We start from the raw sequence: 138,307 nt of genomic DNA, 5'->3' as shown, positions 1-138,307 counted from the left end.
GCTTGTCACCCTGGCTTGTGCGCGCGCTCTCTCTCTCTCTCTCAGATAAATAAAATCCTTAAAATATTTTTTCCTGCACTGATTAGAAAATGATGTTCATTACACTCTGCTTTGGAAAATTCATTTAGGCTTTCTTGTATACTTATATTTGATAAAGCTTGTTAAGTATCCCTAAGGCCCCAGAAAACAGGGGTTGTATTTATAGGACACAAATGTAGTCTTGGACCTCTTAAGTATTTTTGTATCTTTGGAAGCACCCTTGGTGCTTGTGTAAAGGGGAAGTGAGGTAGAGGAGTTTGGGTTGCTTCCCATTGTGCCTGAGGTTTTTTTTGTTTTTTTTTTGTTTTTTGTTTTTTTTTTTTACTTCCTCTTCCCTTGTTAGGAAGCTTTAAAAACAAACAAACAAAACTATTTTATGGACTTTATATAGCAATTGTTAATACCTCCCTAGCTATTAAAGCTATGAGAATGGGAGGTGAAAGGGCCTTGGAGAGGCCTATCCCTTTCTCCAGCTGAGATAGTCTTCCCAAAGATGCCATAGCGGTCTTCTTGGAAGAAGAAAAAACCCACGAGGACCACATTAAGATTTTTTTCAATTGTGACCTTCCAGAATTTGCAGGGATTCTTTCACAGTGTGTTGTCCAGGCTAAAATCAAGGAAATCAGGGAACAGACTGGAGACTGGGTCTTCAAAGGGCTCATGACATGGGGGGGAGGGGAGGGGAAGACCGTATACTTGGCCCTCCTGCACATGCTAGTCACCTTCACATTCCTAAAGAAACATACAAAGGGCCCTCCAGGAACCTGTGATCTTCAATTCTGAAATGAGTACTCGTTCTGAAATCCTCTTTCATTTCTAGCCTAGTGAACTTGGCAGAATAATCTCAGAAATACCCAAACTTCAGACTTAAGCTTCCAGGCCCAGCTCCCTGCTTCCTCTCCTTGATCCCCTGTAAGGATGTGGAACAAAGGTGGAAGGAGAGCTCGCCTCTTGGACTCTGCTCAGCACTTACAATCAGCTCAGTCAGCCTGGGTGGGTGAGTCTGGATGCTTGAACAACTGGCATGAGATGGGTCTATCCTCAGAATGAGATGGGTCACCGTCCATCCTGTCTTTTCCCAGTGATTAGACAGGACTTCTCAGAGGTCTGGCAAAACCCATCTCCACATTTTTTAAAGCTCCTAGAAAATTAAGACATTATAAAAATTGTGGCATAGTTTACATGTTTGCACCTAGAATTTTTAACACCCAACACAAGAACACAACGACATGTTTTACTGGAGAGAACTTCAAAATAAAAAAATTGAGACCTTTATAAAGGTAAGACCATACCAAATGGCCCTCAAAGATACCTATCCATGCCTACTTTGCTTTCTACAGTAATCTTTCTTCATCTCTCCAAAACTGGGAAGGGAGTGTAGGGGAGAAGAAAAGAACAAGTGGCCCCTCACCTTGGTCTGAGGCAGGAACACACTTATCTTCCGGGACAACATAATTCACCCTGGGCAGGACGGAGGCCCTCCTCCTCAGATGTTTCTCTCAGGGTCATCCAAATACTAGAGAACCCCCAACATAAAAGGTCTTGCACCTTCCACTTTGTTGACTAGAAGAACTTGTTCTAGAAGCTCACATAAGTAGTCTGACTATGCTATGAGTACCACAAGTAGGCTCTCCATTCGTGGGCAGTCCAGGGGTGCCTAGTTTCTTACAAAATAGAAATAAAAAAATAGACATCATAACATTTGTTAATTGTGAGGGATGGTTACATAGGTATTGATGTTCTTTGTATTAAAAATATATTTATCTCCAAGGAAAGAAGCATAATGGCATAATGATCAAGGTTATTCCAGGCAATCTCTGGATGTTGGTTTGAAGCAAGGCTTGCACTCTGGCCACAGGAAGAAATTTCCAAAAGCAAAAAGGAAGAAAGTTGTAGGTTCTGCTGTAGGGAGGGTGGTAGAGAACACAAGAGATGTGGATCTGGGGCCTTGGCCCTGTCAGGTCTTTCTGTCCACTCCACCTGCTTTGAGATGCTGAAAGTACCCCTCAGACCTTTGCATTTTTTTTCTCGAGATCTTGCTGGCAGACAGATGAGCCATTCACATGAGACTTCTACTTCCCAAAGGCTCCCCTGTCTCCTTCTCCCAGAAACTCAGGGTTTGCCAAGTTCCCTGTGGTTCTATCAGGCAGCTCCAACAGGATAGAGCTTCCCCCTGGGAAGCAAGCAGGCAGCTTGTAGGATTTATGTTATTTAATGAAGTGCTGTGTTCTCTGTTCTTATAACCATTTGCTCAACCACAAGGTCCTTTGAGCAAAGGACTTACAGAGTAGAAGTCAGACTCAGCACAAGCAGAAGCTGCCTACAAAGATGCCTCATCCTTGGAGCTGACTTCAGCAAGCAGGTGAAAGATGTAACTTCTTTTATTTTTTATTCATGAGAGACACACAGAGAGAGGCAAAGACACAGACAGAGGGAGAAGCAGGCTCCATGCAGGGAGCCCGATGTGGGACTCGATCCCGGAACTGAGGGATCATGCCCTGAGCCAAAGGCAGATGCTCAACTGCTGAGGTGTCCTGAGATGAAACTTCTTTAACTGCAGAGCTTGAGGGGGCCTCCGTGGAGCATGGCAGTCAATCTTGGAAAAGAAGGACTCAGCCCTTCACCATCAGCGAAAACTTCTTCCAATTCTATGACAAGGTTCACACAGCCAACCCATTGCTTTGCCAACAATGACTGTTGGGTGACCAGTGCTAAGCAAGCCACTGGTGCTAAAGAAGTTACTCAAAATCTAGACCAGAGGTTCTTTTTTTAAAAAAAGATTTATTTTTAAAAAAGATTTATTTATTATAGACACAAAGAGAGAGAGAGGCAGAAACACAGGAGGAGGGAGAAGCAGGCTCCATGCTGGGAGCCTGACACGGGACTCGATCCCGGGACTCCAGGATCCCACCCTGGGCCAAAGGCAGGCCCCAAACTGCTGAACCACCCAGGATCCCCTAGACCAGAGTTCTGATCCTTATAAACACTGGAATGATCTGAAAATCTTTAAAACTTAAAAAAAAAAATAAAAAGCCTGACACTTGCTGTCTTGGCCCATTGGGGCTACTACCACAAAACACTGCAGCTTGGCTAGGTTTAAACAATAGAAATTTAATTTTTTTTTAAATTCTTTTTTTTAAAGCTTTTAAGTAATCTCTATGCCCAAAGTGGGGCTCAAACTCACAACCCTGAGATTACGAGTTGCATGCTCCACCGATTGAGCCAGCCAGGTACCCCAGAAATTTATTTCTCCTATCTCTGGAGGCTGGAAGTCCGAGATCAGGGTGCCAGTATGGTCAGGTGGGTGCCCTCTTCTGGGTTGCAACTGCCAACTGTTGTGTCCTCACATGGTGGAAGGAACTTGGGAGCTCTGTGGGGTCTCATATGAAAGAAAATTAATTCCATTAATGAGGGCTCCACCCTCATGACCCAAGCAACTCCCAAAGGTCCCATCCATCTAATACCATCACACTGGGCATTAGGATCTCAATATATGAATTTTGAGAAGACACAAACATGCAGACCATACCACCTGGGTGCCACCCCCTGGAGATTCTGATGTATTTGGTTTGGGCAGCAAGATTTTTAAAGCTCCCCAGATGATTCAAATGTGCAACCAAAGATGAGAACCACTTATGCCATTAATTTTCAGAATGGCATAAGAAACTTGGAAGGAAGTAAGAGGCCTAGTAGAGGATTTCCAAAGAGATTGTACATTTGCAATGACTGCTGAGAGAAATGAAAGGCAGGTATGTTTTTCTGGAATGAAGGTCACTATAATCATAGGTCAGGTTGAATTTCCTGTTAAAAGTCTGTTTTGGAAAAAAAAAAAGTTTGTTTGGGGACACCTGGGTGGCTCAGTGGTTAAGTGTCTGCCTTTGGCCTAGGGCGTGATCCTGGGGTCCCGGGATCGGGTCCTGCATCAGGCTCCCTGCATGGAGCCTGCTTCTCCCTCTGCCTGTGTCTCTGCCTCTCTCTCTGTGTCTCTCATGAGTAAATAAAATCTTAAACAAAAAAGTCTTTATTTTTAACATTACAGAAATGTGGTAGGTTAAAAACGGCTGCAAATTCCTTATTACTTATTGGGGGGGGGGGGTTCCCAGAATAGCCTTAGTGATGTGGCAACAGAATCAAGTGGAAGTGACTTTGTGGGACTACCTAAGAAGAATCCAAGCTACTACCCAAGGGCTTCCTAGAAAGCTCCCTCCAGGAACACCAGCCACCATTAAGAAGGCTAATTATCCTGAGACTGCCATGCTATGAGGAAGCTCAAGCTATGCACATGGACAGAGGTGGATGTGCAGCAATCTCTAGCTGTTCCAGCCATCCCAGCCCAGGCACACCACCAGTCATTTCGATATTCCAGTCCCAAGAGACACAAAGGGAAGAACCAAAGAGTCACCTGCAGACAGCCAGTACTGACATAACTTCTGTCAATTATAGCAATTCCAGCAATCTCTAGACATAGGAGCCACCTGAGCTGGAGCTCCAGTCATGCAGCAAACATAAGCTGTGCCTACTGTGTCCTGCTCAAAATCCTGACTACAAAATCGTGAGAATAAAAAGGCTGTTTTCATACCACTAACTTTTGAGGTATTTCTTATGCAACAACAGATAACCAGAACAACCGTAATACATGAATAGTCATTGTACAAGATTCAAAGAATACAGACATATACAAAGAAAGTGATGATCACTTTATTTCACTTTTACTCCTTTTTATAAAAAGCTAACAGTTGGCTATCCATCTTACGAGTCTTCTTCTAATGTGTTTACATATATATATTTATTGTGTGTACACGTTTTTTCAGGTTTTTTAATAACAGTGTGCCTGAATCAAGATGAATGGGCTTCTTTACTCTTAGCAGATGCACAGTATGCCACAGTACAGGTATACCACAATATTTACTATCTCCTCTACTGATAGACATGTAGGTTGTTTCCAATTCTTGTTTTTTTTTTCAATTCTTGTTTTAATAAACAATTCTGCAATGGACATCTTGTAATGCAACTTTGTGTACATCCAATAATTTCTTTAGGATAGTCCTACAAACAGAATAATTAAATCAAGGGGAATGTGCATTTTTGAAGTTTTTGTAGTGGTAAAACATAAATAATCTAAAATTTGCCATTTGGGGGTGCCTCAGTGACTTAGTTAAGTGTCTGCCTTCAGCTCAGATGATCCCAGGGTCCTGGAATTGAGCCCCATATCAGGCTCTCTGCTCCATCGAGGAGCCTGATTCTCCCTCTCCCTCTGCCTACCACTCCCCCTACTTATGCTCTCTGTCAAATAAATAAATAAAATCTTTAAGATAAACAAAATTTAGGGACACCTGGGTAACTCAGTAGTAGAGTGTCTGCCTTTGGCTCAGGTCCTGGGGTCCTGGGATCAAGTCCCGCATTGGGCTCTCTGCATGGAACCTGCTTCTGCCTCTGTGTTTCTGCCTCTCTCTGTGTATCTCTCATGAATAAATAAAATCTTTTAAAAATACATAAATATAAAATTTACCATTTTAACTATTAAGTATACAATTTAGTGGCATTAAGTGCATTCACATTGTTGTACAATGAGCACCACCACCCATTCCCAGAACTTTTTCATCATCCCAGACTGGAATTCTAACCATTAAATAACTCTTCATTGCCCTCCATTCCCAGCCTCTGTTAATCACTATTCTACCTTCTGTCTCTGAATTTGAGTATTCCAGGTACTTCATATAGGTACAATCATACAACATTTGCCCTTTTGTGTCTGTCACTTGGCATAATGTGTCCAAGACTTATCCATGCTGTAGCATGTATCAGAGCTTCCTTCCTTTTCAGGATGAATAAGTGCATAGGTCCATTACTCAGCTGGTATCACACAACTGGTTAACTGCAGGCACAGTATTCTCACTGAGGCAATCTGACTCCAGAGCCTGTGCTATTGAAGGCATATAAGGCATCCATATGATATTTATATCACACATAAAGTACCTAATATATGTTAGCTTCAATCATAAATGTCACTCATTGCACTTCCAAAGCTTTGATTTTTGGTGTTTTAATACCCCCACCACAACAACATCAACCTTGGAAAATGTTTTCTGTGGTCTTTGATGTCTGATTTTAGCTTTTGATTCACACAATTGTTTTCTCCTACCTCCTGCAGCATGAATTGTTTCCAAGTGCTGGCTTCTGCAGATTGTCCTTGGGGATAAGACTGGAGAGGGGTGTCCACTATGCTGCCACAGGCAGCCCTAGAAACTGCATGGGAATGGGCCCTCTACAGGAAGCAGAAGTGCCCCTTGGGTTGGGGTGGAGTGGGGAGGAGATGCAGGGCTAGGCACTGCCCTTGTGAAGGCTCTTGTGCAAATACTAAAGCCTTCCAGGGCAAATGGCCTTTGGGTCATTTCAGCTTATCTCAATGACATTTTTTTAAGTTGTAGCATCTGCTCTGTAACTTCAAGGAAGACGGTGTGAGATCTTATGCATTCCCTAAAATTTGGGTCTGCATTAATTTGATGCCCACAGTGTGTGTGCATGTGTGTATGTGTATTTAACTTTAGAGGTAGGTCTGTGCCGTTTCTCCAGTATTGGCAAAACTCACACATTGTTTGAAAATTACACACATGTTTCTCTATGGGCACATTCTATTTTTTTTTAAATCAATTTTACTTGTTTTTTTTTAATTTTTATGTATTTATGATACTCACACAGAGAGAGGCAGAGACATAGGCAGAGGGAGAAGCAGGCTCCATGCACCGGGAGCCCGACATGGGATTCGATCCCAGGTCTCCAGGATCGCGCCCTGAGCCAAAGGCAGGCGCTAAACCGCTGCGCCACCCAGGGATCCCTGGGCACATTCTATTTAAAAAAAAAAAAAAAAATGTTCCTAATCCTCTATACTGCAGTAAAAAAATATTCCAGTTCATGAGGTTTTATTTAAGTTTTTATTATAAAAAATGAAAATAAAATAAAATAAAATAAAATAAATAAAATAAAAATAAAATAAAATAATAAAAAATAATGAGCAGGGGGAGCCTGGCTGTCTCTGTCTGTGACTCTCATGTGAGAGTCTCAGACTCTCAATCTCACGTGACTCTCAATCTCAGGGTGGTGAGTTTGAGCCCCATGTTGGTCATGGAGCCTACAGTCCATCAATCAATCAGCCAAATAATAAGCAAATCATTAAATTCTTCCTCTAACAGTTTGCCTGCTATGTTTTGTTTTGCTGTTTTAAGTGTAAACACTTAGAATATATTCATGGACAGGAGCCCAGGTGGCTCAGCAGTTTAGCACTGCCTTCAGCCCAGGACGTGATCCTGGAGACCCGAGATGGAGTCCCACGTCAGGCTTCCTGCATGGAGCCTGCTTCTCCCTCCGCCTGTGTCTCTACCTCTGTGTGTGTGTGTCTCTCATGAATAAATAAAATTTAAAAAAAAGAATACATTCATGGATGATGCTCATGTGTCATAAAATGTTTAAATGTTCATTGAAAAAAAAATAAATAAATAAATAAAAATAAAAAATAAAAAATAAATAAAAAAAAATAAAAAATAAATGTTCATTGAAAAACTCAAAAACGTGTAGAGGACACAGTGAAAAGCACCACCACTATCCCTAATTCTACTCTCTAGTGGTTGCATTAATTCTTGTTCCCTTTCAGATATTTGTTTTAAAAATAGCTTTCCTGCTAGTTACACGTGTGGGATTATAATGTTAGGTTGTACTGTAAACATGCTTTTTTTAAGTTACATATTGACCATCTCTGCACATTAGATGCAGCACAGTCCATAGCATAGATTGATCAAATTTACTAAACCAGTAGCCTGATGATAGGCATTTAAGTTGTTTATAGTTTCTAACTAATTGGCAAGTGTGGCAGTCCACACACAACATTCCACAAGGATGACAAGGATCTGAGTAAGAAAGTGCACATTACCCTACCAAGCAGGCGAATACAGCCTGATTATGTTTACTTGAGACTAGAAAGCTGCCTTGGTGAGAAGGACTTAAACAAATAGTATTGGGACTAGAAATACAGATAAACCGTCTAGCTGGGTGTTCCTCCCACACTCGGCCCGCAGTGCGCAGCAATCAAAGGAAATCTTCCTTGGGCGCCGGGGTGGCTCTCAGTGGTTGAACATCCGCCATCGGATCAGATCGTGATCCCGGAGTCGTGGGATCAGTCCTGCATCAGGCTGCACTGGGAGCCTGCTTCTCTCTATGTCTCTCACGAATAAATAAAATCTTAAAAAAAAAAAAAAAAAAGTCTTCCTTAAAGATGAAATATGTAAGACAATTTAAAAAGTACAGGCAGCACGTGACTAACGTGAGGAGGCCCTGAGCTCCCTGCCAGGTTCCCCCAGGCGGACCTCAGGAAGTCATGAATCCCCTGAAATGATACAGAAACTACAGGTCCATGTGCTTTTTTCTTTTCTCTTTTTCTAAACAAAACCATCCCACTGAATTTCCCTAGATTTTAAAAAATGAATCGCGATAGAGAGAAGTTTAAGAATCAGTACCATAGGGTTCCTGGTGTTTGAAAACCGACAAGATGGCGGTGCCGGCCTTGGGCCGACGGAATTCCTTCCACCGCTCCCGCCGCGAGTGGAGACCACCCGCCTCTCTGTAAGCCGGGCGACAAGCGCCCTGGGGCAGGTGCCGCCAGACCTGCCCGTCCTCGCCCCCGCAGAGCAACAGGTGTAAGTACCTGCGGGGAACACGACTGAACGCTGTCTACAGGCTCTTTGGAGGGGGAAGGGCCGTGGGCACTCAACTACGGCGAACCTCGCGCCGCCGTGTGTGCCGTCGACTGCCCTTCTCCGCGTGGTGCCGGGATACCAGCGGCGCCGGCCGCCCCGCCTCTGGGGAGACTCGCCTATAGGCTGCTGGGGCTGCCCATCCTCACCGCGGCGCCGGGCCCCGGCGCCCCCTGGGAGACAAAGGCCACGCTGAACCCGCCCACTCGCCCTCTGATTGGCTCCACTAGTCCCGGGGCCCCCTGGGAGATGTAGTTTAGGGCGTCCCCCCTAACTACATCGGACACACCGGCTCCACGCCAGGGTCCGAGGCCGCGGTTGCGCGGTGTTGGGGTGTGGGTCCCCGGGCGCGTTGCGCCTCCTCGGGCTATCTCTCCTTGGGGCAGAGTCCACGGCGTCGGCCGACTCCGTGTGCTGGGTGGTCTCGCCTCCGGTGCCTGCCTGTACGGTTCCGAGCCGACACTTGCCTTATATCCTCGGGCTTCTCTTCCCACCCACTCCCTCCTGCCCAGGCCTTTTCCCCTCAGAGCGAACGCCTCAGGGGACCCGCGGAGTGGGGGTCTCTGTGCCCTCACGCGCTGAAGCGAGCGCGGTGGCTGGGGTCTTGGAGGTGACGGCCGTCCCGCCCTAGGGCGCCGCCCAGGACTAGCCCGGCGCTGCGCCAGGCTCCGGAGCCTCAGCGGACGTAGCTGACACTGCCCCCACGGTGCAGGCTCTTTTGCCTACGTTTATCTCATTGAAATTTCCAGGCCACCCATTTGACAGAAACAAGCTCAGAGAGGTGGAGTAACTGGCCCAGACCACACAGGTACATCTTGGAGTCCCCTTTTCTCCCTCATCACTTTGTGCATGTTGCAAACTCACTGGGTAGGCATGACCAAAGCACCCCGGGCCTCTCTGTAGGGGATGAGGATGGGGAGGTGACAGTGGAACAAGATTATGTAAACCGAACCTCAAAGGGTGCAAGGAAGGGGCACCTGGGTGGCTCCGTGGTTGAGCATCTGCCATTGCGTCAGGTGGTGATCCTGGGGTCCTAGGATGGAGTCCCAGATTGGGATCCGGGTAGGGAGCCTGCTTCTCCCTCTGTCTGCGTCTCTGCCCCTCTCTCTCTCTCTCTCTCTCTCTCTCTCTCATGAATAAATAAATAAAATCTAAGATAGAAAGAAAGGAGGGAGAAAGAAAAGAAAGGAAGAAAGAAAGAAAGAAAGAAAGAAAGAAAGAAAGAAAGAAAGAAAGAAAGAAAGAAAGAAAGGAAGAAAGAAAGAAAGAAAGAAAAGAAAAGAAAAGAAAAGAAGAAAAGGTGCAAGGGAAGGGAGAAGTGTGTTCTTCACTAACCTGTAAATGTTTGGTGGTCAGGGACTGGGTGCCCAGAGCCAGCCTCTTAGTGAAGTCCCTAGAAATATTGGTAAAACGAACATTTTTTCGATGTTTTAAATTATAAAATGTTTAAATACGTGTAAAAAAAAGAATAACATGAACACCCACTTGCCCTCCATCTAGATTTAACAGTCAGAATAAATAATAAGTATAGCACTTTATAGTTTATAAAGCTTCTTGCTTGGCTTTACCATATTGCAAATGAAACTCTGGTTGGTCATTTGCTTCGACGTGGGTGGACCTGGAGGGTATTATGCTGAGTGAAATAAGTCAATCAGAGAAGGACAAACATTATATGGTCTCATTCATTTGGGGAATATAAAAAAATAGTGAAAGGGAATAAAGGGGAAAGGAGGAAAAAATAAGTGGGAAATATCAGAAAGGGAGACAGAACATGAAAGACTCCTAACTCTGGGAAACAAACTAGGGGTGGTGGAAGGGGAGGGGTGCGGGGGGGTGGGGGTGACTAGGTGGCGGGCACTGAGGTGGGCACTTGACGGGATGAGCACTGGGTGTTATTCTGTATGTTGACAAATTGAACACCAATAAAAAATAAATTTATTTTAAAAAAAGAAAAAGAAACTCTGGTTGGTGAACCAATCTGGGAACTATTCCAACTCCACTACTGAACAACCTCCACAGGTCAAGGCCATCTAGGAAGCTGCCTTCCTCTCCCTGTTTCCATCCCACTCAGGAGGTTGGAGGTTGCACCATAACTTGGTTTGCTATCAGAAAGCACAGTTACAAGTATGCTTCTCAGTGGGAAGTTTGTTGCCTGGAAATTCACTTTGAACGTGACACGTTAGCCTCTCAAAGTCTCAGATTTCTCCCTTAAAAGTCAATATACTGGAGGGTGAGGAAGAGTTTGGGTCACAATGGAATCCACTACTTCCAACTCCATATTAACAGAAGAATTCTTCTGTGATCTTGCCTACAGCTCTCTCAATAACCAATATGTACTATATATTTAAGTACCATAAACCTCCTTTATCATGATGGTTCTGGGGACAGGACTGATATCCTCTTGGAGGCTAAACAAATTATAAAATAAGTTTTAAAACTATCTTTTTTCCCTTTTATAAAAGTAATACATGTTGATTAAAAAATCTCCAAGTGATGCAAAAATGAATGTGTTAGAAAGTGAAACCCTGATGGAATAAGTTAGAAAGGTGAAACCCAGGCATGGAGTAAAGGTTGGGGTGTCTGGGCTATACATTACTTAGGATAAGACCAGAGGTTGAAATACCTCTGCTTGCAGCAGCTGGGATGGATTTAGATGTATCATGTTGTTTCCAAATAAGGGCACGCATACTGTCACAGAGGCACAAGAAAGATTTCATCCACACTCCACTACAGCTGTACAAACATTTAAAAGGCATCCCAAAAGGTCTAATTGTCTTTTTACATTTCTTCATTAAAAAAAAAAAAACTACTGGAACCTCAAAAAATGGAAGCTCTTTCAGCTTCTCTTGACCCATAAATGCCTCGGTGGCGTCAAAACATTACCTTATAAGTCCATGACTCAGAGCTACTGGGTAGCTCAGTGAGTTGAACGGTTGACTCTTGGTTTCAGCTCAGGTCATACCTCAGGGTCATGATCTCAGGGTTGTGAGATCAAGTCCCATGTGGCGCTGCTAGTGGGGAGTCTGCTTGAGATTCTCTCTCTCTCTACCCCTCCTTCCCCCTAACCCCTGCTCATGTGCTCTCTCTTAAAAAAAAAAAAAAAAGAGACAAATCTATGCCTTAGAATTGCCCCCTGTTGCAAAAGGTATCACTGCAATTGCAAAATATCCTGTTATAGACTGGAAAGCCCCAGTTCCTGCTTAATTCTGTTGTGGGGGCGATGCCTGGGTGGCTCAGCGGTTGAGCGTCTGTCTTTGGCTCAGGGCATGATCCCAGAGTCCTGGGATTGAGGCCTGCATCGGGCTCCCTGCAAGGAGCTGGCTTCTCCCTCTGTCTATTACTCTGCCTCTCAATCTCTCTCTCTCTCTCTCTCTCTGTCTCTCTCTCTCTCTCTCATGAATAAATAAATAAAATCTTAAAAAAAAAATTCTGGGCAGCCTGGGTGGCTCAGCAGTTTAGCGCCGCCTTCAGCCCGGGGCATGATCCTGGAGACCTGGGATCGAGTCCCACATCAGGGCTCCCTGCATGGAGCCTGCTTTTCCCTCTGCCTGTGTCTCTGGTTCTCTCTCTCTCTATCTCTCTCTCTCTCTCCCTCTCTCATAAATAAATAAAATCTTTTTAAAAAATTCTGTTGTGGGTGTCTTAGTCTCAGCTTAAAGGACCCTAGCCAGTCAAGACAGGGTCAGGAACCCCAGGAACAGGAAATATCCAGCATGTTATTGCAAATTTCATTTCTGTCTCAGGAGAGGGAGGTTCCCTGTGGGGTGGCTGTGTTACTGCCTTCTGAAATCTTGCACAGGTCCTGGTCCCAGAGATGCTCAGTCAATACTCTTCCAGCTCAACCTGAGAATATCACACATCCAACATTTGTACCATAAATATGCATGCATTTGGGTCCATCCATTTCTTAGGGAGTATGTTGGGTTTAGGGTTATTTTCTCAGCAGGATCCAGAAAACTGGATGCTGTCAGCTAAGAAACCAAAAGGACTGAGTACTCGGTAAAATATGAAGTATGTGGACCAACTGGACAATAAGATCAATTAAACCAAGCAGAACTCATCAAAATCTTGGTCCCAACTGGTCACACACAGGCTGGTCAGGCACAGTGCTGTTTGTTCTGTCAGGCATCAGAATGTTGTATGTGACCTGTGGGAGCCGTCAGAATGGCCCGTTTTGAGCCTCATTGGTCAGCTTTAAAAGGAGCATCTGTAAATAAATAAATAAATAAATAAATAAATAAATAAATAAATAAGTAAAATAAATAAATAAATAAATAAAAATAAATTAAAGATAAAAGCATCTGTGGTTAGTGAGGAACAGTAAAATAATCAATTATTATCATGCATGTAGGCAATATTCCAAAATGGTTAAAAGAGGGAGTTTGAATCCTGGCTCAGTCACTGAGCAAGTCACTAAACCACTAATCCTGGATGTAAGTGAGGATGATGAATCTTGCCCTGAAGGGGTGCTGCAGAGATTTCAGGAGACAATGGATATAAAGCAAGCTGTGCCAGGCACAGAGTAAGCACCATTGTGTTACCGACAAAACATCCACAAAGCCAAAAACTTCATGAGAAATGCAGAAAGCTTAAGCCAGGACACATAAGTGATGCCAGCTAAGTGCCAGAAATATCACCATTTTTCAAGTATCATTGTAGCAATTGATATCGGAAAGGATTATCAATGAATGCTAAAATCATGAGGTGAAAGATTGTGGGAGAACAAGACATTTCCACATGCTCAGGTCACTTACTAGTCACAAAGAAAAAAATGTCCTTTTACAATGGAGACATCTTGAGGATGCCTGAAAGTACCTTCAGTCTAATAATGAGGAAATCTTAATTAATTAAGGGACATTTTGCTTGGAATGGACTTTTCAAATACATTGTCTTGACAGAATTTTAAAAGGCTGGAAAGTGTGAAAGTGTTCTAGCAGAATCAGACTATAGAGATGTGGCAACTAAAAGTAGTGTTTTTTCAAAACAAAAAAAGCCGGGGATAAAAATCAGGGTATACAGAAAGACAGAAGCTGTCAATTGTGGAAGAAGTCCACTTACCCCACGTACCACTTCCATTAGCTCTGGAGCAACTTCTGGAGACCACACTGGGACATGAGCTCCAAAGGACACCTATTCCTTTTTTCACCCTTGTTTCTCCAGCATCCTGGCATGGCGTCTAAAATATGTGTTCAGGGGCACCTGGCTGGCCAGTCAGTAGAGCATGTGACCCCTTGTTCTTGGGGTTCTGAGTTCAAGCCTCACACTGAGCATGGGGCTTACTTTAAACACAAAAAACAAACAAACAAAAAACTTGTTCAATAAAAGTGCATGGACAAGCACCCTCCCTCATGGGGATGCTCTCGGGAAGCCAGGGCAGAGTAGGGAACAAACAAATCAGGATGACAGTTCCACACACAGCATTTGAGGCCTTTGTGATGCTGAAAGCACCAGACAACTGGAATGACATCAATAGGGGTGACACCAAGGCTGGTGGCCTGGCAGTGCCCTCCGGCTTCACCTCCTTCTTGGGCAGAGAAGGGCAAAACTTGCAGGGCTGCACTTGTTGCCCCCCGCAACCCTCATCATTTGCTCTGGAGGGTCCATAAAATCCTGAGTCTGGAGGAAAACGATTGGTCAAAAAGACTGACTCTCATTACGGTCCTCTGCAGCATGGGACCAGGGGCTTTGTTCCTGCTCCCCACACCCATATCCCGGGAGAAGGAGAGACAGAGGCATCTGAGTGCCTTCCCAGGATCGAGACCCTGGAATCCAGCCCCAGGCCCTCCCTCACATACTTACGCACTGCTCTACAGGCCAGTATGGGAAGGTGAGGGCTGGGGCACTATAGGAACACATGGCTGGCAAGGCCTTGAACCCTCCTAGCTGTGAAGGCCTCCAAATCTGTGAGAAAGAGAACACAAGAGTCATCACTGGAAACAAACAAACGATGACACTCATAGCTCAGTTCTCGCCAGAGTGCAGAGAGCATTTCCTGTGCTTTTCCGCTATTTCACAAGTGGCTTCTTTTTTACCCACCCTCTGGGTTCCAAGACAGAGGCTGTTTCAGACTGCTGGCTCCAGCCTTTCCTGGTCAACACCATGATCAAAACCCCCAGTGATCATCTGCTGGACTCCCTGGAGGAGCTGCTGCCCAATGACTTTGAGAAGTTCAAGTTTAAGCTGCAGAACACCAGCGTGGAGAAGGATCACTCCCGGATCCCCCGGGGCCAGGTCCAGAATGCCAAGCCAGTGAAGCTGGCCAATCTGATGATCAACCACTACGGGGAAGAGAATGCCGTGCGGCTGACCCTGCAAGTCCTGAGGGCCATCAACCAGAACCTCCTGGCAGAGGAGCTTGACAAAGCGATTGGCCCAGGTAAGCAGGTCCCATGCCCCTTCCTTTCGCAATGCAACTGCTGGCTGTTCATGGGGTGGGGTACAAGGTGCAAGAGGGAATTTGTGTTTAGACCAGTATGTTGTGACTTGAAGCTTAGGAGTCCCAGGTCTACTATGACTCCAGTGACACTGACTGACCAAGTCCTTTCTGCCACTAAGGTCTTTGGATCTGGGTTAGTATAGCTAAGGCTCCCAATGGCTTTTAAAAAAAAAAAAAAAAAAAAAAAGGTAAAATAAATAAATAAATAAATAAATAAATAAATAAATAAATATGAGGAGGAGAAAGGCTGAGATTCTGACTGCAGGGCAGAATCAGGAGAGGCAGCTCTCTGTGTCTCTCATGGGTAAATAAATCTTTAAAAGAGAAAAAAAAGAATCAGGAGAGGCAGGAACTAGATGCCTGATCTTAGAGGGTCCTTAACTTCATTGTGATTAACTCCTATGTACCCACCAGTATCTTCAGAAGAGAAAAAAAAATGCTTGCTAACTGCCCATATCAGCAGGGTCAACAAGTCATCCTCACAGTGAAATCTACCTAATTTCAGTTTTGAGCTCTTCTCTGACACATTTCACAAAGATATTCTAAAATTCTCAATTCTTTTCCTTCCTTTATCTTTTCTCTTTCCTTGTTTTCCTTCCTTCTCCTCCTCCTTGTTCTTCTATTCCTGTTTTGTTGTAACTTCCTTATTTCATCACACTGTGATCAGTGAATGTGGTCTATTGAATTTTTGCTTCTAAAGACTTTTTTTTTTTTTTAAGATTTTGGGGAGGACCAAATACATGATGGGCTTAAAAAACATTGGCTAGTGTTTAAGTATTTCTTCTACTTTTAAAGACTTTAAGGACACATTAGAAATATTTTCCATGTGTTTTTCAGAAGTAGAAATGTTTAAATAACATAAAAGTTCTCTACTCTTTGGAAGAGTGATGGACTAAACCATAATCTGAGTCCAGTGTAATTTGATGAGTAGAATTTTTTTTTTTGATGAGTAGAATTTTTTAAGTTAATTTTCATATTTTAAAACCTGGTTATTAGCATATTTAGCGCTTTTCATTAATTCTAGAGACAGCTTGGGGAACTTGCCTTTTCCTAGGAAGTAAAGTGTTCGCAACAGCAAAGTTTTTTAAAGAGTTTTAAATATCTCTGAAGCAATTTAATAAGAGCCTCTTCTACTAAAATTTAAGGCGCTGATTATGGGTGCTTCATTTCCTTACTAGAGTAGGGTTTGCAAGTTATAGCTGAAGAAGATATTTCAGGAATTCTTTAGAATGTTAACAAATATATAAGGGGATCTCTGGTGGCTTAGCGGTTTAACACCTGCCTTTAGCTCGGGGCATGATCCTGGAGTCCTGGGATCAAGTCCCACGTTGGGTTCCCCACATGGAGCCTGCTTCTCCCTCTGCCTGTCTCTGCCTCTCTCTCTCTCCATCTCTCATGAATAAATAAATAAAATCTTTTTTAAAATACTTAATTCAAATTTTATTAATTTTTCTAATTTGTTTCCAACAAATTTGTTAAAATGTGTCATTCACCAAATTTTGAAATTCTAGAGGCCACCAGGGTGATAATTTGTGCTTAAACTCCTTTTACACAGACCTTGAAATTAAGCCTTTGTCATTTCTATTTAATGAAACTGTATCCTGAAACTTCCAAGCAAGCTGTTTAAGAAAGAAAAATCAGGGGATCCCTGGGTGGCTCGGCGGTTTGGCGCCTGCCTTTGGCCCAGGGCGTCGTCCTGGAGTCCCAGGATCGAGTCCCAGGATCGAGTCCCGGGATCGAGTCCTGGGACCGAGTCCCGTGTTGGGCTCTGAGTGGAGCCTGCTTCTCCCTCTGCCTGTGTCTCTGCCTCTCTCTCTCTCTCTCTCTCTCTCTGTGTGTGTGTCTCATGAATAAATAGATAAAATCTTTTTCAAAAAAAATCACCATTTACACTTACTTATCTGTATGTTAGGATTTTCTTCACATCATGAAACCAAAGAATAAAACAGAAGTAAATTAGTTTCTAAAGTTTTAACTGTCCTTCAAATCCTGTTTTCAAATTTTTGTGCCAAATATAATTCTTCTTTATTAATTAATTTTATAAGTGAATTTTGTACATCATAATCACACCCACATTTATACCAGTAAACTAGAGTTTTTATCTATTTTACTAACTAAGAATTTCGTGTAGGACTTTATACTGAAAACAAGTTCTCATGCCAAAGAACTCTGAAAAGTACTATTTGGGAAATATATAGCAAATAATTAGTATTCTCTTACTTAATGGTAATTGACTGTCATTGCCTAGAACATTCTGAACTTCTGTAATTTATTTTTTGTTTTAAGATTGTATTTATTTATTCATGAGAGACATAGAAAGAGAGAGGCAGAGCAGAGAGCCCGATGTGGGACTCGATCCCCCATCGTGCCCTGAGCCAAAGGCAGATGCTCAACCACTGAGCCATCCAGGCATCCCTGAACTTCTGTAATTTCTGAGGTGATTTTTCCCTTCTCTTCCTTCTCCCAACCCCTGGCCCTGAGCCCTGCACATTCTCATGCCTTTGCATCCTGTTGTCTTTGCAGAGTATCTGATACAAGAAAGTGGCACATACAGTTCAGCAATGTCTTGTTCCTTTGGGGAGAATAAGTCCAAGGGCCTGAAAATATCAGATGGCCTGGAAGGTGAGAGGCAGCGGCAAAGTGGTGATGGGGCTGTCAGCCTGCCAGCCAACCAGCATGAGGCTGGAAAGGGATCCCAGAAGAAGCCTCAGAGCAGACGGAGAGATCAAAAGAGCTCCGGGTGCCCGGATATGCTGGGTAAGCCAGGGGCCAGGAGCCTCAGTTCGTCCTCCAAGAGAAGCCCATTCCCTGGCAAGCTGCAGGGGGAGAAGGGGAGTCCTACTGACCATCTACGCTGGAATGCCAGCTCCTTAGGACTCCAAGAACTCTCCTCTGGGTCGTTTACTGGGTCCCTGGGAAGAGTAAAATCCAAGATACCTGGAGAACGTTTATCATCAGGACAGAGGCGACCCAGAAGTCTTGAATTCACCATTTTTTCAAGAGAGAGAGAACTCCTCAATCCAGAAACTCTTCTGTCTCAAGAGAAAATGAGAAGTGATCATACAGACTCAGCAGCTACCCCCAGTGAAGTGGCCACTCTGGATGTAGGTGCTACTGTGGCTCCAGAGAAAGGCTCCAGGAATCCAGAACATTCCATGATCCCAAAAGAAGGAGCATTCAGGAAAACACTTTCCAATGTATCATTGTCCAAAGGCAAGACAACCTGTGAGCATCCGGAATCTATAGGGCCTTCAAAGAAAAATGGAATTGAGGGTCAAGAACCCCCTGAGACCTCGAGGGAGGTGGCAGGTGGTGAGCTCCATCAGCCTTCAGGTCCAGAAGTCCCTCCTTCGTCAGGTAAGGAAGGATCCCGGAACTCAGAAGACCTGGCATCCTTAGGCATGGTGACCTGTGCAGGTGTTCCCTCACAAGCCTTTTATCTCCACTGTGTTTATGTCACCAGATCCCTGAGTGGCCCCCAAGATCCCCAACACTTTGAGAATCTGAGGTAGGCTGTGAATCCTGAAAAAGATGCATGTATGCACATCTTCATAAAATGTTGCATCAAAGTTCAGTTAGTTCTTAGACACTCTGAAATCCTTTAGAATTCCAAGGAATTCATGGACCTCAGTCTGAGCCTCTGGGAAATATTGGGTAAAAATACCCTCTTCTCACAATGAACCCGTGGGACCCTGCCATTCACCTCCCCGAGCAGGGAAGAGAGCTGTTGGCTAAAATCCTAAATCTCTTTTACTAAGGAGGCAGAAATTAGGATTATGTTGGGTTGTGGATGACAGAAACACCAAAATAACGCTAACTGAAACAAGATAGAAGTTTGTTTCTCCTTCACATAAGTAACACACTGATGGTTCAGAACAGATGTGATACTCCATGGGCCAGGAACCCAGGCTCTTACTGTTTTTCTGCTCCACAAAGTTTGCTCTCAAACTCATGGTCTTAGATGGTGGCATCCTTATTCCAAGCAGTGGGATAGAAGGACAAAGGAGAAGAGTATCACTTAGGGAAGGTTTCCAGAAGTTTCTAGAAGCCGCTCATGATGCCTTCATTTATATCCCTTTGGCCAGAATGTAGTCAGTAGCCATACCTAACTGCAAAAAAATGCTGTGGGTTTTTTTTTTTTTTTTTGGTGGGGGGGGAGAAGCCATCAATTGATAGGCTGCAATCAATTCTATCACAAGAGGAGGGAAGAATGGTTACTAGGAGGGCCTCTCACAGTCTCACAGCTATGATACAAATTCCTGGGACCTTGTGAGAGAAGGTGGGAGGGATCTAATGGATTGAGTGTGCTTCTGTTTCTTCTTGTACTTCCTGTCATTTCTGCTTTTTTAAGTTGTGTTATAGTCTTGGGGCACAGCTAGTCATAGCTGTTTGTCATCATGGTAGGTTATACCCTTCAGCCTTAAAAAGCCAAGTCTCTTTTCTTACTTCCATTTAGTTCTTCCTGAACCTGGAAGTGAGGAGAAGTCCCATTCGTTCTTTCATTCAACACACACTTCTCAAATCCTTATTATGTGCCAGGGACTCTGCTAGGGGTTAGGTTATGTACTTGGGAGCTTCCACTTGGGTCATGAGCAGCCTGGGTGGTTTTAAGTGGTAAAGCAAACACTAGTCAGAACATCTCACTGCCTTTATATCACCTGCTAGGTTCGTGTATGTGCAGGAGGAAGGGATAGGATTTGTAACAAAAGGCCTTTCTTTAGGAGAAGTATCCAGGAATTCCAAGTCTCAGGACTTCCATGAGTCTAGCCCTTAGCCCTCACTTCCACTGGGTGGTTTGCTACCTGCTGGAGTGAAGTCAGGGGAGGACAAGCTAGAAGTGGCCACAGCCTGACCAGGACCTCATGTCCCAGACACGAGATAGCTCTCTCTGCTGTGTCTTGTAGCACGCCTTCATTACATTTTGGATTTGTCACTCAAGAAATTTTTCTGCTGCCATATCCCCAGGGAAGCCACAGGATGAGGCCATGTATCCCCTTGGCCATGCCCAGGAAGGAGATCCAGCTGATGGCACCTATGTGCATGATTCCTACAGACCTGCCATTGGTTCTGAGGATCTCAAGACCTCAGGCAGATACTCACCCAGCTGCCTCTCAAGCCAGGCCTCACTGCCTATAAAGAACTCTGGAGACGTCCAGCAGAAGGAGGACCTGCAGATGGCTATCTTGAGCCCCAGGTCCCTGCCACAGTGTGAGCGACACATGAAGCAGGTCCAGCTGCTCTTCTGTGAGGACGACAGGGAGCCTATCTGCCTCATCTGCAGTCTGAGTCAGGAACACCGAGGCCACCGGGTACGCCCTATTGAGGAGGCTGCCCTGGAATACAAGGTAGGGCTTTTTTGGGTGGGGGGGAAGCTTTTTAAAGTAGCCAGTAGCTACTTTATTTTCCCAACAACGCTGGGATGTTGGTGCATTAGGCAGCATTCTTGGGCTGTAACTGGCAAAAATATAATACAAACCAGACCAGCAAAGACGAAATTTATTGGTTCATGTAGCTAAGATCCAAGGGCACTAGCTTCAGGTATGGCTGAATCCAGGTGCCCACATGTCATTAAGAATCTCTTTCTCACCGCCTCTTGGATCTGCTTCCCTTGGTATGATGGATTCATTCTTCTTTCCTGGGCACCCTCCCTGTGCACTTGGCTACAGCACCCTCAGCTTTACTCCATAAGGCAGATTTTTTCCCTCTAGAGTTGTCACCAACTAAGGATGGCAGAAGCCAAGTTTAGGCTTTAACAAGTGCCCTTTTCCAGGTGAAAATTCAAAAGCAGCTGGAGTATGTGAAGGAGTTGAGAAAATCTGGGGAGGAGCAGAGATCTCAGGGAGATAAGAAGACTGCGAAATTTCTGGTAAGGCCAGGGGTGTTCTGTTTCCAGTCCTTGCCTGAGTTCCCCCCTACAAAAGGAGAGAGGGGACCAAAAGTGAGCAGAAGGTCTCCAAATTATGTTCTGGTTCATAGGGAAGCAGAACTGATCACATATTTAGAACCTCCTGCTCTAAAGGGGGCAGAGAGGTATCAGGAATCCAAGGATGAGCTTGTTCCTGGAGAGACCCAACTGCAGCATAGGAGGGAAATTTCCAAGGAGCCTGTGCTTTCATATTCACCACAAAATGGTTTAGAGAAATTAACACCACAACAGTGGCTGTTGCTGAGAGATGGGATTGGGGAAATGGGAGGAGAGATTTTTCCATTTTAAATACTCCACTGTATCATCTTTATAATTGTTGTCCATTTTATTTAAAAAAAAACATGGATTTTAAAAATTCAAATAGTTAGAGATTTTCTTTAAAACTATTATTTTGTGATGCCGCAGATTTCAATAAATACACTTATCGGCCTTTTTCTGTTAAACCTGGACATGTAAATCACTTCCATTTTCCCTGCAGGCAAATTCACCTATACCAAAGTGCCTTAATTTGTCTGACCCATTTCTGTTGGCTGGATCCCATCTCTCACACCACAATGGGAAACAGACAAAGATAAGAAAGGGCAGGAATGGGGGCGGGTATAGCATTGGCCCAGGTGTCTAACTTTTGGGAAACTCATGAAGTGTATGTAGTAAAAGAAAACCACTTTCCAGGGTGCCTGGCGGCAGGGATCAGTCAGTTAAAAGTCCAACTCTTAATTCCAGGTCAGATAATGGTCTCAAGGTCATGAGATTGAGCCTCTGAGTTTGGCTCCACACTGGGTGTGGGGTCTGCTTAAGATTTCTCTCTCTCCCTCTCTCTCTGCCCTTCCCCTCACCACCTTGCCCACTCACCAGCTCCCACTTTTTCTAAAAACAAAAAACAAACAAACAAACAAAAAACCCTTTCCTATAATCCCAGGTGGCTTGGAACTTGTGGGTGAAGCAGAGGTCAGAGATGCCCCCTGCCATGAAGGTGAGACAGAAGCCTGGGCCACAGGGAAAGTCAGGGAGACAAGATCTGGTCTTCCCTTAAAATGTTCACAGTGACATGAGCTCCTGAGGAAAATGATGCTGTTTTCAAAACTTCTGCTCTTCCTCCTTCTTTCAATAGTTAAATATATATATACATATATAATCATATGGAAGAGGGAGGGGAAACTTTTCTTTACAGCACAATGACACTAAGATAAGTGTGGAAGAATGGGGTGCCTGGCTGGCTCAGCCAGAAAGCATGCAACTCTTGATCTCAGGGTTGTGAGTTCAACCCCACAATGGCTGTAGAGATTACTTAAATAAAAATTGGGGGGATCCCTGGGGGGGCTCAGTGGTTTAGCACCTGCCTTTGGTCCATGGCATGATCCTGGGGTCCCAGGGTCAAGTCCCGTGTCAGGCTCCCTGCATGGAGCCTGCTTCTCCCTCTGCCTGTGTCTCTGCCTCTCTCTCTCTCTCTCTCTCTCTCTCTCTCTCTCTATGTCTATCATGAATAAATAAATAAAATCTTAAAAAAAAAAAGCCTGGGTGTTTTTTAAATAATTAATTAATTAATTAATTAATTAAAATTTAAAAAAAGGACTAAAGAGATTAAAATGATGACACTAATTAAGTCCAGTCTTAGAAGATCCAAAAGGGGAACGCCTGGGTGGTACCCTCTGCCTTCGGCTCAGGTCATGATCCCGAAGTCCCGGGATCAAGTCCCACATCGGGCTCCCCGTGGGGAGTCTGCTTCTCCCTCTGCCTGTGTCTCTGCTTCTCTCTCTGTGTGTTTCTCATGAATAAATAAATGAAATCTTAAAAAAAAAAAAAAAAAGAAAAGAAAAGAAAAAAGGAAGATCCAAAAGGGCTTCTCCCTCCATGGAGGAATGAGAAGGTTTCCTTAGAGCCACTTCACCTTTCCTCAAAACTCTCTAGTCATGAGGAGGAAAAGGGAGATAGAACATGGGTCAGATGGCTGACCTATGTGCAGTTGTAGTAGAAGTCAAGTTCACCTACATTCACATTAATGGACTGACTGCCTCCATTCAGAGCCACACTGAGGCCCTTCTGCCTGCCAGCACTTTGGCAGCGGGGTGGAGAGAAGTCTCCTTCCTGGACACTTGGTGGTCATAACCTTATCCACTTACAGCCCCAGGCATATGCTATCCTCACACTGACCTTCAAGGAAGGGAAAATGTGATACCAGGTATCCTAGTGTCCTGTGGCTGCCATAACAGAGCCCCACAGACTGAATGGCTTAAACCACAGAAATATAGTCTTTCACAGTTCTGCAGGCCAGAAGTCTACAATCAAGGTGTCAGCAGGACTGTTCCTTCTGAGGGCCATGAAGGAGAGACGTCTTCCAGGCCTCCCTTCTCAGCTTGTAGATGTCATCTTTCCCTTGTGTTTCTTTCCTGTGTCTGTGTCCCAACATCCCCATTCCAGTGGCCCACTTCACCATGACTTCATCTAAACTAATTATATCTGTAATGATGCTATTTCCAATAAGATCATATTCTTTAGGTACTAGGTTAGGACTTTAACATAAATCTTGGAGGGGATACAAATCAACCCAGAACACTAGGTTTTAGGGCATTTTACAAGAGCCAGCCCTGGCCACCCTCAGTCTGTTCTGGAAGGTTCTGGCCCATTTTGCCTACTGCTCTGAAATCCAGGCCTCCAAGAAGCTGAGGAAGCATGCTTCTTATTCGCCTCCAGGAAGTGGGCTTCTGGGGATCCCCTGGGCATACACATCCAGCACACTGCACAGACCCCTACACTTTTTTGTTCCCCAGAAACAAATGGAAACCCAGAAGCAGAGAATCCAGCACCAAATAGAGCAACTGTACCATATTCTGGAGCAGCAAGAGAAGTTCTTTGTGGCCTCATTCGAAGATCTGAACCGGACCATTGGCCAGGTCAGGGAGACGTATAGCACCCAAGTGTCCAGAGACATTGCCCTCCTCGACGAGCTAATTGGAGAGCTGGAGGCCAAGCAATGCCAGCCGGAGTGGGAGCTCATGCAGGTGAGTGTGGCTGGGCCTGGCTTTCCCCTTCCCACTGTCCCCAGTAGGATATCATGAGCTCCCAGCACTGCCATTAGCTCTGCTCAAGTCAGTACAAGACAAGGGTCTGGTACCCAGATCCCTTTGATGAGCTCTCAGGAGTCCAGGGTGGCCCAGTTCTCAAGGGATCCCCTGGCATCTCCCAGAAGAGACAAGCAGGGTTTGGGTGCAGTTCTATTGTAAGCCCCACCAGGCTGCCACTTTGGGTGATGAGAATTAGAATGGGGGAGAGGTGCCCCAGTTTTGCTGACAACCTGGGGATATGAGCCCAGGAGGAAAGACCAGGAGTCAGCGCAGCCCCTAGGAGACTGGTAACGGGGAGCTTCCTTCTTTTCTCTCCTAGGACATCGGAGTCACCCTGCACAGGTACTGAGAGATCCCTTCGTGTTACCTTGGGTATCCTGCAGGAAGCTGTGGGGGAAGCATTCCTAGGACGGAGATGCTCCCAACCCCGGGTCTGACTCCTTCTGGGCTCCTCCCATCTCCTGCAGCTCCTAAGGCCTCTCTGGATTTGTGTAGGGAAAATGGGAGTGTGGTCAGGAGGGAGAGCATGGGCTGAACACTGGAAAGAACGAACACAGCCTATCATGCTAATGATGGTTCCTAAGAAACCTCCCTAAAGATCGCCAATTTTGCCTCAAGAATACTGTTCCTGCGGAAGTGCCTCCCTCCCTGAGGCCACAGTGCTTATGGTCTCAGGGAGGGAAGTATTTTCTAGGAGTCGTGATGCTCTAACCCCAGACAGGGGAAGGAAGGGGAGGGGAGGGAGGAGGCTGGACATTACAATCACTCCGGGAGCTTTACAAAATCCTGACCTCCAGGCCTTGGCACACAAATTAAATCCAAATCTTCAAAAGTGTGACCCTGGCATAAGTTTTTTGGTCTTTTCCTCTTTTCTGGTGGGAAAATACATATAACATGGAATTTACCACTCTAACCATTTTTATTTTTTAAGTTATTATTTATTTATTTATTTATTTATTTATTTATTTGAGACACACAGAGAGAGAGGCAGAGACACAGGCAGAGGGAGAAGCAGGCTCCATGCAGGGAGCCTGATGTGGGACTCAATCTCGGACCCCAGGATCATGCCCTGAGTCAAAGGTAGACACTCAACCATTGAGCCACTCAGGTGTACCCACAACCATTTTTTTTTAATTTTTTATTTATTTATGATAGGCACACAGTGAGAGAGAGAGAGGCAGAGACACAGGCAGAGGGAGAAGCAGGCTCCATGCACCGGGAGCCTGACGTGGGATTCGATCCCGGGTCTCCAGGATCGCGCCCTGGGCCAAAGGCAGGCGCCAAACCGCTGCGCCACCCAGGGATCCCCTACCCACAACCATTTTTAAACGTGCTGTTCAGTGGCATTAAGTACATTTGTATTATTGTGCAATCAACACCACCTTTGTCTCCAGCACTTTTTCATCTTCCCAAATGGATACGCCATACTATTAAAACATAACTCCCCATTGTTCCCTCACTCAGCCCCTGGCAACCACCGTTCTACATTCTGTCTTTACGGATTTGACTACTCTAACTGCTTCACATAAGTGGAATCATACAGTATTTGTGCTTTTGTGTCTGGCTTATCTCACTTAGCATAATGTCGTCAAGATTCATTCACATTGTACAATGTGTCAGAATTTCATTCTTATGTAAGGCTGAATAATATTCCATTGTGTATACATACCACAATTTGTTTATCCCTTCATCCATCAATGGACACTTGAGTTATTTCCACCTGTTGGCTATCGTGAATAATGCTGTTGTGAATATTGCTGTACATATATCTGTTTGAGTCTCTGCTTTCAATTTTTTTGAGTATATACCTAGAAGTGGAATTGATGTGTCATATGGTAATTCTATGCTTAGTTTTTTGAGGAACCACTATATTATTTTCTACAGTGTCTGCACCATTTTACATTCCTGCCACCCATGCACAAGGGTTTTCCCACATCCTTGCTAATACCCGTCATTTTGATTTCTTCAAAAATAATAACCATTCTAATGAGTCATATCTCATCGTATTTTTTCTTATTTCTTATCATTTTTATCTCAACAGAAAAGGACGAAAGAAGTGTAATTAATTTGACATAGATAATTCCGGGATGGACATTTCAATATCACACCATTATAAGGCCTTTAGTAAAACTCACTGTGGTTTTTATGTCAGTGGTTTTTAAAACTCTTCAGGTGATGCCAATCTGTGGCCAAAGTTGAGAACCAGTGTTTAAAACTCAGAGTCCAGGGAAGACTTTCATTGCAAAGTCCAGGTGGATTGGGTGTCCCCTGTAGAGGCTGCACTTTATTGCCATCTCATGGGAACTTGAGCTACCCCTATGCACCAGCCCTCTCTGGCCAACAGTCTTTTGTCTCTAGGGTCAAGATGGTGACTGTTCCTAAGCTGTGGAACACTCCCCTAGAGGTGGAAAAAAAGATCCAGTTGTTCTACCGGAAATCAGAGTTTGTAGAGAAGAGCATGAAGTACCTCTCAGGTAGGTGGGCTTCGGGGGGGGGAATGGGAGGCACTTCCCTCCTTCCTAGGAGGCTCACCTCCTCCCTGAGTTCCAGGTGGCCCAGAACCCTCTGACATCCCTTCTTCATCTCCCATGGCCTTTCTAATGCTGCCTTCAGCCTCTTTCTGATCCGTCTCTAGCTGGGGAACCTAACTCAAGCTCCCTTTCTTCTTTTAGAAATGCTGCGTTCAGAAATAGATATCTTCAATGGTGAGTATGGTGATGGAATAATGTGCTTGCCGGGGGTTACTGTGATATTCCCTATGCTGTTGATTTCTGGGCATTATTTAGAAAAGAGAAAAACACCTGCAACAAAGGCAAAAAAAAAAAAAAAAAAAAAAAAAAAAAGCTTTCATAGGCTCTGTGCTGGACTTGTTCCCTGGGTCAACTCATCAGACCACAGAGTCTTCAAGGCAGGCCCCAGGGTCTAGGAGGAATGGGGTTAATCCAAGCAGAGGAAGCAAGGTCCTGAGTTGGGGTGGGGGTTCTTGTCTTTCCTTGTTGTGGTGACCAGGGTAGATTTAACCTCTTTGAATTGAAATACTTAGGTTTTTTCCCCCATCTTCTTTCTCTCTGTAGTTCCAGAACTCATCTGTGCTCAGGCACATGCCGGTAAGTGCCCAGACTAAGACAAGTGGACTTCACCTGCTGAGTCCCTATGCTGACCTCCAGTGCATTCAAGAAGACTGTCCCTCCAAGTGTCTTGGAGGTGGGGAGAACCCTGTAGGTATGTTGCCCATGGACCCCCAACTAGGTATTCTAATTCTTTCTGCAGCTAATGTGATTCTGGATGCAGAAACCGCCCACCCCAATCTCATCTTCTCAAATAATCTGAAGAGCGTGAGACTTGGAAACAAGTGGAATCGTCTGCCTGACAATCCAGAAAGATTTGATAGTTGCATCATTGCCCTAGGCCTTCCAAGCTTCTTCTCTGGCCGCCATTACTGGGAAGTAGAGGTGGGAAACAAGACAGGGTGGATCCTGGGCATCTGCAAAGCATCCATGAGCAGGAAAGGGAGCATGACTCTGTCACCTGACAATGGCTACTGGGTGGTGATAATGATGAAGCGGAGTGAGTACCAGGTGTCCACCATTCCCCCAACACGCCTGCAATTAAGGGAACCTCCCAAACGTGTGGGCATCTTCCTGGACTATAAGGCTGGAGACATTTCCTTTTACAATGTAACAAACAAATCCCTCATCTATGCATTCACTGGCTTCTCTTCCTCTGAGCCCCTCCAGCCTATCTTCAGCCCTGGAACACATGATGGAGGGAAGAACATGGATCCTCTGACCATCTGTCCAGTGGGTGACCAGGAACCTCACTGAGTGCCCTTTATATCTCTCTTCTGGTTTCCAGCCTTGAATCTTGGATCTGTACACTCAACTGTCATTATTGAATGCCCACTGGGTTCCAGCTGCTGTGGGTATAATATAACGAATTAAGAAAAGAGTTCCTGTGCCTATGGAATGGTAGCAGAAATAAACTAGGTACACAAATACTTGTAAGCCAAAGGTGAAGAGAACACATGTACTCATGACACCTCAGAGGAGGAAGTACATAGCTGTTGCTTAATGAATCCTTGTATGAATTAGCACCCTAAGATGCCCAAGGCAGAGATCTTACCCTCATTTTCCCTCAGAACTCTGTGGCAAGGATGTGTCCCTTCATTCTGTTCTCTTCTTTCGTGAGGACTTGGAAAGCTGAGATAAAACAAGTTGACTAGTTTGTTCTCTTTTTGTACCTGGATTAATGAGCTATGGATCTTAAGAGAATTGGCTAGGCCTCATAAATAAATTAGAAAACTTGGTCATAATTGCACTTAGTCTGCATTCAATCTGTTATTTAGTCAATCATTGTGAGATCCCATTTTCCTACTGAACATGAAAAAGATGGAGCTGCTATTGTGGGAAAATATTTGACACATATTCCGAGTGTCAGATTTTTAAAAAATTCTGTCCTGATCTGTACCTGAAAATCTGTTCTATTTCACAGATACCCCATTTACAGAGATGTAAAGAGAAAGGATGTAAGAGGGAAAAAAAATAATCAAATGAAGATTAGATTCCAAACCCCTCCACCCCAACTCATCTTTCCATCTTCACACTAGAGCCTAGACTAGATCCAAGTTTTCCATGATTGTGACCAGAAAACACAGGCCCTGATTTCTTCATGGAGCTTTGTTCTGTGCACATAGTCCATACTCTGATAGAGTTCATGGGCTCTATTTGCTTAGCTGTTCCCAATTCTCTCTTGCTATACCCTTCCCATGAACAGCTTCCTGTATTCTTTCCATTACTGCCTATACACATTTTTTTCTATTATTCCTAAAATGGCTCCAGAATGTGAACTATTTGATAACACTTGCTATAGTTGGCCATACAATCCTTCATCAAGATTAAATAATGTTTCATGCCCAAAGCAATGTTTTTGTCATTTGAAAATTTGTGCTCATTCATTAGAGATGAAATGGAGTTTTGCCTGTTTTATTTCATTATCTGTTAGTGACACTGTGAATTTTCCATGTGGACTTCGAACTTTTGCTTCATTCTACAGAAATAGCACAGCTCCTTTGACTACTTGTTATGTAGAATCTAGATATTGAACTTTAGTTGTCTGTAGTACTTCTTGATAAGTATTTTAGATACTAAACATTTGTATTTTTAAGATGAAAATTTCCCCATCTGGTGTTTTCTTTATTGAGATATAATTCACAAACCATAAAATTCACCCTTTTAAAGTGTATAATTGAGTTTTAGTATATTCACAATGTGTACAAACATCACGACTAAATTCAGATCATTTTCATCACCCCAAAAACAAGCCCTGCATCCACTGGCAATCATCTGCCACTCTCCATACCCTCAGCCCCTGGCAACTACTACCCTACTTTTTGTCTCTATAAATTTGCTTATTCCAGACATTTCATGTACGTAGAATCATACAAAATGTGGCCTTCTGTGACTGGCTTCTTTCACTTGACATAAAGTTTTTGTGGTCCGTCCACATTGCAGCATGTATTAGTACTCATTGCTATTGCTGAATAATCATGTTATATGAATATACATCTTGTTTAGCCAATCATCAGTTAATAGACATAAAGATTGTTTCTTTTCAGCCATTACAAACACTGCTGCTATTCACATATAGGTGTGGTATGGACATATGTTTTCACTTTTCTTGAGTTTATGCCTAGGAATGGAACTGCTACACCATAGTAATTCTATGATAATATTTTGAGAGACTAACAAACTGTTTCCAACATGGTGATGCATATTTTCAAATGCCTTTTTTTTAAAGCTTTTGGGGTTTTTTTAGATTTTGCTTACTTGAGAGAGAGATACCGAGAGAGAACACAGGGAGGAGAGTGAAGCAAACACTCCACTGAGCAGGGAGCCTGAGATGAGGCTTGATCCCAAGACCCTGAGATCATGACCTGAGCCAAAGGCAGACGATTAACCACTGCGCCCCCCAGGTGCCCCCCGTTTTTTAATGGTATTTTTTTGGATCTTTTCAAATGTTAATGATAGTTTCGTTTTCATGACTTCATAGCCTTTGCCTTTGTCTTTTGTCAGTTGGCTGGAGCTTTCTGTAAGTTGGAAATGTATAATTCTTTATGTGGTCTTTCTTTTACAATTATTTTCCATTCTACTACTTGTTTATTATTATTGTTGGGGTTTTTTTAAAGTATGTATGTATTTATTTATTTATTAATTTATGAGAGAGAGAGAGAGAGAGAGGTAGAGACACAGGCAGAGGGAGAAGCAGGCTCCATGCAGGGAGCCCGATGTGGGACTTGATCCCAGGACCCCGATCACGCTCTGAGGGAAAGGCAGGCATGCTCAACCGCTGAGCCACCCAGGTGTCCCTATTACTGGTTTTTTGTTTTTTCGGGTTTGTTTTGTTTTTTTGTTTTTTTTTTTTTAGTTTTCTTAAAAATACAGTTATACAGGACTGTATCTTACTTCAAGGCATTTCAGTTGTTTTGCCTCCACATTAATGTTATTTTAATTCTTTTAATTGTGTTCTTTTAATTCCATCTTTTGTATATAGTATAAGGACACGAGTCTTTCTCTCCAGAAGAATGGATAATTTTTGCTAGCATCATCTATTTTACACTAAGTTGAAATGCTACCCTTTTATATGGGTTCCATACATTCAGATCAACTTTGACGCTTATTATTCTTTTCTATTGTTCTACTCACCTCTAGCTCAAACCATGCTGCTTTGATTGAGGGAGGGTTTTTTTTTGTTTGTTTGTTTGCTTTGGTTTTTGATGAATGCAAAAACAAGTGTTCTTTATTTTTAGAAAAACTTCTGTTGTACCGTGCAGTTGTGACATTAGTCTGTAATATATTTTAAACCACGGCTAAATACATAAATAAATAAATAAACCACGGCTAAACGAGTTACCTATAATTAGCCTCAGGAAAAAAAGAACACAGGATGGCCTGTTCAAATCGCAGGGTAGAAGCTGGCAAGCGGGGAGGGGGTTGCCCGGCTCTAACCGACGAGCCGCCCCTATCGAAGTGACAGCTGTGACAAGACCCAGAACCATGCATGGACCCTAACCGGCCGCCCACTCACGGCCAAACGGACCTTCGACGCACCCTCGAGGCTGTGCCAGAAACAGCCGAGGCCTCTCGAAGATCTTCCGGTGCGAGAGGCAGCCCACTTCCGGTCGAACTTCGGGGGCTGAGGGGGTGTGCTGGCCCGCCCCAAACGCGGTGCCTGGCGGTCTCCCATTGGCTGTTTAGAGTCGAACTACATTTCCCAGCAGGCGATGGAGCTACACCGCCAGTACTTGGAGAGGAGCCAACCCTTCATGGAGGATTGGAGCCAACCTTCTGCTTTCTGTCTCCCAAATAGAGCCACAGAAACAGCGGCTGCCGCCAGCCCGGCCTCCCTCGGCGCCGGGAGCTCTGCCGGCCGTCCTCGAGCATCGCCTTCTCAAGCACAGACGGCCCGCTCCGAGCGGGGAGACCAGGCTTCCGCACCGGAAACGAGGCACCGGTCGTGACGTAAAGGCTACCGAGGCGCCCGGCCTCCCAGAAGGCACCGTGTCCGGACAGTCTCCCCAACTGACAGCCGAGCACGCCAATAGTGGCCCGCGGCCTGTGAGGACACTCCGAAGGGCGAGGGGAGGGCTGGGCCTCACGCGCCTGGTTTCCCGGTCTCTCTGCGCTGGGGTCTCTGGGCCGTCCCTGCGAGCGCCCAGGAGGGCAGAGCCCCTGAGAGGTGAGGGGCTCCGCGAGGGCGGGAACCAGGCTGAGGTGGCCTCTGGGGAGCAGAGCTTGGTCCGTGTGGGAGAGCCTGGCCGGCTGGGGAGCCGGGAACGCACCCCGGGCAATGCCGCCGCTCGAGCTTTGTGGTAAAAGTGCCCCGTGGCCGGTGGGAGAGGCTCCACAGTGGGCCTGGCCAGCTGGTCCCTACCGGGACGCCCCTCGCCGCTCTCAACAGGGCTTCACGGCGGAAAGGAGTCAGCAGGCGGTGTGTGGACATCGCGTGCGGCCTTGAGTTTGCTCCTTGAGCCATCAGCGGCCCCGCGAAGGGCATCCGATGGACCCGCGGTCCAAGGTGCGCAGAACGGCTTCATTCAGTGGCCAGGCCAACTCGTAAGCAGATGCCCTCAGTGCTGGACCCCAGGTTCCCTGTCTTCTAGCCCATGGCTCTTCCTGTCAGCAGGAGTTAAACCGCTCTTCCCGGTGGAGTCTACACTTCGTACTTCTAGGAGGATGACCCTTGGGGTTTGGGCATCCTCCGGCTTTTCTTGCTCACATCTTCCTCTCAGGCCCTGCTGAGAGTGCCTCTCGTTCAGGGACCTTCCGTTTCAGTTAGGAGTTCCCCACCCCGGTTTCTCTTAACTTTTGCTTTAAAATTCACGTGGCCTCGCTATCCAGGCCCTGTATTGGAGTGCACGCGTGCCTTCCTGGCCTTGTGTGTAACCCATGGTTTCTCTCATCCGCAGCTCGGCTCTCTGACACATTTCCTTCAATAAGAGGTGACTCCTGAAGCTCTGCAAAACCAGCGTGGTGTGTGATTTCACGGCGCCATGGCTGCAAAAGTGGTTCCAATGCCCCTAAAGTCAAAGCGGTCCTTTATACTGAGAGTTCCTCCAGACTCCAAACTAGGACAAGACCTACTTCGAGATGCTACTGGTGGGCCCAAGACCATCCACGAGCTGGTTCTGGAGCACTTCCTCACCTTCTTGCCAGAGCCAAGCCTGGTCCAGCCCAACCAGAAAGTCAAGGAGACCTTGGTTATTATGAAGGATGTGAGCTCAAACTTTCAGAACAGACGTAAGAAGCACATGCTGATCCCTAGAAGAGAAGGGAATGGTTCTGGGGGTTCAAATAGGTTTTCATGTTAGTAATGAATTCAAGTTAGGATAGCAGGTTTTGAAAAAAAAGGAGTTGATACTAATAAGTAAGCATGTTGGGGAGAGGCAGTATTTTTTCTCAAGCTGGAGTTTGAGTGGATTGCGGAGTGTCGTGTAAAGCCATAGAATAAACAATGTCAGTTTTACACAAATGTTGGGAAGAGTGTGCATCATTTTAGGATATAGAAATGTGGATGAATTGTTGAACTGACTGGAGTCTATGTGGAATTTTGGAAATTTTGTGCTTGTTTGGGGGCATCTTCAGACATTGCCCTCCTCTAGCCTTCCCTTTAGTAGTGGGATTTTTTTTTTTAAGATTTTATTTATTTATTCATGAGAGACACAGAGAGAGAGAGGCAGAGACACAGGCAGAGGGAGAAGCAGGCTCCCTGTGGGGAGCCTGACGTGGGACTCGATCCTGGGTCTCCAGGATCACACCCTGGTCTGCAGGCGACACTAAACCGCTGTGCCACCAGGGCTGCCCCTAATAGTGGAATTTTTTAAAGTCCTGAAGTGAATCATTCTTTTCATAATGAGGAGAGCACATATAGGTTCATAGACCTTACGATTTATGGCTTGAATTTGTCCTGAGCTCACAGAAGCAGAAAAAGACTTGAGTTGCCTTTGGAAGGAGTGAGGACAGTGTAGCCTTAAGGTGTGGTTAGTGTTCCTGTATTAGAGTCACTGGTTTTTCCATTAACTACAATTTCCTCTTTCCCCAGTGCAACCTCATCCTATGTTGAAGCTTCTGCCTGGGAAAGGGATCCAGCAAAAACAGGACACTGTGTCTCTGTATTTGAAAACTGACCCTGAGGTGGGTTTGGTTTTCCTGTTCACTTTTTTGAGTACATCACCTTCTCTGCTCTTTCAGCTCTCCCTGCTCAGCCAACCCATGTATAAAAACACACTCTTGGGAGTAAAGAGAATGGCTTGTTTTTCACTGCCTCCTTGGACATTTCTCTTCTGCTTGTCCTTTGGGTGCTCTCTGAGCCTGGCTTTCTGGTCTGTGCTGCATCTTCATGGGATTTATTTATTTTAAAGATTTTTATTTATTTATTCATGAGAGGCAGAGACATAGGCAGAGGGAGAAGCAGGCTCCCCACAGGGAACCTGATGTGGGACTTGATTCCCAGACCCCAGGATCATGCCCTGAGCCAGCGGCAGGCGCTCAACCACTGAGCCACCCAAACGCTTTCTTCACAGATTTATAGACCCATTTTGCCTTCCCTTCTCTGATATTTGGGCTTCGGTCTTTTTTGCCAGCAGAGCTGTCAAACGAACCTCTGTTATTAAGAGGAAGGGGCCTTTTGCTCTTTCAGGAACTGGTGGTCTTTGAGGATTTGAATGTATTTCACTCTCAAGAAGAATGTGTGAGCCTAGATGCTACTCAACAGCCCACCTCAGAGAAGGAAGACAATATTGGGGAGATGACGTTACTGGGTAAGAAATCTTGTGCGTTCATATTGAATGTTGTGGAAAAGCATGTTCTTCTATTTTGTCAGACTTTTTAAAGACCTCATTAAAAAAAACATTTTTTTTTTAAATAAAGACCTGATTAAAACGCTAGCTAAGTACATAATTACACTAATTTTTGTTCTATCCCATGTGGCAGAGCCTGCACCAGCTGTGGCGGCCATTTTTCTTATAGCTTTAGGGCAGCAAGGGCAGAGAGGAATTCTCTTGGTAAGCAGGACCTGCAGCTGATAGACTGGCATCAAATATTCAAACATTGAAAATGCAGGCAGATTGTTTCTGAGTCCGTTTTCTGGATCTAGTGCTAGTCCCCCAGTAGGTGTTTTTTAAATTAGTATTTTCTTTGGACACATGTAAGACTCTTTTAAGTCTTTTTTTTTTCCTTGATGTCCAGTAGCTGTGACGTCTACTAATGAATGAAAATATATCCCACTGTTGATGGGAATAATATCTAGCACTTATTAAGTGCTAATGTGCCATTATGTATGAAGCACTAGTTTAAGTGCTTTATATGCATTTGTTATTGCATGTATTTCTCACAAAATTACTGTAGAGTATAGGAATTATTACTATTTTACAGATGACGGTACTGAAGCAGAAAAATGTTAAGAAATTGCTAAAGATTGGGCAACCCTCTTGGGTCCCCTCCCTCCTGGGGAGCTTTGTACTATCACTTAATAAACTTTGTGCTATTGCTCGATAAACTTTGCCTTGCATCCTACCAAAAAAGAAAGAAAGAAAAATTGCGAAAGGTCAAGGTCAGACAGCAGTAGGTAGTAGGGCAGGGACTAGGGATTCTAACATTAGAGCTTGTGGTCTTAGGATACCTGGGTGGCTCAGTAGTTGAGCGCCTACCTTCTGCCCAGGGCATGATCCTGGAGACCTGGGATTGAGTCCCACATCAGGCTCCCTGTGTAGAGCCTGCTTCTCCCTCTGCCTATGTCTCTGCCTCTCTCTCTCTCTGTGTGTGTGTCTCTCATGAATAAATAAATAAAATCTAAAAAAAAAAAAAAAAAAAAAAGAGCTTGCAGTCTTAGCCCAGAATTATACAATTATAAATTGTATAATTTTAAAATTGTTTACATTAATGTTTTAATATATAATTATAAAAACATATGCCTTCTTGCTGTATTTCTCATAATTTTTTCAGTGAATTGCCTATATGGTTGGTGAATGGGACCTCCATTATTTGTGCTTATTTCCCAGTAATGGTTAAAGGTATTCTTAAATGAGAATACTTCATATGAACTCATCTGCCATTAGCTTCTCTGTCAGCTGCTGAAAGATGATTCAGCGTTTCTCTACAAATACACTGGTGACTACAGAATCGGGAATCCTCAAAAATCATTTTGCTGAGTGCCTAATACTTCTTACTTTGCCTTCAGTGCTGTTTGTTTCTGAGGCTGAAGTGGAGCAAAAAGTGGGTTTTATGAGTTACCTGGGGTAACAAAAATCCATGACTACTGAACTCTGTAGCTGTTTTACACTGTATAGTCGGGGTAGTAGTACATAGTGAGCCCGCTTAATTTCCCACAAGTTATTCTATGTGATATATATATATATATATATATATATATATATATATATATATATATATATATTTAAGATTGTGTGTGTGTGTATACTGATTGATTGTAAACTCTGTGCCCAACATAGGGCTCCAGCTTAAGACCTCAGAACAAGCATGCTCTACCAACTGAGCCAGCCAAGTACTCCCTAATTTTTTTTTTTAATTTTAGAAATAAGCATAAACAGATCAGATTTATTACACTGAGTTTTTCTCAGACTTGGGTAAAACTAGCATTTATTTTAGGTGACTGGTTGGTAACTATGTTGCCAATTCCAGGAACACCTTGGTCATGGACCTTGAAGCTCTCAGGCCCAATCCTCACCTTCTCCTTTCTCCTTCCTCACCCATACCCTAAAGCTGATGATTTAAACCTAGAATCATTCACCAACATTTAATAAATGCTCCTTGCTTTGTCCTTAGGCAGAGTTGGATTCTGGAGTTGATATCAGTGGGTTAAAATGATACATAGTGCTCCATCTCGATTTATTTTTTTTTTCTCTTTTTCTTAAAGATTTTCCATTCATTCATGAGAGACACAGAGAGACAGAGAGAGAGAGGGAGGGAAGGAGAGAGGGAGAGAGAGGGAGGAGAGAGGCAGAGAAACAGGCAGAGGGAGAAGCAGGCTGCATGCAGGGAGCCCAGTGCAGACCCGATCCCAGGACTCCAGAACCATGCCCTGGGCCAAAGGCAGGCGCCCAACCACTGAGCCATCCAGGGATCCCCTCAATTTATTTTTAAAAGATAAGTCATTCACATAGAAAGATAAGCAGTGTGATACCATTATAGCTGTAAAGAGCTAGGACAAGGTCAAGGCAGGATTTGGACCTAGGAGCAGAGTTTGGAAGAAGATGGATTTGATTTTAGATGAGGTTGAATCCACAGTAGGAAATAAAATGAGATTATTCTCTGGGCACTTGAACATTAGGAATTGGGGTTTACGTGTAAAGACAGAGATTTGGGAGTCATCGGCATATAGCCAACATTTTAAATAGTAATATTAAGTAGTTTGGAACGGGAATCCTTGACACAGGATAGAATGTGTGTCTCAGTCCAAGTGAACCACATAAAACAACTTAAAATGTAGAATGCTTAAAAATTTTTCAATGAGATAGTTCCTGTGGTCAGATATGACATATGACGGCCTCTACTATAGTTAGAGAATATAAGCCTTTTCAAGATTGATACAAATTGACTACATAATATGCAACAAAGACAGACTCAGTAGATTCCAGAAAGTAGCAATAGTACAATATAACTAGAAAGTAATAATGAGAAGAGGGGAGAAAAGTTCTCTTCATCTAGAAATGTTTAAACTATTAAGTAACATTGTATCACAGGGGAAATACAAATTAAAATACAGAATTTTGGGGATTCCTGGGTGGCTCAGCGGTTTGGCGCCTGCCTTTGGCCCAGGGCGTGATTCTGGAGTCCCGGGATCGAGTCCCACGTCAGGCTCCCTGCATGGAGCCTGCTTCTCCCTCTGCCTTGTGTCTCTGCCTCTCTCTCTCTGTGTCTCTCATGAATAAATAAATAAAATGTTTAAAAAAATAAAATAAAATACAGAATTTTTTGAAGGGTACCTGGGTGGCTCAGTTGGTTAAGCATCACCTTCTGCTCAGGTCATGATCCCAGGGTTCTGGGGTCAAGCCTCATTGGGCTCCCTGCTCTGCAGGGAGCCTGCTTTTCCCTCTCCCTCTGCCACACACTCTGCTTATGCTCTCTTGCTATCTCTCTGTCAAATAAATAAAATCTTTTAAAAATATGATAATTTTTTTGATTTTGTAATTTTTTCTAGACTATACCCTGTATCAGAATTTATAGTATAATGTAAAGTGTTACTCAGAAGAAAATTTATGCCTGTAAAAACATATAATAATTTAGAAAAATGAAAGCAGTTAAGCCTCTGGCTCAAAATTAGGAAAACAATAAGATAAAGGAAAGCAGGAAGAAAGTATTAACAAATACAAAATTAGAAATCAGTAAGTTACAAATAGAGGAACTGGGGCATATGGGTGGCTCAGGTTATAACCCCAGAGTTTCAGGATCAGACTCCCGTCAGACTCCGTCCTCGATGGGAAGCCTGCTTTTCCTTCTTCCTCTGCCACTGCTCCCCTTGTTGCTTTCTCTGTCAAATAAATTTTAAAAATGGAAAAACTTAAAAAACAAAAAAGAGGAACTAATAAGTAGAAAGATTTAAACAGAAATAGATAAATTTCCAAAGAGGAAACTGGAAATGTCAAAAATCCCTAGCCCTCACCCAGGTAAAGAACCAGCCTCAATTTCATAGAAAATTCTTACAAATCTTTAAAAACTAGACCATTTAAAATGCTATGAAAACTTTCAGAGTAAAAAGAAAAAGAAAAACTTCCATTAGTGTAAAAAAGATACCACAACCTGATTAAAAACTGTCATGATCAAGTAACATTTTTTTTTTAAGATTTTATTTATTTATTCATGAGAGACACAGAGAGACGCAGAGACATAGGCAGAGAGAGAAGCAGGCTCCATGCAAGGAGCCCGATGTGGAACTCGATCCCAGGTCTCCAGGATCACGCCCTGGGCAGAAGGCAGGCGCTCAACCACTGAGCCACCCAGGGATCCCATAAAGTAAGATTTATTCCAAGAATGCAAAAATGATTTAATAATAAAAAGTCTATTAATCTCTTTTATAATAACGAGAAAAATCTTATCATTCTGACAATTATCGAAAAGATATCTTACAAAGCAAAAACCCCTTCAGAAGAACACTTAACAAAATAGTAACTAATGGATACTTCCTTAATGGAACAGATATGGCCTACATCTGTTTAATGGGAACATTGGCAGGCATTCCCACTAGAATTAGAACCACAATTGCATTCTAGGACAAGGTTAAGACAGGATTTGGACCCAGGAGCAGAGTTTGGAAGAAGATGGATTTGATTTTAGATGAGGTTGAATCCACAGTAGGAAATAAAATGAGACTGTTCTCTGGGTATTTGAACATTAGGAATTGGGGCTCACATGTAAAGACAGATTTGGGAGTCATCAGCATATAGCTGACATTTTAAATAGTAATATTAAGTAGTTTGGAAAGGGAAAAGTGTAAGGAATTAACCTTGTAGGGACAGGAATCATAAGAGAATCCTTGACACAGGAGGATAGAATGTGTGTTTGACACAGGAACTATCTGTGTTTGACACAGGAACTATCTCATTGAAGCCCGCTATCACTACTACTATTTAATACTGTGTTTTAGGTATTAGCCAGGGCAGGTAAATGAGAAAGAAATTAGATGTATAAGAATTTAAGAAACAGATAAAACCGCCTATTACATATGATACAATTCTATAACTGGAAAACCCTAGAATATCTGAGAATTATAAATGAGAGCATTCAGTAAGCGATGGAATGAATTATATGGAAATCATTAGCTTTTGTACCTGTAGTCACTTAGAAGTTATAAAATAGGAACAAAAAATATTAAACACCTATAAATAAACTTAAGAAATATGCAGAAATTATGAGGAAAACTTCAAAAACACTTCTAAAGAACACAGAAGTGGATTTTTTTTATTTTAAACATTTTATTTATTTATTCATAGAGACACAGAGAGAGAGAGAGAGGCAGAGACACAGGCAGAGGGAGAAGCAGGCTCCATGCAGGGAGCCCAACATGGGACTCGATCCGGGGTCTCCAGGATCACACCCTGGGCTGCAGGCAGCACCAAACCGCTGCGCCACCGGGGCTGCACCACAGAAGTAGATTTGAATGAATGGGAAGAAATACCGTGTTGACTACGAAAATTTAACATTAAAATGTCAGTTCTCCCCAAGTCGATTTATGAAATAAGTGAATGTGATTCCTTTAACAATACCAGTAGGATTTTTCCCCCTGGAACTAGACAACCTCTCTAATTCAAATGGAAAAATAAATAACAAGTAACCAGGAAAACTGAAAAGAGCATCAGAGCAGAAGGGACTCATAAAGGTGTTGGGACAATTCAGCCATTTGGTGAATCATACCTTACTTTTGCACGCCAAGAAAAAGCCCCAACAGATTCACTTAGGAATACAAATGACCCATAAACACATGGTGTACAACCCTACTCATATTTAGAAATGCAAATTAAATCTCTACCAAGTTACCATCTTTTTTCATCTATCAGATTTCTAGAAATCAGAAACTTAACACATTGGTGGTGAGGTTGTTGGAACTGGTGGACCTGCAAAATGATACACTCCCTCTATGTGGGAATCTAATTACCAGCATTAAAGATGCATTTGCCTTTGATCCAACAGTTCCACTTCTGAGAATCTAACCTACAGATAACAGCACACATTGAAAATAATATGCAAATGAGGTTATTCATCATAGTATTGTTTGTTAAAACACAAGGTTGGAAACAATCCAAGTGTCTCTGCAGGGGACTAGTTGAATATGTGTCCACACAACATACCATGATAATTGCCCTGCACCAGAAATAATGATCAAAATAAAGCAAGTAGCAGACATATATATAGTATACTACTTTGATATAAGAGAGGAGAAAGGAAAATCCATCATCTAGCGAAACAATGGAAGAATAAAAAAGAATCTAGTAAAAACTGGTACCTATCTGGTAGATAAGTACAGTGAATGGGGGACAGGGACTAGAGTAAGACCTTTTCATGTTTAGACTTTTGAACCATATAAACCATATGTTAGCTCCTAAAATTTTTTATCTTAAAAATTAATATGCTGGAGCGCCTGGGTGGCTTAGTCAGTTGAGTGTCCAACTCTTACTTTGGCTCAGGTCATGATCTCAGAGTTGTGAGATCAAGCCCTGTGTTGGGCTCCACAAAGGGCATGGAACCTGCTTCCTATCATTACTCTCCCTCTGTTCATGTGCTCTCATGCGTGCTTTCTCTCTCTCTGAGATAAATGAACAAAATCTTGGAAAAAAAAGAGAACAAAATAGGGAAATCTGCTATCACTATTAATATTTGACTGGATAAAGCAAAAGGACATAAGGTTAAGATGAATAAATATTGGCGGTGCCTGGGTGGCTAAGTTGGTTAAGCCTTTGGATCCGGTCATGATCCCAGGATTCTGGGATCGAGCCCTGAGTCTGGCTCCCTGCTGAGCAGGGAGCCTGCTTCTCCTTCTCCCTCTTCTCCTGACTTGTGCTCTCTCTTCGCTATCTCTGTCTCTGTCTCTCTCAAATGTTTTTTAGGGGATCCCTGTGTGGCTCAGCGGTTTAGCGCCTGCCTTTGGCCCAGGGCGCGATCATGGTGTCCCGGGATCGAGTCCCACGTCGGGCTCCCAGCATGGAGCCTGCTTCTCCCTCTTCCTGTGTCTCTGCCCCTCTCTCTCCCTCTCTATCATAAATAAATAAATCTTTTGTAAAAATGTTTTTTAAAAAATTAGAATAAATATCGGGAAGGGAGGGAACAAAGTATGGTTTGTACTTAGAAAATCTAAAAGAATGACCAAAAACATCTTTAATATAAAGTAGGTAGGGAATGTATAACAATAAATTCTTAAATTAAGACAAAATGATACAAGCTGTCTTTCAAAAAGGCTATAAAATAGTAAACCAGAAAAAAAAAAAAAATAGTAAACCAGGGCAGCCCAGGTGGCTCAGCGTTTGGCGCTGCCTTCAGCCCAGGGCCTGATCCTGGAGACCCGGGATCGAGTCCCACGTGGGGCTCCCTGCATGGGGCCTGCATCTCCCTCTGCCTGTGTGTCTGCCTCTCTCTCTCTCTCAGTCTCTCTCATGAATAAATAAATAAATAAATCTTAAAAAAAAAATAGTAAGCCACGTTTTATTGGTAAATATAAAAGATTCTTTTTTTTTTAATTTTTATTTATTTATGATAGTCACAGAGAGAGAGAGAGGCAGAGACACAGGCAGAAGGAGAAGCAGGCTCCATGCACCGGGAGCCTGATGTGGGATTCGATCCCGGGTCTCCAGGATCGCGCCCTGGGCCAAAGGCAGGCGCCAAACCGCTGTGCCACCCAGGGATCCCCAAAAGATTCTTAAGTATTAGAGAAACATAAACCTAAATGGGAAAACTAAAGTCATATGAAGATATTGAAGCCCTTCAAATTTATTTATACTGTGCAGAGTCAAACTTTTATTTATTTTTTATTTTTATTTTTTTTACTTTAGAGTCAAACTTTTAAAAAGGATGTTCTGGCTGGTTTTTACCAATATTAGACATGTCACAAACAATAACATACAGTGTGATACTAAGCTCCAAATGTATTAAGAGTTAAATGTAAATGTAAGTCAAAGGAATGGCTAGAAAATAGGAAATTTATCAGATTTCGTTTTTTGAGGTTTTTTTTTTTTTAAGATTTTATTTATTTATTCATGAGAGACACACACACACAGAGAGAGAGGGAGAGCCAGAGACAGGCAGAGGAAGAAGCAGGCTCCGTGCAGGGAGCCCAATGCGGGACCTGACCTCGGGACCCCAGGATCACGCCCTGGGCCAAAGGCAGGCGCCAAACCTCTGAGCCACCCAGGGATCCCCTTTTTTGAAGTTTTTTAAAAGATTTTTTATTATTTGAGAGAGAGCAGAGCTAGTGGGAGAGACATGAGTTGAGAGGAGAGGGAGAGGAAGAAGCAGACTCCCCACTAAGCAGGAAGCCTGATGGGGACTCGATCTCAGGACCCCAAGATCATGACCTGAGCCCAAGGCAGACACTTAACAGACTGAGCCACCCAGGTGCCCCTAAAAATGTATCCGATTTTGAAAGACTGATACTTTTTTATGGTTTTAAGTTGTGGAGTTACAGAAGACTTCAGTTAAATATTTACTTTAGGGGTGATTGACACAGGGATTAAGATTTGCAGCATGTAGAATTTATTTAAATTTATAAAAGTCTCAGCTCAGGAACACCTGGGTGGCTCAGCAGTTGAGCATCTACCTTTGGCTCAGGGCGTGATCCCGGAGTCCCGAGATCGAGTGGTATTAAAATTGGTACAGCTTCTTTTGAAAGAAGTATGGCAGTCTTTGTCAAGAGCTGTGATAAATATTGCCATATGCTTTGACCCAGTGTTTCATTACCTAAAGGAGTAAATGAAACAGAAAATGCCTATTGGTATGAAACTGTGAAGTCCAGCAAAGATGCATATTCTAGGCTGTAGTCAGCCACATATAGAATGATTGATTTAACCCTTTATTCTCAGCAAGTTGCCCAGAGTTCAGAGGATCCCTTGTCGTTCCACCTTTTCACAGAATACTTTTTTTTTAACTTTGTTATCTAGTCTTTTAAGATTTATTTATTTATTTATTTATTTATTTATTTGAGAGAGCATAGCATATAAGTATGTGAGTGGGTGGGAGGATAGGAGGTAGGGACAGAGGGAGGGGGAGAAGCAGGCTCCCTGCTCATCAGGGAGCCTGACCTGAGGCTTGACCTCAAGACCTTGGATCATGACCTGAGCCAAAGGCATCTCTTTTTTTTTTTTTTTTTTTTTTAATTTTTATTTATTTATGATAGTCACACAGAGAGAGAGAGAGAGAGAGAGGCAGAGACACAGGCAGAGGGAGAAGCAGGCTCCATGCACCAGGAGCCCGACGTGGGATTCGATCCCGGGTCTCCAGGATCGCGCCCTGGGCCAAAGGCAGGCGCCAAACCGCTGCGCCACCCAGGGTTCCCAGCCAAAGGCATCTCAACTGAGCCACCCAGGCACCCCTGTTATGTAGTCTTTATAATTTGTTATTTTATACAGACTTTTGAAGATACAAATACAGAAGTTACAAATCATAAGTGTACAACCTCATATTTTCACAAAATGTGTACATTTGTCTAACCACTCAAATGGACTATTCCTAGCACCCGAGAAGTCCCTCTTGTGCCCACTGCCCAATAACTCCCATTCCTCCCCTAAAGAAACCACACTTATTTCTTCCATAGTTTAGTTTTGTCACTTTTGGTAATCACTTTAATGCCCATATAATCATCCACTGAGTGAATGTGATATGCCTTCATTATTTTTAGTCATTTGAATCGTTTCCAGTTTTTCCCTATATAGGATATTACAGTAGTATCTAATTATATATCGTAATATTTAATGTAGTAAAAACCTAGAAGTAACTCATCTTACTGTTCACTTACTAGCTCTTAAAGAGAATGAGTGGTACCTTTTAGTATTTATGTCCTTCATTCCATGGTCCTTAGCTCAGTGCTTTACACAGAATATGAGTATGTACTTGGTGAGTAATTAGTGCCTATGTCAGAAAGGAAACATGAAATCTTTCAGTGTAGTCCCATTCATTTCATTAAAAAAAAAAAAGACTGTGTGCTCATATTCATAGATTTATCAGTCATATATTCCACCCACAATAAGAGTGGAAAAGGAGTGTTGATGGGATCCCTGGGTGGCGCAGTGGTTTGGCGCCTGCCTTTGGCCCAGGGCGCGATCCTGGAGACCCGGGATCGAATCCCACGTCGGGCTCCCGGTGCATGGAGCCTGCTTCTCCCTCTGCCTGTGTCTCTGCCTCTCTCTCTCTCTCCCTCCGTGTGACTATCATAAGAAAAAAAAAAAAAAAAAAGAAAAGGAGAGTTGATAATGACTATCTGCTAGTCCCCAGATTTCTGACACTGTTGTTTGATGAGAAATTTAACTTGTTTTTTCCTGAGAGGTATAACATCCCTCAAAAGTTATTAAATTTTCTTTGTTTCCACAGTCAATGATGTTAATCCTGAGAGTGAAGATCTTCAGAAGGAAACTGTAGAGAATGAAAATCATAGAGAAAAGGCTTCTGATTGTAATGAAGTAGATTGTTCTGTGGTCTCTGAGCAGTCTCCATATTGCCATAAAGAAAGACTAAATACATCTGTTCCAAAGCAAAGGAAAATTAGAAATCTTCTAGTTACCATTGAAAATGACACTCCACTAGAGGAACTCTCAAAATATGTAGATATCAATGTGATTGCACTTACCCGAAATCGGAGAACAAGAAGATGGTACACTTGCCCACTGTGTGGGAAACAGTTTAATGATAGTTCTTACCTTATTTCTCACCAGAGGATTCACACTGGAGAAAAGCCCTATGACTGTAGTCATTGTGGGAAAAGCTTCAATCATAAAACAAACCTTAATAAACATGAACGAATCCATACAGGAGAGAAACCTTATTCGTGTTCTCATTGTGGGAAGCACTTTCGTCAAAACTCTCATCGGAGTCGCCATGAAGGAATCCATATAAGAGAGAAGATGTTTAAGTGTCCAGAATGTGGGAAAACCTTCCCAGAGAACAAACAATTTGTGCTTCATATGCAGAGTCATGAGGCTGTGAGGCCATATAGTTGCAAAAAATGTGGGAGAAGATTTGGTCGGCTGTCCAACTGTACCCGGCATGAAAAAACCCACTCAGCATGTAAGACTGGAAAGCAGAAATGGGATCAAGAAAGGTCTGATGATCCTGCCTCAACCTGAAATGTTTTATAAGGAATTCTGAATTCCCAGGCTGTCTGAAAAGATTACAGATATGTGAAAACCTCATTATAGCCAAAATTGGACAAATACCCATCTTGGCTGAAACCTCAAATTTTTAGAAAATTCACAGGGGAAAACATCCTCAAGGGCTATACCTCAGCATCCACACTTTCTGGATTAAGGAGCTTTCTTTTGTGAACTTATACAACAGTGTGTAGGCCACAGATTTCCTTTCCCAAAAAAGGCTTCAAACATGAGTCTGGAGGCCACTCACCTGCAAGGTGAACAGAGTGACTCGTGTACGGAAATGTATCCATCCCCACCCCAGCCCCCCCACACATAGGAATTCACACTTGAGAAAAAAATAATGCAAAGGTCCTTATCTGGAACAGTGTTCCCCTAAAAGAACAAAACTACTGATTTGTTATGCCAACAGCTTCTATTAGCAATTCACTTAACCTTCTAAGAATACCCTGTTAAAGCTTAAGTGTTGAAAGGGATTGTTTACTTTGGAATATAGGAAAATACAGCATTTGAATGTCAAAGACTTACTCTGTCATTTTTATGTGATCTAAATTAACAGTTGATCTCAACATTTGCATTTTGTAGTGAAAAGTAACTTTCACAGGAATACTTTTCACAACATAAATGTCTACTGTTCTTACTCTATTTTGTCCAGCTATTGCTCAGACAGCTCTCTCATGCCTTTCCATTGCCAAAAGAAGTTTGGATCACTCAGGCCCAGCCACCCAGACCCAATACTGGAAAAGCTCTTCAGAATCCTGTCCGTCTGATGAGCCAAGAAGAAAACCTGGCTACAAAGGAAATCTAAGAGCCTGAAGAGAAGGAAGACCTTGGCTTAGACACATGACTGGTCAATAACCTTATCATGTGCTTAATTTCCCTCGAAGCAGTCACCAGACCCTTGGCAATGGGTGGTCACTACCTCACAAGCAAAGTGTTTTTTTAGCACTTGTCTCCAGTGGCTTGCTCTCATTGCCCCTCAAAGAGATGAGATCTCAAAGAGATGAGATTCCAGTGTCTTCATTGCCGTGGCTATTTGTTCTCTATCACCTCATACCCAGACTTTCCTGACTTGTCTGCCCAGAGGCAGGGCCAGCGGTGCCTTCACGGGACCGATCCTGTGGTGTGTTATTTTAAAGATTTTTTTTTTATCAATTTCTCCTTTTCTTTTAGGTTTCTTAAAGTTTTACATTGGTATTTTGATTGAAATAAGTTAATCCTATAAACTATTGGGAAAACTTGCTACCTTTATAAATTTTGTTTCCCATCAGAAACATGCCTTTCCATTTATTAAAAAGTATCATATTCTTGAATAAATTTTTCTAATTTTCTTCATGTAAGTTCTATACAGTTTTGTAATTGTAAATAGTTTTTTCATTGCATTTTTCTAGTTGATTACTATTCTTACATAGGAATTATTTTTAACTATATATGTGAAATTAGCCACCTCCATTGAATGTTGTTAATTTTCAGTAATTTCTCAGTTCTGGTATAATTTGTGGTTCAAAATTATACCATCTACAAATAATAGTTTTGTTTCTCCTTTTTTGTTATTTTTTAAACATGTTCTAAGCTTTGTTTTGGTTCAAAGCATACTAAAAGAAGAACATTTGATGATATAGTTCAATCCTGAGCCCTAATTCAAACACTTAAAGGATAGTTTTTGTGTGTGTGGCCTTTATTGACTTTGTATTTCAAGCCTACAGTACCCTTTAAAACCAAGGACAAAATTGGCTGCCAGCAATGTTATTCTTTTATTTCTTGAGACGACTGGCTGGTGTCTGCCTGGTTATCATGCCTAGAAACAAAGGGTAATTGGCTGCTAGGCAGTAACTGAAGAGGGTGGGGTCTGTTCTGTCCCCTATGCAAGGGTTTGACCACACAGTCCTTGAGGCCTGTCCACGTGTGATACTTCATGACACAAACCCCTCCTCACAGGAGGTGCCGTCTGTGCCCTGGGCTGCCTGACTTCCCTGCACCTACCCCTGGACCCTGGAGGATCTGGAACAGAATGAATGTTTCTCACCTCTGCCCTTGAGTTCAGAGCCAAGATGCCCAGGGACAGCACCCTCAAAGAGGTGCTCAATAAGGAGCTGACAACCAGTTAATGAAGAACAGTAAGCGTACACAGATAGTTTTCCAATAGAGCAGCAAGGGCCAGTTAGAACATCTTAAAGACCAGATATCCAATTCCAGTAGCAACTACAAATCAAAGGCATGCATCCCCTAAAGATGTATAACAAGGTCCTGAGCTATAAAGGGAAGCAACACACCCATGGAGTTTCTTAGAGTGGGAGGTGGGGGAGGAGGGGGATAGAAAATCTTTACAATCAAAAATACATACACAGCCCCACATTGACAAGTGCTAGGAAGGAAAGGATTCTAGAAGAATGTTAAAGGTGGACTTTCCAGAGAGGACTCTGGGGAAATGGCCTTTAAACTGAGACCAGATGGATGAGATTGGGGAGGAAGGACAGCAAGGGGATAGTCCAATAAGACATGAACAGATAATTTTTAGATAAATGGCTACAGGAGGTATGAAAGAATCTTCAGGCTCACTAGTAATATAAGAATCATACATTTAATGAACAAAATGTCATTTTGGGTCTATTAAATGAATGTGTGTGTGTGTAAATGTTTGGCTTGGCAAAAGGGGAAAAATAGCATCCATCTATTGTGGCAATGTTAAAATTATTACTGTGTCCCACCAATTTATCTTCTCAATACAAAAAAAAAAAAAAAAAGAATATCATAATACTGAAAAGCAACCAAAATGAATATTATATAGCTAATAAAAAATAAAACTTTAATCTTAGTTGGCAGGGTGAGTCTCATCCTCTTTCCATTCTTTCTTGAGCCCATTCCAATTTCACTTTCAATTCTGACACTTCACTGAACATTTATAGAATATTTCATCCAATACTAGCAGAACATACATTCTTCTCAAGTGCATGATGGACCACATCAAGGCCATGAAAGAGTATGCTCTCAGAAGAGTGAAACTAAACTAGAAATTAATAACAGATAACTGGAAAATATCAAAATATTATGGAGATTTAACAACACACTTCTAAATAACAGGTCAAAGAATAGAACTCCAGAAATTTAAAAACATTTTGAACTAAATGAAAATGGAAATACAACTTATCAAAACTTGTGGGATGCAGTGAAAGCAATGCTCAGAGGGAAATTTATAGCACTAGATGCATATATTTAAAAAGAAAGATCTAAAATCAATAATTTTAGTTTCTATCTTGATATCCACAAAAGCACAGAAAATTAAATCCAAAGTGAGAAGAAAACCCATAATAAAAAATAGAATAGAAATCAATGAAATTAAAAACAGGAAGTCAATAGAGGGAACCAACAAAATCAGAAGCAGGTTCTTTGAAAAGGTCAATACAATTGATAAACCCTTAGCCAAGCTAACCAATAAAAAAAGACAAGCAGCACAAATACTGTCAGAAATGAAAAAGGGAAGGGGTCATTACTATGAATCCTTTGGATATGAAAAGGATACTAAAAGAATATTGTGAAAATTAATAAAAGGAAACTTCACTTTTTTTCTTAAGTAGGCTCTATGCCCAGAGTGCAGCCCAACACAGGGCTTGAACTCAGGACTCTGAGATCAAGAATCCAACACTCAAATGACTGTACCACCCAGGCACTCCAGGAAACTTCACTTTAAAAGGAGTAAGGAGTCCAGGAGGAGGAGCTCTCACACCCTACCACTCCTCATCAATTACAAACCCAACAGAAAGAGATGCCTTGTGAGTAGATACTACTTGACTACCTCAGCAGGAGAAGAAAGATTTACTACTGGCCCAGCAAACCCAGACAATGACAGAGAGTCACAACTCAGCCAATGAGGAAGCACAACACAATGGAACTCCCAGTTTACTCTCTGCTTATAACAGCTCCTCCCAAACTCCCCACCTTTCTCTATAAAAGAGCAGTCTTCTGCTTTGTTTTCCCGGATTGCCTATGGTTTTGCCATTGCTTGCATGTCCCAAATTGCAATTCACTCCTATTCCCAAATAAACCCATTTTTGCTGGTAAATGATAGTTTTAAGGTTAACATTATGAACAGTCTATGCCCATAAATTTTATATTGATAAAAGGATAAAACAAGAATAAATACAATTATAAACATATATGCACCTAACAACAGAGCACCAAAATACATGAAATAAAACCTAGTGGGTTTTTTAAAGATTTATTTATTTATTTGTTTATTTAATTTATTTATTTGAGAGCGAGAGTGAGCACACAGCAGGGGGAAGGGCAGAGGGAGAAGGAGAAGCAGGCTCCCTGCTGAGCAGAGAGCCCAACATGGGGCTCAATTCCAGAACCCTGGGATCATGATCTGAGCTGAAGGCAGAGGCTTAATGGACTGAGCCACCCAGGTGCCCCAAGCGGATGGTTTCTTTCAAAATTTAAGGAACAGGGATCCCTGGGTGGCGCAGCGGTTTGGCGCCTGCCTTTGGCCCAGGGCGCGATCCTGGAGACCCGGGATCGAATCCCACGTCGGGCTCCCGGTGCATGGAGCCTGCTTCTCCCTCTGCCTGTGTCTCAGCCTCTCTCCTCTCTCTGTGTGACTATCATAAATAAATAAAAATTTAAAAAAAAAATTTAAGGAACAGGGCAGCCCTGGTGGCTCAGTGGTTTAGTGCTGCCTTTGGCCTGGGGTGTGATCCTGGAGACCTTGGATCAAGTCCCACGTTGGGCTCCCTGCATGGAGCCTGCTTCTCCCTCTGCCTGTGTCTCTGCCTCTCTCTCTCTCTCTCTCTCTCTCTCTCTCTCTGTGTTTGTGTCTCTCATGAATAAGTAAATAAAATGTTAATAAAAAACAACCAAAATTCAAGCAACAGGTATTTTCCATATTATTATGAAGATTTTTTGGATATAAAGACTAAAAATTGAAATGCTGCCATTTATTCCATTAGGCAAACATATCAATACATAAATATGATAAACATAAAATCTCACATTAAACTCAGAAACATACTCTGATTCTGAATTCTCTGTTTTGGTACAAGATGTCATTTTACCTATCTCCCTGAACTTAAGGGACACTATCCTATTTTCTTCTTTGTTCCTCAAAATCCAGGGCATCCTGTTCATGTTTTAACCAGTTGTTTCATACATTGGTCAGATTTTTATGTTCTACAATCATTTTTGAAATTAATTTTCTCATACTTTTAAATATATTTCCCTTATGTTTTGTTTTAGTTTTTTAAAGATTTTATTTATTTGTCCATGAGAGACAGAGAGAGAGGCAGAGACATAGGCAGAGGGAGAAGCAGTCCCCTCGCAGGGAGCTCAATGTGGGACTCGATCCTGGAACTCCAGGATCACACCCTGAGTCAAAGGCACGCTCAACCACTGAGCCACCCAGGCAACCCCTTTATGTTTTAGTTTTAAGATTTTATTTATTTATTTATTTATTTATTTATTTATTTTTTATTTGAGAGAGAGAGAGAGACAGGCAGAGACACAGGCAGAGGGAGAAGCAGGCTCCGTGCAGGGAGCCTGATGTGGGACTCCATCCCAGGTCTCCAGGATCATGCCCTGGGCTGAAGACGGCGCTAAACCACCAGGGCTGCCCTATGTTTTATTTTACAAGCTGACTTACTAGTCAGCACATTTTCCTAGAACAACCTGTGGAAATATAGAAGTCCAGTAAAATAAAATTATGGAGATTACATAGCAATTTAGAAAAGCTTTATTATAAGAAATATTGTAGAAAACCAAGATATAAATTATGTAAAATATCTTAGTGTACTGACATAAATTGAAGGCAGGGTGGAAAAAAAGATGTTGATTGACATGATTGACATGGCTGAGATTCTGGAAGATATTTCTTGTTTAACTTACCCATATTCCTGTTTTAATGCTATGTGACACAGAAAGCTCAGGTAAGATAAAAAAATAATTAGCTTTAATGCATGGCAAAATTGAGGGTTCTTGGAGCCCTAAAAGAACACTTCTCTTTCCTGCCCCAACACCACTCTGGCCCTCCAGTAAGATGTGACCCTATCTCTATGTCTCTGTTGTGAGAAAGAGAAATCAGCCCTGACACCCAGGAGTTTCCTGGTATTCACAGCTAGGTGAATTCACAGCCCTAACCACAGCTAGGTTGGTGCTCTCCTGATGAACACGCAGAATATCAGTACCACACAAGGTACTCTGTGACTGTTAAGGACCAGGGCAAAAAGAGACTATAATTATGTCTGAACACAAAAATATGAACACTGTCCAAGCCACAGAGATGACCAAACTCCTTCCCCTATACTGGCTGATATGAGTCACTGGTACTTCTTCGCTAATCAAAGCTTTGGCCTTAATCTACTCTTCCCCCCTAGATAAAGTATTTTTTAAAATTTTTTGAGAGAGAGAGAGAGTGTGTGTGTGTGTAAGCAGCGCGGCAAGGTGAGGGGGAAGGTACAGAGGGAGAGAGAAATGAGAGTCTCAAGGAGACCCCCTATGGAGTGCAGAGCCTGACGCAGGGCTTGATCTCACCATCCTGAGATCAGGACCTGAGCAGAAATCAAGAATCAGATGCTTAACTGACAGAGCCACCCAGCAGCCCCTCCTAGATAAAATATTTTCAGAATACTCAATCAGAATCGTCGCCACTATGTGATAGTATGTAATCCAGAGCACAGACTCAATTCCTTATATCCTCACTAAATTCACCTCACGCAAACTTAAGTCTTTTAGTAAGTCCTGTCTAGTCCCTTCCTACTAACATGCCTCACTACTGCCCATGGTATGTATTCTCCTTGGTGAGCCTAATAAACCAGAATTATTCAACAAGATGTATGTTCATTGTGGGTTTGGGCTGGAGGTCACTGACAATTGTAACAGTCAGGTTATTTGGTATAGGATCTCTCTTTCCATCTTTATCCCAAAGCAAATAGATCAAGTTTGACCTCCCAATTCCCATAATAATAATAATTCTCATAGTAGAATTATTCTCTTAACAATGACAATAGCTAAGTTTTGCACAATAGAAAAAAAATGCATGATCTAATTAGCTCCCTCCAAGATTTTCTTAGCCCATTTCATTACCAAGTAGAAAAAAATTCATAGCAAGCACTTTTCCAAGAGCCCCTTTTATGTCCTTGTTTCTCAGGCTGTAGATGAAGGGGTTCAGCATGGGAGTCACCACACTGAACATTACAGTGGCTGCTATATCTGTCTCAGCTAAGTAGGAGGATAAAGGATTGAAATACACAGTAATGATGGTGCCATAGAAGAGAGAAACCACAGCCAGGTGGGATTCACAGGTGGAGAAGGCTTTCCATCTTCCCTTTGTGAATGGGACTCTCAGGATAGCACAGGTATTGCGGATATATGAAGCCAGGATGCAAATAAAGGGAGTGATCATGATCAACCCTGCTTCAAAAAGAATCATCACCTCAGCAGGAGGTGTGTGTCAGCAGGAGAGTTTCAGGAGGGGCTTTGCATCACAGAAGAAGTGGGGGATGGCATTGTCTCTACAGAATGAGAGTTGAGCCATCACCAGGGTATGCAGTAGGACATCCAGGTTGGCAATGACCCACGACCCAGCAACCAGCAGGGCACAGAGCTGGTGGGTCATCTTTGTTGAGTAGTGTAAGGGGTGGCATATGGCTACAAAGCAGTCATAGGCCATCACAGCGAGGAGGAAATTGTCCATGTCCACAAACATGAATACAAGTACATCTGTGTGAGGCAGCCAGAGAAGGAGATGGTCTGAGTGCCAAGTAAGTGGTTGGTCAGCATCTTGGGGACAGTGGTGGAGGAGAAGCAGATGTCCACAAAGGACAGGTTGCTGAGGAAGAAGTACATGGGGATGTGCAGGCAGGAGTCCACGCTGATGGCCAGGAGGATGAGCAGGTTTCCCAAGATGGTGGCCAGGTACATGCTCAGGAAGAGGACAAAGAGAAGCTGCTGCTGCTGGGGCTGCCTGGAGAGCCCGAGGAGGAGGAACTTGGAGACACTTGACTGGTTTGCCCCTCTCATGGGGCTGGAAGCCTGAGCCCAGAGGCAGACAAAGCAGGGACAATCCAAAAGCCTGGAAAACGATGGTTAAAGCGGAGCAACTAAGAAGACTGGAAGGAGATGGGCTGTGTGACATAGGTGAGGCACTAGAACCTTGCTCCCTGTGTGCTTTGGCCAGTGATGGCCTTTTCTGTGCCATCATTCATTCTTCCATCAGGAAAATGAAAGCCATGCCTCTGGAAGGACATTGAAAGATTGTGACAATGGTTTTATCCATAAATTCTTTGTATGTTTAAACTTTCTATCATGACCTTATATCTTTAAATAGTGTCATAAATTGGGGCACTTGGGTGGCTCAGTTGGTTAAGCATCTGCCTTTGCCTCAGTATAATCCTGGGGTCCTGGGATCAAGCCCTACATTGGGCTCCCTGATCCCAGGAAGCCTGCTTCTCCCTCTCCTCCCTACTTGTTCTCCCTCTCAAATAAATAAAATATTTTTTAGAATAGTGTCATAAATCACAATAGACATAAGAATATTAATAGAGAGGTTAATATTTATAACGAGCACTGGAGAACACATGTAAGTGGTTACCAAAGAGACTGACATATAGTAAGCACACACCCTAATAAAGGATATTGATGTCATGGTTATCATTAGTGGTGTTGCCTTACAGGACATTTTTGATTTCCAGTGTTTCTAATCTGGACACGTTACACATTCCTAACATATTTGCTCTGAGGATGATATCAGTGATCAGTCAGTATGATAATGTGCACTTTACAGAGCTCTGAGCCAGCCCTTCTTGGTTGTGTCCACTGAGCTCCCTCAGTCTAACTTGTAAAATGGAAATGGAAATGACACAAAATTATGGGCATGAACTTGGTCAATTAGTTTTCCCCACAGCTCAGGTCTCATTCAGGTCTCATAAACATACAGGACATATATGGTCATGACTGGGTCATTGCAAGGACGGTTGATGATCTCAGAACTGTTTCTTTGGTTCCATTTTAAAAAAAGATGTAGTGAGAAGTACCCTCCACAAAGGTTTATCTTAACAATTAGCTATTGATAGTCTCACTGATCTGACTCTTACCTGGAAAGAACGACATTCATTACAGTCACCAGAAATCAAAAGTTTGCTTCACTTTTCCAGACCTGGCCAGAGATTGTTGATTTGAGCAAAGGGGACTTGTCTTTCAGGTTTTCAGGATAAATCTGCTTGAACAAGGGCGGGAGTACACAGACTTAAGCCTTGGTACAGGAAGGAGGTTTGAGGGAATCAGAGGGCCAGCTCTTTACAAGAGTCTCCATGGCCACTAGGGCCATAGTCCCTAAGAGCCTCATTAGAGACAAACAGCAAGTAATTAATTGTCCCTTCTCCTTGGGCTCTTTTGGATCCAACACTGATGATAAAGACCTGTTATGTGAGTTACATTATTGCAGCTTTAGGGCTTGGCAATATTGCAAATGATGCAATCTTTTAGGGGAAATCATTAGCAACAATTTTTTCTACTAGAGAAAACTCACAATCCTATATTTTATCCCCACCCAAGCTGGAATGGTGTCCTTGTTAGGAAATATATATGATGCTCTATAGGAATTAAAAGAATAAACTTTGGATTCACACAGATGTACACTTAATTCTCAGATCCAATATTACCAGTTGTACAACCTCGAGAAATCTATCAACCCTCACAGAACCACAAAATAATATTCATTTTGTACAGTTGTTCAGATTAAGTTAGGTAATTTATATAAATCATCTCATTACCCCTACTCTCATCAATGCACTGGGCTTAGAGACCATGTCCACTACACGAAGGCTGAAGGGATTCACATCCTTCACTCTCTACTCAATTATCTATGTTCTAGATAAAAATCATTTGGAAATACTATCTTGTGTTCATAGGGCAATAGTCATTTTCATTTTCATTTCATAAGTTGATAAGTTTTTTATTCTATATTTTAATTTGAGGGTAAATGAAGTAGAATAGGAACTATTGTTGAGTCCATTTATAAATTAGTATAACATGGATGCCAATGAGGAACATAGAATTTCTTTTTTTTTTTGAACATAGAATTTCTAAGTCCAGGGATCCCTGGGTGGCGCAGCGGTTTGGCGCCTGCCTTTGGCCCAGGGCGTGATCCTGGAGACCTGGGATCGAATCCCACATCAGGCTCCCGGTGCATGGAGCCTGCTTCTCCCTCTGCCTATGTCTCTGCCTCTCTCTCTTTCTCTCTCTGTGACTATCATAAATAAATAAAAATTTAAAAAAAAAAAAAAAAAGAATTTCTAAGTCCAATAGTTACCACTCCATAGTACTGAAGATAAGATTTGGCTTTAAGGTGCTCATGAATCTTTTGATCTCATGCACTGTAAAGTTTTATTTTCCTGAGTTGATAATATGAAAGGGTTACTCCTAAAAACCATACACCTGGGCCAGAAATGGCATCTGAATCACTAAAAAAAAAGTCTTCTGAGGGCGCCTGGGTGGTTGTCAGTTAAGCGTCTGTCTTCAGCTCAGGTCATGATTCTGGAGTTCCAGGATTGAGCCCTACATCAGGCATTGGACTTCCTGCTCAGCAGAGAATCTGCCTATCCCTTTCCCTCTGCTCCTCCCCCTGCTCATGTAATCTCTCTGTCTCTCTCTGTCTCTGTCTGTATCTCTCTCTCTCTCTCTAAGTAATTAAAATCTTTTTTTTTTTTTTAATGTCTTCTGGGGATCGCTGGGTGGCTCAACGGTTGAGTGTCTGCCTTCTGCCCAGGGCATAATCCCGAGGTCCTGGGACCGGGTCCCTCATCGGGTTCCCCCATAGAGAGCCTGCTTCTCCTTCTGCCTTGTCTCTGCCTCTCTCTCTCTGTGTCTTTCATGAATAAATAAAATCTTTAAAAAAAGAAAAGAAATTAAAAATGTCTTCTGGAGGGATCCCTGGGTGGCGCAGCGGTTTAGCGCCTGCCTTTGGCCCAGGGCGCGATCCTGGGGACCCGGGATCGAATCCCACGTCAGGCTCCCGGTGCATGGAGCCTGCTTCTCCCTCTGCCTATGTCTCTGCCTCTCTCTCTCTCTCTGTGTGTGACTATCATAAATAAATAAAAATTTTTAAAAAATGTCTTCTGGAAACCAGAGTGTTACTCTAACTGATCTTTCACTTTGAGTTATTTATGAATAATGTATTTATTTAAAGATTTTATTCATCTATTCATGAGATACACAGAGAGGAGAGAGAGAGAGGCAGAGACACAGGCAGAGGGAGAAGCAGGCTCCATGCAGGGAGCCCGACGTGGGACTCAATCCCAGGTCTCCAGGAACAGGCCCTGGGATGAAGACGGCGCTAAACTGCTGAGCCACCCCGGCTGCCCTGAACAATGTATTCTGCATTCTGATTATGACATCTCAATAAATATTCATCTGCTCCTAGTAACTCAAGATAAGAACCTCAGGGCCATAATGAGTCCTCATACCTCCATCAGACTCATATCAGATATCAAGTTCTGCACATTCTATCCCCAAAACAGGCCAAGAACACTTCACAAAGTTCATTATCAAGGACCTGTGGATGAGGGGGAAAGTAGTTCCTGAATTACTAAAAAAAATGTTTGCAAGTGATGAAAAACCAACTCCTAACAGCTTAGGAGAAGTAGAATCTATTGCTGGATGTAATTGCAAAGTCCAAAGTTCTTGCAAGTTTCGGGCAGGGCTACATGCAGGGGCCCAAATAATGGTGTCAGGACCTGTATTTCTCATCTCTCTATTTTATTTGTTTCTGTTTGACTTCATTCTACAGACTATTTCTCTCCATGTGGCAGACAGGGAGGCCACCAGAACCTCCAAACTCACATCCTCCCGGACTAGCCATCCCTGGCCATGCTTTATCGCCTGAGCCAGCCAGGTGCCCCTAACAGTGTTTATTTATTAACTCCAGCCAAGGCTGTGCTCATTCCTTCTTGGATCCACACCCAAATCTGAACCAACCACTTTGTATGGGAGAGTGGGGTGTTCTGGTCATCCTAGATCATACACCCAATGCATTCCATGTGATAATCCAGTGATGTACATTATCATCAGGACTGAATGGAGGAGAGGAGGAGTTTCCCCAAACAGATCCAAAGAATGGAAATGGGAAGGAATGTCCTTGAACAAAAAAAATCTAGTTACTATGATCCACTAGTTGCTCCATCAGCTGAGTTGAACAAAGGATTGGAGAAGGAACACTTAAGAAAAAAGGATAAATTAGTAAGCTGTTTTTATTTTTTTTAAAGATTTTATTTATTTAATCATGAGAGACACAGAGAGAGAGAGAGGCAGACACACAGGCAGAGGGAGAAGCAGGCTCTGTGCAGGGAGCCTGATGTGGGACTCGATCCTGGACCCCAGGATCATGCCCTGGACCGAAGGCAGGCACTAAACCTCTGAGCAACCAACGGACCCCCAGTAAGCTGTTTTTAAAGTTAAGGTGAACTGGGTCACCTGGATGGCCTAGTTGGTTAAGTTTCAGACTCTTGATTTCAGTTCAGGTAATGATCTCAGTGTGGCAGGACCAAGCCCAACCTCAGGCCCTATGGTCAGCAAGTAGTCTGCTGAGATTCTCTCCCTGTCCCTTTGTCCCTCCCCCTGATTACACTCTTTCTCTTTCTCTCTCTCTCTCTCTTCCCCCTCTGTCTCCTTCTAATAAATAAAATATTTTTAAAAAATAAAAGTTAAAGTGAACTAAACAAGAAACAAAATCTGCAATCAATGACAACCCAGTATCAGTGAACACCCCTAGTACTCAGATATTGGTTTCTAAACACCATTTTCTATTAAAAAGAAATAGGATTCCATAGAGACAGGGCTGATTCCAAGTCTGGGCAAGAATAAAGTAAGGTGAGTCTAGGATATTATATGTGTGCCAGTAAATAAGAAAATACTCAAAGTTCAACGAGGACATTTCTAACCTACAAATGACCTTCAAATGGATCACACCAATCCATACATGATAATTTAAAGGCTCTCCCACTGGCCAAATTTGAAACAATTTGAGTATCAATAGAATAATAACTATAAGTGATTATAAGACATCAAATATATTAAAATCTGTGAATCAGTAATAATAGTATAAAAATTAAGGTTATTTGCCATAACTAGAGGTGAATATAAATAAAGGGAAAGAATTTAGCATGTACCCTGTTTTTTAAAAACAGTCTGAAGGTCACCTTGGGGTCATTTTTTGGGAAAAACTTTTCTTTTACAGAATAATGCCAGTTATGAAATACAGAAAAATTATAGAACTAGGAAACCTTCATTTTTAACTCCCAGTGAAATAAATTATTGAGACAGTGATTATGAAACAATGTTAAAGCAGTATGTAGTAAGTTGTTGGGGAACAGGACATTCATATAGCATCAAATTATTTCACTTTATAAGTTACTAATATCATTTTTTAAAGATTTTAATTATTTATTTGTCAAGTTGAGAGAGAGAGAGCACAAGCAGGGGGAGTGGCAGGCAGAGGGAGAAGCAGGCTCCCTGCTGAGCAAGGAACCCCATGCAAGACAGTCCCAGGACCCCAGGATCATGACCTGAGCCAAAGGCAGATGCTTAACTGTCTAAGGCACCTAGGTGTCCCATACTTCTAATTTCAAGCGTAAAATAAAACATTATAAGAATTGCTTTTATAGGGGCACCTGGGTGACTCAATTGGTTAAGCATCTGCTTTCAGCTCAGGTCATGATCTAAGAGTCCTGAGTTCGAGCCCCGCATTCAGTTCCCTGCTCAGTGGGGAGCCTTCTCTGTCTCTCCCTCTGCTTGCAACTTTCCCTGCTTGTGTTCTCTCTCTCTTTCTGTCAAGTAAATAAATAAAATATTTTTAAAATTGCTTTTATAAAGTCACTACCATAAACCATCTTTCCCAGTGACACACCTTTACCAAGTTATCAAATACCATTACTAATACCCCCAATCCTATACAACACCATAGGACTTACTGAAGCTTTCCTTTTTTCCAGTTCCACCAGTGAGAAAACTGGTTCCCATTAGCCTCAATATATTAACTTATTTGTTCAGCCCTCTGTACAGGAAATAGCCCATTTCCTGACAACACTAGGCTGCTTTCTAGGTTGGCCATGGCAGGCCACCCTGGACCTATGCCAAGCTAGCTCTCCTGTCAGATCTCAAATGAGAACTATTTGCAACAATATTTATGGGCTTGATTCTCTGGACAAGTAGCTCACAACCATGAGACACTGGACATATGGAGACACTCTTAGTTGTCACAACTATGGAGAAACTGGCATCTAGAAGATAAAGCCCAAGGGTGCTGTTAAACATTCCGCTGTTTTCAGGATGGCCCCGTACAACAGGAAATGATCTGATTTATGATGTCAAAAGTGCCAAGATTGAGAATAGACTACATCTAATTAAAATGATACAGTCCTGGGCAGCCCTGGTGGCCTAGTGGTTTAGCATCGCCTTCAGCCCAGGGTGTGGTCCTGGAGACCCGGGATTGAGTCCCATGTCGGGCCCCCTGCATGGAGCCACCTCCTCCCTCTGCCTGTGTCTCTGCCTCTGTCTCTGTTGGTCATAAATAAATAAAAAATAAAATGATACAGTCCTATGCACATCATGTTTCTGAGTCTTGCTAACTTTTAAAAAATATTTTATTTATGTATGTATGTATGTATGAGAGACACACAGAGAAAGGCAGAGACACACAGGCAGAGGGAGAAGCTGGCTCCCTGTAGGGCCCCAGGATTGTGACCTGAGCCAAAGGCAGATGCTCAACCACTGAGCCACCCAGGTGCCCCTGAGTCTTGCTAACTTTTAAGAAGTTTCACCCAAGGACATCTACTGGGCATGTATTTAAGGAATGTCAGCTTTCTCATCCTTCTCTTCTGCCTAGTGCACAAGAAGAAAGGCAATCCTATGCCCACTCTGGGACTTGAACTCACAACGCTGGGATTAAGAGTCTCATGCTCTATTGTCTGAGCTAGGTGTCAGCACACAGCTGCCACTTCTAGTCAGAAAAGAGTGTAAACGCACCGTTGGCATGATCACCAGGATAGAGCTGGAGCACCGCTAACTGTTGGCTGAAGGAGAAACACACACACCGAGGATTTGATCCAGGTCTCCTGGTCAGCAAGTGGCTCAGGGACTCTGTGGTCAGGGTCCTGGAGCAGGGTCTCAATCACAGAACACACCCAACAGGAAAACGCCTCCCTAGCTGAGACCTTGTGTCTTCCCATAAGTTGTAGGTCCCAAAGGTGCCCCAGCATACCCCAAACCACTGGCCTATGAGTCATTCAGTCATTTAAATGTTTATTGAACACCTACTATAAGCACCTATTGCTATAAGCAATTAACAAAATGGATTGTTTAAGATAGAAGAAGAAAAGGAGTCAGATTCTGGATCAGGGGAAGTTGCTCCTTTTCATTTTTATTTTCTTCCTCACCAAGCTTGATGCCTGCAACTTAACAGGCCACACTGACATTTAACCCGAGCATGAAATGCATTATGCGTCTTATCAGGGGCGATTTGCCCTCTCTCCTCTGTTTTGATACCAGCGCTGCTCACTTTTGTTATTTTTTTATTTTATTTATTTAATCATGAAAGACACAGAGAGAGAGAGAGAGAGAGGCAGAGGCACGGCAGAGGGAGAAGCAGGCTCCATGCACGGAGCCCAACATGGGACTCGATCCTGGGTCTCCAGAATCACGCCCTGGGCCGAAGACGACACTAAACCACTGAGCCACCGGGGCTGCCCCACTTTTGTTATTAAAAGGAAAAAAGGGGGCACCTGGATGGCTCAGTTGGTTAAGCGCCTGCCTTCTGCTCAGGTGATGATCTCAGGGTATGGGATGGAGCCTCATGTAGAGCTCTCTGCTCAGCGGGGAGTCTGCTTCTCCCTCTCCCTCTGTCCCTACCCCTGCTCATTCTCTCTCTCTCTCTCTCTCTCAAATAAATAAAATATTTTTTAACTAAAAAGAAAAAACAAAAAAGCACTGGAGGTGGCTGCTCTGAGATTTGATTCTGGACCCCATGCACCTGAGCAAGAACACAAGCCTCACATGGCATTTCTGAGGACACAGGACCTTTGGGTCACCCAGAGTGCCGAGTTACAAGCTTGTCAAAAACAGCATTTGCTGGACACCAAAATCCTGGACTGACACCAAGACTCGAATAACGAGGCCCTGAGGGAATTTTAAAAAGTCCCAGAAGCAACTATGTTGAAACAACAGAACTCCAGGCAGAAAATCACCCACAATCTTTTTTTTTTAATTCATGAAAGACACAAAGAGAGAGGCAGAGACACAGGAGGAGGGAGAAGCAGGCTCCATGTAGGAGCCCAATGTGGGATTCTATTCTGGGACCTCAGGATCATGCCCTGGGCCGAAGGCAGGCACTTAACCGCTGAGCCACCCAGGGATCTCACCACCCACGATCTTAACCCAGATCAAGTCAACGTTATCATTGGCCGGTGTCACCTTTGATTCTCTCCAAATGCCCATTCAGTTCTGACATTCATGTATCATAGGTGCAACGTCTGTTTTTCACATTTTCTGTTTACCTTTTGAACTTCATACTTCGAATTTTGCTGGTTTCTATTTTCTTCCCTTGCCTGAGTGGCCCTGAGTGTTCACAGCCTTTTAGACCCATTTCCTTTTTGGGCACTCCTTCTAAAACAACTGTGGCTTGAGAGTTACCATTTTTACAAAAATTGGAACACACACACACCTGCACAGTGGAGCTTTACAGCAGAGACTCTTAGTACGTTCATTAGCCAGTTTTCCTTGTAGCCATCAGTACTTCTAAGACAGATTTTTATCAAAGTGTGGATGTTAGAGCACATTCCTCTTTCCCTACTGATTGGGTAGAAGAGAAACTCCCCGCTGTTTCTTTACAGATCTTAGAAGAGCCTTTGAGTTCCACCTGGTTTATTTCCTTCCTTTCCGGTGGGTGGGTTTTTCCCACCCTGTAATCTAAAACTTCCTGACACACCTAAAGGGTATGTCCTTCCTATTACCCCAGGTGGGACTCGAACCCACAATCCCTGGCTTAGGAGGCCAGTGCCTTATCCATTAGGCCACTGGGGCAGCTGCCAAGCTGCTTGCTCAGTGGCTAGAAAGTGTTGCCAAGATTGGTTTGGGTACTTAACTCAAAACCAGCCTGAGTCTCTGCAGCGCGCATTCAAGCTTTCAGAACAGTCGTGAACCAAACAGCAGCCCCTCCCCGCGCAGCTCCGCGCAGACCGCGCAGTCTCCCGCCTCCGCCTGCGCCCCTGCGGCTCCTCCCGTGCCGGCTCCGCGGAGTCTGGCTCTTTTGTTTCCTCCAGAAGGGATCCCCTGCTCGGAAACGGGCTCGCTTCTCCTTGGGATGGATGGATTCGGAGAGCAGTGAGGGACTCCGGCTGGATCAGTCGGTGGAGCATCCGGCCAGGCCCCCCAGCTGCGCCGCTGATAAGCGCCCGGGCCTCCCCGGACCCCGCTTGACCAAGGACCCCACGGAGCGCAGGGCTGGGGGTGGGGGGCGGTGCGGGGAGACCACCCCGGCAGGCCTCCGGACGCCCCCCCGCAGGCCAAAGTCGGAGCCCCTCGGCCCAGGCCGGAGCCGCGGGGGGCGGGAGGATCCTATCCTGGACCGTGCCTCTCGGGGCTCGAGTGCGAGGAGGCTGAGCTCCAGACCTCACCGCGCGCGGCGGGGCGGCCCGAAGCTGGAGCCTCGGGGGTCCGGGACACGCTCCCTGCAATTTCCTTCAAACACCTCCGCCTGTATTCACGGAGGTTTGTAATTTATCCAAGGGTTAAAAAAATCAATCAGCAGAATCCCAAGCCTCCTAAGATTCTCTCCCCATCCCCATAAGAACTCCCGGGACCTCAGAGCCTGCCTCCAAATTTATCCTTTGTCATTCGTGCCACACGATTATCGAACGTACGGTCCATATTCGAATTTCCTCCCAAACCACGCTTTATGGCTTAAAAAAAAAAAAAAATCCAAAGCCGAATCAGAGAGCACACTTTGCATTAGTTGCCGCGTCTTCTTGTGTCCTTCGCGCCGCCTGTCCTGGCGATCGGCCCACAGGCCCACAGGGGGAAGCGGCAGGCAGGGAGGGCCGGCCTGGGAGGGAGGGGACACGCGTCTCCGGCGCCGAGACAAGCTAGGACGCTGTAGACGTGGGGTCCTTGGGGGGGGGGGGGGGGCTGGACTGCTCGGAGTCTCCGCCTCTTTTTAAAAATTATTTGCATTTTAGCAGAAGGCGTGAGAGCAGGAGGCCCGAGGCAACACGCCTTCCAGAAGCAGCTGGGGGCCCGTGGGGGTAGGACGGGTGTATTTCTGTGCACGCTCGCCTTTCGGGGACACAGATTCAAGGGGAACCCAGGAGCGGATCCCGAGCTTTGCCTTCGTCTCGCACGTTTCGGAGATGGGCAAATGCCCCCGATGCGACCGTGGCTTGGGGATCCACGCGCCCCTCTGCTTTTCCGCCTCCCTTTAAATGTAGCCAGGATTTTTTTTTCCCCTCTCCCGAAAGCTCTTCGCCGCTTTTAAGTGTGCTTGTTTGTTTTGAATATCCAACATTTTCCGTTTTTTTTAGCTAAACGGTTGGTTCCCCCAAATCCCGCCCATTTGTGTTACTGGAAACCACGAGTCCTCCAGGAATGTTTTCTTTTTTTTCTTTCTTTGTAGTAATTTCCTTAAAGCTGTTACCAATTTTTTTCAAAACAAAACAAAACAAAAAGGCTTACGGGGGGGGGGAAGCCTTTAGAGCAGAGAGGGTTGCCCCCAGGAAATCTAACTCTACAGGCAGCCTCGCGGCCCGCGTGGGTTCTGGAAGAAAGGACTTCGGCCCGAGCTACGGCCCGGGCCCGGGTGCCTGGAGAGCCGGGACACTGCACCCTTTGCGGAAAGCAGCTCTCAAGGATAGAAACTCTTTAGGGGTCAAAGTCAAGCCCTACCTGGACCTCCCATCTCCTGGACCTCACAGTCTGACGTTCGGACAGGGGCACAGGACCCTAGTCCTGAGCGCACTCGGACCCCAGGCCTGGAGCGCCCAGGTCAGGGGGACGGGAATAAGGAAAGAGGAGGTGGGGGGAGAAGGGAGGAGGGCCCCGCGCTCCGTCCAAGTACAGTCACCGCCAGCACTTCCGTGTGTAAATTCCTGGGTGCTTAGCAGGGGGCCTTTGAGCGCCTCTGGGGAATGGCTGGCCTTGAACCCACAAAGGGGTGACTGCGGGGGAGCGCTGCTTCTCTGGGACTCCCCTTCCCCAACCTCCAGCCCTGCACTGCCCCGGGGAGCGCCCTGCCCCGGAATGCCTGCACCGCGGTAGCCCTGGGCCTCCAGCTTTAAATTTCTACTTTTATTACTTTTTTTTACTTTTTTTTTTTTTTTCCTGCTTAAAGTTTTTAAAGCAGCCGGAACCAGCTGGACGCTTTTAAAGTTTCTCTTCTCATCCTCTCGTGCCTTGTCCTGTCTGGTCGCGCAAAGGCTGAGGTCCGCGGGCGGTTTCAATTTCTAACATGAAGTCTACGTACAAAAGGAGGGCTCGTCCGGGATTTGAACCCGGGACCTCTCGCACCCTAAGCGAGAATCATACCCCTAGACCAACGAGCCACAGGGCTAGCTGCCTCCAGCTCTCCTATGACTTCGTGGCGCCCCGGGGACTGGGATGAATGGGATCAAAGAAGTGACGCGGGAAGGGGGATTGGGACTTTAGACCCGCAGGGGAAGGCAGAGCTCAGGCGCGGAAGGAGCCCACAGGGTGGGGAGCAGCCCCTGACGCCCCCTATTCTGGAGGCCCCAGCGCTCACTCAAGAACCAGCCCCCAGCCCCAGCCCGGCAGACTGTCGGTGCGTCCCCGCGGCAACGCGGGGTCACTTCGCAGACGCTCTTCGCAGCAGCGAGCCCGCTGGTGACCCTCGGGCAAAAGCCAGCGAGGGCCGCCCGGTCGCGTGTCCCCACCCCCGGCAGCGTCGCCTGTCTTTCAATTCTAGGTCACCGGGAAGCCTTGCGTGGAAGGCTGCCCCCCTGTGGTGCATCCACACTGCCCCCTAATTGCCTCCTGCCGAGTTAAGCGCTGCAAAGCAAGAAAATAAGCCGCCCAACGTGGGGCTCGAACCCACGACCCTGAGATTAAGAGTCTCATGCTCTACCGACTGAGCTAGCCGGGCGCCCTTGGGCAGTGGGTGTAGATGATGTACTGATCTGAAAGTGACGGGAACTAGGCTAAGTGATGGATTGGACCTGAAGTACCGGGGGCGGCTCAGTAGGGTCCCACCGGAGTCCCCCGCTGCAGCAAGGGGACTGCCCTCACCTCCCCACGGCCTCTAGCTGGGGAACCGGCCTGGGCCCGGTGGCCCCGCACCAAACCTAGTGTCAGGTGCAGTGAGGAGCACCCAGAGCAGCTAGGTGCAGGGGGGACAGAGCCAGCCGTGCAGGGGAGAAGGCTAGGGCAAGATGCACCAGTTACTTTACCTCTTGACCCTGTGAGGGACATCCAGATTATTTCCAGTTTTGGGCTGTTACAAGTATGTAACAGCTGTAAACATCAGAGTATAGGTTTTTTTCTGGGAAAGATACCCGAAGGTGCAACCCAAAGATTACCCAAAGGGTCACATGGTAGTTACGTGTTCAGTTTTTAAAGAAACCATCATAGTGTTTTCCAGAGTGGTTGGACGGTCTTAAGCACCCACCAACAATGCGTGAGTAACCTCGTTTGTCTGATAAAACGTTCCATAGGAGAGAGCATCAGCATCCTTGTTGCATCTCCAACCTCAAAGAAAATGTCAAGGTTTCACAATCAAGGATGAAGTTTGCTGTAGGAATTTGTAGATAATTTTGGCAAGTTATGGGTATTATCTCCTTTGGCTAGTTTATTAAGCATTTTAAAAATCATGAATCGCCCCTTCCGTCCCCGCCCCCCATCTCTGCAGATGCTCTCAAGAGCATTAACAAAGCTGAAAAGAGAGCCAAACACCCCTCTCATGGTTCTTATTAGGCCATGCTCCAAAGTCATCAGCCGATTTCTCACTATGATGACCCCTCTCATGGTTCTTATTAGGCCATGCTCCAAAGTCATCAGCCGATTTCTCACTGTGATGATGAAGCATGGTTACATTGGTGAATTTGAAATCATTGATGATCACAGAGCTGGGAAAATTGTTGTGAACCTCACAAGCAGGTTAAACAAGTGTGGAATGATCAGCCCCAGATTTGATGCACAACTGAAAGATCCAGAAAAATGGCAGAATAACCTGCTCCCATCCCGCCAGTTTGGTTTCATTATACTGACAACCTCAGCTGGCATCACGGACCATGAAGAAGCAAGACGAAAACACAGGGAAAATCCTGGGATTTTTTTTCTAGGGATGTAATTCATATGTGTAAATAAAATGCCTCAATGGACAAAAAAAAAAAAAATCACGAATGGAAGTGGGGTTATATTGAATACATTTCCTTGGATTTGCTGCAGACATTAATAGATTTTCTAATGTCAGATCAACTTTGCACTCGCTAGGATAAACTCAACTGGGCCGCGGTACATTATCCTTCCTGTATGTCCTAAGATTTGGTTTGCTAATATTTTAAGATTTTACATCTATTTTCATGAGTGAGATTATAGATTATGTGGTTTTTAAATTATTTTTCATTTTGTCCTTGTTTTTTTTTTCTCTTTTTTAAGAGATTTTACTTATTTACTTATGAGAGACTCAGAGAGACAGGTAGAGACACAGGCAGAGGGAGAAGCAGGCTCCATGTAGGGAGCCTGATGCACAACTTGAACCCGGGACTCCAGGATCACACCTTGGGCAGGTGCTAAACCGCTGAGCCACCCAGGGATCCCCTGGTTTTTTATCTCCTAAAGTAGGCTCCATGCCCAGCAGGGTGCTCAAACTCACAACCCTGAGATCAAGTGTCAGATGCTCAACCTACTGAGCTACCCAGGGGTCTGCTGGCCTCCTAAAATGTGTTGTGGGGTGCCCTGTTCTTCTGTGAAAGATTTTATGTAAAATACAAATAAAAATTTTGTTTCTTGAATGCTTGGTAGCATGCTCCACTGCAGCCATAGAAGTCAAGAATCTTCCTTGGAGGGTAGTTTTTGATTAGTGATTCATTTTCTTTATTAGTTTTAAGATCATTTACATTTTTACTCCATTTTGATATCATTAAGGCATTTTTTAATTTTAAAAATTACATATATTTCTCTAAATTTTCAGTTATTTAGCATATGTTTCTATCATGTAAGTTATGCAGTGACTGTGAAGTCATTCTTATCCCTAATATGTGTTGTGTATTTCTTCCTTTCTTTATCAGTTTTTGCAGAGTTTTATCAATAACCCTAGCTTTTTTCAAGATCGGCCTTCATGATCTCATGAATCTCTATAGTATGCTTGTTTTCTACTTTATTAATTTCATGTCTTATTATTTTTTCCTTGTTCTAACTTCTTTGAGTTTATTTTTGCTGTTATTTTCCTAACTACTTGACATTACTTTTCAAACTTTTTTTTCTTTTCAAACTTTTTAGTATATGCATCTAAGGCTATCAGTTTCCCTCTAACTACAGCTTTAGCTATACCTTGGTATACAGTATTTTCATCATCATTTAAAAATATTTCGCTGAGTGAAGTAAGTCAGTTGGAGAAGGACAAACATTATATGTTCTCATTCATTTGGGGAATATAAATAATAGTGAAGGGAATATAAGGGAAGGGAGAAGAAATGTGTGGGAAATATCAGAAAGGGAGACAGAACGTAAAGACTGCTAACTCTGGGAAACGAACTAGGGGTGGTAGAAGGGGAGGAGGGTGGGGGTGGGAGTGAATGGGTGACGGGCACTGGGGGTTATTCTGTATGTTGGTAAATTGAACACCAATAAAAAATAAATTAAAAAAATAAAAATAAAAAAATAAAAATATTTCTAAATCCCTTTGTAATTTCTTTCTTAACTCCCAGAATTTTTACAAGTGTGTTGTTTAATTTACAATCATATTGGGAAGTTTTAGGGTTTTGTTTGGTTTTGTATTATTTATTTTGACCTCTTTTTAGTTTACTTTCTTTCCATCTTTTTTAACTGTTACATACATCTATTGAATTTTGTTTCAATTTTTTGTCTTTTTATTTTTAGAAGAATTTAGATATTTTGCATTTTTAGAGCATCCATAGCTTCTGTTCTCAAAGATGTTTTAATTAGTCTTCATTTATTTATGCATAGTAAGGCCTGTTATAGTCTGCGTCTAATAATCTTAGCATCTGAAATCTTAGCAATCTTATTTCCATTGCTTTTTGTTCTTTGATTATTGCTCATGGTGCCTTATTTCCTTGTTGTTTTTGTTTGTTATGCGAGTTGCCCATTTTCCTTGTAAATTTCTTTGTGTAGGGAATTCTGTGACCTAGAATAAAAGTATATTTTTCCACAGACAATTGTTTCCTTCTGCCAGGGGCTCAAGGACTTACTATACCATTCATTTAATTTACCATTTAAATTAAATCTGCTACTTGAGGGGTTTTTCCCAAAAAATGGTCCTCAACTACACAGGATTGGGTTATTCATGATCCTCAGTTCATGGCACACTTTCAATCTCACCATCCTAAACAAAAAGGAAGACCAGGCCACTAACAGTTGTGCAACACCATGGTCCTCTCCACCACCACATTCTTTTGATTCCTTCTCTCCTGTATAACCATCCTTCAGATCCTGTAGGAGGCAGATGCTTTTGGCACACCTTGGCACTCTTCTTTCCACACATGCTGAAGACATCTGCTGGCAAGTACTGGCGACTCCACAGGGGACTTTCCCTGGGCCCAGGTGCCTGACAAGGGCGGAAAGGCTGGAGGAGTTAGTGCTTCTCACCTGAGTCCCACTTTCCTCTCAGCCCCAGGTACTGAGGGAGTATTGCGGTTTTTTTGTTTTGTTTTAAGATTTATTTATTTATTCAGTCAGAGAGAGCGAGAGAGGCAGAGACACAGGCAGAGGGAGAAGCAGGCTCCATGCAGGGAGCTGGACATGGGACTCAATCCTGGGTCTCCAGGATCACACCCCGGGCTGCAGGCGGCGTGTTTTATAGGAATTCGGTGCCTGGAGGCATCGCAGCCTCAAGGTTCTGCAGAACAGACGTCCACCCTTGTAGAGCTCCCAAAGCTTAGTCCCATGTATGAGATATTCTCTAACACAGTTTTAAAGCGTTAACATCTGTTTGACATTTGGGCTGATGGGACAAGGAGTGGGGATAGAACTACATGAGATCATAACCTCAGGCCAGCATGTCCACTATTCTTCATGATGCTTAGATTTTCAAATTTCCCGGTGTTGGCGGGACCCGGTCCGCTTCTCGCGCGGTGAAGGTGACCCCAGTCCAACACAGCCGGAGCCGCAGGAAAGGGCAGAAGGACCCCCCCCCCAGGGGGTAGGCGCTGGGGGTCTGGGCCCCGGCAGGGCTGGGGGAGCCCCAGAATGCCACGCCCAGGTGAGGAGTGCCGGGCTTCGTATCCGCCCCACACCCACCCCTCGCCAGGCTGCAAACGCCCAAAGTCTCTGGCCTCTCCTCGAGCTCCCAGACTCCTGAGCCGGGACCCGGCTGGCGGCCCAGACTTGCCGCCCCAAAGGCGTCAGCCTGGGGAAGAATGCGCTCCTAGGATGCACAGAAGGAAAGCCTCTTCCTCCCACCTCCGTGCCTCGAACTCCGACTGAGAGAGTATCCGGAGACAGGGCTCTGGCGCCTGGGCCCCAGTTAGAGTTTAAACGCAGTGGTGGGCGGCCCTCAGCCAGCCTGAGGCCTTTTCGGAGTTACCTTACGCCGGGTCGCGCTTCGCTGTCTGGCGCAGAGGTCTCAGGCCAAATCTCTGAACCATCCGCATCCGGGAGACAAAAAGGAGGGCTCGTCCGGGATTTGAACCCGGGACCTCTCGCACCCTAAGCGAGAATCATACCCCTAGACCAACGAGCCCTGCTGGACATGGGCTCCAGGCTCCTCTTTGTGACCGTGGTGGCATCCGGGGTGGGCCCCGCAGAGCTGCGCGGGGAGGGGACTCGGGTTTCAGGCTAGTGGAGAACCCGCGGGCGTGGAGGGAGGCGGTACCCAGGCCTCGGCGCTGCCGCTGCGCGCTGGCCCCGGGCCGCGAAGGGCGGCCAGCCCGGGAGGCGGTCCGTGCGCACTGCAGGCGCTGCTCCCGGCCGCGGCGGGGATCTCCGGGTCGGGGCGCAGGTGGACGGCTCCGAGAGGGGCGGTGCCCGGAGGGCGCTTGAGCCGAGGTCGCTGGGAAGCCGCTGTGGAAAACGCTGCAACCCCACGGTGGGCACCCAGTGGGTGCTGCCTGAACGCGTGCGGAATGCAGGGAAGAAGCAGCTCCATCCGCCTCTGCCCCCCGCCCCGCCGCGCCCCGCCCCTCCCGGCTGCGCTCCCCTCTCCCGTGCCCGTGCTCTCCCCTCCTCTCTCCTCCCCTCCCCTCCCCTCTCCTCCCCTCTCCTCCCCTCCCCTCCCCTCCCCTCCCCTCCCCTCCCCTCCCCTCTCCCGCCGCCGGCAAGATCAAACCAAGAAACCCAGTTTCCGACGTGGGCCTACAGCCCAGGAGGCTGCGGCTGAGTCGCTTCGTTATGCTAAGCCAGCGGTCCCGCGCCAGGTGCCTCGGACGGGAGGGGCTGGCCTCCGGAGGGAGGTGGATCAGGCCACCAGGACCCCGCACCCGGACGGCTCAGGGATGCACCCCTCTGCTCAGCAGGGACAGGAAGCGGGTCTTCGGTCGTCGGGTCGTGGAGAGGACAGGACTGCGCCCTCGGAGCAGAGGGACTGCGTCCAGGGCTCGGGGGTCGGGTTCTGGGCACTGTGCTGTCTCTGTATCCTTCCCCGTGTCCAGGCGTGTCCCAACCCGCGGGGATCCCGCAGATCTGGGCAAGCGGGTTCGCTTTGTGCTGCCTGACCACCATCCCTTCGGATCCAGGGCGCGAATTTCCTTGCGCTCGTCTGGGAAGGCGCCGGGGAACTGGAGGTCTGCCCGCAGAATCCCGGGTCTCTCCTCCCTCCCCCGTCCCCTCCTCCTCCCTCCCCCTCCCCCTCCCCCTCCCCACACGCAAAAAAGGCAACTTAAGTAATAACTGTAGGGCTAACCCAGGACTTACTTTACTCGGGGATCCCCTCAAGCTAAGAGGACCTGTACCCCTAGGGCAACCAACGACGCACGAGCCCTTGAGCACTCTCCTCCTACTTCCCGGAATGGTCTCGTACCCAGGACCCCAGGCTCAGGCGATACATACTGTGTGCGCCTCCGGGCGCCCTATGTCCCCCCCACCCCGGGAAGAGCCATCTGGAGCCTGAGTCTGGAAGGGAAAAGATAGGGAGGGCTCGTCCGGGATTTGAACCCGGGACCTCTCGCACCCAAAGCGAGAATCATACCCCTAGACCAACGAGCCGCCACGCCTCCCGCAGCTGATGCAAGCGGAAATGCCGCGATAGCCTCGATAGTTCAGTTGTTAATGTGCGCACCTGGGAAGCCGGGTCGCGGGGTCGCGGGGTCGCAGCTGCTGCTAGCTCAGCCACCGGCCTCCGCGGGCTCCGCGTGGGCCCCGAGCCGGCCCTGGAGACAGCGCCCCGCAGCTCTCCAAACCGCTTCCCGATCGCGCGTCCCGATCGCAGCAGCGCGCAGGGGGTGCTGGTCTCCCGCCCTCGCTGGGTCCAGGGAAGCAAAGGGAACCGCCGCAGCGGCCAGGGCGAACTGCGGGGACCCGGCCCGGTCACCTACGGGGAGCGATGCTCTGCCCCGCCCCCCCCGCCCCCCCCCGCCCCCCCCCCCCCCCCCCCCCCGCCTCCATGCCATTCCTCCTGGGCTGAAGCCCTTTACATTGGCCCGGGCCGGGCAGACAGGACAAAGACGAAATTCCCCCAAGTACTGAACGTTGGGAATTGGGATCCTCTACTTGAGTGATACCGGAGTCAAACTCTCTCCCATGCGACCCCTGAGGACTGGAGCGTGGACAGCGTCGCTGAGCGAGGAGAGGTTGGCAGCCGAAGGAGTTTCCAGGGGATACTCCTCCCTTAGAACGCCAGCGGATCAAATCCCCAGGAGCCTAGGTTTTCAGACTTCCTGGTGTTTAAATTAGGGACAGCCTGCTATGTTCCCTCCCAGAGGAGGGATTCTTCTCAGGGACTTTGCAAACAAGGAGCGTAGAAGCCCATGCGTCGTCACCCTTAAAGAGCACTGGTCCTTGCTGTCGCTACCTGTCCTGGGTATGGGTGCTTGAACCGCTACTCTCCATGCTCTCCGCATCTGGAGTCCAAAGTACCCATGGGAGGCCAATCCTGGTACAAGGGGCAGATGCTTTGAGGGCAGGACCCAAGCATGGCTTCCTGGGTGAGCATGAATCTGCTTTTATTACCTCTCACACTGTGCCCCCAGCAGGGCACTCTTTAGGCAGGAGTGTATGGCTGGGAGCAGAAAAACAACCCATGGGGGCGGGAATCCTCAATGCTTTCATGGACCACAACTGGCATAAAAAGATCTAATGAATGTGAGGCTCAAGGCCATGAGGCTGAGAATAAGAGTATGGTACCACCTGAGCCAACCTGGTACCATATGGGTGTTTTCACTGAATCTCTGCATTAAAGCTGAGAATCAAATGTGGCCAATGCCAGGATCTGGATCAGACTGTGGACATTTCCAGCCTCATTCATCACCCTCGACCCTGACCCCAAAGGTCAGCTGCAGGCTGAGACCTCTGACGGTTTGAGGTGCCAGGTTGGTGTCCAGTCCTTCTCTGTGCCTTGATGAAACCCAAGGCTCACCTGTTGATGCCCACAAGTCCCAGCACCGCCCTGAGGCTGCAGGAGGAGGGTGTGTCAGTCAGTTTGAGGTCACTCCAGGAGTATGGAAAGCTGAGCCCCTTTCTGGAGGAGGGGGGGTGTGCGCAAAACAGGCCTGACCCCTTGATTACACCCCTCAAATTCCCTCAAAATAATTTGTTGAACTCCAACAAATTAATAATAATTTTGATTATTCCCTCAAAATAATTTGTTGAACTCCAACACTGAGCTCCAACACTGAGCCCTTGGGATTCAGCTCCTTCCCAGGAGTGGTGCAAAGCCAGGGTCTGCCAACTTGGGACAAGAGACTGCTCAGGTTCCTGCCAGAGGGGTCAGGAGGAGTGTGAAGTGGGGAGGCAGGAGAGACAGGGGAGGAGAGAATTGAGAGGGGGCCCCTGAACACGTGGGCTTCCACCAGCCCAGAGCTGCCTGGTTCAGGAAGGTGGGCTGGGGAGGCCAAGCAAGCTGGAAGCTCGACAGGACTGAATGCTTCAGTCTCAAGGTTCTGTTCTAAATGCTTTACAAAAAATATAAGTAATTTAATAACCCAAACAAACTTTTGAGTCATGAGCTGCGATTATCCCCACTTTACAGAGGGATAAACTGATGTCCTTGAGAGGCTGGGTCTTGTGGGTCCAGATCTGTGGAGTCCAGCTGGAAAATAGTGAAGCCTAGTCCTGTAACCCTGGGTTCCCAGGTGCAAGTTCTGATGCTTCCCCCTCCAACAGCCCTATCTGGGCCTACCCTGTGGCACGACAACCTTATCACCTACTCATAGACGGGTGAGATGTCCATCTCATTTAGTGTGACAGTTGGAGGCCCCACGGACTGTCCTGACTGACCCAAAGGAGACTCATGCCTATGAGTGAGTCAGGGAGACACACTCTGTAGGAGAAAAACCTAGACCTATATGGGCCTGCTGCTCTAGGCTTGGCTCTACCTTCCTATGCTTAAGCTGCCACCATCCCTAAAATATAGAACTCCCAAGAAGTGCCTCAGAATGTCTCCCTTGAAGGTAGGAGCTACACCCAAGAGCCATGTTTTCTTCTCCTTACAGAGTGAGCAACCAGGACGTTTGTTTTCTCTGAAGCTCAAAATATCAGCCTCGCCCAACGTGGGGCTCGAACCCACGACCCTGAGATTAAGAGTCTCATGCTCTACCGACTGAGCTAGCCGGGCGCTAGGGGAGCAACCTGGGAGCTCCGGCTTTGTCGTGAGGCCTCAGGTGGCCTGGCTGCAGAGGCTCTGGGGTGTGACCCGAGGACAGGCCTGGGGCTGGGTTCCAATTCTCCCACTGTAGACGCCGCGCCCGGGGCCTCCGCAGCGGAGGAACCGAGCCGCCCCCCTCCGACCTCGGGCCTGGCGTGCTGGCGGCGGCGGCCGCGGTCTGGGCTCGCCGAGTCCACACGTGGCGGTGGGACGAGGGGCCGCGCCGTCCGCGGGCGAGGCGGAGGTTCCCACTTCTGCCCCCACCTGGTCCTGTCCGCAGGTCCTGGGGTCCTTCCCACCAGGGTCCCTCTGCCCCCTCCGCGCGACGCGCAGTGAGGGGCACTTCTCCGGCAGCGACCCCCTCTCCTGTGGGCGCTATAAAGGGGAGACCCTTCCCGGCTTGTCCCCAGCTGGACCCGACAGAATCGGGACACTTGGGGACGCCCACAAGCACCGCACCTTAAACCAAAGAGCCGGATGCTCGCCCTCCTCGCCGCAGAGAGGGGGCCCGGGGGGAAGCCCCCCACCCATACCACGAAGGGGAGGCGAGATTGCTCGTTGCTCAGGGTCCGCGGGCCAGTCCCGGAGATGCACACGCACGGAGGCTTCCGTGGGGGCGCGGCGGGGACCGGGCGGGGCGGCGGGGGGCGCGGGGGCGGAGCCACGACTCTGCACCTGCTCCGGGCCCTCAACCAAGCAGCCGCACCCCAACGGCCGGAGCACCCACCCCGCTGAAGCGCGGCCCCTCGCAGCCGGGGCGCGCGGGGCCCGTGGCGCTGCCCACCCGCTCCAGGCTAGTGCGAGGGGGCGGTCCTGACCGCGAAGCCTGCGCCCCAGGGGCGCGCCCCGGTGGCCTAATGGAGAAGGCACTGGCCTCCTAAGCCAGGGATTGTGGGTTCGAGTCCCACCCGGGGTACGGTGGTTCTGTTTTGGCACCCTGGTGCCAGGTGGCTTCTCTTGTCGGACTGTTGTCAGCCACCCCTGAGAGCTGCACCTCCTAAGGTCCCCGAGGTTGGGGCGTGGGTGTTTCTTTATGCCAGTGAAGGTGAGAAAAGAAGGGCCTGGGTGGGCGTTGGGGAGGGAGCCCACCAGAGCCAGCTGGGGGTGAGGGGCGTCTCACAGAGCGGAAAGCACGCCCTGCCCTCAGCAGGTCTGGGTGCTGATGGGTGGAGTTGAGGGCAGAACTTTTTCTAGGCCACCACCCATTAGCCCTTTGGTTTAATTCTTGTGGCTTCCCGGTAAAGGGATGTGGGGTGGTCCTAATCCCTGGAATTTGTGTGGGAGGGGTGGCTTTTGTAGCACTTTGGAGGTTTGGTTGGGGGCCAGGAACAGAGTTAATGGATATGGGAGAAAGGCCCATGGACCATACCCGGCAGATCTTCCTCCCAAACTATGTCCAAATGCAAGAAAAACAGAAACATCTAGAAGAGGATGGCTACACATACCTTCAAATTCTGAGCCCTCTGGGGTCTCAATAAAAATCCCAAGAGCAGAATCCTAGACTCCCTTCCCTAAAACCCCACAACTCCTTAGAGGAGGGAGATCCACCACTGGTGACTCTCTTCATTGAGAAACATGACAACCGGACCCCGGGGGAAATTCTTCCACCAACAGCCTTGCCTTTTGAACCAGGACCAGGCTCTAGTGTCCCCTAGCAGAGCTGTGTCCCTAAGCCTCACTGATGGGGTGGCTTGGGGCATTGAGCATGCAGAAGTCCCACAGATGCAGGTGCCCACTGCAGGGCTGGACCTTGGTGGCCGCAAAAAGCAAGTGGAAACATGATTTGATCTTTGATATTTCACTTTTTAAAAAAGATCTTATTTATTTACTCATGATAGACATGGGGGGGGGCAGAGACACAGGCAGAGGGAGAAGCAGGCTCCATGTGGGGAGCCCCCACGCGGGACTCAATCCCGGGTCTCCAGGATCACACTCTGGGCAGAAGGCAGACGCTAAACCGCTGAGCCACCCGGGCTGCCCTGATCTCTGGTATTTCAGAAGAAGCATGGAGTGCATCATCCTGACAGAAATCAGAACGCTGGAACTCACAATTATTGTCCAATTAATGACTTAATTTTTTTGGGGGGAGGGCGCTTTGTATTTCCCTCCCTCAGGCCTGGGGACCACTTCGGTCACAAACCAGCCATGGAGCCCATCCATGGAGTGGACTGGGTCCACCGCCCAAAAGATGCAAGGCACAATCCTTTTTGGTACCCCCCCCCCCCCCCCCGCAGCCCACGCCAGGCCCCATGCATCTGTGTCCAAACCAGCCCCTCCCCCCCATAGCAGCAGATTTGCTCACTCTTGTCTGGGATGATGAGGTGGGGGAGGTGCAGGATAGGAGGTCCTCCCAGACCTTTCTGGCTGCACTGAGTCGCTCGGTGCCTGGAGGGGTAGATTCCAGGCCAGGCCAGGCCTGCCTTAAGTCCTGACTTCGCCCCGAACTTTTTGGCGCCTCCAGAAATCTCTGATTAGGTGTGGGGTTGCTGAAGCTTTCCCAGCCAGCTCGGTGAAACCCTTAGTCTCAAGTGCGTAGAACTGAGCCCCACCTGGGACGTTGGATTTTCCGATGGCTGCTGAATTAGTCAATCCCCCCAGTTGCGGATGCTGACACCTTAGATTTGGTGCTTCTGTGAGCTACTGGGTCCAACACCTGTGGGGACGAGGGAGGATCCTCTGTTCTCCGGTCCACACGGCAAAGCCCTTGACCGCCGCGGGAGGCCAGAGACGCCCACGCCCTGAACAGAGTCCCACGCCGGAGCGCGCGCAGGTCGCGGGTTCCCGGGGCGCACCAGCCCAGCCCGGGAGGCGCGAGGGCGGGGGCGGGGCAGGGGTTGCACCCTCCGCACACAGCAGGCGCCGCGCGGCTCCAGTGAGGTCCCCGGGGCCACAGCCCGTGTAGGCCCGGAAGGGAACTGGGGGTGGGCCCTCGACTCTGCTCTCGGCTGATTTACTCGGCGATTCCCTAGAAACATGAAGGGAACCACACCCGGACATATCATAATCAAATTGCTTAAAATGAGTGATAAAGAGAAAAATCCTAAGAGCGGCCAAATGGGATACATTACATAAGGAGGAACAATGGTAAGAATAAAAGTAGATTTCTCCTCAAAAGTAAGGTAAGCTAGGAGACAGAGGAGCAGTATTTTTAAAGTTCTGACACCTGGGGAAGTCCGGGTGGCTCAGTGGTTTTGGCATCTGCCTTCAGCCCCAGGCGTGATCCTGGAGTTCTGGGGTCGGGTCCCACGACCGGCTCCCTGCGTGGAGCCTGCTTCTCTCTCTGCCTGTGTCTCTGCCTCTCTCTCTCTATGTCTATCATAAATAAATAAATCTTTAAAAAGAAAAACCACACACCCATCAATCTAGAATGTGTGCATTTATTTTTTTTTTTGGATGTGTGCATTTAAAAACCAATGTACATTTTATGACTAAAAAAAAGAAAGAGCGTATGATCATCTTGGTACTTGCCGTAAAAGCATTTGACAAACGGAATGTACTCTCTCGATTATAAAACCAAAACAAACAACAAAAACAAACAAACAAAAAAAAACCCAACCCACCTCAGCAAGCTGGTGTTGAGAGGTAGGAGGGGAGACAACAAAGAACCATAAGAAAACTTTTGGAGGTGATGAATATGTTCATTGCCTTGACTGTGGTAATGCTGGAGGTGCACACAAATGTCAAAACTTACAAAACTGGGATCCCTGGGTGGCGCAGCGGTTTGGCGCCTGCCTTTGGCCCAGGGCACAATCCTGGAGACCCGGGATCGAATCCCACATCGGGCTCCGGGTGCATGGAGCCTGCTTCTCCCTCTGCCTGTGTCTCTGCCTCTCTCTCTGTGACTATCATAAATAAATAAAAATTAAAAAAAAAACTTACAAAGCTGTGGACTTTAATGTGCGTAGGCTATTGCATATCACATATTTAATAAAGCTATTTTTTTCAATGATCACAAATTCTTTAACACTCTTTCCACCAAGGGGTGAGGTCTGTATCCCTTCCCCTGGAGACTCAGTAATTTCTTCACCCAATAAACCTATAGCAGAAGTGAAATTGTAGAAGCGCCAAGGGTGGGTCATAAAGAGAGACACAGGTTCCATTTTGTCCAGTAGAACAGACACTTGGGAGTTCCAAAGTTGACAGGTAAGAAATTCAATTAGCCTGGAGCTTCCATGCTATGAGGAAGCCCAAGCCACATGTAAAAATCAAATCATGTGTAGATGCTCCATTCCACTGTCCCAGCTGAGCTGCTCATATGACAACCATGTGAGTAAAGGAGTCTACTGATGCTGTTAGACTTCAAGTCTTCGCAGACAAGTTCCAATTGAACAGATACAGGTTATACCTGCTATTCCCTGTTGAATTCCTGACCTACAGAATTCCTAAGCATAAAAACATATTGCTTTATTTTATTTTACTTATTTATTTGACAGAGAGAGAAAGAGACAGAGAGAGAGAGAGACAGAGAACAAGTAGGGGTAGCCGCAGAGGGAGAAGCAGGCTCCCCACTGAGCAGGGAGCCCAACAAGGTGCTTGATCCCAGGACCCTGAGATTACAACTCTAAGACCACCAACCAAGCAAAGGCAGAGTCTGAAGCTCCCGGACTGAGCCACCCAAGTGTCCCAAAATATGTGGTTCTACACCACTAAGTTTGGCAGTGTTACACAGCAACAGTACTATCAAGTGGTAACTCTTAAAACAAAAGGCAGCAAACATATTTAATAGAAGAATTTTGGAGGCTTCTCTCTGAATTCTGGAACAAAACAAGAATGCCTTTTATCACATTTCTATTTTATTGGAGGTTCTAGTTAGTGCAATAAGACAAGAAAAGTAATTAAAAAGTATAGATAAGGATGGGAAGCAATTTTTTAAAGGATTTTATTTATTTATTCATGAGACACACAGAGAGAGAGAGAGAGACAGAGGGAAAAGCAAGCTCCATGCGACACAGGATTCAATCCCAGGTCTCCAGGATCATACCCTGGGCAGAAGCCAGTGTGAAACCACTGAGCCACCTAGGCTGCCCAGGAGGGGAAGTAATACTGCCATTATCCATAGATGACATGCCTGAATATATAGAAAATTCTATAGATTAGAAATAATATGTAAGTTTTCACAGTGTCACTGAATTCAAGATTAGTACATAAACATTGATTGTATTTTTGTATATCTGCAAAAAAGGGAAAATCATATCCAAACATATAATTTACAATAGTATCAACAATATCACATACCTAGCAAAAATTCTAATGAATAATGTACAAAATCTACCTTAGAAAAGCATAAAACACTAGGTCACCTGTGTGGCTCAGCGGTTGAACATCTGCCTTTGATTCTGGGGTTCCAGGATTGAGTCCTGCATCAATCAGGCTCCTCCATGGAGCCTGCTTCTCCCTCTGTCTGTGTCTCTGCCTCTCTGTGTGTCTCTCATAAATAAATAAAATTTTTTTTTCTTTTTTTAAATAAAGCGTAAAACACTATTCTGAGAAGTTAAAGAATCCTTTTTTTCCTTTTAATTTTTTATTTATGATAGTTACACAGAGAGAGAGAGAGGCAGAGACACAAGCAGGCTCCATACACTAGGAGCCAGACATGGGATTCGTTCCTGGGTCTCCAGGATCGCATCCTGGGCCAAAGGCAAGCGCCAAACCACTGCGCCACCCAGAGATCCCAAGAATCCTCTAATAAACAAGGGATACATCATGTTTATGAGTTGAAAGACCCAATATTGTAATGATGTCAAGTCACCCAGAACTGATCTACAGAATCGATGCTAAAACAGTTGAAATCCCAATCACTATTTTTGTGTAAACTGACAAGCTGATTCTCACACTTACATGAAAGTGCAAAGGGTCAATAATAACCAAAACAAATTTGAGAGACTAACACTCCTGGATATCAAGACTTACCCCTAAAGCTAAACTGGTTTGGGCACAAGGATAAACAGACGTGGAACAAAGTGGTGAAGTATCAGAACAACATATACTCAGACTCTTTTTTTTTTCCCCAGACTCTTGATTTGTGAAAAAGTTGCATTACAAATCAGCAGCAGAAATGATGATCTTTTAAATAAATCAAAGTTAGAACCATCCCTGTTTAACAGATGGTGAAAGTAAGGCCTGCCTGGCTAGGCATCTTGTCCTCAGCCCAGAGCCCACACCCCGGGCTGGGAGGATGCCACGCCCCCGGCGCCCCCTCCCCTCCGTGCTGTGGTCCCCAAACCCGAAGGGACGTTTTTTTTTTTTTTTTTTTTTTTTTATTTTTTATTATTTTTTTTTAAATTTTTTTATTTATGATAGTCACAGAGAGAGGGAGAGAAAGAGAGACAGGCAGAGGGAGAAGCAGGCTCCATGCACCGGGAGCCCGATGTGGGATTCGATCCCGGGTCTCCAGGATCGCGCCCTGGGCCAAAGGCAGGCGCCAAACCGCTGCGCCACCCAGGGATCCCGAAGGGACGTTTTTTCTAATCATGAGCTCGGTCAGCGTTTGGACCCAGGGCCTCTAACCCCGCAAAGAGTCATGCCCCAGGCCCAGCGGGCCGTTATTGCAGGCCACAGATACAAGCCACATCTGTCGCTTAACATTTTCCACTAGCACATTAAAAAATAATAACAATGAGTAAAAAGAAACAGGTAAAATTAATTGTCATAATATCTTTGATACAAGCAAAATATCCAAATTATAACTTCAGCACGTAGTAAGACATCTTACTTTTCTTGTAAAAACCTTCAAACCCAATGTACATTTACACTTGCAGCAGCACACCTCACTCGGGCCAGAGGACCCCCAGAATACGTAAGGGCCCGGAGCCCGCACCCCACGAGCGGTCCGGCGCGTAAAATAGCGGAGAGGAGGAGCGCACACCGCGGGCTCGTCCGGGATTTGAACCCGGGACCTCTCGCACCCGAAGCGAGAATCATACCCCTAGACCAACGAGCCTGGCACGCGAGGGCGGTTACCGACGCTTGCCTCACAACTGTTTGCACGCGCGTGACCGGGCTCGTTCCCGGGTGGGCTGAGCGGGTCCTGGGAGCCAGGCGAGGGGCTGAGCGCTGGGGTGGCCCTGGGGAGGCCCCGCGGCCCTAGGTGGGCGGGGGCACAGCCGCCCAGGCCCAGGATGCCGGATCAGCGGAGCCCGACTGGGGATGACTCCTGCCCCCAGGGGAGTGGGAAGCAAACTGTAGGGGAGGGGAAGACGAGGACGGAGGCGCCAGAGCACCCCTGCACCCACAGCGGAAGGAGCGCCCGCTCTGCGGGGGGACCCAAGGCCTCAGGCGGTGCCTGCCGTGGGGCCTGGGGAAGGTGGCTGGCGAGCGGGGCAGAGCAAGGGGATGGCACCAGCCGCCGTGGCCCTCCAATCCCCGGGAGGAGGCACGGTGGGGGAGATGGTGGCTCGGTTTCAGGCGCCCAGCTCAAGGCTGCCAGTCTGGGTGCGGGGAAGGAAGGGCCCTGAGCGGGGTCTGCTTCTCCCTGTGGATCCCCAAGCCCCCAAGGGCGGGCGACGACCCCCTTGGGAGCCTCCCGCAGTTCTGGGCAAATTGTTTCCGTGGGAAAGGCAAGTCAAGGCAGGGTAAACAGTTTAGGATTGGCTAGTTAGGATAATTCAGTGGGATATGGGACATAGGGGCTGTCCCTAGTTGTCTGGTATCTGACCCTGGGTGACTTAGGACCCGGGAAATACTGGCCAGTGTGTCAGACAAGGAGGAGGATGGGTGAGTGTGGACTCACAATTGGCTGGTTTGCATATGAAAGGTCTATTAGCAGGCAAATCGTTTTTAGGATCTCTGGGAATTAGCCAGCCGCGGAGGGGCAGTCTCTCCCCAGCTAGCACGGCGCCCAAGATGTCAAACCGTCCTAGAATACGGAGAATACAAACCGTGGTTAATACAGCTGTGAATTACATCAAGCGTTTTTACAAACATTTATGACTTTTCTTTTTCATTCCATCAATATGAGTGACTACTTTGATAGATTTTCTTGCACATAAAACCAACCTTGCTTTCCTGGAATAAATCCAGCTCAGCCCTTATGTTACTGATCCGATCTTTTTAAAGATTTTATTTTTATTTATTTATTACAGAGAGAGTACAAGTAGAGGGGGAGAGGGAGAAGCAGGCTCCCTGCTGAGCCAGGAGCCTGATGCGTGGCTCCATCCCGGGACCCCGGGATCATGACCTGAGCCAAAGGAAGGCCCTTAACTGAGCCACCCAGGCGCCTCACTGCTCCAATCTTTTTAAAAGAAGTTAGAACAATCATGCTGTGGGAGTGATGGCCCGTTCTCCCTGCGAAATGCCCAGTCTGGCTAATTTGAGACAGAAGAGGGTACCCTGGCCCCCAGCTCAACTCTGGCTCTGCAGCTCTCAGAGGCCAAGGACCCAAGTGACCACCAGCTCCATTCCCCCTGTACTCCTGTGACACAGGGTCATTGGTGAGTTATAGGTAGAGACTACACTGGATGGAGCTGTCACATAAAGGAAACTTTATTTGAGGCAAATAAGGAAATCGTGGGGAATAGTTTCCAAAGCCATGAGAGTCTTGCTGGTGACAGTTTTAATCTCATTAACCCCATGGGGGACAGTTTTACAAACTCTGACCAGAGGCTCTCCGCCAGGGCCTCGGGCTGGTGCAGTACCTGTAGCCAATGGTCCCAGCCTCCCGTCCACCCTCCTCTGTCTCCGCAGCTCCACCCCTACCTCTCTGGGGAAATGTACTCAGAGCCACTCTAAAGCCCCTGAGATCTAGGTCTGAATCCTGCTGCAAAGTCAGACCTTGGCTGGTTACAGCCCATCAGGTATTTTAGATGGGCCACCTGGATGGCTGTGAGACAAAGGTGCTAAAGGGACTCCGTGAAAACTGCTTTTTTCACTCCTTTTCCTGTTTACGTTCTTGCTGTAGGATCTGCACCCCCCGCCTCATAGGACATAACATATGTCCTCCTTGCAAAGGTCAAGGAATTAATGATTTCCTTGGATCCTTCCAGCACAACAGATAGCATCTAAGAACTGGTAGGTGGGAGTCATCATGAATGTTTTCCGAGACCACTGATTCATCAGGACCCCTGGCTTCAGGGTATAAGTGACTTAGGAGAATACCTAACTCCCCTGTGCTCCTGGACGCCTGAGAAAACATGTGCCTGGAACCACCGTTGTCAATAAAACTCTAGGCCCCAAGCAAAGACGAGACTCACTCTTCTCTCCTTTCTGAATCTACCAAGGAGGTTATGACGAAGCCCCGTGGGCTTCTAGAGCCCTCATCTTCCTTTCAAAAGCAGTGGATCCAGAGTTCAGTGCTCTCCCCCCACCCCCCGCCACCCCCCGAGGTAGCTGGGGCCGGTGGAGTAGATTGGAGGTGTTCTCTCCATGTTGACCCAGCTTCAGGCGAACGGAGCCTTCTCCCTTCTCTGAACCTCCCAGCTGCCCAGCCACCCTGGACACCTGCCACCCTAGGACTGGGTCTCCTGGGATGGGGGAGGAAGTTTTGAAACTTGTGCTAAAGGAAGGGCTCCAGGTTTCTTCTCCAGATCTAGGGCTGGGCAAACAGACCCCCATAGGTGCAAAACCTCCTGTTCCCTGCACCTGTGGACTCTGTTCTCTGACCCTGAGGCTGGCGTGTCCCGCACCTCCATAGCTCCACCCCTGCCCCTCTCTCCATCCTTCCCCACCGCCTGGGAAAAACCAGAGCCCCACCCTTGGTCCTAGCTGGGAAAGACTGCGTTGGGGGCTGGCAGGCTGTCCTCGGTCTGTGACTGAAACTCAAGGTAATTTTCACAGGATTGAATTCCTTGCACTTGGGAGGGGGCTGGGGAGAGGGGAGCCTTCAGCCCCTGCATCTCCAGTGAACTCAGAAGCCCAGGATCAGGAGAATGTCACCCCTTTATATTTAATTTACATCTGCACCCACTCTGGGAAGGTCCAAGGAGTCAGATCCAAGACCCGTCCACCCCAGGGGTCCAGGCAACTGGGCAGTCCTCGTCTCTTCAAAATAGTTAGGAAACATGCTCACCCGTGGGTTGGGGTAGGAGGGCATCTGAGTGTGGCATGTGAGAAGCCTGAATTGCAGGAATGACTCCCCAGAGCTATGCTATTCCTGCTGTGCCTCCAGGGAGGAAAAACACACCAAAACCTCATAATGCAAATGCAACTCAGGTCCACAATCTGTGTGGAAAGGACTAGGCTTAGACCTTTCCTGAGCAACTCTAGTGTCTCACCTTCTCCCTGCATGAGGCTGTGAGTCTTCCAGAAGTTGCGGGTCCAGCCCAGGGGTGTGGTCTTTGGGTGCAACTGAAACCATTAATCCTATTCACCGAGGCTTGTAAAAGCTTCACGCCCAGCGTGGGGTTCGAACCCACGACCCTGAGATTAAGAGTCTCATGCTCTACCGACTGAGCTAGCCGGGCACACCAGCCCTACCCCCCAGGGAAGGGAAGGGGAAGCGGTGGGGGGCAAGAGACCCCCCCCCCCCACCACGACCAGTACTGTCTCCAACATGATTCCTTTGCCTGAAACTGAGAACCGGGCAGCCCCGGTGGCGCAGCGGTTTGGCGTCGCCTGCAGCCCAGGGTGTGATCCTCTTAGACCTGGGATCGAGTCCCACTTCGGGCTCCCTGAGTGGAGCCTGCTTCTCCCTCTGCCTGTGTCTCTGCCTCTCTCTCTGTGTCTATGGATAAATAAATAAAATCTTAAAAAAAAAAAAAAAAAAAGAAAGAAAGAAACTGAGAACCTCAGGATTGGAAGCAGCAAGGCGGGGTGGGGGGGACGACCGCCTGGTCCGAAATTCATGGGGAGAAAGGGAGGCACACTGACCCAGAGGGTCAGAAAGAAGGAGGCCCAGGGGCCCCGCAGCACTGGGCAGCAGCTTCCTGGGTGGCCCCGAGGCCCGGAGACTCCACCGTCCCTGGGCCGGGATCCAGCAGAGGCCGGCGGTGCTTAAGCGCCCTCTTCCCTCCCAGCTCCGGGGTGGGAACCCAGGCGGCCCCCTCCCTGGCGCCCCTCTCCTCCCGTGGCACACAGCAGGCGAGCGCCCTCTTGCAGCCTGGGAAGACAGGGGCACGGGGGTCAAGGTCCTGGCGAGGCCAACGCGGTGCCTTCTGCGTGGCCCCAGAGCTCTCGCCCACACCCGAGGAGTCTCACTTTCAAACCCCCAGTCTCCTCCCCCGGTCCCCCCCCCCCACACCTTGGGGCGGCAGCAGGGCGTGAAGCGGGAGACCCAGAGGACCCCCTAGCGCCCCAGGGGACTGCAGAAGGTCAGGTCAGGGCCACCCTCTTCCTTTCTGGTTGGTTTCCAGAAGGACCACCTGCCCACGAGGGCGGCGCCTGGAGGCCCCCACGGATGGCACCGCCGGCGAGGGGTGCCGGCCAGTGCCCAGCGCCGGGACAGACACTGCGACTTCAGGGGACCCAGAGCCACACGGTGGCTTTGGGGACAGAGCCCAGAGGAGGACGGGCTTGGCCAAGGACAGGAGGCCCGGAACTGCCCCGGATCCCCGTCCCTCTCCCCTCTGTTAGCAGAAGAGATACGCCTGGGCTGGTGGGGGGTGCTGGTGAGTGGGGAGGGCAGGCTGCCCTAGTCTCGACTTTGAGGCCCCTGGGGAGCTCCCACGTGGTCCTGAGGGTGCCCCCAGCTCCGTGGCCCAAGTTCCTGAGCCTGGTGACAGGCGCTCTGGGGGAAGCTGACCCCTGGGACTCTGGGACCGGCAGTGTGGAACTTCACCCTTGGTGGTGGTGGGGGGGGGGTAAGTGAGCAGAGTCCTCCCGCCTTGGGATGGGCATCTGGGACACTGCTGCCCCTGAGTGAGGGGGAGGCAAGTGGACAGAATCAAGAGCACAGGTATAGTCAGTTTGGCTTGTTGGTCTAGGGATATGATTCTCACTTTGGGAGTGAGAGGTCCCAGGTTCAAATCCCAGATGAGCCCTCTCTCTAATACTTTTTCTTCTCCGGGTAGCTTGTTACCTGCAAAGGGGACCAAGGTCCACCCAAGGCCAGGTAGGAACTAGGACCCAGAGACTCATGGTTATCCCTGACAGTGAGTAAAAGACCTTCCAGTCTGCAGAGCTGGCCTGGACCTTCACTTTGTCCTCTGCTTAGACTGTCCCAGCGTCTCTGACTCCCCATCCCTACCGTCATCCCTGCCCTCTGGCATGGGGCATGGGGCATGGGGCAAGGGATGGAGCAAAGACTGATGGTATGTCTGCTTTCCCAGTGTTCTGGGGTGGAGGGAAGCTGCAGGGCACAGGGTGCCCAGCCCTAGGAGCATCTCCAGGGGTCTTAAAACAAGTTCCAGAGTTGGCATCCCCAACTCCAGATATGAGGGCATACTCCTCCCTGGCCAAGCCTGTCTCACCCACGAGGGGATATCAAGTCCATATGCCAGATGGGTGAGGGAAATAAGTTAGAGCCACCAAAGACCACCAACCAAAGGGACTTTTTTTTTGGCCTAAGCATTTTTTTAAAAAGACCTTATTTAGGGCAGCCCCGGTGGCACAGTGGTTTAGCGCCGCCTGCAGCCCGGGGTGTGATCCTGGAGACCCAGGATCGAGTCCCACATCGGGCTTCCTGCATGGAGCCTGCTTCTCCCTCTGCCTGCTTCTCTCTCTCTCTCTCTCTCTCTCTCTCTCATGTGTCTCATGAATAAATAAATAAATCTTTAAGAAAAAAAAAGACTTTATTTATGGGCAGCTCGGGTGGCGGTTTAGCGTCACCTTTGGCCCAGGGTGTGATCCTGGAGACCTGGGATCAAGTCCCGTGTTGGGCTCCTGGCATGGAGCCTGCTTCTCCCTCTGCCTGTGTCTCTGCCTCTCTCTCTCTCTGTGTCTCTCATGAATAAATAAATAAATAAAATATATAAAGACTTTATTTATTCATGAGAGAGAGAGAAAGAGAGAGAGAGAATGACAGGCAGAGGGAGAAGCAGGCTCCTCGCAGGGAGCCTGACGCGGGACTCAATTCCGGGACCCCAGGATCACGCCCTGAACCAAAGGCAGACACTCATCCAGGCATCCTGGATGTTTTTCTTGTTTTAGATGTGAGAGGTCCTGAATTCAATCCTAAGAGGCCTCTTTTGCTGAAGTAGGCAGTGTGGGGCCTAGCCGTGGTGTCTTTTCAGATCACGAGGGAGGGATACCTCCAGCAGGCCTGGGATCTTGACACCTCAGATTGGGGAAGGCTAAAAGGTTGGCCTGGGTCAAGGTGTTACTCAGACATTGACAGGATCCTCAGGTGAGACTGGGCTCAGGGTGCAGCCACTTCCAAAACAATCACCTCCAAACCTCTGCCCAAGGAACCACCAGCATGAGCTCACTGTGATGCCAGCTACTTCTGTTCCTAAAGCACTCAACCTCTATACTCAAGGTGATGCTTTTGGCTTTGTTCTGTGGTTTCCAATCTGTGTCTGGAGGCACCTTTAGAGTATTTTAAAATTCCCAGGGATATTTTAAAGTTTCGAGAGAAACAGCAATACTCAGTATCCATCAGACACCATATTCTGTGAACTACTAGCTCAAGGCAGTTGGATTTCAATGTCTGACGATTGCTATGTTTTTGCAAACCTGGGTTTTTCCGCAGTATCCGTGCAAGCAGTGCAAAAAAATCAATGTGAAATAGGAACCGACAATAGCACTATGCAAACTGATTCTAAGGCTGGAGAGGCAGTACAGGCCCTACCTGGGCACATATCCCAGTAAAATATAATTGTTATTTAGAAAGAATGTTGGGGTGCCTGGCTGGCTCAATCAATAGAGCATCTGACTCTTGATCCTGGAGTTGTGAGTTTGAGCCCCACATTGGATGCAGAGATTACTTAAGCAAAAATTTTTTAAATTAAAAAGAATATAAAATTACCTTTTTTCCCTGAAAAAAAATTTAATATACAGGGTTGAATGGTGTTCTCCTAATTCATGGCCACTCAGAACCTCAGAAGGGTGTTTTTTTTTTAAATTTTTAAATTTATTTATTCATGAGAGACACAGAGAGGGGCAGAGACATGGGCAGAGGGAGAAGCAGGCTCCCTGCTGGGGAGGGGGAGCCTGATGCTGGACTCAATCCCAAGACCCTGGGATCATGACCTGAGCCAAAGGCAGATGCTCAACCACAGAGCCACCGGCCGTGGAGCCAAAGGCCCCAGAAGGTAGGGTCTTTGCACGCAGAATTAGTGAAAGTGAGGTCATCCTCAAACAAGGTGGGCCCCACCCTAATAGTTGGTGTCTTTATAAAAAGATTATGTGATTATGTGAAACACAGAGGCTGATGGAAGGAAGAAACCTATATGGGACTGGAGTGATGGGTCCTTAAGCTAAAGATGGCCCTGGCCACCGGAAGCTGGAAGAGGCAAGGAAGGGTTCTTCCCTAGAGCCTTTAGACAGAGTAGAAAAGGTGGCCAGCTGGCACCTTGACTTTAGACTTTGGTTTCCAGAAGTGTGAGAAAATATATTTATGTTGGTTTTAAGTCACTCAGATTGGGGTCACTTGCTATGGCAGCCATGTAGAACTACAGAGGTACTGAGTCAGCAAGACTTTTTTTCCAAAAAGTGACTGCATTGTATGGACCTACCTAGTAAACCAAGCTTTCTTTTATGCTAAGAACATAAGGAAAGATTCCTGAGACTAAAGGTGCCCCCAAGGGAGAAGAAGAAGGGGCCTTCTGACAGGAGGGGACCGGGTCCTCCAGCTGGGGACCTGGAGTTCCAGGGGCCCAGGGGAGGGGCGAATCAGCCTGCGGTGTCTCTTCTAGAGGAGCCTCGGTTCCCACCAACACAGAGAGAAAACCCAGTCCTGTCGAACACTGAGCCGGGACTCTAACAGTATAAACCATTGCAAAAGAACAGAAAATCATCTGATGGGAAACCTATACCCTTCTTCTCCCTCTCCTCCAAAATGGAAAACAAAACTCCTTGCCTCCATTTCCCTTTCACCCAGGAGAGTGGAGCCAAGTTGAGACGCCATCCAAATGCAAGGCCACTGACCTCCAGGCTGGGGTGGGGGTTGGGGGGAATTCTGAGCAGTCCCTCCTCAGGCACAGGGTGGGGATGGGGGGCTCTGCTTGGGAGCCTCCTCCTGGGAGCCCCATCCAGGACCTGGAGAGTGGAGCACCCTCCCATCACCCCCAACACACGCACACTTCAAGCTCTGGGACTGAACCTGTTCCCCAGTCAGACGTGGGGGCGCAGTGACTAATCTACAAGATGATAGTCTTCTCCCGCCAAACTGGGGGACCCAAATATTTACATTGCTTCACTCAACCACTCAGAAGGTGCGATGCAGAAGTCCCCCTGGAAGCATCTGCCACTGGACTAGATTGTGAAAAGCCTCTGGAAATGATAATACTTCCCTTGCATTCCGATATCTTAAGGCCTCTTTATCCATCAAAACCACACGCCCAACGTGGGGCTCGAACCCACGACCCTGAGATTAAGAGTCTCATGCTCTACCGACTGAGCTAGCCAGGCGAAGACGAGAAGTGTCCCTACCTCCCTGGTACTCTAAGTATCAAAGGCAAGTGCTGCAAAGAGCCGAGGTTGCAACCTGCCTCAGGGCGGGTGACGCAGGCCTAACTGCCTCCGGCGCCAGGGCAGTGGGAGGCAGCGCACCAGGGCGTGGGAACGCGAGGCGGTTAACCCGGACCAGTAGAGAACTAGAAATAAGTTCGGGTAGACTCTCCCCGAGGGCGGCTCGTTGGTCTAGGGGTATGATTCTCGCTTAGGGTGCGAGAGGTCCCGGGTTCAAATCCCGGACGAGCCCTAGCTTTTTCCTTCCTCGCAAACTCTCCTGGGGCCCCGTGCAAGTTCGGGAACCAGCCCAGGGCCTCCTGCAGGAACCAAATCGGCCGGATGTGCCACTGCCTGCTCAGCCCGCTACCCCGCTTGGAAGGGCCAGAGTTCGGCCCGAGTTTCTGAATCGCTGAGGCCCGGATTTGAGCTCCACGTTGAGTTGAGGGAGCCGAGGCCTGCAGAGAGACCTCCAGGAGCAGCCGGATCACAGCCGACCGCACAGCCGGAGCCCGGGCCCCCCCGCCCCGCGCACCCCCTGCAGCCCCTGCGCTCCCAGGTGGTTTTCCCCGCCTGGCCCCAGGGGGGCGCTGAGCCGGTCCGGCGGGGCTCGGCCCGCGACCCTCTCCCTCTTCCGCGGGAGTGGCGGGGGGCCCAGGCCGGGGAGACCCCCTGCTACAATCCCTGGCGAGCCAGACTCTGGCTGCCTCCTGTGGGCATGACCAGGGCGGATTCAGGGAGCCCCCGGGACACCCAACACACACCCCCTTCCCCGCCGTCACCCTGCAGAAGGGGACAAGTCAGGCCGCGGGGCAGGGCCAACTCGAAATGGACACTTTGACTTTAACCCCAGGTTGTCACCTCCCCTTGCCCCTCCTGTGACCTGAACGAACAAAAACTGCTGGTCCATTTCAGCCTGTGGCCCAGTGGCCAGCTCACACCGGGTCGCTCTGCTTTAATGTCTAATGTCGCCCCAACCTTCTCCTTGTCGATGGGGTGCCCCACTTCCCCCCAGTCAGGGGTGACAGCAGAGGCCTGATGGGGAGCCTGAACTCAAATTCCTGCCCAGCAAACAGGAGGCCCCACCTTGTGTGATCTGCTCCTGACCCCCTCCAAACGGAAAGGAGAGTCCTCTTCTCCCCCCACAGGGGGGGCACTGTCAAGAGTCCTCTAAGTCAGAATCGGTAAATAAGAGCCAGAGTTTCAAAGCATAAAACCGAAAATGTCCAAGATGCAACTGAAAATCACTGGTCATAGTAAGAACCAGGAAAATCTCAACTTGAAGGAGGAAAGGTGATTGAAAGACAAAGATTCTGGAGCTGTCTGAAAAGGAGGGGACAGGTGGGAAAGCCACTGTCCTAAAAATGTTTGAAAGAGCTTTAAAGAACCTGCTGGAAACAAACATAAAAGTTGAAAGTCTCAGAGATATAGAAGATATAAAGAGAAACCACATGGAAAACTTAGAGCTGAGGAATGCAAGAACTGAAATGGAAAGCCTAATGGCTGGACGACAAACATGTGGACGGAAGGGAAGAAAAAATCAGTGAATGTGAAGGTAGAACGACAAAAATGACCCAACCTGAAAGAAATGGAAAATAGACTTGGGAGGAAAGGAAGGAAGAGAAAGAGAAGGGAAGGAGGGAAGGAGGAAAGGAAGGAAGGAAGGTGCCTCAAGGATTTGTGGGACTTTAATAAAATATCTAATGTCGGAAAAAAAAACAATTTTTTAAAAAATCTAATGTAGGAGTCGCTAGAGACCCAAAAGGACAGGTCTAAATGTATTGGAAGAAATAGTAGTAGAAATTTATTTGTATATTTTTAATGATTATTCTTAAGTAGCCTCCATGCCCAACACAGGGCTTAAACTTAAATCCTGAGATCCAGAGTCACATGCTCTACTGACAGAGCCAACCAGGTACCCCTGTTTAAATATTTTTTAAATACAGACTTTATTTTCAATAAGAAAGTTTTTTAAAAACATTTTATTTATTTATTCATGAGAGACACAGAGAAGCAGGCTCCATGCGGGGAGCCTGATGTGGGACTCCATCCCGGATCAAGGATCATGCCCTGAGCTAAAGGCAGACGCTCACCTGCTGAGCCACAGAGACGTCCTCAGACTTCATTTTTTAGAGCAATTTTAGGTTCACAGCGACACTAAGCAGACACTGAGTTCTCAAAATCTGTCTGCCCCCACACATGCACAGCCTGCTTCATCTCTGTGCATTTTTAAAACCCACCTTCCTCCACTTTTTAAATTTTAAAGCACATATAATATTGCCTCGCTTGTAAAAGTTTTGCACTTTTGCGGGGTGTGGGGAGGGTGGGGGCAAATATCTCTACCAATGCAGTCCTTTTGTTTTAAAATACCCCCAGGGGAAAAAATAAAAATAAATAAAATACCCCCAGGGCCATGCACACACCCCTGGGCTGTGTCCAGATTCCCTGCGACCTCCTCACTCCTCCCTGCATCTGTATTCAGGAGGGGCCGGCGCCCACCCGGCAGTCAGTGGAGTCTGAAATTTCAGTGGATCCTGAGCAGATTCACTGAGGCCAACCATCCCCAGAGTTCGGGGTAGGGGAGGGCGGCGATCTGCTGGGTCCTGCCTGTTTACCTGAGGTTCCTCCTTGTTCTAGAGAGCCAGGCCAGGACCAGGGGTGCAGTGGGGGCTGCTCCAACCCAAAGCCACCTGCATGGAGCCTGCTTCTCCCCCTGCCTGTGTCTCTGCCTCTCCCTGTGAGTCTCTCATTAATAAATAAATAAAATATTTAAAAAAAATAAAATCATAAATAAAAACAAATTGATTTTAGATAATTCCAAGGAAGTGTATTGGAGTTTTCATGCGACCAAGTGGAATCTGGTGGGTCCAACAATGATTATAAGTACACAGGTTTGCTTGATTACGTAAGGGAGGATGGGTCCCTCTGCACTTCGCCATCCCCATGTTGCACGTCCTGGGTGGTGGGGCAGCTGGCCCGGATCCGCTCTGGTCCTGTCCGCCCTGCAGTGTCCCCGGCGGCCGCGGAGCCCATCTGTCTGTGGGTCAGGGTGACACCTCCGCCTCCACCCGTTGGGGCCCCGCTTCCCACTGAGCAGTTCCGACAGGCAGGGTGCTGGGAGGGAACTCCAGAGGTGGTCACGGCCCCACTGTCCCCAGAACCTGATCTGCCCAGCCATTTGGTTGCGGAAGCCAATCAAATTCTGAGACTCAGCTGCCAGAGCTTGGCTGCATCTGCCTGGCTAGCTCAGTCGGTAGAGCATGAGACTCTTAATCTCAGGGTCGTGGGTTTGAGCCCCATGATGGGCATCTTTTAAACCAGGAACCACTCAAACCTCTGGGACGTCTGAGCAATTCCTGGCATGTTTGGTTTAGGCACAACCTCTTAAACTCAGCAACAGCGCAGGAGGTGGGGAGGAGCAGCCTGTCACCCCATACTACCACCTTGCCAAAGCCACCAGAGGCGATGAATGACATCCCCCCCTTACACTGGGTTCTCCAGCCTCCGTATTCCTCAACTTCCTCTTTGAGCTAAGTAACCTTAGAAAAGGATCTGGACCTAGCTATGTGAGAAAAGCCACCCACCCCAGTCTTCTCTTGGGTTCAGTCAAGGGAAGGAGCCGCTCCTATTATCTCACAGACAAAGGACATCACTGCAGGATCCCACATGCACAGTCGTGAAAAGCTCAACTTTTACTAAATTGTCCCTTTGGGGGTGAGGGTGCACCTGGGATTCCAGGGCATGATCATCACTCAATGGGAGGACGCCCCTCAGGACAGAGGGCACCAGACCACTATGAGTAGGTGAGGGTGACAACCCGGGTGGGCGTGACCGCGTGTCCTGGGGACTGCAACACCACCACTGCCAAACGCTCTCAAAAGGAGGGTTTGTCTAGGATTTGACCCTGAGACCTCCTGCACCCTAATCCAAAATCATACCCCTAGACCCCTAGACCATCAAGCCATCCCTCTTGGCTCTGGCCTCCCTGGTTGGGGCCCGTCCCCTTTCCTGGGAGCGTTGGGGAAGGATTTGATTCAGGTGTCTATGGACAAGAGGAGAATGGTGAGAGGGGATGGTCAGCATTGCCACACACTAACACCCCAAGTCAGCAAGTCCGCAGTCCGGATTTTGGGGTGGCTGCTCTGCTGCTCTTCTCTCGCCTGTGGAAAACTGAGACCATCAGCTTGCGAAAGCTCCCCCAGGTCCTCCTTCTGTCATCAGGTTAAGGGCTGGGCTGTGGAATGAAGCTGAGAACAGGGTTTGGACACCCCCACACACACACTGCCCAGGACAAGATCATACTCTCTCCCATAGGACCCCACCCCTCCCGAGCCATACACTGGAGGGACCCACTGCTCTGACCTGAGTGTCACCCCATTTCTGCTGAGGAATCTGCCTCCTGGACTCCAAGATGCACCTCCCAGCACAGGCACAGTCAGAAGGGACCCTAAGGGATGGTGGCCGTTTAAATGTGAAAAAGGACATTTAAAAATTTGGGTAGTGGGCAGCCCCGGTGGCCCAGCAGTTTAGCTCCGCCTTCTGCCGGGGTCGTGATCCTGGAGACCTGGGATGGAGTCCCACGTCAGGCTCCATGCGTGAAGCCTGCTTCTCTCTCTGCCTGTGTCTCTGCCTCTCTGTCTCTCTATGAATAAATAAATAAAATCTAAATAAAAAAATAAGAATTTGGGTAGCCCTCAAGGGAGACACCCTGCCTTGCCACTGTCCATCACTGGGGTCAAGGTGCCTCCTTGTCCACTGAGCACACCTGGCCTTGGGGTCCATACCTGATCCAGCCCCTGGGGTTCAGCTGGGATCTGGGTCTGTTGCAGTCGGTCGGCCGGGCCCCCTGCTCAGCGGAGTCTGCTTCTCCCTCTGCCTCTGCTCCTCTCCCTGCTCACTCTCTCTCTCCCTTTAAAATAAATCAATAAAAAATTAAAGATTTATTTATTTATTCATGATAGAGAGAGAGAGAGAGAGGCAGAGACACAGGCAGAGGGAGAAGCAGGCTCCATGCAGGGACTCGTTCCTGGGACTCAATCCCGGGACTCCAGGATCTCCCCTGCGGCCAAAGGCAGGGGCTAAACCGCTGAGCCACCCAGGGATCCCCAAAATCAATAAAATCTTAAAAAAAAAAAAAAGCGAAATCCAGCGCTGGGTGTCCAGATTGGGGCAGACCCTGAAGGAGAGATGTTATTAATTCAGAAAAGGATTTTGGAGAGGAACTAACCTGCTGGTGGAAGCGGAAGTGGTTCCCTTTTAAGGGATGAGAGTCTTAAAACGTTTTCATCACAGGAGAAGAAGGTGCTGGCCAGGGAGCTTAATTACCTCAATTGCCTCTCACCGCTCCCCCCCCCACACACACATCCCAGTGGGCCCCAGGTCCTGCGCAGACCTGCTCCCCTCAGAGACTCCAGAATCAGGAGGCATCAAAGGGGCACCCAGCATCACCACCCTGGGGCTTAAGTGAGGAAACCAGGGGCTGTTTAGGTGAGAAAGGAGGCCCACCTGTCTGCACCTGTGCCATAACCCCCAGGCCAGGCTTCACTCTGGGACTGAGATAAGGAAGCTCTTCCGGGACTACAGGCCCCTGAAATTTCCACCAAAGCCTCCAGCCCTGCCTGTATTAGCCTTTTATTTTCTATACTCTGATACTTTGAAAATGGGGCCTTGCTGACGCTGGAGAGATTTTCCCTCCCAGGGTTGCCCAATTCCTAGAGACAGCAGATCCTCCTAAACGGGGCATTTTTAAATGAAAACCAAACATTGCGGAGTCCACAGCCCCCAACCACCTCTCAGGTGGGCGTCACTATCCACCTGCCAGGGTCACCCCCAGGCCAGGAAACACAAGCAGTAGGTCCCGGAGGCACTGAAGTCGTTCAGACGGGCAGGTCCCAACTTGCTCGCTCAGCCTCACCTGTCGCTCCCCTGAAACCGCAAGAAAAGCTCTCCCCCACATTTTCTGTGAACTTCCTCGGCTTCCGTCGCAATACCAGGTGCCTCCCCTGTGCCCCGCCCACCTCGCACCCCGCACCCCCACCCCGGGGGCCAGGCGCACCCTTCTGCTTCGGAGCTGTAACAAACCATCCTCTCCACGGCTGCTGGGCTCCCCACACCCGAAGAGCATAAAACCTCCCAAAACACTGCCCCCCCCGCCCCCGTGGCTGGGGCACCTGTGGGACCCCGACTCTAGGCCTGGCCCCTCCCCATGCTGAATTTCCACTGTGGTTTCCTTCCTTGTCTGTGGGAGGCCCTTCCGGTAGCCCCGCGTTTGCAAGCATGACCTTTCACACCCCAAAGCAAAAACAAACCACAAACAAACAAAAACGCCCAGAAGTTGGGGCGCCCCCTGACGCTGGCTTACCTGGTGGTCGCCCGCACCCACACGGGCCAGGTCTCCTGCTCTGGGGGCAGACCCACGTGTGGGGGACCAAGTTTGCTCCGGTCCCGGACCTCCCCAAAAAAGTGGGCTCGTCCGGGATTTGAACCCGGGACCTCTCGCACCCAAAGCGAGAATCATACCCCTAGACCAACGAGCCGCCCCGGTGCTGCTTGGGGACGGGTGTCGGTGGAGACCTGTGCCCCCGGTTCCGCGCTCCGCTCCCGGAGCCCTGGCCTCCCGATCCCTCGGGAAGTGTGTGGGGGGGGGGGGGGGGTGGAGGAGGGTGTAGGGGTGCGCAGCGCAGCCGGGACCTGCAGGGAGGGAGAGCGGCGGCCGGCGGGCCGAGGCCCTCACAGCGCCCCGCGCCCCCAGATGAGAGGCCCTCCCGCGGGGGGAGCCTGGTGGCCCGGGTGACACGGGGGTGTCTCATGGTCGATCCCACGCAACGTGGGACCCAACTCCCAGGACCCTGAGAGGAGGCTCTGCTGTCTCCCCCGCGGCCAGAGCGGCCCAGCCCCCCTCATCTCGCGGAAGGACCCCGGGGCTCCCGTCCTCGATCGGGCCCCCCTGACCTGGGCTTGGCCCTCCAAGTCCCTCGCCACGGTGGCACCCCGATGCAGGGGTCAGAACTGGGGTCGGGGCTCGCTTCTGCCCAAACGCTCCCAGCTCTCCCTCTGGCGCTAAGCGGGGGCCCCGCCCCGCGCGGAGGAGGGTCCCCCTGGCGTGGTCCCGCGCCCGGGCCCCGGCATCCTCCCGGTTTGCGTCTCGTCCCCTCGGAAGGGAGGGGTGCTCCGGGCGCGGAAGCCGCCCGTCTCCCCTACGCGACGCCGCTCGCGTGCCTCTAGGCCACCTCCAGGCCGACGGGACGGGGCGGGGCGGCAAACAGTGGCCCCTCGCTCCCTGCTGAAAGGACCCCGAATCCGGCGATCCAGTCCCGGGGGCAGCGTGCGGGACCAGGCCCGTCCCCACGACCGCTGGCAACGCCCCCCAGTGCCCTAGTCCCCCGCGGAGCGGGGCCGCCACCCGCCGGCCCGGCTAGCTCAGTCGGTAGAGCATGAGACTCTTAATCTCAGGGTCGTGGGTTCGAGTCCCACGTTGGGCGTGGCTTTTGTCCTGCTGACCTTACAACGAGAAACAGGGGATTGGATTTGTACTGATTAAAACCCTCGGAAAGCGGAATCTGTTGCTGGTCCCAGGGAGCCAGCCTCCAATCTCCCCAAGGCAAGGCGACTTGCTTTCCTCATTGCTATTTTATCATATATGTTTTGTCATTTTGAATAGTTGAAATTTATTCAAAAGTTCCAGATGCAGTACACGCAGAGGTCGGGAGCCTCTCCGAAGAGCCCCCATACTAGGAACTTAAAGTTGTCAAGATCTGAGCATGGGCTAACACCGCCAACCCAAGAACATCACCCAAGGCAGGACTCCAACCCAGTACTTAGGAGGTTAAGTCCCAGCTCTAGGGACTGAAGGAGAGAGCTACAGAAGACGACTTGAAGTGGATTTTCAGCTAAAGGTGGAAACTTCTGAACTCTGGCCTGGAGGGAGGACCTAGTGGGGCCCCATTTATATCGGGGGTGCTCTCCCTCCCCCACCGCCTCCTCCAATAAAGTGCCCCCACCCACCCCCAACCCACCACACAGGCTTCCCTCCCTGGCCTGTTCAGCCCTGTGCCATCTCTCCCCTTTCTAAAATACAAAGAAAATGAGTATGGAGGGATACTCTAAGTGCAGGTTAGACTGTCAGCTCCGGGAGAAGCAAGCAGAGAGGGAAGTGTGGGTTCCTTTCTGTGGAAGGGTAGGAGAGCCTGAAGGCTTAGACACCCGGATCCTGAGGCTCCGCATCTGTGAGTCAGGGTGTCAGGTCCTCTGGATAATCTGGGTTTCCAGTGGTCCAGTCCTCCAGGTGCATGTGCGGCTCTAGCATCCAGCCTCTCTAGGTCCTGGCTCCACGCTTCCAGGGGTGGGAGTGGGCTAGGGAGTGAGGAGGCACCTGGCAGGTACCTCTTGGTATGTGGGCCAGGGCTCCCTACCCATCCAAGAGACTGTACTTGGGGCCCCTGGGTGGGCCCACTCACTTAAGCAACTGATTCTTGGTTTCAGCTCAAATCCTGATCTCAGGGTTAGGATATTGAGCCCTGCATGGGGCTCCATGTGTCTCTGGCTTAGGGCAGAATCCACTTGGGACTCTCTCTGCCCCTTCTCCTGCACCATGTACTCTCTCTTTGTCTCTCAAATAAATAAAAAAAATTTAATAGACCTGGCCCTGCTTCCTGATGATGTTCATGGCTGTCAATGCCAGTGTGTAGGGGCCATGCCAGGTCATAGATTTTTTTTAAGATTTTATTTATTTATTCATTCATGAGAGACACACAGAGAGAGGCAGAGACACAGGCAGAGGGAGAAGCAGGCTCCATGCAGGGAACCTGACGTGGGACTCGATCCCGGGTCTCCAGGATCACACCCTGGGCCAAAGGCAGGCGCTAACCCACTGAGCCACCCAGGGATCCCTTAAATAAAATCTTTAAGGAAATAAAAAAGTAAATGTTAACTGCATGTAAAAAATACCTTATGGCAACATCTGGACTCGAGAGTTTGACCAAACATTTGGGCACCATAGCCTGCCCAAGTTGGCAGAAGTTAACCATTGTGGGGTCTTACCAAGTGCTAGGCTTCTTTCTTAATAAGAGGGGATGCAAGGTACACGAGCTTACCTTGTACCTTGGATATGTCAGAGTACCTGCCGGACCAGAGAACAGTCACTCCCAAGCTTCTCAAAGATGCTGGGGCCTCCCCTCCACTGCACAGGTGTTATTTCCTCGGTAAAGGCATTTCCTCCAGGCTCTGCCAAGATAGTCAGCAGTGGGCGTTTGCTCTGATGATGTAGGACCGCTCCAGCTTGCCTGTGTCTCCGTCCTTCTGATTCCTTTCTCCACAGATTGCTGTGGCATTTCTGGCAATTCTCCTTCAGCTCATGAAGCCGTGCCGACTGTGTATCATAACCAGCTTGAGGGACTCTTGCCAGGGGGTTAAGGCCTGTATCAAGGAAGAGTCCCCTGCAGATCATCTTTCCTTTTCCCAGCTTTTTATTCTCCCCACCCTGATTCAGGACGGGTTACTGCTGACACGACATCCAGGTGCTACAGCTTCCGGTGTAGTTGCCCCCCTTCCAAGCAGGGCCAGTACTTTCTCAGGTGAGATGGAACCTCAGTTCTGGGCCGGGTGGCCTGGAGGAGAAGTAGAAGCAGGTCCTGAAGACATGACACATTGTCTCATAAAGTGTCTGTCTCACCTGAGGTTCATTCCAGCCTTCAGGCAAGGAGGGTGGAGGCCTCGGCCACATGTGCAGGTTCAGAGACACTTCCTGCTTCTCCACACATCTTCCCACCCAGCCCCATTCCAAATCTCTGGGTCCCGCTTCTTCCCTCCCAGCCCCTGACATTGGCAGGAGAGATTTGCCGAGGGTGACAATTCCACTTTTTCTCAACATTTGGTATCTCTACACTGAGGAGCCAAGCCTGGTCTTCAGCTTTGTTGGCCTTTCAGCTGCAGCACATGTAGGATGCTTTCCGCGCTGCCGAAATGCTTTGAATTGGTGATTAGTCAATGTGAGCATGTCATTCTTTCGTTTCAGTGCATGAAAGATGCATTAAAGATGCTCAACAACAACCTAACCAAGACCCATCCTCTGAAAACTATAAAACACTGATGAAAGAAACTGAAGATGACACAAAGAAATGGAAAGATAGTCCATGCTAATGATTGGAAGGACAAATATTGTTAAAATGTCTGTACTGCCCAAAGCAATCTACACATTTAATGCAACCTCTATCAAAATACCAACAGCATTTTTTTTCACAGAACTAGAACAAACAATTCTAAAATATGTATGAAGCCATAAAAGACTCTGAAGAACCAGAGCAATCTTTTTTTTTTTAAGATTTATTTATTCATTTAGAGAGTACACAGTGGGGAGGGGGGGCAGAGGGAGAGAGAGAATCCCAAGCGGACCCCACGATCAGCGCGGAGCCCGATGGTGGCTTGACCTGAACCAAAATCAACAGTCAGATGCTTAACAGACTCAGCCACCCCGGCACCCCTAGCCAGACAATCCTGAAAAAGAAGAGCAAAGCTGGAAGCATCATGATTCCAGACTTTAATTATATTACAAAACAATATGGTACTGGCACAAAAATAGACACATAGATCAGTGGAACAGAATAGAAAACCCAGTTAAAATATTCAAGTAATCTCTACCACCAAGGTGGGGGTTCAAGATCAAGAGTTGCATGCTCTTCTGACTGAGCCAGCCAGGTGTTCCAAATAAACCTACAATTATATGATCAATTAATCTTTCATAAAGTAGGAAAGAATATCCAATGGAAAAAAGACCGTCTCTTTGACAAATGGTGCTGGTAAAACTGGTCAGCTACACGCAAAAGAATGAAACTGTGGACCACTTTCCTACACCATACACAAAAATAAATTCAAAGTGGATTACAGACCTAAGTTTGAGATATGAAACCATCAAAATCCTAGAGGAGAACATAGGCAGTAATTTCTTTGACATCAGCCATAGCAACATCTTTCTAGATGTCTCCAGAAGCAAGGGAAACAAAAGCAAAAATAAATTATTGAGACTACATCAAAACAAAAAACGAAAAACAAAAACTTCTGCATAGTGAAGAAAGCAATAAACCCATGGAATGGAAGATGTTGACAAATGACATGTTTGATAAAGGGTTAGTATCCAAAATATATTAAGAACTTAAAAAACTCAACACCCCCCAAAATAAATAATCTACTTTAAAAATGAGCAGAGGGAACCCGGCTGGCTCAGTCAGTGGAACATGTGACTCTCGACCTCAGGGTTGTGAGTTCGAGACCCACGTTGGGTAATGGCTTAAAAATTCAAAAAAAATTTTTTTAAAGGTCTTTATTTATTTATTCATAAGAGACACACAGAGAGAGAGGCAGAGATGCAGGCAGAGGGAGAAGCAGCCTGACGTAAGACTTGATCCCAGGTCCCCAGGATCATGCCCCAGGCTGATGGCAGGCACCAAACCATTGAGCCATACAGGGATTCCCCCCAAAATAAAATCTTTTAAAAACCCTTTTTAAAAAAATGTTTTTAAAACTCTATGCCTGGGTGGTTCAGTCAGTTAAGTGTCTGCCTTTGGCTCAGGTCATGATCCCAGGGTCCTGGGATGGAGCCCCAAGTCCGCTCTCTGCTCAGTGGTAGAGTCCACTTCTCCCCTTCTCTCTATCCCTTACCCCTGCTTGTGCTTGCTCACTCTCTCACTTTCATAAATAAATAAATAAATAAATAAATAAATAAATAAATAAATAAATAAATTTTAAAAGCTTTTTTTTTTAGATTTTATTTATTTATTCATGAGAGACACACACAGAGAGAGGGGCAGAGACACAGGCAGAGGGAGAAGCAGGCTCCATGCAGGGAGCCCAACATGGGACCCGATCCTGGGTCTCCAGGATCACACCCCAGGCTGCAGGCGGTGCTAAACCACTGCACCACCAGGGCTGCCCTAAAAGCTTTTTTAAAAATTTAAAAATAGATAGAAGGCGGAACGTCTGGGTGGCTCAGTGGTTGAGCGTCTACCTATTAACAAAATAGGTAGAAGGCATGAATAGGCATTTCTCCAAAGACGACCTCCAGACGGCCAATAGACATGTGAAAAAATGCTCATCATCCCTCATCATCAGGGAAATGCAAATCAACACTACAGTGTGATAACCTCTCACACCTGTCAGAACGGCTAAAATCAGCAACACAAGAAACAACAGGTGTTGACGAGGAGGAGGAGGAAAAGGAACCCTCGTGCACTGTTGGTGGGGATGCAAACTGGTGCTACCACTCTGGAGAACAGTGCTGAGGCTCCTCAAAAAGTCAAAAACGAAATTGCCTTATGATCCAGCAAATTGCACTGCTGAGTATTTACCCAAAGAATACAAGAACCCTAATTCAAAGGGATACATGCACCCGGATGCTTATAGTAGTGTTACTGACCACCGCCAAATTATGGAAGCAGCCCAAGTCTCCATCGATTGATGAGGATAGAGAAGACGCGGCATGTGTGTATATGTAACGAAATATTACTCAGCCATGAAAAAAGGAATGAAATCTTGCCATTTGCAACAACATGGATGGAGCTAGAGAGTATAATGCTAAGATAAGTCCCTTAAAGAAAGACAAATACCATGTGAGTTCCCTCATGCGGAATTTAAGAAAACAAGCAAAGGGGGATCCCGGGGTGGCGCAGCGGTTTAGTGCCTGCCTTTGGCCCGGGGCGCGATCCTGGAGACCCAGGATCGAATCCCACGTCAGGCTCCTGGTGCATGGAGCCTGCTTCTCCCTCTGCCTGTGTCTCTGCCTCTCTCTCTCTCACTGTGTGCCTATCATAAATAAATAAAAAATTAAAAAAAAAAAAGAAAAGAAACAAGCAAAGGGAAAGGATAGGAGAGAGACAAATCAAGAAACAGGCTCTTAACTATAGATAATAAACTGGTGGTTCCTGGAGAATGTGTGTGTGTGTGTGTGTGTGTGTGTTGAAACAGTTGATGGCGATTAAGGAGTGCGCTTGCTGTGATGGGCACCAGGTGATATATGGAAATGTTGAATCATTATATGGTACACCTGAAACTAGTATGCCATTATATGTTAACTAAGTGGAATGAAAATTAAAACTTAAGAAAACAAAACAAAACAAAAAGATACTTGGCAGCAGCCCCATCATCCCACAGTCCTCAGCAGACCTTTCCCGCTGCGTCTCTGGGGCGCTCATTTCCTAACGGGGCGTTGAACCCCGCGGCACAGCAGCGCTTCTCAAGAGTCCCCAGCACGCGCGGAGGGGGCCTCGGGCGGCGCCAGCCGATCGCTCAGCTTCACGCTCTCACACTGAGGGTCTGGCTCCAACCGCTGCGGGACCACCCGGCCAGGAGCAAGTCCGAGGCGGACCGGCCAGGAGGCGCGTGGCTGGAGGCGGGGGTCGGGACAGCGCGCCCACCCGCCCCCCGCTCGCGCTCCCATCTCCCCGCGGCCAGGCACCTGCTAGGCGGGACAGCGCGCCCCCCATTCCTCCCCTCCCCCGCCCCCCCAGCACCCCGCTGGCGCTCAGATCTCCCCGCCCCCAGGCACCCGCTAGGCGCTACCGGGTGAGACCCGCTCTGACCGCGCCGGCCTCGCTGCCGGGGTCACAGACCGAAGCCTGGAAGGAGAGGAAGGGCTCCTCCTCCCTATTTCTGCGCCACCCCCCGCCCCAGGCCCAGCAGCAGCAGTTCACTCCATCTGAACCCAGTTGGTCCTTCCCAACACCCACAGGCACCCCTCGCACGGCGACTCCGGGCCAGCTGCCTGCCGCCCGAACGTCCCCTGAACTCAGGGACACCGTCCGTCCGTGGTGACGGCGTCTGGGCGGCTCTCTCTTCCCGAGATCGGCCTTCAGGCTCCTCTGCAAGCTTCTGAATTTGAATCATCAGCAACCTGTCCCCCCACACTCCGCCCCCTGCGGGGCGCAGCTGCCTGCGTTCCCTTCCTGCCTCCGCTGCTGCCTCAGTGGCCACTCGTTCACTCAATAGTCTGTGAAAATAACAGAGGACGTTTCTGTTCTCCCACAGGTTTATTGAGACATTTATCATTGACAAGTAAGAACCTACGAATTGAAGGTGGTGTCTCCGCGCGATGGTTTGATGTAGGTTGTGCAATGATTCCCACAATCAGGCGGACACATCCGTCACCTCACATGGTTACTTCAGATCTACTCCCTTGGAAACTTTCAGGCATCTGCTACCCTATTACTATCACCAACTCACCGGGTATTAGATCCCCGCAACTTTTTCATCTTACAACAGAAAGTTTGTACCCTTTGACCAGCAATACCCACGGATGGGTTTTCTCATGGAGGGGTCCACTGCCTGGACCTTGATTTGGTAATAAGTTTGGGCTTGAACCCAGCTGAGCTCCTTGCCCACAGGAAATGGGACGCTGGTCACTCACGGCACACGGGGGCATCATGATCGAGCCCGTATCACCTGGTTGGTTATGAAGAATCAGTGACCACATGGCTGCTGGCTGCTGTCCTAGACTGTTGAGGCAATAAAGGTGACTACCAGGACTGTGGCCTGGAAGGAATTCTTCTGGAGCACTGGTTTGCTCACTGAAAGGAAATGACAAGACCTTTTCCTTTAAACTTTCCTTCTTAAAAAAAAAATAAAAAAATAAAAAATTAAAAAAAAATAAACTTTCCTTCTTTTTGGGGGATCCCTGGGTGGCTCAGCAGTTTGGCGCCTGCCTTCGGCCCAGGGCGCAATCCTGGAGTCCCGGGACCAAGTCCCACGTCAGGCTCCCTGCATGGAGCCTGCTTCTCTCTCTGCCTCTCTCCCTATGTCTATCATGAATAAATAAATCTTTAAGAATAAAAAAATAAATAAACTTTCCTTTTTCCTTTAAACTTGCAGCCTAAGTCATGGTCAGAGGCCCAGGAACATTTCATGGCCACCATAGAATAATCTTATGGCTGCAGGGCTGATGTTGCTAAAGATAAAACACATCACTGAATTATGCATGTTGTGGAATGAAAATGGAAGTTGAGTTCACAGCCTTGGGAACTCTTTCGCATGAAAGAAATGGCACTGATTATGCAGTGGAGACAAAGACACGGAGACCTCTCCCGGTGAGTTCAAATAAAGCTGAGAATCTCGAATCTCTGAGTCATTCAGAGCTTCCTTGCTGGCAACATCAGTCTGGTATCTATGGAGAGTAGCCTTCCTGTCTTGGAATGTCTTATAATCTCACCTGGAGCGGTTGTCTTGCAAGGGGATACCAGTTCTCCAAAAAGCCCACACCAGCCACCCTTGTTAGCCCTTGCCCCTGTAAGGACAGTCAGGCCAGCAAGTGGTGGGCAGCGAGTACAAAGGCTGACCCAGGAGCAAATAGCTTATACACCCAAAGAATTGCAAGTGTTGCTCACTTATGCCAGCAGAAACCCAGGAAATATATGTGGGAATGAATCTAAGCATGTTGGAGTAAGGAGGATGAGATACAATTTTGCTTCTGGTAAACTTATTGACCTGGGAGCACTTCGCAGAAATCCTGTATTTCACACGCTATTGTGTGTGTGTGCCGCTGAATGTGGCTCTGCCGTGTTTCTTGGTTGGTTGGCTGAGCTTTGAACTCAGCGGTAGCTTATGTTTACTGAGACTGAGATGTGAGAACGTCCCTGGCCTCAAGTAGAGGAAGGAAGCCAAAGACTTAGTGCGATGGGAATGCTGGAGTGGATCCATCACACACGATGTGCACCCCCACTGCCCACTGACAGCGCCCAGAGGACATTCCGTTCAATAAGACATTGAGAAACATTGGCGAGGGGAGCACCAGCATCCTGGAGAGCTCTGTGGTCCCCATTCTCCTCGGGTGGCCCATGATGGTGGGAGACGCTGCACTGAGATGAGGCTGTTGATTCCAGTGGAGTAACGGGGCCCCGGATATTTGGGAAAGTGGGAGAAGTAAGGCCAGCGCCAGTTTTTAAAGGCAAAAGAAAACTGTTTTTATTTGTGTATATGACAAAACTCCAGTGGTCTTCCCTTCTATGGGTACGTGGTAGAAGAGGCTTCTGATATTACTCCACACCATGTCCTGTAGTTTGGGAGACTTTTACCTCTAGGATGAAGACAGGGATTATATGGATTAAAAAAAGAGAAAGCTTTATTTGGACTATTTCAAACATGCACTAAAGCAGAGAAATAGTATAACGTGTCCTCGTGTCCCCCAGCTTAAGGCATTATCAACTCACAAATACCCTTGTTTTGTCTATATCTCCACTCCACCCATTATATTTTCCCTAGTTTATTGAAATATAATTGACAAATAAAAATATATATTGAAGGTGTACAATGTGATGATTTGATACACATAGGCATTTGTGAAATATTTACCACCATCAAGTTAACACATCCATCCCTTCAAATAATTGCCTTTTCTCTGTGTGTGGTGATCTTGTTTCAAAACAACTTGCAAGTATTCCAATACCGTATTAATAACCATTGTCAGGGCAGCCCTGGTGGCGCAGCGGTTTGGCGCTGCCTGCAGCCCGGGGTGTGATCCTGGAGACCCGTGTAGGGCTCCCTGCATGGAGCCTGCTTCTCCCTCTGCCTCTCTCTCTGGTCTCTATGAATGGATAAATAATATCTTAAAATAATAATAATAATAATAATAAGAGGAAGAAGAAGAAGAAGAAGAACCATTGTCAGCACCCAGCCCATTGTATTAAAGCAAAACAGCTGTCATACAATTTAATCTTTAAATGATTGGGTCTGGGATCCCTGGGTGGCGCAGCGGTTTGGCGCCTGCCTTTGGCCCAGGGCACGATCCTGGAGACCTGGGATCGAATCCCACGTCGGGCTCCCAGTGCATGGAGCCTGCTTCTCCCTCTGCCTATGTCTCTGCCTCTCTCTCTCTCTCTCTCTCTCTCTGTGTGTGTGTGTGACTATCATAAATAAAAATTAAAAAAAAATTAAAAAAAAAATAAATAATTGGGTCTGTTTATAAAAGGTAAGAACTTTTAAAAGTATATGGAACCCTGGTAAAATGAACACACCTGGAAAAATGAACAATTATTCCTTTTTGTCATCAAGTAGAATGAATGGTTATTTTTAAAATGTGAATGATGCCAGTATTCCTTTCTGAAAGCTGGAAATGTGCACCCCTTATTAGAAAATAAAGCGAAATAGTTTAATAGTTTAGGACTGCGTCTGGATAATCTCCAGAAACCCTTAACTTGGCTTCTTTCACTGGGGAAGTATTTCATTTTTTCCTTGGGGGAGGTCTAAAATTTAACCCTCTGTACCCCGGGTGGGACTCGAACCCACAATCCCTGGCTTAGGAGGCCAATGCCTTATCCATTAGGCCACCGGGGCCGGCAGGGGATGCTCTGTGATGGTCCTAGAGCAGTCTCTCCATCACCTCCCCGTGGTTCCCACCGGTTCCACACAGTTTCCCGGCTCCTTCCCGGCTCCATCCCGGCTCCATCCCGGGGTCTCCGCACCCGCGTCCCGCCGGCGCTCGGGACTGGGCGCCCCTAGAGCATCCTCAGACCCCGGAGAGACCGCGCACGCGCAGATGGAGCCCAGGGAACTCGGGCCACAGGTATCAGTCAGCTCAGCTCGTGGACTAGGGTATGATCCTCGCTTAGGGTGCGAGAATCGGGGGTTCAAATCCTGGGCGAGCCTTTCCTTCTCCATGTAGGAGACTCCGGGTGATAATTTAGCGAGGAGTTGGCTCTGCAAAATGTGGGCGAGGAGAGAAGAGGGGTACCAGGCCGGCGCCTGGGCAAAGTGCCATCCCTGTCCTTGTGCTCCTCCCTACACTGCCCCGGAGACAGGAGGTGTCACCTGCGCCCAGGTGTCCGCGGTTTTAACAGAGCCCAGCGGCCTAAGGTCTTCGGGCTACGCGCCCGGCGCAGGAGTCTCCTCGGGCAGAGAACCCAGCGTGCTCTTCCCGTCTCCGGAACGTTTACCTCAATGACTTAATGACGCTGAAGCATCACAAAAACAATAAAGTAGGACCCTGTAGGGCCCCAGGTCACCGGCGCCCACCTTCCAGAAATGTGCGCCCCGGCTGCCTCCCCTCGGCGGTCACATCACCTAGGTCACCTGGCTTAGCCAGAGTCTCTTGGCGAGAACTCGGTTCCGCAGGTAAAGACACTTTTCCCAGGTAAAATGATAACACAATCCTGGGCACTATCATTGCAAGAAATCGAAATAATCTTAGATATTTTAAAATATCTTTTATTTTAAAAAATAGATAAAAATAGATATATAACGTTATATATCTAAAAAATACATATATAACGCTAAATAGACCAATTAAGCCATTTTTAAGTGTACGTATTCAATGGCAACAGTTACATGCACAAAATCATCCAACCGCCACCACTATTTCCAAAACCTTTTTGTCACAACTATTATATTTTGAAATGCACCTATCCCCTGAACCCATGGGACAACTCCCCCCGCCCCCCGCAGCAGTCCATCCCCCCCCTGGTCTGTCACAGCTCCGGTCGTCTGCACTGTCCTGCAGCCGGTCCCCGAGGGGCTCCTGCACTTGCTGAGGGTGCCTTCGGGCTCCGGCCGGCGTTGGCCCCGCCGCGCCCGCGGGGGCTCCGGGGTGCAGGCCGGGCCTAGCTCCGGAGCCCCGAGCCTGGACACTCGGGGCAGCTTCCCGGTGCCGCGGGGCGGGGCGCACCGCCCGAGCTTCCTGAGGTTCCGCGGGGGGCAGGGTCCCGACGCAGGGAAAATTTAAAGCCCCGAGGGTTTGGAAAAAACGACCACTGCAGCGACCACGAAGGGACTCGAACCCTCAATCTTCTGATCCGGAATCAGACGCCTTATCCATTAGGCCACGCGGCCCCAGCACTGACGTTTCCACAGCTTCTCTCATAAAGCTGCTGCAGGCGCCTGCGTGGTGCGCTGCAACTCGCATGCTCGTACCGGCCAGGAGCTCCGCCCCTCGGGCCCTGGTGGGCGGGGCCGCGAGCCGGGCCTGCGCTGAAATGAGCCCGCGGGCGGGGCGAGGACCGCCCTCCCGACCTGCGCTGCGAGTTCGAGCCCGGGTGAAGCCGCACAGGCCCCCACTGCTCTCTCGGGCCGCTGCGAGCGCTTCCCCCGCGTGGCCCTGGGCGCGCCGGGTCAGGGGCTGCCCACTGCTCCCGCCGCCCCCGCCGCCCCGCATCGCAGCAGCCCTCGGTGGGCAGTGCTCGGGCCAGTCTTGTGGCCCCAGACGCGACGCTGAGCGGCGCATCTCCCACATTTCCACGGCCTGGCGCTGGCGCGAGTGGGTGCGTGAGCAGAGGCGGCGCTGTGGGCCCCGGCTGCCCGCTCTCGGGACGTCCAGCCCAGCCCAGCCCGTGCGGGCTTCCCCCGTCCCTCCGCCCCTCGCAGGAGCGCCAGTGCACCCAGACGGAGCGCCGCGCCCTTTGCACCCCACCCCGCGTCCCCCCCGGGGAGCAGCGCGCGCAGTCAGGCCTGCAGGCAGAGCGGCCGCCGCAGCGAGCTGCGGATCTCCAGGCAAGCCTTGCGGCGCTCCGGGCAGTCGGGACCCAGCACGTCCAGTTCGCACACCCGCCGGTTGACCTGCGAGGACCGCACCCAGCCTGTGCCCAGGACTCCCGGGTCCCTTGGCACCCAGCCTGGGGCCCCGGGGATGGTAAGGCCTAACATTTCAAGTGCTGCCTTGCCGTGATCGGCCCTCCCCGTGCGCGCCCTGCTCCTTCCTGTCAGATGTGCCCCTCAAATGGCAGGAGAGGCGGCCCAGCCGGTTCGTTCCCCCCCAGTCCGACCAGCCACACTCCACTGTCCTCAGTCTCTGGGGTTCAGTTCCCTGCCAGGCCATGAAATTATTCAAGCAAGCCAGTCACATCCTCCTGCAGGAACCAGGGAACCCCACCCACTCTTACTGTAGAGCCTGCGGCCCACAGCCCCTGCTGGGTCACTGCTCCTGACTGCAGCCTTGAGTGGCCCTGGAGGGGGGCACTCCTCCTCCCCCGGGAGTGTGTGCCCTGGGAACTGCTGTGGCTGTCACCCGGCCAGTGCGGGGGCGCTGGATGCGCAGGGTGATGTGCGTCTGGCCCACCAACAGGCGAGTGGGAGGTGATCAGAGCCCCGGCCCACCACAGGGCGGAATCCCACCCACCCCTCTCCCCAGGCCCCTGCCCCTAGCCCCAGCCCACCTCGGTCAGCAGCTCCAGGAGGTCCCCCCCGGGGTCAGCTCTGAGGACCTCGGCCAGAGTCTGGATAAAGTCCGAGCCCTTCTCGTCACGATAGGCTACGCAGCCTAGGCCAGAGGATGGGGCAGAGCGTCAGACTTGGGCCCCTGCGGCTGCCTTCCAGGCCCCAGCGACTCTTTTTTGGTGCAAAGGGGGCGGAGGGGCAGGAGGGGGCCCGGCAGGCAGGACCCCAGGGGTCAGGCAAGGGGGCCGCGCAAAGAGCAGGAACTTCTTGCGTCTAGAATGACTTCCTGCTGGCTATTTAGGAAGTACACAGTCCGAATGCATAGGGCACACGCCCGCCGTGAAGCCCCTGTGCCAAGCGCTGAGCAGGGCCTGAGGCAGATCCCCCATCAAAATTCCGGTGCTCGGCACAGGCCGCCCCCATGAGCTCCCCGTGGTTACTATGATTATAAATGATAAACGTGGAAGGAGGATGGCTGAACTGCAACTGGGCTGCTGCCCCCGTGCCCCCCTGCCCTGCCCTGGCTGCCCCTAAAGCCCCTCCCCGTGTCCAGCTAGGATGCAGGGCCCTAGGTAGCAGGCTTCCTTGGTGAGCCGTCCCCCTTACCCTCGGCAGCTGCATAGACCATCAGGATGTCTGCTTGGTCAGAGCTCCCGGCAGTGGGGCCCCGGGAGGCGCTGCCTGCAAGAAGGATCCACGACATTTACCCAGCATCCTGGGGCTCTATCAGCCCCAGGGGTGCCCCCAAGTCTGATTCAGGGGCCCACCGGGCAGTCAGTGGAAAGAGCCCAGAGCAGAAGAGGCAAATCAGAACTCAAATCCAGCTCTGCCCCCTACCAGCTGTGTGACCCTAGAAAAGCTGTATTACCCTCCTCCTCCAGGGTTGTTTCGAGGCTCAAGTAGGGCCAGAAGCCCTCGATTTTCAAAGGCCCTCGCAGTGTAGGAAGGTTTTCCTTCCCAACCTCTTGGCAAAGAGGATGCAGGTAGTGGCAGGACCCCAGGTCAGAGCCCTGGAAAAGTACGCCAGACAGCCCTCCCACCAGGCCTCCCAAGCCCAGGCTCCAGAGGAAGGCACACCCCACCTTGGGCATCAGTGTAGATCTCAAGGACATCGGCGTGCGACGGGGTGGTCGGTGATGCCCGCAGCCAGCGCCGAAACCAGGAGAGAGCTGTGGGCCCCACGCCGGCATCCCTATGCCCTGGAAGGGGGGGACACGCAGATGTGTACTGCTCAGCAGATACCTGGGGGTGCTCCCAGGTGTGCACAGCCCAGCCCCCAGGGCTCCAGGGCAGGCCTGCCAGGCTGGAAGCACTCAGAGCATGGATTGGCATGTGCTGCGGGTAAAGCTCAAGCTGGTGGACTTGACTTCTAGGACAGGCTAGGAGACGGGGCAGGTAAAGTGCCAACGATGAGGCTTCCCAGAGAAGGTGGACAGCAAGTCCTGGGAGGCTGAGGGCTGCATGTGTACAGCTAGGGCAGGAGGAGGCAGGAGGGAGGCCCCGGGCCCCACTCACCCCCACGGCAGGCCTGAAGCAGGAAGATCTTGGGGCAGCCCCACAAGGCCCTGCAGCGGTTCAGCTCCTGCACCAGTGCCTCTGGCTGTACCTCCTGGCCATCAGCCCCCAGCAGCTGCCCCTGGGGCCCCCCGTGGGCCATCAGGGCCACTAGGGCACAGCTCACCGGGGCGCTGAGGGCATCTAGGCACTCTCGGAACTGCACCATCTCCTCCTGGAAAGCCTGGGGTGGGGACGAAATTGAGGCCTGGGCCAAGGCTCCTGCCTCCCCAGGGCCTGAGGGCCCTCCAAGGAGGCTTCTCCAGTCCCTGCCTACCCTACTTCCCACCGCCTGCCAGCCTCAGGCCCACAGAGGAGAGCTGGCATGGCCTAATTGGGGGTGACATGTGGATCTAGCCTCTGGCAGCTGGGCCAGGGCAGGGAAAATGCTCCAAAAAGTGAAAAGGCACGAGGGGAAAGCAAACAGCTGACAGGTGTCTGGGAAGGAAGCTGAGACCTTTCCAGGAAAAGCTGGAGGGTCCAGCTGGGGCCTGGCCCAAGGAGTGGAGCAACAGCCAGTGTTTCTGGGAGAGCAGGCTTCCAGAGGCAGGGACGTGAGCCCCGCCGCATGCAGCAGGGAGGATGGAAGCCAGATGGTGAGGGAAGAGGCCCCGAGAGTCGCTCCAGCCTGCGGTGGGGGGTGCCCTTCCTCCAGACCACCACCAGAGCTCTGGCCTTCACCTCACCTGGGCTGTAGGGTTTGTCCTTAGGGTGATCTTGAAGTTCAGGGCCTGGCACAGGCTCCCCAGCGCCTCCACATCGTGCTTGGCCCCGGGCCGGCTGCGGATCACCGACAGGAGGAGGGCGGCCCTGGTCCCGGACAGGTCATACTGAGCCCTGGGGCTGGGTTCCAGCTACAGACAAGGAGCATTCAGAGTGGTCTGAGAGCCTCCTAGCACCTCATGTCCCCCATCTCAGGTCTCCCTGAGCCTTTGTCCCACTTGCAACTGTTGTCACATGGTTCACCCCACCCTGTCCCCCTCACCTTCGGCTCCCAAGGTTCCACATCCCCCAGGCACAGTGTGCCCCGCAAGGAGCTCCGAAAGACTGGGCAGTAGGTGGCCTCTGACTCTTCAGTTGTCCTGTAGAAGACCTGGGGGGAGACCAGAGAACCCCTAGGGGGCTGCTCCATGGAGGTGCAGTTTGGGGAGGGAACAGGCCACCAGATCCAGGGAACAGCTTGGCTAGCTCATGGCTACCAGTCTCTTTGGGGTCCAGATTGCAGGGAGAAGACAGACAAAAGAAGGGGAGAGCATGAAGGGGTGTCCTTCTCAGGTTCAATGTCATGGGCTTCCCTGGACATGGACTCCTGAAGTGGCCAGTGGCCATGCCATTAACCACGCCACTCGCCACCCTCGGGATCAGTGTGCCCAGAGCAGGGGCGCTCCCTAGAGCAGCTGGGGCCTGTCTGGGGAGACTCACAGGGCAGGTTCCCCCTGCGGAGGGCAGCAGGCTGCAGAAAGCTGTGGGGCGGAGCCAGGGCCCACCCTTCACCCGGGCTCACCAGTGGCTACCCGACTGCCCAGTGAGACCTCTGGGCCTCCAGCCCGGACCAGAGCTGGACCGTTCACCTGCAGTCCGACGGACGGTCCCTGCCTGTGTGAGTGTGAACAGGGTGGGCCGAAGCACAAGTGTTGACTCGGGGAGCCCAAGGACGGGCATCACTGGCAGCCTGGAAGGGAATGTGTGGGGCTGGCCGGGACAACAGGAGGGCGGGCCAAACAGATGGAGCAGCATGGGCAACGCACGGAGCTGAGGAGCAGTGTGGAGGGTCTGGGGGATCCTGAGTGGGTTGTGGGGGGGGGGGCACGGGAATCTGCCGAACAGACTCAGGAGAGCACAGCAGAGCCAGGGCAGACGTCCCGTCTGGGCCCCCACCTCCGTCAGCAGCTGCAGCAGGGACCAGTGCCGACAGCGGCCACAGAGCCGGCTCAGGCCCGTGAGGAAGGCTCCGCGCTCCAGGGCACCTGCGGAGGGACCAGCACGTGGGCTGGAGGCAGCTGGTGGCCCCCGCCGCCCCCACCCTGCTTCGCGCCATCCCACCCCCAGTCTCCCTGGGCCACTCACCCCCAGGAGCACTTGAGAGCAGCAGGAAAACCTTGGGGCGGCCCCACAGGGCCCTACAGCGGCTCAGCTCCCGGACCAGCTGCTGGGGCTGCCCCAGCTGCCCACGGGGGGCCAGCAGAGCCACTAGAGCACAGCCCACAGGGCCCCCGAGGCCGTCCAGCTGCGACCGGAACCCAGCCAGCTCCCCGAGGAAGCCCTAGGGCAAGAGCAAAGGCCAGGGCTGAGTCCAGGGAAGCCTGAGGGTGGGGCTCGAGGTGGGTGCGGGCTGAGGGTGGATGGGTGGGAGACAGGTGAGGACCCACCTGGACAGAGGCCTCGGTCCTCTGGCAGCACTCGAAACCCAGGGTCCGGAACACGGCCTCCAGGACAGCCACGGTAGAGGCTGACACCTCAGGGGTGCTGAGAGTCAGGGCCACCCTGGGACCCTGCAAGCTGTACTTCCCCTGGGGAGGCAAGGACAGAGTGGGCTGCGGAGGGGCTCCCCTGAGAGCCAGGAGTGGGCGGGGCCACCTATTACCTTTCTTTCCAGACTCTGTCGGGCATCTGCCAACAGCGAGGCCACCTGCAGGGTCCCAGCCACCAGGAAGGCCATGGGGGCAGGGTGGGGGCTTCCTCTGAGCACAGAGCTTAACCCCTGACCCCGGCACCAATGCCCCGGGTCCCAGTACTTGCCGTTTCCCTGAGCCCTGTCCTATCAGCTCTGTTTATGAGCCGAGCTGGACTCTGCTCCTTCCCTGGAAGCCTGGGTCTTGGGCCCCACTGCCCCTGTCCTGTTCTGGCTCCAGCGGGCTACTTCCTGGTTGGCATCGGCACACCCCCACCTGAGCCAAGAGCCTATGCCCAATCCTATTCTTAGCTCCTGGCCCACCTCCTATCTGATCTAGTTATACAGCAGTGTCTCCCTTCTGAGCTGGCCACCAGCACCAAAAGTCCCTGCTCCCATCCCCTACCCACTCATGCACAGCACCCACACCTGTCCACACTGCAGCCTGGTGCTTACAGGTACGAGGGGCGGTGAAGGGTGCTGCCTCCGAGGCAGAAACCCCCAACTGGAGTCACCTGTCCACAATGGGACTCCAGCTGTTTCATTCCGGAAATGAGACCCATCGAAGGGAGCTCAGGATGAAGCAAGTGTTAAATGGGGGGCTGGCTGAGGAAGGGCCCTGGGACCAGCGGGGCTGGCACACAGACCAAGGGACAGAACATTCTGTATCAGTCTGCCCCCACCACCCTGGGAAACTGCAGAGGCCACTACCAGGCAAACTGTGCCCATGCACCCACCAGTTCTGCTCTAGGCTGGGGCCTCGGCCGGGTGGGGGTCAGAGGTCAAGGGCTGTGTGGGGTATGGGGCACAGCCCACGCTGACCCATCAGTCCTCTTCCACGGAGGGATCTGAGCGCAGGCACCAGCTTAGAGTTCTGGATCTCCGTGAACAGCAAGAGCATACTGCCCCCAGCCAGTCACCCCACACCCAAGCCTGTTTCTTCACGGCACCAACAAGGAGAAAGGGGGTGGCCTGGTGCAGGCCTGCTCAGCTCCCCGCTGCCCTGCTGGGGTGGTATGGGCTGCCCCAGCCCGGGCAGGCACTGGCTGACACAGGCGGATAAGAGTCCTGAGACTCGCGGCTGTCCTTCGGGGCCCAGCCAACCTGGAAGCCAAGAATGTGGCTCCACCTCGTGACCACCCAGCACCAGTGCCACCAGGACTACTGAACCAGGAGGCAGAGAGGTCTGGATGCCAGGGCCCTGGCCCAGCAACCACATAAACAACAGCACAGCCCAGAGGAAGTTTCCATATTTATTCAAAGTCCTCTGCTGCCCTTTTGAGACCAGCAGGGCGGAGCTCCTCGGGAGAGCCTGTGGTCTGTCCCTGGGAATGCCAATCTGCCAGCAATGCAGAGGGCACGGTGGAATGCAGTGCTTAAGGAACCAGCAACTAACCGCTGACAGAGTGCTAGTGTTAAGTATCACAAACCCCACACCTCTGGAGAGAGGAGCCCCAGGGAGCAGCCAGCCTCTGCCAGCCCTGCCCTTGGTCTTCGGTGTCGGACTCCAGTCCCCAGAGCCATCACCACCATCACCAGATCAGTAGGGGGCTGCTCTTTGGGACTAACTTGGGGGCAAGTCAGCTAAGAGCAGAGTTAGGCAGTTTCCACGTCTCCAGACGGGGCAAAGTGGTCATGCCCTGAAAATGGGAGGGGATGTGGCCGGAAAGCCCCTGTGGCCACACCCAGGACCCAGATCCTCACAGGGATGGGCTGTCCCTCCCAGGGCCCAGCAGCATCCTGCAGGTCAAGGCCCGTCCTCTACACCCACCGGAAGGCACAGCTTGGCAGGGCAGAGGGCCAGGCCCACAGACAGCCCATAGGGCAGGCAGGGAACAGAGGAGCGAAGCAAGGCTGGGGGCAGGGGACCCCAGTCCTGCCAGAGTCCTCACCCCACCCTGGTGCCCCAGCCTTCCTCCCACGCAGAGGCCATGGGCCAGGAATGTGCTGGGGCTTCATGAAGCCAGAAGAGGAATGGCCACGAGGTGGTTGGGGCTTTCCACTCTGGAGTGTGTGCCAGGCACGGGTGCAGGCGGGCAGGCAGCTGGGATGGAAGCCAGAGGCCGAGGCGCCCTGAGGTGACCCCAGCCTAGCCTAGCGCCTCCGTGGGCCACAGGGCCCTTGCCAGCCCCCTCAGCCCACAGGCTGGGCCATCTTGGCGTGCAGGCTCTGGTGGGCGATAAGGTGGGCGCGCTGCTTGAAGCTCTTGTCGCACTCGCCGCAGCCGAAGGGCCGCTCGCCCGTGTGCACCCGCCGGTGGTCCAGCAGGTAGGAGCGCAGCGAGAAGCTCTTGCCACACTCGCTGCAGCCGAAGGGCTTCTCGCCCGTGTGGATGCGCTGGTGGTCGGCCAGGTAGGCGCTGCGGCTGAAACTCTTGCCGCACTGCGAGCAGGAGAAGGGCTTCTGGCCCGTGTGCACGCCCTGGTGGCGCACCAGGTCCGAGGAGCTGCGGAAGCTCTTCCCGCACTCCTGGCACTTGTGCGGCTTTTCGCCCGTGTGCGTGCGCTGGTGGCGCGCCAGGTCCGAGCCCCAGCGGAAGCGCTTGCCACACTGGCCGCAGCTGTGTGGCTTCTCCGCTGCCAGGTCCCGCAGCTGTTGCCGGCGGGTCGGCGGCCGCCCCCTCCGCGCCCCCGCAGCACAGGCCAGGGGCGCCCCTGGCCGGGCTTCACCCTCCCAGGCCTCCGGCTGCTCCTTGGGGCTCCAGGACACAGTCACGTCCCTGCGCCCACTGCCACTGCCGCTGCTGCCGGCCTGGCCTGCAGATGCCACTGTCTCCTCCAGCCCAGCCTGCTGGCCTTGGCTCTTGAGCCCCAAACCTGCAAGCCGAGAGGGGGCGGCCTCTTCAGTTCCACTGGGTTCTGGGACCAGAGCTGGGGCGAGGCAGAAAAAAGACTCAGGTTCCGAAAGCCCTGGGCTGCACACACCCCAGCCTCAGTTTCCTTATCCGTAAAATAGGGATGTGATAAAATGCCAGCAGAGCACCACTTCAGAGGCAGCGGCAAGGGGTCCAGCTGGGCTGATCCTGCCCCACAGGCACTAATGATACACCTAACCCTCCCACACCCATGGCAGGGCCACACTGGCACCCAATGTCCCACCCTCTGAACCCTGGCTATTCAAAGTCCAAAGCGGAACACATTCAGGTAGTTCATAAAGTAGCCAAACTCCCAGTATTTCTTACACAAAACCGAGAACCCACATGGGTTCAGCCTCTGTGGCTGTTCTCACCCCACAAGCTCTTGTCCCCTAAACTCAAGGGCAGATTTGGACAGGGAAGGATCCTAGCCCTCCCACTGGGTCATGCAGATTAAATGAGACAATCTCCAAATGGTGCTCAGAGAGGCTCTAGCATGGAGTGGCCTCCGAAGAGCAGGGCCCAGGCCTCGGCGCACAGACAGCAGATGTTCTCACTGTCAGCACCTCTCCTCACAACCACTGTCTAGACAGAGTCCTGGCTCAGCCCCTCCAGTGTCCATTGACCCCTCTGAGTTTTTGATCTCTCGTCTGTGAACGGCGTCAACCCTTCTATGCAGCAGGTCGTGAGAATCACAAGAAGATGCCCGTTTGCGAGCTCAGCACAGTGCTGGCACGTTGCAAGCGCCCATGATATGGTAACACACACTTATGGGCAAAGACAAACTAACATTAACCCAAAGAAAAATCATCCAGGGCTCTTGAAAAGACCCAGCGAAAGCCCACTTCTGAGCCACCTAAGGAGGGGGTAGGAAGACTCGGTGTACGGCCTGCCTGAGCCCACCCTCTGTCACTGGGACCCCCAAGGGTCCTGTCTGCACCCACTGCTTACCCAGGGTGACATTCCGGGAGTTCTCTCGCTTTATGTCCCAGAAGAGTTCCCTCTGGGCAGGGTCCAGAGATCCCCATTCTTCACGGGAGAAATAGAAAGGAATGTCTCCAAATGTCACAGGTCCCTAGAATGAGGTTAAAAAAAAACAATGACCTGGCTCAGGACTGCCACTCTGGACTCCCCCAGGCAGCCATGGGTGGGAAGAGGGGGCTGGGATGGAGACTAGGATGGGTTCAGGCAGGACCAGGGTGGGTAGAAAAGGCACTTTTCTTGATGAAAAGACAAGGTCCATTTGTGGGACTCAACAGCTCCGAGTGCCTTGGAGGGGACAAGTGGACTGTAACTCACGTGGACCTTGGAGGCAAAGCAGGTATCTGTTGGCCCTCTGGCACTCCCCTCTTTAAGAGCAGGAAGCAGGGCTGAGGGAAAAGAACAGAGCCTCACAGAGGCCAGCCCAGGCCAGGAGTGAGACCTCACACATGCGGGCGTGCGCGCGCACACACACACACACACACACACACACATTCCTAGGCTTCTTAGAACACACATGGCCTTCCTACTACAGTGCAACGCCCAGGAAGGAACCAGGCCTCCGCCCAGCGATTGTGGCCTACAAGCTTACTCACCACCAGGGCTGTGCTGCTCCCAAGGTACAGGTGGCCAGCTTCGTGCCCCCACCTTCATGGGAAGCCCCTTGGTCTGGGATCCCTGGACTGTAGCCTCAGGTTCCACCTCCTCTGAGGGCACTTCCTGTGCAGGAACCACAACATGCTCATCAGCACCGAGACCAGATGGGGGAGACAGAGCTTAATCCCTGGGAAGGAGACACAGGACACGTCCCTCAGGATGCAGGGGGGTGGGGAAGGAGAACATGGGGTCCCAGAAAAATCCCGAGGAGAATGTGACACCAGGCAGTGCCGTGTGCCCAAGGATAGTCCCTGATCAAGCATGAGGCAGAACAGATCCCAAAGGCCAAAATCACAGAGCCACTTAGTAAGAGGGTGTGGGGACAGACCTCCATGCCAAGGGCAGACCTCCACACGCCAGCTGCTCCTTAGCACCTCCCCAAGTGTCAAGAATCCAATGCCCCACCGAGAACAGGGTTCCCATGGACAGCTACCTTCTCACACCCACTCTGCTGCTCTCATTACACATATCACTGTATCCCCAGGGCCTGGTCTACAGCAGAACATAAAAAAATATTTGCAGAAGCTGTGTGACGCTAAAAGTGCCTTTCTGGAGCATGCCTACTTTGGTCCTGCTGCCACCCTCCAAAGCCTTTCCAAAAAGAAACCAGAGTCACTTGGACAGGGTCGCTCAGAAAGGCAACACCTGTCATGATGTGCTCCTGTTGATGCTCCTTGTGGCCCTGCATCCCACCATCCCTGGAGGACTTGTTTCTATTGAGACGGCCACCGCTCCTCAGCCAGGTGCCACCCAGGTGCCACCGGGTGTGGGAGGGGCTCCTCACCTGCCGCTGGGCTTTCACTGGCTGCTTCTGCAGGACCTCCACCAGGGCGACGGCCTCCTCGCCACTCCCCGGACTCCGCTCCCGCACCCAGTCCTGGACATCTCCAGGCAGCACGCTCAGGAACTGCTCCAGCACCAGCAGCTCCAGGATCTGCTCCTTGGTGTGAAGCTCCGGCCGCAGCCAGCGGCAGCAGAGCTCCCAGAGCTGGCTGAAGGCCTCGTGGGGCCCACCCACGTCCCTATAGCAGAAATGCCGAAAGCGCTGGCGGCAGGCCTCAGAATCCCTGCTGTCTTCTTGCTGGGCAGAGTCCTGCTCCCAGGAAGAATCTTCCACCTTCACGATCAGCAGACCTGCTCCCTCCCCAGGGGCCTCCTCCTGAGACTCTGGGGGGGCTGCCATTCCCCTGGCCTAAAGCTCAGGACTGCTTGGCCTCACCGGGCCTGGGAGCCAGTCCTTCAGTCTCCCAGAGGGATCCCCTGTGGCAGCCGGGTGGGCATCTGGACACGCATTCCTGGGGAAAGAGCAAAAAGTGGCGGGGGGGGCAGTACATGAGCAAACACCAGCCAGCCTGCTCCTGTCCTTTCCTGGCCCTGAAGTCTTTTTAGGCTCTCCCGGAATGCCTCACTCCTATGACAAGCTCTTTACCCACACCAGCTACAGCCCTTTATCCTCAGCTCTGAAATCCAAAACTCCCAGGTTTTTACTCCCTGGCCTACTGATATAGGCATATTTACTCCCTGGCCTACTGATGTGAGCATATTTATGATCTCCACTTATCTCATTTAATTTCATATTCATAGGTTTCACAGCAAAAACCTTTATGTGTTTCTTCTGTTTGGAAATATTCACCGAAATATATTTACCATGTGTATTTCTGTATGTGCACTACACTTCAATAAAAAATTTAATTAATACATTTGATTACTGAGAACTGCTGCAGATTCTGCTGGTGGGGTCACTCGATATGCCATGTGTGCTGTATTAGCTTCTTCAAGTTTGAAATTTTCGGAATTCCAAAACACATCTTGGCCCTGGGGTGTCAGCAAAGAGCTCACAGACACCAGCTAAGCCATTTATCCACAGGTAGGTATGAATGACATACTTATACCCTACGTTGCTACTCCTTACAATAGTCCTGAAAAGCGTGTATTTTGAAATTTCCTTTAATTGCTCTTTTTTTCCAACAAAAAGTGACATAGAGCATTATAATTTTAATAAGGTGAGAGAATTTAAACAATACAGAAACACGTAAAATAGAAACCCCCTTCCAAATGCAGTTGCAACCTCCCGTGAACAGTAGGACATGTGACCTCCTGGACTTTTTCCCTGTCCATTTACTGAAAATTTATCTACAGAAACGGGGAAAACCAAGTGTTTTTGTGTGTTTTACGTAAATGAGGTCCTCCTGCACGCACTATTTTGTAGCTTGCTTTTCTGCCTAACAATGCTTCTTCATTGGCCGCTCTGGGAGACTCCACGGGGTGGACGCGCTCCAGGTTAACAGGTACCCGGGTGAGGCACCGGGCTGGTTTGCAGTCCTTCTCTCACACGCGCTAAGCGCCTGCTTTACTTTATTCTTCCACGCCTCACAACACCCCCGAAAGGTACGCGCTCCGTTCTCATCCTCCAGTGACCGAGGAGAAGGCTCCGCTCGGAGAGGGCCAGGGACTCACCAGGGTCGCTCGGCAGGACGCGGCGGGCGGGACGGCGGACCTGGCCGGAGCCCCGCGCTCCGACCCCAGCAGCCTCGCCTGCGCGCGGCTGAGAGGCGGCGGCGGGCGGGCTGGGCGAGCGCAGGCGCCCCACCCGCGGCGCTTCCCAGCAGCGCGCGCCCCCTCCGGCCTCTGTCTCCGGGCGCCGTCTGCGGACGCCCGGAGCCCCGCACTCGAGAGCAGAGCTCGGCGGCCCGGGTCGCCGGTCCCGCCCCCGGGATACACACCGCCCACAGCCGCCCAGGCGTTCCTGGTTCCGCCACCAGGTCCCTGCGCCGGAAGTCCGCGCGGGGCTCGCCGGGAAGCAGCACGGCGCATGCGCCGCAGCCAGCACTCGCACTACCCGCCCCAGAAGGCCGCTGCCCACTGAGTCCGAGGAATAGCCAATGAACGAGGAGAATCCCCGGAGTTGGCCAATCAGGAGGCAGCGGCTCCCCGCGCATCCACACCTGTGACCCCGAGCTGAGTTCTGCGTCTGGACTTCGATCTTTCAGAATTCTCCGCCTTCCGGACGGGTGACAGGCGAAAAGGCCAAGCCGAGGTTGGCCGAGTGGGCCGAGACCGCGTCTGGCCCAGCCACGACTAGACTGCCCGATCCACCGGAAGAGATCCGCTGAAAGCGGACTCTGCCTTCCGCCACCCGCTCTTGTCTCGAATGGGTGGAAGGAGGAAGGCCAGAGGCCGGCGCGGCTCGGGCCCGGGAGACTCCTTTCTAGCCTCCTAGGTCCCGCCCTCGCCGAAGTCCCTATCGGCTCCTAGCGGGGCGCGGAGCTTCCTGGGAAATGCAGTCCAGTGAGGGTCCCGGAGCCTCCCTTCTACGCCGCCGAGCTCAGCGCTGGCCGGGGTCGTGCGGCAGGACACGGCCCGCGGATACCCTGACCCCGGGGCGCACCCGCTCTCCCACCGGCAGCCTCGTCTGCGGGACGGCGGGGTCCCTGCGGCTGGGCAGCTGTGGGTTCTCCTTCCCAGGCATTTGTACCTGCACCCACACTCTGCCTCTCTACCTGCGGATCTGAGACTCCGGATCCATTCCTGAAACCAAGAGCTCTCGTGATTTGTTTTGATTATGCAAGCATTGCATGCCTAGTGGAGAAAAAAAAAAATGAGTAAACTGTGGAAAATGATGAAGCTGTCTATACCCACAAGGCTAACACCCTCGATCTGCTCAAACGTCGCTCCCTCCAATTGGTTTTCGCTAACCCTATGTAAACAGTACCCCCGTCATGCTTGTGCCTTATTTCTCCATCATTACCTGACATCCTTGTGTAAGATTTGTCCCCTAATACTGGACTATAAGCTCCGTGAGGGCAGTGTTTTCACTGCCCTACTCCTAGCACCTGGATTTGTGCCCGGCGCAGTATTTATCGACTAACTGAAGGCAAAGAAAACTGGAGGTAAAAAATATTTCTAATAAGGCCATTCAGAAGTGAGCATTGGGGATCCCTGGGTGGCGCAGGGGTTTGGCGCCTGCCTTTGGCCCAGGGCGCGATCTTGGAGACCCGGGATCGAATCCCACATCGGGCTCCCGGTGCATGGAGCCTGCTTCTCCCTCTGCCTGTGTCTCTGCCTCTCTCTCTCTCTCTCTCTGTGACTATCATAAATAAATAAATTTTTTTTTTTAAAGTGAGCATTGTTGGGGATCCCTGGGTGGCTCAGCGGTTGAGCGTCTGCCTTTGGCTTGGGGCCTGATCCTGCAGTCCTGGGATCGTCCCACATCGGGCTCCCTGCATGGAGCCTACTTCTCCCTCTGCGTGTGTCTCTCATGAATTAAAAACAAACAAACAAACAAACAAAACTACTCATTTGAAAAAAAAAAAGTGAGCATTGTTTTTTTTTTTTGTTTTTTTTTTTTTTTTGTGAGCATTGTTTTAATCTGTTCTTACACTCCTACGTCTATGGATATTTCTAATGTAAGTCTGGAATATTTCTATATAAGTGTTTTGTTGATGATTCAAAAGTCTATCAAGGATTGCTTTCCATAGCACCGTGAATAAATAAAAGGTATCTGTTTTGCAAACCACATAGTTTCCATACCATGGAAGTGCCATATTTTATTTAAAGTTCCTTACTCTTGGACATTTATATTGTTTCCTTTTTTCTGTATTTGTAGATCATTTATACAAACACCCACCTTCCAACATTTGCTTGAACAATTTGCTGGAGGGCTTGTGTCAAAACTGTTCTGTGAAGACTGCTGGAGTGAATGTTTCTGGGCTCCCTCCCCTCCCTCTACCCGCCCCGTGGAAAACTGCACAAGGGAAAAGGAACCTGAAAAAAGTCCCTTCTTCTAGGTGTAGACTTAGTGTTCTTCCATCGCCCTCTATTGGCAAAGGCTAACATCAAGTTGGCGAGCTAAGGAGGTCTACAAGCTCTAATATCACAAAACCAGACAAAAAAAAGTGTATTGGGGGCTGAGAAACAAATTAATAGCTGGTACACTTACCATATATTTTACTGGGTACTGCTGGTATAGGGCAAATTACTTGTATACAATTACATTGACCACCCAATAACACTTTTTTAAAAAAGATTTTTATTTATATATTTGAGAGAGAGAGAGAGCACGAGTAGGGAGGAGGGAAAAGCAGACTCCCCGCTGAGCAGGGAGCCCAACGTGGGACTCCATCCAAGGACCTTGGGATCATGACCTGAGCAGAAAGAAAGCAGATGTTCAACTGACTGAGCCACCCAGGCACCCACTTTCTTTTCTTTCTGAAAGCATTTTAGTTTATTTTTCTAACTAGGAACTATAATCTGTAAATAATGAAAAAGTCAAAATTTCCTTTCTGGGAAACTTATACTCATTTCCAGGATTTATACTCATTATTTTTCTTAATCCAGAACTCTCTAAACAATGTTAAAAATTGAGAACAGAAGGCATCACTGTCTTGGTTAATGAAAATACTTTTAATGGTCTACAGTTGCCCATTGTTTTTCTCTGATATATAACTATTGCCTGTATTAAGGAGCATCTATTCCCATTTGCAGCAGAAAGACTACCAGCTGTTCCCCCAATATCAGTTTTCTCCTTCTACAGTAAGAATTTTTCAATGGGCACATGGCGATTCAGAATAAGGAGCATATTTTCCCAGGCTTCTCTGCAGCTAAGTATGGCCACGTAATTGAATTGAAGGCAATGAGATGTGACCAGACATGATGTATGTATCTTACATAGAAAAAGGATGGGTCCTGCTTCCTATTCTTTTTTCACTAGCTGCTAGCAGGAATTTGGACATTGTGGCAGGGACCATGCAGATGAGTAACACCGAGGTATCAAAGCAGTAAGAGAGAAAGTACTGGATTCCTGATGATTGTGAAGCCACCAAACTAGCTCCAGGTTTATATGCAGGCAGTGATGTGAGAAATAGATACCATGTTTAAGCCACTGTTATTTCAGACTTCCATTACAACCAATGTAATGCTGTAAACCTCATAGCATTACTGCCTATGAGGTTTTGTTTTGTTTTGTTTTGTTTTGTTTTTCATTAAGAATAGAACATAAGGGCAGCCTGGATGGCTCAGCGGTTTAGCGCTGCCTTCTGCCAGGGCATGATCCTGGAGACCAGGGGTTGAGTCCCATATCCGGCTCCCTGCATGGAGCCTGCTTCTCCCTCTGCCTGTGTCACTGCCTCTCTCTCTCTTTCTCTCTCTGTGTGTGTCTCTCATGAGTAAATAAATAAAATCTTTAAAAAAAAAGAATAGGACATAAAAAAATATTTTTTTATAATTTCTCCCATGGAGAACTTTCATGTCTTCCTGACTAAATTTTGATAGTATTTTTGTTTTTCTAGGAAATCATCCCTTTCATCTACAACTTCAAATTTCTTAATATATAAGTGTACATAGCATTCCCATTTAACTAAAATGTTAAAAATCAGCATATGTGGTTAAATCTTCTTTGTTTGGGATCATAGGATGGTGCTTTAATGGTGGTGGAGCAGTAGGCTAGGAAGAGTCTGGGGGTCTGTTGACTTTGTAGGATAGGCCTGCCATACCAGTCCTGACATAAGGCTGCCTATTTCCAGCCCACCTGCACATATTACCTTGAGAAATGCACTTACACCTTGGTTAAGATCCTATTTTGGATTTCTGTTATTCATAGTTGAATTGAATCCTAAGTGATCCACTGTCTCTCAGGGTTGTTATAAGGATTCAATAAATGAGGGGTGCCTGGGTGGTGGCTCAGTTGATTAAGCATCAGCCTTCAGCTCATCATGATCTCAGAGTCCTGGGATGGAGCTACACATCAAGCTCCCTGCTCAGCGAGGTGTCTGCTTTTCCCTCACCCTCTTCTTCTCCCCCTCACCTGTGCTCTTGTACTCTCTCTCTCAAATAAAATCTTAAAAAAAAAAAAAAAAGGATTAAATAAATGAGGAAGACATGTAGAGCACTTAGCCCAGAACTCTTAACACATAGGAAGTGCTCAATAAAGAGCTGTTTGTCCCAGGGAGTTACGCATTGCCAGGAACCTGTCACAGGGACATGCCCACAGGAGCATCCTAATGGGCATGAGAGGCTGCAGAATTTAGGCCTTCCAGGCATTTTTCCACTTTCCCGTGAAGATTTGAGCCCAAATTGTTCTGGTCAGTGGCCTATCGGGTTGTGGTAATAATCTTCACGACTAGCCTCAACCTTTGTCAGTTGAGAACAGAAAAACTGGGGTGCTCCAGGAGGTGACAGAGGTGCAGGCCACACATCACAGGCTGGCGGAGGAGCATGAGGATGAGGGAAGTTGGAGCATTCTCATAACCTCCCTTTCTCCATCCTCTGCTGTACACCAAGGAGAAACCCCAGACCATAGCCCCTGGCAAGTGGTCTAGGTCACCTCCCCCCCTTCCCTCCCACCGGAGGTGTCATTTTAGCTCCTGGCACATCAGTCTCTTCCTCGTGGCAGGGTCTTTATTCATTCTGCTCCCCTTGCTTGGAAGGTTGTCCCCAAATCCTTGTAAAATGGCCTCTTGTCATTCTCCAAGTCCCGGCTTAATGCTCCCGCCTTGAGCGGGGTCCTCTGACAGTCCGCTCCTAACAGGCTCCATTGCCTTCCCGCTCCATTCCTTCCGGTACCTGTCACTACTTGAGAGCAGTGTTTGTGCCACTCACGGGCTCGGCGGTCTCCCTCACTAGGCCGGAACCCCTTGCGGTCAGGGATCCCGTCTGGCTCTGGCATCGCGTATTCCTAGACGTTTAGCAAAGAACCTGGAACGCAGGCATTCATTTTGTATTTGAAAAGCGAAGGAGGGATCCCTGTCCCTGGGTGGCGCAGCGGTTTGGCGCCTGCCTTTGGCCCAGGGCGCGATCCTGGAGACCCGGGATCGAATCCCACGTCGGGCTCCCTGCATGGAGCCTGCTTCTCCCTCTGCCTGTCTCTGCCTCTCTCTCTGTGTGACTAACATAAATTAAAAAAAAATAAATAATAAAGAAAAGCGAAGGAGTGAACGCAGCGAAGCCTCCACCTAACGTTTCCCGCCCTTTACCTCCCCCACTCTTTACCTCCCCCCGCTCCCTGCCCTGACCTCGGAAGGTGCCAGGGCGCCGGCGGCAGGTGGTCCCCCGAGCCGCCAGCCGCGAGACACCCGAGCTGGGAGCTGGAAGCCGGAAGCGGCTCCGGCCGGGGCCCCCGCCCGCGCCCTCTCTAGGAACGCGGGAGGTTCGGCATCTCGGTGGTAGGCCCAGGGCCGGCTGTGAGGGAGTCCAGCTCCCGCTGGTGGGTCCCTCCGGCAACTGCTGCTCCGCGGAGCGGGTAAAGGGGAGCGTCGAAGAGGACCAGTTCGGATGTTGCCGGGCAACCGCGCTGCGTGGGAGAGGAGAGAAGCGGACGTAATGGATCGGTTCCGCTGGAGCCCGCCCCTCGCCCCGCCCAGACACCCGATTGGCTAAGGGCAGCGCTGGTGGGCGGGGCTTCCGGAAACCCACCCTCCGCGCTGCGAGGCCACCCAGCGAGGTTGGCCCTTCGAACCAGCTCTCCCGCCCCAGTCCCGGCGGTGCTACCCGCGGAGTCGCCCCTAGCTGGGGAGACAACCCCGGCCCGGGGAGGTTAGGCTGGGCCGTGCCTTGGGGCCGCTCCGGGAGGGTGGGCACTCCGCAGGGCTAGTCCCACCTCTGCCCTCCCGGGCAGGCGAACGGTGAGCATCCGGGTGGGGCTCCCCGAGGCCCAGAAGCCGGGAGGAAGCAGGCCAGAGAGGCCGAGCCCTTCCCGGGCGTCCCCCGCCCAGCCAGGTCACGAACAGCCGTCAGCCTCGCCAGGCCTTTCCACGACACCTCCACTACCTCTGCAGTCTTGGTTTCTCTCGTCAGACGTTTTCTAAACTGCCAAGTACCACTCCTAAGACGTTCTCGCCCGCTCTGTCCCAGAATGGTGACCTCTGGATGGGCCTCTAGAGACAGGTGGACTGAGACCCACGGGGCCCTCGGAATCATGTTCCTCTGGTGCCATGAACAGTTTTTCCAGGTCTCTGAGTTTCTCAGAGGCCAGAGTGGAGTCTTTAAATGATTCCCCTGGCTCACTCCACAGGTCTCTAAGTGGTTTAAGGCCTGGCACAGTGGCCAGAAAGACCAAGGAAGCAAACACCCAGCAAGTAAGTACTCTGTGCTAAGCTTGCACCAAGTACCAAAGCTCCCAGTACCGTTTTAACAAGTGTCCTTCCCACCTCTCTTTCATCTCAAGCTCCTGAGAGCAGCAGGCTTCCTTTATGTGATCAAGTCCCCCACAGCCCCTTACACTGAGCCAAGCAGAGAAATCCCATTTCTGAGTGATGGGAGCCATGAAGACAAGCTGGAGGAAACAGCTTTCTTTCTCACCTCTTCAAGAAAGAGCCATCTAATTCGCTCAGTCCTGCCAGCAACCCAACCCCAGATCCCACGGAGACCTCCCAGACACAACCAAGTTCTGCCTGGGCTCCCGCTAGTCAGCAGCTTTCTGGCACCTGGCTGATGACCTGCTCCCCGACGCCATCTCCAGCGGAGTCCAGTCCCCCTGAAGGTTGAGTCTACGGCCTGTTGCGCTCTTTTTAGACAGCCCTACCTCATACCAGGAGTTGTCGGAGTGCATGGAATCTGGGGGATTGACACCATGAAATTCCTGGACCTGCACCCACCTTCCAGCTGTCTGGTTGTTGGCTAAGTTATTGGGCCTCTCAGCTGTTTCCTCATCTATAGGACCGGGACGGAGTCCACTGCTCAGCATTGTGGAGATCAGAAGTGACCTATCCACAGCACTTGGCCGCACGCCCGGCAGGGCAGCTGCTCAAATGTCAGCTATTACTATTGTCGATCCCCTCCCTTGTTTGAGCCACCCCGCGGACCCCCTGATCCAGGGAGGCAGGTGGAGTTTCAACGGCCTCCCTCATGCAGATGTCCCCAAGGTCAGTTGGTGTCAGAACTGAAATTTGAGCTACAAATCCTGGATAATAAGCAGGCTGAGCCCATTCCTCCCCAGGGGAAAAAAAAAAGAGAGAATGGAAAATAGCTACAGAGGTCAAAAAGCAAAAGGCTAAGAGTAAAAGATCCAGACACGGGCAGATAGGGCAAATTATAAAGGACATGTACAAAGTGGCCAATGGGGTGAGAAGTAGCAGAGGGAGGTGGCAGCAGCCTCAGAAGGCACCAGAAGGGACGGCGGTCCCTGGTAAGGGAGGAATCCTTACTGGGTTACGGCCGGGCCCCATTGGAAACACATAGAAAATGTCCAGTCACAAAACAGGCTCCCAGTGCCTGTGACAGGAGACAGGGAGGGCTCAGCCCTGCTCCAGCTCCCAAACAGAAGAGCCAACGGAGGGTCCTGGGCTCAGGCAATGCCCGGAGACCGAGACTGATGGCCGCAGCACCGGACCGCCCCTCCGGGGGATCCATGGCCTCAGAAGTGGCTGGTTGGCTTCAGGTTTGGAAACCTCTTTGCCCAGAAGCGTGTGCTTGTGATACAGATGCTCTGGAATGGCCCCAAGTCAGGTCAGGGCTGGGAAGGAGAGTATCAACCCCCAAGCGGTGACTAAGGGATGCCTCAGCCATGCTGACACGGCTTCCCCAGCAGCCCCCCAAGTTGGACTCACCACCAGGACCCCACGAGACAGAGCATGAGCGGTGATGGGAATTCCAAGGCCTTTAATTCGTACCTCGTGAGCCTGCGCCTCACCCTAGCTCCTGTGTCGCCATGCCCCACCCCATGCCAGCACCTCCCACTCCCTTCCCACACCCCCTCTCACGCTGCCCTTGTGCCTCCCCCATGCTGGTCCCCCCTCCCGGCCTCCTAAGTGGGAGCAGGCGGGGGTGCAGCCAGAGCCCCCGCCGCCCCCAGCATCAGCATGGCCAGGGCCTTGGGCCCTGTCGTGTGGATCTTCTCGTGCCGGTGCAGGTTGGAGCGCCGACTGAAGCTCTTGCCACAGAGAGGGCAGGAGTAGGGCCGGACGCCACGATGGGTGCGCTGGTGGGCCGTGAGGTGTGAGCTGTGGCTGAAGCTCTTGCCACAGTCGAGGCAGTGGTAGGGCTTCTCGCCGGTGTGCGTGCGGTTGTGAGCAATGAGGTTGGAGCGCTGGCTGAAGCACTTGCCGCACTCAGGGCACGGGTAGGGCTTGACCCCGGTGTGGGTGCGCTGATGGGTGACCAGGGCCGAGCTCTGTGTGAAGCACTTGCTGCAGATGGGGCACTTGTGGGGCTTGGCGCCCGTGTGGGTGCCCTGGTGGGTGACCAGGTCCGAGCGGCGGGTGAAGCGCTTGGCACAGCGGTCGCACACGTAGGGCTTCTCACCCGTGTGGATGCGCTGGTGCTGGATCAGCGTCGAATGGTGACTGAAGCTCTTCCAGCAGGAGGGGCAGGTATAGGGCTTCTCACCCGTGTGGATGATCTGGTGCTGGATGAGGTGTGAGCTGCGGCCAAAGCGCTTGCCGCAGTCCGTGCAGGCGTACGGCTTCTCGCCCGTGTGCGTGCGCCGGTGGGTGACCAGGTGGGAGTGCCAGCTGAAGCCCTTGCCGCACTGCTCGCACTTGTAAGTCTTCTTGTTGGTGTCACCGTCGGGGGTCAGGCCCTCCTCGCTGCTCTCAGGGGTGCCCGTCCACCCCTCTCGGGGTTTCTCTGGGAGGCGGCCCTCCTGGGCTTTTGTGAGGCTGGTGTCAGGCGGGGCTGGTTTTGCCTGTCTCTCCTCTGGGGGACCTGGCTGCCCATCGTCTTTGGCTGGCCCAGAGCTCTGGCCGCTGCCTACTTGCTGCCCGCACTGCAGGACATCCCCCTGGGCTTTCCCCACCCTGCTTCTGAAAGACTTCACCTCCCCAAAGGCTGCCAGGGACGGGGCCGGCTCCTCCTTCCCCACCTCAATGACTCCTGGAGAGAGAGGGTTTCCAGCAAGAGAGAGACTTTCGTGAGGGACCCAGGGTAATTCTGGAAATGGAGATAAGAGCGAGGATCCCGGAAGTAAAAGCCACTCCCTGCAGAGGACAGGAAGCTGGCAGCCCTGCGCCTGGCAGGGCCACGTGTCTGTGCCCCAGGTGAAACAGCCATGCTGACAAGGGGCACCCCATAGCACCCCCATGCCATGGCACCCACCCACCTGCCACCTCTGCACGTACCTGTCTTCTCTTCCTCCTCATCTCCCATCTGCTGGCACGAGCTCGAGGCCTCACCCTTGCCCTGTCCTTGGGAGGTCCAGAAAGGTCTGCTGAAGGGAAATCCTGGCCAAAAAGAGACAGGAGATGCTGTACAGCAGGAAACGCCCACCACCCCCAGGAAACACCACGTGAAGAGGGAAAAGTGGGGAGACAGCTCTGCAAACATGGGGTAAAACTATATGAGCTACCTCACTTGGGGTCAGGTGTCCACCCCTCTCTAGGAAGCACACTGCAGGCTGACTGCCAGACACAGTCTCCTGAGGGGCTCCATCTCGTTTCCCTGAGCGAGCACCAGGAGTAAAGGGAGAGGGCTGGTGAGGTCAGCTGCCAACAAACCGCCTTCCGTCACACGGGCCCCTGGCAGCAGGCCCAGCAATGTCTCCCAGGCCTGCATCTTCCCAGACCACGAGCAAAAAGGACTCCTGGAGGAGGGACAGTAGGTGGAGGAAGCCCAGTGAAGGGGGTTTGGGGTAAAAGGCTGGGGGTGCAGACCACCCCGAAGTCAAGGACCAATGGCCCACTGGCCAAGTCCCCTGGGGCCATGGCCTGGGGATTCTGGTCTAGTCAGCAAGAGAGCAGCGGGGCCCAGGTTCCATGCCCTGATCCACGCCCTATGGGAGGGAAAGAATACACTGGACCCAGCAGTGAGTTTAGGGCATTTGTGAGGCTTGCTGTCGGGCTGCAAATGGGTGCTAAGTTCCCTCTAATTTCCCAGGACTTGCCTAGACCTGCCGGCCTGGGCCCTGGGGAGTGCTAACGATGGGTGATGAGCAAATAATTAAAGGAGTGAGCTGCCCTGACTCTGAGGCCCACCCCCGAAGTCAAGGGTGGAGTGACCAGCCCCCGGCTCCCCTGGGCTAGCAAGTATGCCCCTGGTGTGTACGGACGGACAGACAGACAGGACGTGTAAATGAATGGCAATGAAGGAATGAGCACCAGCAGTTGTCCATAAGACCTCCTAAATTCTGCCAACAAAACCAGAGTCTGAAACTGAGGAGTCAAGGTGCTGGGACTTTACTTACCACGAGAAACAAGGCCCCTCGGGGTGGATGTGACAGCTCAGGATCCGGGGGCCTGGGGACACTAGCTGGCACCAGTACCCCCCAGCCCCAGCAGGCAGCCCCTGCTCTCTGGACAGACGCCTCTCAGGTGGGGCTCTGAGGAGCAGGACGGTGGGACCGAGGAGCAGGACCTCTAGGTCAGCACTGCCGGACGCAGCGGCCACTAGCCACATGGGGCTATTGCAATTCAAACTTGAGCCGATTAGAACAAAATAAAATATAAACTTGGTAGCTCCAGCCACATTTCTAGTGCTGAGCAGCCACCCCTGGCTGGTGGTTCCCATATCAGCACAGAACAGAGTGGCCCAGATGAACAATGAGAAGGAGCTTAAGCCCCGGAAGGTGAGGAGGAGATGACGGAGACACGGCCTCCCTCTGGCTTCAGGCCTTAGGAGGTGGCCACCGCCAGCACCTCTCGGGCCCTTACCCAAGGCCAGCCCATTCCTCTTCTGCAGGACGTCCCTGTAGAAGCTCTGCTGCGTGTGGTCCAGCCGCCCCCACTCCTCTCGGGAGAGGTACAGAGCCACATCCTCAAAGGTCACCGGCATCTGAAACCACACAAAATGCCCACTCTCCAGGACATGTCGGGACACCCTGTCGGGGCGCAATGGCTCCAGGATGAGGGGAGCCCCCTGGCCCCCAACCCGCTGCGGACCAAGAGTGAGGTCTGTCGTCACGTCCGAGGGTGAAGCAGGACAGCCGCCCAGGCAGCTGTGTACCACAGAAGACAAGAGACAAAGCCAAGGGTCCTTTCTGGGCACCGCAGGCAAAGCTCAGGCTCTCTGAGCACGTTCCCCTCTGGCCCCTCCCTCAGGCCCAGGGCTCAGACCCAGACGAGGATCCACAGGGTGATCCACAGCCAGAGATGCTGTTCCCCCACACCCCTCTGCTCCTGCTCCAGCCTCACACCAGAGCAGGGACACTCACCTGGGACCAGGCGCTGAGGAGTGCTGCAGCCATCTGCCGGTCCCTGGTCCTCTCCTCCCGAGAAAGCACAGGGATCTGGGGGGAGGGGAGGGCTGAGAGAGGAGAGAGGTCCTCAGGGAGGCCACCTCATCCTGCTGGGCCCCGCTGCTCCCCTGAGGGGACTCAGGCCTGGCTCACCAGGGACACCACACACAGCTGCTTCAAACTCCACCCCCGACCTGACCCAAGAAAAGGGTCAGCAGGCTCTGAGGCTGTGCGGGAGCGGCCTCTGAGGAGCAGGTGGGTGGACATCCAGGCATTTCCATGGCCAGAGAGCTCGTGCCCTCTCCACCTATGCTGCGAGCCTCTGCCTTTCCAAACCACAGCTGACACCCGAGAAAGTGCCTCTCGAAACATCCCTCTCCATCCCTCTCCTCACCTCCACTAGGCAGGAAAAGAGTTTTCTCCTTAGAGCCCTGGCTTAGGGACACCCAGCTTGGCACTCCTGGTACCCCGTCCCCCTGCAATGCACCCTCAGGGTGGGGCTCTTCTGGCTCCATCTTGATATGGGGTGAGTCCCAAGCAGCTCCCAAAGGCACCGTCTCCTCTGACTCAGAGAGCATTTCTTGACAAGGATGCCCATGACCTGGAACCTAGGAATGACAGCCCCCATCAGCACCTGGGCAGAGAATAGGAGACACAGCCTAGCTCCCCACCTGAGGTCCTGGGGCCAACACCCAGGGTGGCCACACACACCCAAATACAAGGCACAGCTTGAAGGACTGGCCTTGCTTCCTTCTGCTGGTCCTGGGGACCCACACATCTCTAGTTCACCTCCACAAGCTGGGGCAGCAGGGGAAGGCAAGAAGGCTCAAGGCCAGGCCAGGTGCCCACGATGCAGATGCTTTCTCAATTCCAGCCTCGTGCCTCCCACAGAAGTGTGGACTGTTATTCTTTTACATTAAGGAAACCGGGTGCCTGAGTGGCTCGGTCGGGTTAGGTGTCTGCCTTCAGCTCAGGTCGTGATCCCCAGGGTCCCAGGATCAAGTCCTACATGGGAGTCCCTGCTCAACAAGGGATCTGCTTATCCCTCTCCCTCTGCTCCCCCACCCACCTACCCTGCTCATGCTCTCCCAAATCCATAAAAAAATAATTTTTTTAATTAAAAAAAAAAAACCATTGAGGAAACCAAGTGCCGTGTATTGAATGGAGTCCCCCCAAATTTCATGTCTGCTCAAAACCTCAGAATGTTACCTTATTTGGAAAGGTCTTTGCTGATGTAATTAGTTAATGATCTAGAAATGAAATCATCCTGCATTTAGACCAGACCCTAAACCCAATGACTAGTGTCCTTATAAGAGGAAAAGACACAGAAACACAGAAAAAGCCACGTGAAGATGGCAGCAGAGCTGGGGTGAAGCCAAGGGACACCTGGAGCCACCAGATGCTGAGAGGCAGAAGGGTCCTCCCCTAGAGTTTGGGAGGAGGCCCTGCCAACACCTTGATTTGGGATTTCTGGCCTCCAGAACTGAGGGAATAAATTCTGGTTGTTACACAGACACAGGAAACTGACACACTCAGGCTCAGAGATGAGACAACAGCCGAAGATCACAGGGCCCGCGAGTGCTCAGCAGGGACTGGAACTCAAGGTGACTCACAAGTCAACTCCAGGGCCACCATTTCTTGAAGATGACAGGGCGGTAGCATGTGGCCTTGGGCCATTTCCAGGCTGACTCAATTTGGTCTCAGAAGTGGGAGTTTTGGGGTTTGTAGAAAAAAGAAAAAAGCCCAAGGGTACCACTAACCGTGCCCGGACCTGCGCCCACCTTGGTCTGACGGAAGGAAAACCTCCTGGCTCTTGCCTGGCACGACCCAGCACAAGGGCACTTCCAGGGTCCTCCCCCCTGGTCCTTGCATCCTCACAGCAGCCTCAGCTCCGGGTCCCCGGGACAGACTCAGGCAACCAGGACTCAAATCCAGGCCAGCCCCTCACCCACTGCTGAACCTAGAGTGGGCACTGCCTTCCCACAAACCTCTTCAGTTTGAGGAAAGTCACTTCCTTTGCACAGGGAGGCCCCTGGGGACGCCTCACTGCCATCCACAGCACAGGGACTGGTCAGGCGTCTCTGTCCAGCCCCCCGAGCTCCGCCTACAGAAGGTCTCCAAGGGAAGGACCCTAGACCAGGAGCTGGAGTGCCTGGAAGCCCCCTGGGCCAGATAGCCTCCGAGACCCAGCTGCTCTGCCTCACGCACAGATAAGCTGTGACAAAGAGCTGCACACTGGAACATTCTGGATAAACAAAGTGGTGCCAGTAATCATTACCATGCTACCGTGTAAGTTGACAGAACCAAACAGCAGCAAAGAATGTCAGGGACTCTGAAGCCGTCAGTCTACAAAGGCATCACGGAAGGGAAAGGAAACAGCGTGGACACCCCTTTGTGCCTCTCTGGTACGGATACTGGACAACTAAGACACACGGTCCCTGACTTACAACGGCCCAACTTAACCGGCTTTCAACTTCAAGATGGCACGGAAGTGACACGCACTCATTAGAAACCGTACTTCGAACTTTGCAACAGTCTCCTCTGCCTGGCTGGCGGTGAGTGGCTCGGTTGTCCCTGGGGCTGCCGGGCGGCAGGTGCCACGGCTCTGTCAGCCCCGTGGTCATGAGCGTCAGCGACCGGCAGACTGACCAGGGCTGTCTCTCCTGCCATTCTGTTTTTCTCTCTCAGTATGGCGTCCAGTACATTCCCATGAGATGCTCAGTGCTCTTTTATAGAATAGATTTTGTGTGAGGTGATTTTGCCCAGCTGCAGGCTGCTGTAAGTGTCCTGAGCACGTCTGAGTAGGTGAGATGAAGCTGTGATGCTCAGTAGGTTAGCATGTTAGATGCATTCTTGACTTCTGGTTGTAAGTCGGGGAAGACCTGCACTTGATGTGTGTTTGAACTTACAGCCCCTGGAAATACTAGTTGAGGTGCCATAGGTTTCTCTAACCTAGGTTCTAGGGGCTGTGCATGTTATTCTATGTGTTACAATAATTACCTTCTCGGAGCCTCCCAACCTCCTGGATGAGACAGGTGAGAACAGCAGATGTATGATAGACATTTTATACATGACACACCTGGTTCCCAGAGGTCAGGGGACTTGCCCAAGGTCACACACCTGGCTGCAGCTGATTCATATTCCTTTCATTCCAAGCCCAGTGGCCCTGGTCCCCGCGCAGTTTGTAATCACACCCGTGGGCAACAGGTATGGGAAGGCCTAGGTGCTGAGACCCAGAGAGAGGGGAGGGGGTGGTCCTAGGCAGAAGGGAGGGTAGATGGGGGCTTCCCCGTGTGCTCTGGGCACTGTGCAGAGAGCACCCTCACCAGGAGGACCCCCACGTACCTCCTTGCTATTTCTGGTAGCCTTTGGCTCACCAGGCAAAGCAAAGCAGTTTGATAGCTGTCAATTCCGGGGTGGAAGGCATTTCCTGTCATACCACCGGCTCTTCAACACCTCCCACAAGCCCATCCACCAGCCCTGCACCCAGGCGAGCCTAACTCTCCCATTGGCCTAGAAACCTTGTCTTGAAAATCTGCTCCTGCTCCAATTCCTTCCGGGGCATGCATCCCTCACCCAGCGCCCCGTCCATACCTCTCGGGCTCTCTCCTTGTCCTGGGTGGCCCGGGTGCCTCTGCCGTCTGCAGACATTTCTATCTCAGAGGTAGAAAACACGGCTGGGTCGTTTCTCCCTCTTGTTGGCCAAGCCGTCTCCAGCTTCTGGCCAGAAGCCTGGAAAAAGAGGAAGAAATCAGCCAGCCTCGCTTGGGCACCTCGGAAGCACCGTGAAGATCCCTACGCAGGACCAGACAGACCCATCCTTGGTCCCGATTAGAAATAAAGTCTCCCCGATGCCTTCCAGTGACCTCGCTCACTCTCTCTGAGGTTTTTTGGTTCCTCACTGGACAGAATGCTATCTTGCTTTGTCCCCTTTATCATTTAAGTCAGAACTCTGCTTCTCAGAGCAGCCCCGTTAGGGAGAGCCAGGGCTGGACCTGAAAGGTCTGCAGAGATCCCACAAAACGGGTGCTGCGTGTGTCCGCAGCCGTCACAGGCGGCTCAGCTGGAGAATCGAGGCCCCACTGTCTCCCAGGCCCAGGACACACGCACCCTGCGCTCCGCCTGGCCCGGCCCCACCTGGGCTCCAGAAACAGAGCAGCCCGCGGCGGCAACCTCCCGCCAGGTCCGCCGCTCACGTCCGCTCACGGGCCTGGCCGTGCCCTCTCCTTCCTGAACCTGGGTCCAGACCCCCTCCCTCCCCACCAGCCTGAAGCCTTCCACCTCTGACCCCGGCCCCTCCTGCCAGCCGGCCACGCGCGTGGATCTCGGGATCCACACGCCCCCCGCCCCGTGGCCCTCTCACCGAGGTGGAGGCGGAGGGGGCAGCTTGGTCGGCGGGGGCCCCCGCCCCCAGGAAGGGAGACTCCACAGCCTGCACCGGGCCGGGGAGCCAGGTGGAGACTGGGATTAGGGACAACAGGAAGTCCCTCCCAGATCCCGTTCCCCACGCAGCTGCAGCCCTACAGGGTTCCCGGCTTCAAGGGTTCCGGGCCTGGAGGCCCCGGCCCGGCTGCACCTGCCTCGGCCACGGGGCGAGCCCGAGGTCCGCACCGCCAGCTCACGGTCGCTCTACCTGGCGTTCATTTGTGGCACCAACAAAACGGGAAAATAAATTCTGTGGAAGGATTCTGACATTTGACGTTCCAAAGAGGGCATCGAAGCCGTCCTCACAGGAGGAAGGGCACCGCCGGCGGAGGGGGCACGACGCTCCTGGACACACAGGGCTTCTGGTGTCTCCGTGGAGACGTTCCTGGATTTCACTTAAGGCCACCAGGCCGATGAGCCGGTCCTCTGGGCTCTCCCCAATACTGGCATGGAGTTCTCCTACCCCCAGCCCCAGGCCCCACACCTTGAAAAGACACAGCACCACACGGATTCTTCTAGACCTCCTCCCCCCAGTTGGTTAAGCATCTGCCTTTGGCTCAGATCATGATCTCAGCGTCCTGGTATTGAGCTCCCTGTCGAGATGGGAGCCTGCTTCTCCCTCTCCCTCTGCCATCCTCCACCCCCACTTGTGTTCTCTGGCTCTTTCTGTCAAACAAATAAGTAAAATATTTAAGATTTTATTTATTTATTCATGAGAGACACACAGAGAGAGAGGCAGAGACACAGGCAGAGGGAGAAGCAGGCTCCATGCAGGGAGCCCCTTATGCGGGACTCGATCCCAGGACTCCATGATGACGCCCTGGGCCAAAGGCAGGCTCTAAACCACTGAGCCACTCGGGGATCCCTAAATAAAATATTTTTAAAAATTAGTAAAGTTCTCATAAAATTGATTTTCTTGAAAAATCAGAACACCGGGCAACCCTGGACTCATATTCCCCACGTGCGGGATCTGCTCTCACGTTGCTGCATTTGGTCCC

General features: G+C 49.6%; 5 protein-coding genes, 2 long non-coding RNA genes and 16 other non-coding genes across 27 annotated transcripts in view; 6 read left to right on the top strand and 17 right to left on the bottom strand.

The window, feature by feature from the left end:
* The window catches only part of LOC140638352 (uncharacterized), a 12,424-nt gene extending 3,562 nt beyond the window's left edge, over positions 1-8,862 (bottom strand). Inside the window, exons 1-3 of one of the 2 annotated variants that reach the window (XR_012035434.1) lie at positions 8,547-8,862; positions 1,451-1,703; positions 1,013-1,180 (exon numbers count right to left, since the gene is read on the bottom strand). This is a non-coding gene — a long non-coding RNA (uncharacterized lncRNA). The remainder of the gene's footprint in view (positions 1-1,012; positions 1,181-1,450; positions 1,704-8,546) is intronic. The other variant, XR_012035433.1, reaches the window with a different exon arrangement.
* A 180-nt stretch (positions 8,863-9,042) lies between these two features.
* Positions 9,043-28,519, top strand: MEFV (MEFV innate immunity regulator, pyrin). Of its 2 annotated transcripts, none has more exons than XM_072835483.1 (10): positions 9,043-9,591; positions 17,743-18,576; positions 20,185-20,564; positions 20,990-21,085; positions 23,914-24,144; positions 24,527-24,549; positions 26,566-26,681; positions 26,880-26,912; positions 27,282-27,314; positions 27,478-28,519. In XM_072835483.1, the coding sequence occupies exons 2-10, from the start codon at positions 17,781-17,783 to the stop codon at positions 28,029-28,031; spliced, it is 2,262 nt and encodes a 753-aa protein (XP_072691584.1). In that variant the 5' UTR covers positions 9,043-9,591; positions 17,743-17,780; the 3' UTR covers positions 28,032-28,519. The 2 variants fall into 2 exon arrangements, with proteins under 2 accessions (XP_072691584.1, XP_072691583.1); XM_072835482.1 differs by lacking the exon at positions 9,043-9,591 and adding an exon at positions 14,803-15,159.
* On the bottom strand, positions 12,276-14,821 carry LOC140638353 (uncharacterized). Its single transcript, XR_012035435.1, has 3 exons — positions 14,583-14,821; positions 13,842-14,062; positions 12,276-12,990 (listed from the first exon to the last, which is right to left on the bottom strand). It is a non-coding gene; the product is annotated as an uncharacterized lncRNA (long non-coding RNA).
* Positions 28,520-31,519: 3,000 nt separating the features above from the next.
* Positions 31,520-46,900, top strand: ZNF200 (zinc finger protein 200). 3 transcript variants are annotated; one of them, XM_072835505.1, is made up of 6 exons: positions 31,520-31,941; positions 32,164-32,280; positions 32,672-33,002; positions 33,805-33,896; positions 34,402-34,522; positions 44,790-46,900. In XM_072835505.1, exons 3-6 carry the CDS (start codon positions 32,756-32,758, stop codon positions 45,539-45,541), a joined length of 1,212 nt encoding a protein of 403 aa, XP_072691606.1. In that variant the 5' UTR covers positions 31,520-31,941; positions 32,164-32,280; positions 32,672-32,755; the 3' UTR covers positions 45,542-46,900. The 3 variants fall into 3 exon arrangements, with proteins under 3 accessions (XP_072691606.1, XP_072691605.1, XP_072691607.1); XM_072835504.1 differs by lacking the exon at positions 32,164-32,280 and having other exon boundaries at positions 31,521-31,941; XM_072835506.1 differs by lacking the exons at positions 32,164-32,280; positions 44,790-46,900 and adding an exon at positions 35,762-37,887 and having other exon boundaries at positions 31,523-31,941.
* Positions 46,901-52,622: 5,722 nt separating this feature from the next.
* Positions 52,623-53,726, bottom strand: OR1F1 (olfactory receptor family 1 subfamily F member 1). Its single transcript, XM_072837682.1, is given in 2 exon segments — positions 52,623-53,263; positions 53,266-53,726. Coding segments are annotated over 2 exon segments (951 nt in total). The 5' UTR covers positions 53,576-53,726.
* An 8,827-nt stretch (positions 53,727-62,553) lies between these two features.
* TRNAR-CCU (transfer RNA arginine (anticodon CCU)) lies at positions 62,554-62,626 on the bottom strand. Its single transcript has one exon. It is a non-coding gene; the product is annotated as a tRNA-Arg (tRNA).
* A 2,441-nt stretch (positions 62,627-65,067) lies between these two features.
* TRNAP-AGG (transfer RNA proline (anticodon AGG)) lies at positions 65,068-65,139 on the bottom strand. The gene has a single exon. It is a non-coding gene; the product is annotated as a tRNA-Pro (tRNA).
* Positions 65,140-65,623: 484 nt separating this feature from the next.
* Positions 65,624-65,696, bottom strand: TRNAK-CUU (transfer RNA lysine (anticodon CUU)). Its single transcript has one exon. It is a non-coding gene; the product is annotated as a tRNA-Lys (tRNA).
* Positions 65,697-70,397: 4,701 nt separating this feature from the next.
* TRNAP-AGG (transfer RNA proline (anticodon AGG)) lies at positions 70,398-70,469 on the bottom strand. Its single transcript has one exon. It is a non-coding gene; the product is annotated as a tRNA-Pro (tRNA).
* Positions 70,470-71,857: 1,388 nt separating this feature from the next.
* TRNAP-UGG (transfer RNA proline (anticodon UGG)) lies at positions 71,858-71,929 on the bottom strand. The gene has a single exon. It is a non-coding gene; the product is annotated as a tRNA-Pro (tRNA).
* A 2,493-nt stretch (positions 71,930-74,422) lies between these two features.
* Positions 74,423-74,495, bottom strand: TRNAK-CUU (transfer RNA lysine (anticodon CUU)). The gene has a single exon. It is a non-coding gene; the product is annotated as a tRNA-Lys (tRNA).
* An 873-nt stretch (positions 74,496-75,368) lies between these two features.
* TRNAR-CCU (transfer RNA arginine (anticodon CCU)) lies at positions 75,369-75,441 on the top strand. Its single transcript has one exon. It is a non-coding gene; the product is annotated as a tRNA-Arg (tRNA).
* Positions 75,442-81,393: 5,952 nt separating this feature from the next.
* TRNAP-CGG (transfer RNA proline (anticodon CGG)) lies at positions 81,394-81,465 on the bottom strand. Its single transcript has one exon. It is a non-coding gene; the product is annotated as a tRNA-Pro (tRNA).
* A 3,384-nt stretch (positions 81,466-84,849) lies between these two features.
* TRNAK-CUU (transfer RNA lysine (anticodon CUU)) lies at positions 84,850-84,922 on the bottom strand. Its single transcript has one exon. It is a non-coding gene; the product is annotated as a tRNA-Lys (tRNA).
* A 4,971-nt stretch (positions 84,923-89,893) lies between these two features.
* On the bottom strand, positions 89,894-89,966 carry TRNAK-CUU (transfer RNA lysine (anticodon CUU)). Its single transcript has one exon. It is a non-coding gene; the product is annotated as a tRNA-Lys (tRNA).
* Positions 89,967-90,186: 220 nt separating this feature from the next.
* On the top strand, positions 90,187-90,258 carry TRNAP-AGG (transfer RNA proline (anticodon AGG)). Its single transcript has one exon. It is a non-coding gene; the product is annotated as a tRNA-Pro (tRNA).
* A 2,982-nt stretch (positions 90,259-93,240) lies between these two features.
* Positions 93,241-93,313, top strand: TRNAK-CUU (transfer RNA lysine (anticodon CUU)). Its single transcript has one exon. It is a non-coding gene; the product is annotated as a tRNA-Lys (tRNA).
* Positions 93,314-96,469: 3,156 nt separating this feature from the next.
* On the bottom strand, positions 96,470-96,541 carry TRNAP-UGG (transfer RNA proline (anticodon UGG)). The gene has a single exon. It is a non-coding gene; the product is annotated as a tRNA-Pro (tRNA).
* An 872-nt stretch (positions 96,542-97,413) lies between these two features.
* On the top strand, positions 97,414-97,486 carry TRNAK-CUU (transfer RNA lysine (anticodon CUU)). Its single transcript has one exon. It is a non-coding gene; the product is annotated as a tRNA-Lys (tRNA).
* A 9,756-nt stretch (positions 97,487-107,242) lies between these two features.
* On the bottom strand, positions 107,243-107,315 carry TRNAR-CCU (transfer RNA arginine (anticodon CCU)). Its single transcript has one exon. It is a non-coding gene; the product is annotated as a tRNA-Arg (tRNA).
* An 854-nt stretch (positions 107,316-108,169) lies between these two features.
* LOC140638343 (caspase-14-like) lies at positions 108,170-115,011 on the bottom strand. The gene is made up of 11 exons (XM_072835497.1): positions 114,265-115,011; positions 114,050-114,190; positions 113,748-113,943; positions 113,559-113,647; positions 112,666-112,773; positions 112,367-112,534; positions 111,642-111,864; positions 111,209-111,325; positions 110,733-110,807; positions 110,126-110,229; positions 108,170-109,529 (listed from the first exon to the last, which is right to left on the bottom strand). Exons 1-11 carry the CDS (start codon positions 114,337-114,339, stop codon positions 109,416-109,418), a joined length of 1,410 nt encoding a protein of 469 aa, XP_072691598.1. The 5' UTR covers positions 114,340-115,011; the 3' UTR covers positions 108,170-109,415.
* TRNAR-CCG (transfer RNA arginine (anticodon CCG)) lies at positions 108,734-108,806 on the bottom strand. Its single transcript has one exon. It is a non-coding gene; the product is annotated as a tRNA-Arg (tRNA).
* Positions 115,012-115,531: 520 nt separating the features above from the next.
* LOC140639182 (uncharacterized) lies at positions 115,532-137,382 on the bottom strand. Its single transcript, XM_072837681.1, has 15 exons — positions 137,248-137,382; positions 136,479-136,616; positions 133,279-133,492; positions 132,861-132,952; positions 132,361-132,481; positions 130,834-130,935; positions 129,530-130,645; positions 128,301-128,428; positions 126,793-127,285; positions 121,158-121,645; positions 119,568-119,975; positions 118,723-118,846; positions 118,445-118,515; positions 118,097-118,220; positions 115,532-117,161 (listed from the first exon to the last, which is right to left on the bottom strand). Exons 2-15 carry the CDS (start codon positions 136,533-136,535, stop codon positions 116,425-116,427), a joined length of 4,275 nt encoding a protein of 1,424 aa, XP_072693782.1. The 5' UTR covers positions 136,536-136,616; positions 137,248-137,382; the 3' UTR covers positions 115,532-116,424.
* Between the last annotated feature and the right edge of the window lie 925 nt (positions 137,383-138,307).

Source organism: Canis lupus, chromosome 8 (assembly GCF_048164855.1).
Source record: "Canis lupus baileyi chromosome 8, mCanLup2.hap1, whole genome shotgun sequence".
Lineage (NCBI taxonomy): Eukaryota > Metazoa > Chordata > Mammalia > Carnivora > Canidae > Canis > Canis lupus.
Note: the sequence above shows the minus strand (reverse complement) of the source record. Positions and strands in the feature narration are given on the sequence as shown.

Coding starts and splice junctions, on each gene's coding strand:
- MEFV (XM_072835482.1), top strand. CDS start 14,883: ATGATCAAAACCCCCAGTGATCATCTGCTGGACTCCCTGGAGGAGCTG. Junction 24,550..26,565: donor ATCGGAGTCACCCTGCACAG/GTACTGAGAGAT, acceptor TTTTGTCTCTAG/GGTCAAGATGGTGACTGTTC. Junction 26,913..27,281: donor AGAAATAGATATCTTCAATG/GTGAGTATGGTG, acceptor TTCTCTCTGTAG/TTCCAGAACTCATCTGTGCT.
- ZNF200 (XM_072835505.1), top strand. CDS start 32,756: ATGGCTGCAAAAGTGGTTCCAATGCCCCTAAAGTCAAAGCGGTCCTTT. Junction 33,897..34,401: donor ATTTGAAAACTGACCCTGAG/GTGGGTTTGGTT, acceptor TTGCTCTTTCAG/GAACTGGTGGTCTTTGAGGA. Junction 34,523..44,789: donor TGGGGAGATGACGTTACTGG/GTAAGAAATCTT, acceptor TTGTTTCCACAG/TCAATGATGTTAATCCTGAG.
- LOC140638343 (XM_072835497.1), bottom strand. CDS start 114,339: ATGGCCTTCCTGGTGGCTGGGACCCTGCAGGTGGCCTCGCTGTTGGCA. Junction 110,808..111,208: donor GATCTACACTGATGCCCAAG/GTGGGGTGTGCC, acceptor TCCTTCTTGCAG/GCAGCGCCTCCCGGGGCCCC. Junction 109,530..110,125: donor TCCTGGAGCTGCTGACCGAG/GTGGGCTGGGGC, acceptor CGGTCCTCGCAG/GTCAACCGGCGGGTGTGCGA.
- LOC140639182 (XM_072837681.1), bottom strand. CDS start 136,535: ATGTCTGCAGACGGCAGAGGCACCCGGGCCACCCAGGACAAGGAGAGA. Junction 118,847..119,567: donor CAGTGAAAGCCCAGCGGCAG/GTGAGGAGCCCC, acceptor GTTCCTGCACAG/GAAGTGCCCTCAGAGGAGGT. Junction 118,221..118,444: donor GCTTTGCCTCCAAGGTCCAC/GTGAGTTACAGT, acceptor ACCTCATTCTAG/GGACCTGTGACATTTGGAGA.